Source organism: Carassius auratus, chromosome 35 (assembly GCF_003368295.1).
Source record: "Carassius auratus strain Wakin chromosome 35, ASM336829v1, whole genome shotgun sequence".
In the NCBI taxonomy this organism is placed as follows: domain Eukaryota; kingdom Metazoa; phylum Chordata; class Actinopteri; order Cypriniformes; family Cyprinidae; genus Carassius; species Carassius auratus.
In genome coordinates, this window is record NC_039277.1 from 7,152,186 (window position 1) to 7,290,566 (window position 138,381).

At 36.5% G+C, this 138,381-nt stretch overlaps 5 protein-coding genes across 5 annotated transcripts; 3 read left to right on the plus strand and 2 right to left on the minus strand.

Annotated features, from left to right (window-relative positions):
• Positions 1-3,786: 3,786 nt before the first annotated feature.
• On the minus strand, positions 3,787-89,351 carry LOC113053895 (cell adhesion molecule 2-like; the record flags this gene model as incomplete). Its single annotated transcript, XM_026219074.1, has 10 exons — positions 3,787-8,347; positions 8,967-9,086; positions 17,284-17,394; positions 21,110-21,288; positions 22,317-22,407; positions 22,911-23,072; positions 36,784-36,921; positions 39,044-39,196; positions 75,768-75,917; positions 89,243-89,351. Coding segments are annotated over 10 exons (1,332 nt in total), but the record flags the coding sequence as incomplete, so codon positions are not given.
• On the plus strand, positions 83,230-84,873 carry LOC113054226 (uncharacterized). The gene is made up of 3 exons (XM_026219603.1): positions 83,230-83,751; positions 83,831-83,987; positions 84,320-84,873. The coding sequence occupies exons 1-3, from the start codon at positions 83,607-83,609 to the stop codon at positions 84,825-84,827; spliced, it is 810 nt and encodes a 269-aa protein (XP_026075388.1). The 5' UTR covers positions 83,230-83,606; the 3' UTR covers positions 84,828-84,873.
• Positions 85,267-87,190, minus strand: LOC113054225 (protein ALP1-like). Its single transcript, XM_026219602.1, has 2 exons — positions 86,590-87,190; positions 85,267-86,502 (listed from the first exon to the last, which is right to left on the minus strand). The coding sequence occupies exons 1-2, from the start codon at positions 86,904-86,906 to the stop codon at positions 85,581-85,583; spliced, it is 1,239 nt and encodes a 412-aa protein (XP_026075387.1). The 5' UTR covers positions 86,907-87,190; the 3' UTR covers positions 85,267-85,580.
• Positions 89,352-104,946: 15,595 nt separating the features above from the next.
• On the plus strand, positions 104,947-107,012 carry LOC113054227 (C-type lectin domain family 6 member A-like). Its single transcript, XM_026219604.1, has 5 exons — positions 104,947-105,494; positions 105,598-105,849; positions 106,030-106,157; positions 106,262-106,374; positions 106,471-107,012. Exons 1-5 carry the CDS (start codon positions 105,317-105,319, stop codon positions 106,643-106,645), a joined length of 846 nt encoding a protein of 281 aa, XP_026075389.1. The 5' UTR covers positions 104,947-105,316; the 3' UTR covers positions 106,646-107,012.
• Positions 107,013-130,618: 23,606 nt separating this feature from the next.
• Positions 130,619-132,290, plus strand: LOC113053896 (asialoglycoprotein receptor 1-like). The gene is made up of 4 exons (XM_026219075.1): positions 130,619-131,340; positions 131,791-131,918; positions 132,038-132,125; positions 132,256-132,290. The coding sequence occupies exons 1-4, from the start codon at positions 131,070-131,072 to the stop codon at positions 132,288-132,290; spliced, it is 522 nt and encodes a 173-aa protein (XP_026074860.1). The 5' UTR covers positions 130,619-131,069.
• The last annotated feature ends 6,091 nt before the right edge of the window (positions 132,291-138,381 follow it).

The following is a 138,381-nucleotide window of genomic DNA, read 5'->3' on the forward strand; positions in this document are numbered from 1 at the left end:
AAAATTAGGCATTTCAAATTTCTCAAGGCAATGACTTTTCAAACGTATGCTGAAGTTTCTGGCAAGATTGCGTATTTTGCTGCGCGATGACAGAGAACCGAATTATAAAAAAGTAAAGGTTTTATAAGGCATATTAGGCACCATAAGACATATTATGGTTTTACCAGCACTTATTGCCCTCCATCAGCAGTTGTTTACCAAAGAACAAAGTGACTTTGCTTGTTATCCTTAGGCGAAAAACTAGTTAGATCGATGCTGAATCAACTGCAGTTATTGGCGAATAAAATGGGTAGAATGGATGCTGAAATTGCTTTCGATTGGACACCGGTGGTAGGAAAGGTTAACAAGCATTAAAGCTCCTCTGTGGTAAATTTGATTGAATAAACCCCTGCATGCTAAACCAACCAGACAGGGAGAGTATCCATCTTGCATCTTGAAAATGGCAACACAAGACAGCTGAGAGAGTTTTGCGCTGAAGGTCATGTCTGGGTTGGGAGTGTCCTACAGAGAGCGGGCTGACACACCTCGGCCTCTGCAAATACTTCCTGCAGGGGGTCTTGTTTCAGGAAGTGATATTCGTCAGGTAAAGGTGTGAGGTGATAAGAAAGGGTGACAAGCCGCCCATATTCATAAAGATACCATCTGCTCAAGTCTGACACACCATACATAAAAATGTAAAATAAGATGCCGGCTCCTAGACAGGCCCAAGGTGAATGAGGCAGACATACACTAGATGGACCTGAACTGTTTTAATATTAATAGTTACATCTCTCACGTCTTCTGGAGGGTAATAACTGTAACTCTGCCAAAATGGCATTAGTTAGATGAGAAGATAAAGAGAGGGTTATGTAAATGAACTCTTTGCTACCACAAATGGCTCTAGGGACTATACTTAAGGAATGGAAAATATATATATATATATTTTCAAACCCATTTATTTTTGTCTTCTTCTGTGGAACCAGTATTATTTAGAACTATTTATTAAAATAATTATTTATATATTTAATTACATTTTTTTTTTCGATCATGCGGATGAGTAAATGATGCCAGGTTTGCCATTTTTTGTGTGAACTCTCCCTTAAAAGTGTATCTGTGTATGAGGGAAAAGGTCTCCACTGAGCAGCCTGACAACAGGGATACAGTGAGGGTTGTTGTTTTTTTTTTTTGTGGTGGATGAATATGTATGACATCATCTGTCTGAACGTATATTCCCCATGTGTCTGTGAATGTATGGCTATGAATGTCTGAGCAGAATCTTGCTGCTAACAAGAAGCTGTCCATCTCCTTTGTTTATTTGTATGGCGCTGGTTGTTGCTTCAAGCTCAGGACTAGGTAAGGGAGAAATTCTGGCAGACCTACGGCTGCATTAACATAGAGTGCAAAGGCAGGCAAACATTTCACAGGAGACACACTGCTATCTCCATCCTGCTGCTGTGAGAAAAAGAACAGAGAGCACCGCAAACCATTACTGTACATGCAAGAACACTGGTTTTTATGCATGTATATGTTTGCATTCTGAATTCATTGTTGTTCAGTGCATGTAAATGTGTTCAATCAAAAGCTGCCTAGACTACTAAACCTATGCATACATCTATACTGAAAGATGCTTTGTGCTGCTTGTGACACCGTATTTAATTTCAGTCAAGTTCAAGAAATGATCTGTGTTCAAAAGAGTGCCTCGGAGAATGGTGTGGGATGATTGATAGTTTCAGTTACTAAGAACGGTGGTGAAAGTCTATTGTGGTTAAGGGAAGGTGATTTCAGTGTGATCAACTTGTGAATATTGAGAGATCTCTATCACCGTTGTGCCCTTGAATGAGGTACTTGCCAGTAGATTTCTCTCTAGTGAGCACTGCCTAGTTATACTGTAAGTTTCTGTTTCTGTAAAGTAGCCTTGTAAAAAATGTGAAGTTAGTCACAGAAAGCTAAAGATTAAATTAAGAAATAACAAAATCCTACAGACCTAAAATTATATTCATATTTAGTCAATAATAGCATACACCACACCAATATTTTCTAGTATATATATATCTACATATATATCTACAGTATATCTATAACTATATAAAGTTGTATATAAAACAAATATTATTTATGTTTAAAAAGAAAATACTATTTCAGTCCTTCTAGGTATATAATTATATTTATAATTAGTCAAATAGCATTTTAACACCACACCAATATACTGTATCAGTCTTTACTATAAAAATTATTTTTCTAAGTTGTAAATAAAATAAAGTATTTTTCTTTCTTTCTTTCTTTCTTTCTTTCTTTCTTTCTTTCTTTCTTTCTTTCTTTCTTTCTTTCTAAAAAAATAAAATGTTATTACATTATATCATTGTAAAATTCTGATTTGCTGCTTAAAAAACATTTCTTTTTATCAATGCTGACAACAGCTTTGTATTTTTGTGGAAACGAAGTAAAAAAAAAAAAAAAATCCTTCTAACCCTAAAAGTTTTTTTAGCGGATGTATATATACATTGTTTTATATTTTAAAATATAGATTTTTAGCCGATTTAACACTTGCTAATGATCAAATTCCAGTGTGGTTTCCACAGGAAGTCTCATATTTATCTGCTGTCAGTGGTTCCTGCCTCCTGTGTTCCAATCCTTTGAAAGATTTCGGGTGTCTTAAACCCCTTTAAAAGGTTTCTCATCATGAATGGCATTCCCATCTCTACAAAGTACCAGTGGAGAAGGTCACATGTCTGACGAATGATTGATGGGAAAGGTGAAACTCTCATACCTTAGACAGTATATTATTCACTTCTCTCACACCCGACACAAAACACATTCAACTCTGCCTATATATTCTTCAGCATGTGGAAATGTTCTCAGCATCGGGATGAACACAGTTAAACTTCAGAGTTCTGTAGGAAGGAATCTCATAGTATTTTGAAATAGATGGACAAGGTGTCTTTTAATTCCAAGAATCTTGAAATTATTTAGTTTAGTTCAATTCTACTTTTTTGTCGATTTCAAGGAGCATTATGATTACTCACCCTCACAACAATTATTTTAACTGAGTTCATTCAACTTGCCTTATTAAAAGGTATTGGCTCTCACTCTGATAATAGTGTTATTAATAGTGTTATTTATTCTGGTGTATGTACATTTGTGCCTTTGCGGTTGGTCTGGGTTTAAAAAAAAAACCATCAAAATGGCCTCTCTTTAACCAAACAAAAGAAGCAGATTACAGCTTCAGAGTTTCTGACTCAGCTAAATATACTGTGTGGTTCTGTGTAGTCATAATCTGCCTTGTCATAACTGACCCAAACCATGAGGCCGTTTTGAAATAGCAGAGATGGTTTTTGCAGTGTCGTTGACCTCGGTGTGAGTGTGTGTGTAGGAGAGGAGATGGTGGTTTCCTGCCCTGAGGGCTGCTCTCTCACTTCCCCTCTTCATCTCTCATAGTCTGTATCTGTCTCCATGCTAGCAGACATGTCTGCACCGTCCATAACATTCTGCATCTCAGACAAACCGATGCCATGAGTCTGCAAAAACTACATGTTTAAAGTTTAAAAGCAAAGAACAGATGGCCAAAACTTTGTCCATTTGCTAGACAGGTCATTGCGTGTTGTTGATGTGATCTGTGGTTGCTAAAGTGCTGATAGTCAGTTCTGTGTGGTGGCTTGTTACTAGGGTGTGGCTATGCAGGTCGTTGGTTGTTTTGAATGGATGCTTGTTCTGGGTGGTTGATATTGCTGTGGTTTTACAGATATATGGACAGAGCATAATCCAGATGAACTGTTATGTGTTTAAACAGGAAGAAGAACAGACAGTAAATTTTGGCATTTATTTATTTAACAATTTCATTCCATACATGTGAATTAGGCTTAAAATTGAATTTTGAACCAATTGAATACACCAAGGAACACATTTAAAAAAAAAAAAAAATTAAGAAAAGAAACCAAATGAGGCGTTTTCATTTCAGCTTGCTACAAGAAGCACAAACCCTTCGTGTTCTGAAACCACTATCATTTCAAGAGTTAGTGAGCCGATTTCGTTTATAAACTAGGTTCTCAATCTACCAGTGCACAGTATGCTACCCACTACATCTGCTTCACTGGCACACGGAATAGTTTTGCAACATGAGAGGAACATGGTGAAATTTAAGTAGCGTTTATCTGTTTATCTTTTACATTTGAACTACAGAGGTTTCTGGAACTGTTTGCTTTTTGTGTGGTCGTCTGTGCAGCTAATTCTAGCCGGGTCATTCGAAAAACTGTGAAAACTGAATTTCCTTCAAACTATTTGATCTTGACCTACTTTTAGTATGTCCTTACTATGACGACTGCCCTCTTAGTGTAACACATTCACAAACTAAATTAGAGTGCATCTTTTTTCTGGTCTAAATTTCGCAAAAAATCATTACAGCAACTGGACAGCTTTGCTTTATTATGCAGATATGTTTAAACTATATACAGCTTATGTGATATGAATTAGAAACAAGCATATATACAGTACACACACTGGCATGAAAAAAATAAGAGCATATAACGATGTTTTAAATGCAGCATAAGCAAATAGAAATAAATTGGTATGAGGTACCTGTATGCGTTAAAGTAAAAAAAAAAAAAAAAAAAAAACACTTCATTCCTGAGATGCAAAAAATACATAAATGCAACGGATGTAACTGGGTTAAAATTCACATTTTTAATTAACAGTATTAAAGTTTTTGTTCTGTTTTAAAAACTGTCCAGTTTGTTAAAAATACTTTTTTTTTTTTTTAATACACAAATGCTTTTACATCAGTGTATGAAATTTACTGAACCCCAAACCTTTTGAATAAATGAAAAGAAAGTCAATGAGAGTGAATGCATTTGACTATTTCCACATTTCACTGTGATCATAAATGATGCATTTTAGATGGTTCTTAGGGAAGCTTTCATTACTCTACCAATAAAATATGCCTACTAATGGGTAGAGTCTATATTTTTATAGTTTGTCAGGAGGAGAAACGAGCCATGTGTGTTTTATTGGAACATATGGAACCTTTTTTCAGATCATAATGTTCATTCTGTATCCACAACACAGTAAAATAGCAGTTGTAGATGAATTGCCACTTGCATACTCTCAAAAATGTTTCTGACAGATAAAATTTGAGCTATCTTCCTAAACCAGTGAGCTGCCTTTATATGGAGCATTAGAACTCTTATGGAATCTTTTATATGACCAGTTTAGAACACCCCACACTGGTACACTGACGTCTATTCAAATTAGTACACCATAACTGATTTCAATAGTGTGCCGTTAACATGTTTTTATGGTCTGTACTTTCATAATCACAATCTTAGTAAATATATTGGGGAACCAAATGGCAAATTACAATACTGATTGACTGAATAAATCCCAGTATTTATCCAAACATTTTAGGCCACTATTTTAGCAACGAACTCTTTGTAAATGCCAATGCAATTACTACGGTAGATGAACAAAAAAACATTAACTGGAAATGTGTTTTGGTGCATTATAAAAGCGAATGAGGTGACAATATAACATGCAATGTATAAAGGCAAGTTTGAAGGAAAAAAAACAACAAGGCATTGGGTGACCAATCTTCAATGAAACAAGAAGCCATTAGAGCTCAAACAAAACAGCATGAAGCTCCCACTACAAACACAAAGGCAATAATGGTGATAAAAGAAGCTGATTTATTTTTCTTGGAAATGTTGAGTATGTCCTGTAACGGGTCAAAATCTGAGCAAGTGGGTATATTTTCTTGATAATAGCATGTGATTTTACTGACCACAAAAGGCAGCATTAGGTCAGTGTCACAATCAGAGAAGTACCAAACATAGTTAGCAGTTATTATGCCAGACAGACGGCTTTGAGCCAATCCACATAAAAAGATAATGTAGTAAAAAAAAAAAAAGAAGGTAATTGTGGCTTGAGTAGCATGTCAGTGGATATGTTAAGGCTTACATTGATCTTTTTTGTGCACGGTAGTTTGTCTTAAAAAGTATGTATCTGACTGATAACACTCTGTCAAAGGATACCATATTCCTAGCCATTAATATATTCACACATATTAGGGATACATGTGACGAGACAATTACATTTAAGTAACATACTTGTATATGGAAGTGATATGTGTTATTGTGGTGCATTATGACTTAAATGAAAAGATATTTTTGAGATTTACTATGCAAATTTCAAGCTTGACCATCTATTGGTTTCAAAAGCTTCAGTGACACCTTCTGTGAGAATGGAGACAGACAGCGAAAGAAAGTATGAACACTAATCGTTTACAGGAACCGAACATTAGGTAAAAGTGTTTTAAATGCTAGAAGTCTCCCATTCAACAAATACATAGAATTGCCATTTCATTAAGGTTTCCATTGCTGTCACAAATGCCGTCAAACTCATTCAGTGGTTTTCAATGAAGCAAAATTAAATAATTTACATTGAGAGTCAAACAACAACAATCTTTCAAAAAATGTTTTACCAAAATGTGATTCTTGTACAGTATATACACACCTTGAGCTAAAGCAAAGGTTATGAAGTTGTCGAGAATCTTTTTGAGGACAAATAAAATAAAAAGAAATTAACAATTTTCCCCACCAATATTTAGATCAGCTAATATACAAACTTGATGGAATTAGGGATTCCAAAGTCTAACAACGATTTTCACTAGTTACCACATTTAGCAGATATATTACACAGCCTTAGCAAGGTTGTCAATTCATCATAGAAATCAACAAATAAACAGAATTTCCAAAACACTTCCAAACATTAACATAACCTGTGACTTCAGTCACCATAAAGCATACTGATGTCCAATTTGGGTTAAAATACTCAAAGTTAGTTATTTTTATGTTATGATTGTTGTATTAGACCAATTGATGAATTGATGTGAGTCATTTGTGCTTATTTATTTGATTGGCCTAAAGCTAATGCTGTAAAATGAGTGAGACTTCATGTATGCGGCACATGGCAATGTTCTCTCAACGTTATCATAATGTATGTGGAATTTTCAGGTTAGCATACAAAGTTTTTTGGGACCTTTCTTGGACTGTATATAGATCTGACCAGTGATTTGAAGGGTTAAGAGCACTCAAATAGTTGCACGCTACTTTTTGTTAAATATTACTCTGTGTTTTGAGATTTTCTGTGTTTGGCACAAATGTTGTGTAAACAGCTAAACCGATGCTAAATCAGATGGTACCCACTTGGACCATGGATCTGTTGATATGACAATGCTTGCAGACTGGGGTCCCATCAGTGCAGGAATACACAGACTGCTGCAGAACCAAGCAGTGGAGATGCATCATCATACTACACACACACACACACACACACACACAACTGGGCTTTTTCTTTCTTTCTGTCTTTCTTTGCCTGATTGCTGATTCACTAGCCCACTATGGTTTATTTGGTGGGTAAACCTAACTGTTAAAACTAATTTAAATACAAGGTGATTTTTCAGTGGAACACACTGAGATCTTCTGTGGAGCTATTCATTTACGTACCAATATCTACAGTTCAAGTACAAAATACTGATTTTTGCCATAGTGTGAGATGTCGGTTTCACATCATGTAATGGTAATTTGGAAAATGGAGCATTTCTACATACTGATAACATTATTAACACCTAAAAATCTGTAGAATAAAAAGGGAACTTCCCTCACTTCAAGTCTGAGTATATTTTTACTACTGTACATGTTTTTTTGTTTAGGTTTTTTTGGGGGGGAGAAATATCACAATAAATGGATTCAGCATGAATCACAAACAAAAGTAAAGTAGAATTTTTTTTATAATAACATAACATAGCACAAAGCATTTACAAAAAATCATAACGCTGAAGATAAAAAAAGCAAGCAACCAGAGGCCTGACAAACATGGCGGCGTTGACTGAAACTCAGCGGACATCTGTATATTTAGGCACTGTGAGAGGATGAAGGGCGAGTCCTTATTGGAGGATGGCTGCAGACTATATTTTTTTTTGAATTTGGAGATTTTGACTTTTTGCACTACTTTGGGGTGTTTTACAGCTATTTAATGATTACAAAATGTGACATCTTCAGCAAAAAAGTTGCTCCTATAAAGTAGCAGGTGAGCTGTTATCGAAAAAGGCAAAAGAAATCCAAACTGAAATGAAAAACAACAAACTGAACAGAAAGAGTGAGAAGAAGCTTCCGCCGCTGTCTGAAGAAGTTCCTACACGGTACAGGGAAGGAGGGAAGGAACGAGAGGAGAGAGAGAGAGGAGCGCAGTGCCATTGCAGTCTAAATGAAATACTCTTTCTTTTCTTCTGCGTGTGCGTGGTTGCCGTCAGCATTGATGATGGCTGTGTCTGCATCCGGGGCGTCATCTGCTCCTTTTGCCTCGTTTGTCAAATACGTGCCTGAAAAAAAGTCACTGAAACTTTACAATACCTATTTATGTGGACAAGTACCATATTTTCCGGACTATAAGTCACACTGTTTTTCATAGTTTGGCTGGTCCTGCGACTTATAGTGTGGTGCGACTTATTTATCAAAATTAATTTGACATGAATCAAGAAAAATGAACCAAGAGAAAACATTAACGTCTACAGCCATGAGAGGGCGCTCTATGCTGCTCAGTGCTTTTGTAGTGTACCACTGAAAACACAGAGCGCCCTCTAACGGCTGTAGATGGTAATGTTTTCTCTTGGTTCTTGGGTCTAAATAAATGCGACTTATAGTCCAGTGCCACTTATTTATGTTTTTTTTTCTCGTCATGACGTATTTTTGGACTGATGCGACTTATACTTAGTTGCGACTTATAGTCCGAAAAATACGTTATGCACAAATGCTGGAAACTTAAATGGCAATTCTATGTAAGAGAATTACCATTAGTTAACTAATAGGTTGAATTCTTTTGTTTGAAATGATTCAAAATACTGTTTTTGATTCACAAGTGAAGTCCACTATAGATACTGATGCATTTTGAGTATTACTGTACTGTATCTACATTTTACATTAAGTTAATGAAAATCTCACCTTTATGCCGTGCCAGGTAGCGTCCTAATACAATAATTAAGCACAAAGTGGCGAAAACGACGACGGCAACAATTCCACCGATCAGAGCGTGGTCTGGCGGTCCTGGCAGGGCATTAGGATCTGTAAGAGAGAGAAAGAGGACGAGAAAGCATAGTTGGTAACCTTTCTCATTTCAACATACTTTTACCTTCCATAACATCAGAAGGTGGACAACAGATAGTTTGAACTAAAGCTTTAGCCCTCTCCTGTCTGCTCAGTTACAGTTGGGGCTGGTCAAGGAGTTTAAAGTCTGTCTGAACTGACAGGTCAGCCATATGGTGGTCTGACAGGGATCTATGCATGCCTAGAATGAAAGTAAAGAAGAAGACATAGAAGAAAAACAAACACTCCATACAAGCTGCTTGTAACCAACAAACATACATGGTCAAAGGTTGTTTCAGAAGAGTCACAAATGTCCTAGAAAAACATCTTTCCAGAAGCTGCTGAGGAAGGTTTACTAACCCTAACCCTAAGCCAGTGGTTTTGAGATGTAATTCTCAACATGCATATATTGATAAGGTGTTTGGGTATCCATACAATGTTTAAAATACAGGTTCCAAAAGGAGGATGCCATACAAGAACAATTTTTTGGATGTCCAAAGAAACTTTCAGTGAACAGTACTTAAAAGAACCCTTTTTTATTATTTTAACCTTTTCCCAATGTTTTGCATTATTTGGAATGGAAATGCTAAAAGTTCTTCATGGAACCATAGCTACCAATGAAGAACCTTTACTTCTAAGAGTGTACAGAGTAGAATAAAGATCTTGAGTCTTGGGCCAAGGCACTTATTGAAGACAAGACCTGCTATTCAACTTGTGGGGATCTTCATTTCATCCCCGACCAGACAATGCTTTTGAGCATATTGGGAATTTATAAGATGGGCTCGTCTAGTTTCTCTCTCTGTGCTGTGGTTCTTTATCAAGTCCCTGCTTAGTGCCATTTGGAGTGGTATATTATAATTGACAGCATGCGTTGCATCTGCCACAGAGTGTGCGTTTAATCCGGGCTGTGCTTTGTGCTGCGGGAGCTTCCTAATCACTGCCTGCAATTACTGTATCAGCCGCACAAAGCAGGGATGAACTCAGGGCCAGAGAAGCATTCAAACAGTCCATCAGCTCTCATTTCAGTAATGGAGAATCCCACCTCGGATCAACATCAGCTGGGCACGCGGGCTCCATCCCTCTGATTGACAACTCATAGACTCTCTGTTTTTTTTCTTTCTCAATAATAGCATTTCTTCACTTTGTTCTGTTTACAGGAGGAGTATAAAACTTCCCCGTGACAATCCATCACAATAATAATAAAACAAATGAATAAAATAAATATGTGCAGATCTCTATATCACCCTTTCAGCAGCTTGCTGAAATATGAAATGTGGAACGGCTACTCTTATCTGACAGGCGCATGTTTCTGAATTTCCAACGGTGAAGGCTGTGGTATTAAACTCTCAGTTTTTATGACATCAATGAATCAAACTTAAGTCCCGAAAAGTATCATCACTGCAGGTGAGTGTTACTTTACTCTGGCTATCAAACAGCCTCCCTTTTACGCCAAAATGGCAGTTTTCACACACTGATGTCTAACTAAGAAAAGTAACAAAACAAATTGTTTGGCACTACTATTCTAAATATTAGTACTGTGTTCAGACACTTTTGTCCCTGATCATCAGACTGTGAATCTCAAGTACATCCCTCAGTGTTGTGATAATTAGCCCTTTCTCTGTCCTCGCTCTATTTTTATCAACACACAGTGGGGTTGCTATGCTGAGTGCCATCCTAGGGCGAGTGCATTGACACTGTGAGAAGCCTGGTAATTTCTAACTATATTAAGGATCATTTCTTCAGTTAGAGAGAAGGAGATCCATAGTTCATTTCATTAGTCAAAGTAAAACAAGAGTAGCATATAGCTCCAGATCTCCACAGAGCCTATGTAGCCCAGGGGACACTTTGCACCTTGCACTTGGCTTACTTTTCTCTTTCTTAGGCCTTTATTTTCTTGTGCACCACACACAGGCTTAACTCATCAGAGTGTTTGTCCTTAGACACGCAACGGGCTTAACATAGCGGGATCCACCAGCAGAGAAGTGAAATGTTTCCTCTCCCCCAGCTCACATTATCTTTTAATAAGGCCTGCGACAGTCCTTCCCTTATGATTTAATATTGAAGCACCACATGCACATTCCTATTTTAATATTTATAATTTCTTCCCCTGGCCCCTGCATTGTGTGGCTCTGGCAAATGTAACAAATTTTCACCAGTAAGCTCAAGCTCGGATGGCGTGGGATATAAACTCGGCAGTGGTGCATCAACGTTAGAAACAGTCACATCAGCCAGAACATGAACCCCTGCGGTGACATGAATTCTTAAAGGAATCAGTTTCAGAAGAGAAACATGCAGGAAGCACTCTTTGAACAAATCCACAAGGCAGGGGTTACAAACAGGCCTCGGGGGGCAGGAGCAGCAGGGGCAGCCATGTTGCGCTCTTGTCGGGATGACATTTCAAGGTGAGCGTTACCATTAACTCCACATGCTAATCCAGGAGACTGGAACCTGCTTTTCTGAATTTTTTTTTTTTTTTTTTCTTTTTTTTTTTTTTACTGTAATCTCTGAGATATTTGTATAAATGCCTTAAAGGGAGACAGTGAGCGTGGGCTGAGTGTAAATGGATGTAGGAAAGCGAACGTCAACGCTTCGGTGATCTTCTTTACATCTTTGAGCTATTGAAGGACAGTGACAGAGAAAGTGCTGAACTGGAAAGCTTCACCTTCATGGTACAATCGAACACTGGAAATTAACATTTACAGGGTGACTGCTGATGTGCTTCTAAATTGAAAGGTGCACTGAAAGAATTGTAGCATTTCAAAACACCGCCCTCTTATGGGGAAGGCAAATTCAATTGAAACCTTCCAATAAATCACCTAATATGAACACCCAGCAAAGAGTTATTCAATGGCATTTGTGATTTGATAGCTGTACGCATGATTTGCTCTGACTCTTGGATTCAAATGTTCCACCACAATCAACCAGAAGCAAACCAAATTAAGCATAAATTGTAAAATGCAATGGAATGGAAAGATGGCGTTATTAACCAAATTATGAGTTTAAGTGTGAGCTCATTAGACTTGATTAGAAACTCTGATGGATTTAAAGCCGTTTACCATAAGATACATCAACGTTAGTCCTCTGTGTCTGAGAACATCTGCAAACCATTTAAAAGGGGTTATTTACAAATGTATGTCTTAGAAAAAGGTTGACTTATTTGACTAATATATTTTAATATTTTAGATGCAAATTTGAAACAGAAGTCTACAAATCTCCTGCTTCTCTTGTTTGATGTTATATGCAATGTTGACTACAAATGAGCCATTTATAGGCATAACCAGCACTGTGAGTTTTGGGTGGGACTCTCTGTTTAAATATCCAATGGCAGAGTAATATTAAAATTCCATTTGGTGACACCACTAGCAAAGAAATTACACACTTCACTTATGAATATATATAAAAAATGGGATCTAAAATAAAACTAGAATGCTGACACACCTTAGGGTAAACGTGCCATACAGCATATGAAAATGTGGATATGGTTTTGTGGACAAAAACATTTTTACTCCTTTGATGAGCATTTAAGCTACACCAGCTGAGAAACTGCCATTAAGATGAATGGGTATGCTAACGAATGGCTTTTTCTAGCTATAACAGACCTTCTTGATCCGCAAGCCCACAGAAGGTTAATAAAACATCCTACAAGTATTTTATGAGTATTTTACAGTCTCTTGAACAATCTAAAAGCATAGCTTTGGCTGATTTCCCAGTTAATGCACACTATAGTGTCATTTCTGTCTCGGAAGGCATATGAATATTCTGCCTCAGACTTGAAGATCCTACAGTTCCTTTTTTCTTTCTGCATGTGCAGACTCACTTCTCTTCATGACACACCAGCAGTAAAAGCCAGCCAATTAAATCATATTAGACGTCTCTAGGACTCTGTAAATAGACTGTAGAAATAAAGATAAATATTGGCTTAATGCACTGTTTAACAAGTCAATTATTCCCCATTTTCTGCTGAGAAAGAGCACTTGACAGTTGTGTCTAATGGAAAACTGTTTCCAGGAAGAAAAAGAGGCTGTTATATTTGAGTTGTGTGGTCCTCATGGAGGCCAAATCTAGGAAATTAACATTAAACATCCAAATCACCCATTCCATCCACTCTCTATCCATGCAGAAAAGAGAAAAATAGCTAAATGAAAATGTCTTTCACATCCCTTTGCCCAGCACAGCAACCTCTTAAATGACCTGTAAGTCTTTAGAGGGCTGATTTACATACCGGATGCTCTTGAGACTTGATCTAAAGTCAAACAGGGGCAAAGGCGGGCCGCGGAGTTGGTCAGCACAGTTTAATTAGATTTTCAAAACAAATTACGGCTTCTAATTGTGGTTAAAAAAAGTCTGGAGAGAGACAGAATGATTGAACCCAAATAGGGTGAAAAAAGAAAACAAATACAGGTGTTCTCCACTGAGAGGCACGAGCAGACAAGTTACTGAATGATTTGGAGATGTCACACTGTAACATTCATAATTAGGCCATTTGCTTCAAACTCGATCAGCAGTGAATGCTGGGAAATGGCGAGTGTTCATTTCAGTAAATTAAAACTGCACAAGGCTTCTAGAGGATTACTTAAAGTGCCTTCTTTCCACGGAAGTCTTATTCGTAATTCATATTCGGTGGCAGTTTAATGATTTTTATTTTTTATTTTTTCCTTTTCTGTTATATTTTAAATTGTTACCATAAGTCTTCCCTTGACATGACTTAATGTGACAGATCATCAATAACCTTGCTGCGTGACGGAGGAAAAAGACCTTTGCGTTACATTTTAATTCCTCCTGTGTTGTGTCATTTTCAGAAAGGAGAGAGTGGAGGGCGCTCAGGACTCCTTTCTCAATATTTAACTGACCCTCCAGGGACACGGCAGCTGAAACTTTGACTTATCCATTTAAACAGAGCCGGCTTCTGCTGGTGTCCTCTGGCAGCCCCCTCCAAAGAAATGCTTTTCATTCTGGAACACACCTTTCTTGGAGTTCAAATCAATAATTCTGAGATGTTCACTGATATGAGGTTCAAAATCATTTTAATCCTTCTTTTGAGAATAAGCAGCAGGATGACTGATTTCCAAGACGAAATTCTCTCTCTGTGCTATTCGGGAATTGGTTTTCTGGATGTATGTCTCTAAAGTAACTGTAATGCTCATCGTTTATTCATACAGGATAAGTAATGTTGGTGAAAATTTCCGAGATGGACTGTGCCCAGGGGCACTGCAAATATTATATCACTTTTAGATATTTTAAAGTGTTTCCCTTCCACTTTTTGGGGAGATAATTATTACATTTTAAGAGCTTTGCTGCTGTGCCAAGAAAGAGAAAATTGCAGTGGCCTGCAATTTAGAAGACTTTTAGACCAAGCAGAAGGCTCTGTGTAAGCGGTCATTTACTATGGTTAAGAGGTCATTTACCAGCTATTTAGCAAGGACAAACCGGACAAACAACAAGTCATCTAATTAATATTCATAAGCCAAGCTGATAAGGTTTATAATGAGAGCCCTCACATTCCACATTATTCCTGAACCTCTAGGTGTGCTTTGTGCCTTTACGCTTTGCCGTCACACATTACTGACCAATCACAAAATGTATTACACTATGCTAACTAATTATGCAGGACATGCTAAACATGAACATATACTTCAGGATAAATGGCAAAAAATCATTCAAATTTCAGACAAAATGTAGCCAAACGGTAATTGTATATTGAATTCATTAATGTAAAACATGGGCAAATTTTTACATTTATTTTTATTTTTCTATGAAAAAAATGCTGCAATTTCCCTCCATCAATTTCATGCATATGTACCCTTTGCACTTTGATAACCAACAAAAATGCAATTCTTTCTATCTCTTTCACATGGGTAACAAATGTCAAATGCATTAAGGAACAATAAATTCTAATTTTCTTAAAGGGTTTTAGGTCTGTGGTTGAAACATCTTTTCAAAAATTAAAAGTTAAAAAAAGTAAGTAAAAATTAAATTTTTACTGGAACCTGAATGTGCAGTTAATAAAAAAATCATAATGGCTACTTTGTCATGTGATTCACACATGCACAGCTACAAGCATTCATGCGACTTGAAGAAATAACTGAAGAAACTTGGCTGAACAAAGCTTTCCAAGAAGGCACATACTGCTTTCAGACCAGGAACAAAGTGTTGGAACACGCAAATGACTCTCTGAGGATTGTTCATTTGCTTGCTTCTTACTGGGATTACAGCCCATGCACAAGGCCGTATCCAGGCCACAACTGACAGGCCCAAGTCTGCCTATTATGCTCCTGTGGCGTGGCCATGTTGAGTAATTGCTGGGTTTCTGGTCAATGCTTCAAGAAACATATGTTCCACTCCACACTGTGAGACTCCTTGCAGGAGGCTAGTGGTTTCCAGTCATGTATAACGTGTATCTTTTGACAAAGGGTCTGCAAGGAATCCACACTGACCTACAGCGGAAATAATAGGAAATAATACAAAATAATAGTTTTTTTTCCAAGCCAACATATTTCAAAGCTTCAAAAACTCCACTACTTCCACGATAACTCCTTCTCTGTTTATGTCCTGGAGTTAAATCCAATTAAGCCGGGTAATTCTTGGCAGACGCTGGACAAGTTTAAAAAGTTTTATAATAAGTTTGCAAGACTGCTGCGCTTTGTTGTCCTCCCTTTCATTTCTGGCCTTGGCTAATGAACCCAGACCCTTTTCCTAAAACAGATAAATTTCTGCACTTTCCTCTCCCTGTCTAAAGACAAAAGGCATGACCAATCATTATCCCTGTTAAAGTGTCTCCGTGGGACAATAACGACACAGGGGTCTACGGCAGGGCGCTTTCATGCTGATTATGAAAAGTGAGCTGTAAATATTTTAAATTCTCAGCATCCCTGGTACTTTATTCCACCTTTCAGCTTCATAAGGTCACAGCTAATTTACAAGCCATAAAAGCACATTTAGCAGATTTAACAGGGACGGGAGATGCACTGATGGCATCGCATAGACCCCGTGTTTCTTTGAGGAAGAGTTATTATTCCCATTAAGCCCGGCAGAATGACGAGGCCAGAAACTCGCCGCTGGAACGCCCCCGATTGTTCGTGGGCAGGAGAATGAGCTGCTAATGCATTTAGAGAAATAAGATCTGTTAACACCACAGACGATGAGCATTACAAGCTTGGAGAGAACTCCTTTTCGATGGAGGGAATATGTGCGGTATTTCTTCACAAGTTTGTGATTCCATTCTGGCTGATTCTGGTTTTAAAGGATAATTCCAGCATAACCTGGCATAAAACTGGGGTATCTTCAGGAATAGGGACATACTGATGCCGGATAAACTTTAATCTTGTATCAAAGACCACAAAATCCCATATTTAGTGCAAGTTATCCTCAAATTTAACCACGTAAGCCACTTTGAAGAATGGAACCGTGCGGATACCATGCACACAAGCAAAGCCTTTTTGTTTTAGATAACAAACTTAACTCAAAGTTGCACCAACAGGGCTGCACGGCTCACAAGTAGCATGAAAATAGATAGACATTCAAACAACCTTATGGAAAGTCCATGGGGAGCGCGAAAAAATTAGATACACCTTATAAATCACACTGGCTATATTTAGCCGAAGCATTCATATACAAGAAACAGGACTGACCCTGATACCCCGGAGACTGGACGTTCACTGCAACGATCTAAAGAACACACATGTCACATTGTACAGGAATTTGTATTTGTGAAACTTAGTAGCAATAAAAAAATAAAAAATAAACACAACGTATTTATTTTTTCCTTCAGTGTTAAAAACTTACTCTTAAATTATCCTTTTGTGTTCCATGGGAAAAAAGGGGCATACTGGATTGAATTTTTGTTGTTGTTGTTGTTGTTGATTCATACCTTTAATAAGATGGATTGATGGAAGATAAAGACACAGGAAGGGCTCAAACTGTCCCATTTGAGATTCTAGAAATCATAGTTAGAACAAGTGGATGGTGGAAGGAAGAGATGGGAACTAAACGAGGACATGCAAAGTTGCAGAGTGACTGTTGGGTACAAAAACACTCCAGATGTCCATGGAGCTGCAGACTTCAGTCAGAGGAAACTCACTTGGGGAAAACAAAGACAGATATAGGGATGGAGAGGGACGTACTGTATGTGAGGGAGACGAGGAGGAAAAGAAGGTAGGGCAGTGGGGTTGTACAGTACCTCTGTTACCGGTGACAGCAGAATTGAGATCCTTGGAGTCTAAGGGACCTGTATTGTCTTGGAGGGTGGGTGAAGGGGAAGTTGTGGATGGTGACGATGTGGTGGGGGCATCTGTTGTACATGACAAACAACAATGGCAACAAACATGTAAACAAAAAAGGACAGATAAAAGACAAAACATGGCTGGGTGTGTGTTGACAAGGTGAAGAAAACATTCCTATAACAATGGAACAAATGAAACCCAATAGTTGTCATGCTGACAGAATGCATACAAAAACTGAATGGGTATAATTTAACAATGGACACCTTAATAAATTATTGAAATAAACAGCGTGCACAGGACACCTGACATTCCAGAAATGTATGTCTTTCTTTATGATGTTTACGGATAATGGGTTTGGTTTGTTTATAATATATCAAACATTGCAAAGTGACAGTTTTGCTCACAAAACGGTGGGAAAAAACAAGCCGCATGCAGGGAGAAAAGCATCAATATTTGATGAACTATCAAAAGGTCTGCACGGCTGACATGCAGGACAAAGTGTGAAAAACAATCACCATAACAAGCCTTTTGTCCCTGATAATATATCTTAATATCAGGGTAGTTAATAATCAGAGCTTAGTATTAGTGCATCTTTAAGAATGTAAAAGAGCAGATGCTACTCGGCTGGTGTTTTCCTGTAAATGTAAAGCTTTTTAGACAGGAGGTCAGGAGGTTTTTTCATTTTTTATAGTACAGTATGTGGATAACTACAGGCTTTTCAGCCAACCCTTACTACATGGGTGAAGTTAATTTAGGAAAGTCTGGGAGCCAGACCAGATCAAAACTGGTCAAAATGGTGATAAATACTCCACTGATAGCTTAAATGCTAATTGTTACACAATAAAGGAAATTAATTAATTTGCGTTTGTGTCAGGTCTCTAGTGTGATTGTATTTACTTGATTATTACATAGAGCATGACAGAAAATTGTAGCGGATAATGATTATTTATTGTACAACATGTATGTTTTATTTTCCATACATTTTTATGGATAATGAAAAAAACATTAACACCTTTGTTGAATGTATGTCAGGATCTATCTCTGATCCCTGAATACTGTTTTGTTTTAAAGAGGGCCAAGCTAAAATATTCTTATGCAGAAGCAAAGTTCACACTAATCTATTTTAATCTCAAGGTGCAGTTTAAATTGAGTGATTTATGCTTTAAGCAGCAGGTATCATTCAAGGCTCTTGAAATTGATTTTGGTTCGGCAATCAGTGTATTGCTGGCAGCTCTTTGCATGCATAAAGCATGTTTAGTCCAATGATAAGGGCCCAAGAGGAGAGTTGGGCTCAAGTTGACAAGCTAAATCACCAGTCTGCCTTCGTACTGCACGTCCTGATTTTGCCAAGTTCGATGTGTTCCTAGGTCAACATATTTTGTTGACCCTGGAACAACATTTTACTCGAAAAATATATTCTTAACCATATCCCTACACCTAAACCTAACCTTAACCATGAGTAATCCCTAAAATCAGAGGAAATGATAGATGAATGACACTGATGTACAAGCACCAAACACTGATTTTGAGCGTAAACTTCCCAAAATCTATAAACTGGTTCTTCAAATCTGATTGGTTAATCACAATGTTGTTCCAGGGACAACAACGATGTTGTCCCAGGAACATGTCTCACTTGGTAAAATCAGGTTGTGCCTTCGTACTAATGGACTCAAGCAGACAAGCAGAGTAATCATACTGATAGCTCAAAATTGCACAGCAGCTACCAGCTCTGGCTAACTCGAAATTAGACAGACCACAGGTTCCATGAGCCCACATTCATAAACGGCTAGATTTTTTTAATCCTCAGAGGAAAATATGAGTTGTGCCAAACTATGTTGCAAGCATTTCTCTGTGTGGCGGAAAAGTATGAGTAATGTTTTGGGTGTAAATAAATAAATAATTAAATAAATAAAAATCTATGCTGGATTAATATGCAGAGACTTTCATTTTTGATTTGAAAGTTATGTTAACATACCAGTCACTGCATGGTCTGGCTCCTGAGTACTTGGCTGAGCTTTTAATTCCTTATACATCTAGCCGAAATCTTCTCGAGTTGTCTTTTAGTCATTCCTAAAAAATGGCTGTGTTCTGGGGGTGATTGGGCATTTTCAACTCATGCCCCCAAATTGTGGAATTCTCTCTCGGCTGACATTATGGAAGGAAATTCGTTTTTTTGAAATTTTGAAAAAAAAAAATTTTTTTGAAAAGTTTTATGTCTGTTTGCTTGTGTTGTAATTGTAAAGCGCTTTGAGAAAAGTACCCTCTTAAAGGCACTAGACTAAATAAAATGTATTATTATCATTAATACAAATAAGCAATTTTATTTTGTTTTGATCATGCGGTCAGCCCAGCATAGCAACACTAACTCAACCAATAGAGTGAGCCTGCTATTGGTTTGACCAACCAGTGGTAGACGGTAGAGGTGTTTGGAAAACTTTTAACAACATTTATTATTTCGCTGTTTGATGAACTGGTGTTGCAGAAATGGAACTAGCAGATCATGCAATTTTGGTTTGGTCCCATGTTTTAGTTGGAGGGATATAGAGATTTATTAAAGTGTTCAAACAGTCTAGATACTATTGGCCTGCTCTAATATCTTTTTTAAATGTCATGGCCCAATTTTAATTAGGGGTGAGATTTGAATAATGATATTGACTATAATTCTCACTCAAGTCCCCCACTGGCCTAGAATATAAAGCGATCGGCTGCATATTGAACAGGTGATATTTCGTTTTCAATTGGCACGATACAAGGTAGGTGATCTGATGAAAGATTGACCATTATATTGCTCCAGGTTTTGTGCTAATCACTGTTGGAAGGACGGCATCATGTTTTGCCATTTAAAAAGACAGTAATGAATTCAGACATGGTGCTTTATATTTGTGACACCCAATTAGGTTTTTATTCCTACAGAGGTGTCAATTTTATAGTATCAACATTATTAAGAGCTTTAGTTCTCCTTGTTGTTAGTCTACTGGCATTTAATTGAGCCACTGGCTGGACCCCACCGCACCATAAAAGCTAATTAAATCTTCTTAAGATGCACTGTGGGAGAATGCAAAAGCAGAGATAAAAGGAGAATAAAGAAACTTCTCGAACGGAGAGGTGGAGGAAGGATTTTCCAGCCTGGAGGGGTTTAGTGTCAAGAAGGCAGAGGCACAAGCAGGGGGTCTGGAGAGACTCTTCCGCTTGATGCACACAGTCATATCCATTCTTATCCTGTGAGCATATCCGCACAGCTGCCTCTGATGAAAGAGATGGCAGATGTGGACGCAGTGTAGCCTCTGAACCTCAGGGTGTATCGAGACCAACCATGCTTTGCTGTTATGCTAAGTGTGTGAAACTCATTCTCTTAAATGAAGTCAAAGAAAGGGCCGAGAAAAGTGGCCTGCTGCATATGTACACATTGTTTGTACAAGATTTATGATGCAGAGGTGATTATATGTCTTTGTAAAACTGTCACCAAATTAAAGGAATATTACAGTCCGTCAAAATTCTTTCATTTGTAATTTGTAAGTCAGACTAGTTTGGAAAAACATGAAGGTGAGTAAGGGATTTCCATTAATTTATACATTTTTGGCTGAGTTAATCGTTTAAGTTAAATATATAATAGGGCAGCAATCATTTCAAGGCATTTCATCTTCCAAAGGCGTTAAAATAAAATGACATTTATTAGCAGGGTGAAAACGTAGGTTTAATTAGCAATGCAGATGCTTTCCAAAACAGCAGGAAGAGCCGTGTTAGCTTTAACAGACAGGTTAATGCAATCTGTCTGTCACTCACCTTTAACAACCAGCTTATATTCAGCGTGGCTGGTGCCGAGGTGATTGGTAGCTTCACAGCGGTAGGTGCCGTTATCTGTTTTGTTCAGTGACATAAAGGTGAGCTCTCTTCCTTCGACAATCACCCGGTCCAGGTCTGGCAGCTCTCCTCCATCTTTAGTCCAGAGTACTGGGTCTGGCCTAATGAAACATTGATTTTTAACTTCTAATTAAAAACAAAATTCAGTTTCTTTTCCATGATGGAACATGCGTTAAAAGGTCATATCACAAACTGTTTTCATAATTTGGTTTATTTTTATTTATTTATTTATTTTTATTATTATTTATTTAAGGTTTTAATTATCCCATTGTTCAGTAATAATCTTTGGCACATTAAGCACAAGGATATGTAGAGTTGTAGGTGCAACACACAGCCAGTAACAACACAAGGTTTGGCAGCCTTGGTTTTGCTTCGTCATTATTACAGTACATCACTGTGACTGGGTAGACTGAGTATCTGTACACTGTAAAGGCACCGTTGACATAAACAATTGTGATAAAATGTTTGCATGAATTCAGATGTATTCATATGATATTGAAATATTATGGAGATTCAGCCTAAGTGTCAACAAATAGTCTTTTTTACAGCGAAAAGTTCTGAAGGGTTTGAGTTCTGAAAGTTACAGTATGTTTTCCTAGTGCAAGACTTTTCACTAAAGATCTCCTTTCCTTGATCTCAAAAGATCAAGGAAAATTGGGATTCCTTATGATATGACCCCTTTAATGCTAAAATCAATACCACAACACCACAAAGTTGCAGCAAAGGCTTTGAGAATGCAAAATTCACCGAGAGAGTTTTAAAGTTTTCAACTTTAGCGCTAAACTAAGCAATTTGGATTATCCAAGTTTATCAAAGATTTGTCAGCCTTTTTCTTTGGGAATATTAGAACATACTGGCCTTATTTTAGCTTCAGTTTTACCAATGGCTAAGAGCATCTTAATGTTGTTTTCCATGTGAATTTATGGTTATATATTCATAGCTGTTTAATTTCAACAGAATCACATTCATGAGTCATCACATTAATGCAAACATGTGCTTATAAGCCGATAGCCGCAGGCAAGCACACAGGGCAATTTCTCCTTGGTGCAGTAGATATGCAACGCATCTTCCCAAAGCTCTTTGCAAACATTATAACTCAACAAGATGCTTATAAATTGTGAATGCTTACGAGGGGTTTCCATGAGGTACACATTCCAGTTTGAGGTACTGCCCCTCCAGTGTGGCTGGTATGGAGTGTTTGATCTCTACATAGGGAGCATCTTTGACAGAGACACACAAAGAAATATTGTTTCAGACAGCAGCATCCAAGTGGAGGACTGACACTCCACGGAGATCAAAAGGTAAATGATGCGACGTGTTGCTCAGGCCCAAGTGCTCCACTGCATCTCAGTGGATTGATTAAATGACAACACTTCAAAGAGAAACTCTGATTCCTGTCTGTAATTATTGCATAATCTTCGCATCAAAAGACCATATTTCAGGATTTAAAAGTTGGCAGAATTACTTTTCGTAATAACTTTAATAAGTTACTGAAAACCCAATGAAATCTAAATGATGTGTTTTGTGGCTTTAGTCTAACTTTTAGCTTCATTTTGATCAGTTTCTCAGAAAACACGACTTATTATCTTAGGCCATTTTGCTTGACAATAAATGTATCTTGATTTAAGAATTTTTACACATTTGCACTGGAAAGCAAGACACAATTTCTGACTGATTGATTGATTGTTTTCCATTTTTTGAGTCGGGACCCAGCTGTACTCACAGTGGACCTCCAAGACCTGTGTGGTCTCTTCGTGGGTGGCAGTTAGGGACACATGGTCCACTCTACAAGTGTAGGCCACACCGTCATCATGCCGGTTCACCAGGAGCTGAAGGGAGCTCTTCACTGTGAAAGTCTTGCCACTGGCATTCACCTCTTTGGCACCTGAGAGAGGCAATAAGCACAGCAACGTGTGTTTCAGAGTTTCACATACATTACAGTCAAAGTTACAGTGAGAACTTGAAGTATTGTGAAACACAAGGGTTCAGAAAGATGCTCCAATCTTTTTTAAGACTTTATGTTTCAATAGAAAACTTTAGTTGTGTGAAGACAGAGTTGAGTTGCATTCATTATTTCCACCCACTGACGCACATCACTGTGTTTGGAATGCTCTTGAATCCTGCCTCTATCTTTTCTCATTTCCAAAACTGGATAAAACTGGTAAAAGTAAAACTTGAACTCTTATCTGACTCTCTCAAAAAGTCAAAAATATTGATTCAGTTCTTGTTTTTGCATGGTGACAGGTTCATTTTATCAGTTTACAAAGTGAATTCTAATTTGAATGTGAATTCATTTAGACTACATTTTCTTCTATAGAATTGATGTTGATGTATAGTGTTGCACATTTATCAGAGTACAACTGCTCCTCTTACTCCTCTTTGAAAAACCCCATTAGTTGAACAATGAACTGTGTTTTGTTTTGTTTGTTTCAATGTCTTAATGGATTCTGCGTTTAAAGGTTTATGCTGCACACACCGCTGTCTAGTAGCACTTAAAACACAAATCCAAGGCAATTAATCCACTGGATCTCAATGAACTTAACAAAAACTACTTTTTCTCATCAAAAGGATATTATTGGATCCTTAAGAGTAAAAATTACAATTTTAGAACAAGAACAAGCTCATTTTATCCAACAGCAGAGACAATGTCAAATCATACACACGTTTTAAATTGAATCACCATATTTTACAGAAGAAAAGATTCTTCAGAATTTTAAAGAGCTTTATATTTGGAACCTCTGAAAGTTTCCATAAATATTTAAAATCTGAACCTTTCAAATCTTTGGATAAAGACATTTTAAGGACTTGTTTTTCTGTACAACAGGATGCATAAACTATTTCACTTACATCATCATTTTATTTACTTTAAAATCTTTAAAATGTAGTTTAATCTGTGTGGTTCCTGAAACAAAAAGGAAAAACGGAACTGCACTATGCACCTATCATGTTTTGTTGATTAAGTTTTAGATTCAGAAAAAATCACACAAGTTTTCAGTCCCTCCAAAACCTTCAAACTCAGGTCCAACTTTAAGATAAAAAATCCACACTGTTCTCACCTAAACAAATCATTTCATTCTTTCTCTTTCCATTTGCTCCCCCTCACTTTCTCTACTCCCAGAATCGCTGCTATCCTGCTATCACTGCCATGCTGTCAATCAGCTTCCTCTGGAGGTGTCGCCACCCACTCAGGAGCATCTGAGCATGCAGAAGATATCATTTAGAAACCTGAACACACGTGCACACTCACACATACATGCAGAGAGGAAGGTACAATTCTATGGTTACTACTCTTGAGATGCTTATGGGGTGTAGTCAATAGGTTGGGGGGACATTTTTATTCCGGATATACAACAAACAAAGAAACTGTTAGTCTGTTCATGAGAGCGTTCAGATGAATAACACTTTGTATGGCTGTGAATGGAGCGAGAACACTTTAATTTGAGAGTAGACAAACACTCTCAGCAATTAGATGTGGAAGTCTGTTCCACCCCATGGTTACATCCTGTGAAGATTCCCAGCATGCTTTAGAAGTTTCTTTAGATCAACTTCAGCGCATGATGCAGTTGGAACAACTCAGAAGCAAGCTGGGGGCTTCTGAAATGAGGAGGCATAGTCCATTTGCTATGTTTGGGATTTTTTGTAAATTCACCTACCTGTTATTATTATTTTTGTTTCCTAGTTGAACACCATTTATGGGACACCATTTATTTTACACCCAAGCAAAGAATATTATAATAGTTTATTTTTATAAGTATAATAATTTAAAGTACTTTATTCTATTAAAAAAAAATACTTCCATGTCAGTTGACTCTAATAAATACTATGCATTAACGTAAAAAACATAAACTGCATGTTATATGTAGATCTTATTTGATACTACTGATTTTTTTTTTTTTTTTCTTTACCTACTATTAATAGTCACTTTATTTTAATTAACAGGCAATAGGTACACTTTCAATTGACCTGAACTGCTTGTTCGCTAAAAAATATCTCACTCCACAGATTCCAGTTCCCATCTATAATGAGTCTAGGTTGTTTAGTTTAATTGTTTAGAGTTATATGTTTTTCCATTAATACCAGTTTGACCCATTCCAATTTACAAACCAATGAAAATAAAAATGGTAAACAGCCATTATTGCTCTGACAGGGTAGTCAGCCAAACATACACCTTCTCTCGTGACTTTTCACCTGAATTTTTCCATTCCCTCTCAAATTCATGCAACACTTCAGGATCTAAATGAAATTAAAGCTTTCTACTGATTTGATTGGCTATATCTATTATGCCCATTCACCTACATCATCTATTTATTTCTATACTCATCCATTCATTCAACAATTCTTCCATCCTATAGAAAAAAAAAGCATCATGAGGGTTCATTGGCCATGTCTACTTCTATTGTCCCTCTCAGTAAATTAGATAGTGGGTGAGAGTGGAGAGATTTGCCAGCAGACAGAATTGAAATTAAGGTCAGCATGTTTTACATTAATATTTATGATGGCAAATCAGTAATAGAAACATTATCACAGAAACACACTCACCAATGCACACACACACCCACACACACACACACACACACACACACACACACACACACACACACGCACACACACGCACACACACACACACACACACACACACACAGACACAGACACGCACAAGCTCTCATTTAATGCACATTATATACATAACTACATTAAAACTGTATCTAATCTTCATTACACACACATCAGCACAAGTAATTATGTACATAGTTGGATGCAATTCATCGTGTCTCAATTTAATGTGAAATATCGCTAATTTTCAGATTTGAGACTGAGCGCTGCGCTCCTTCTGGAACCGGAATGCTTTCCTGGAACTCTGCGATAGCTACGGCATATGGCGAGCCCAGAGAGCAGTTGAGAACAGGAAAGAATAAAACGTGGGGTGAGATTAGCATTTCATTTCAGCTGTGAGCAGTTCTGAATTCAAATGCTGTTTTCCACCTAAAAGGGAGGTATTTAGAACAACAGGAGGCACAAAGGTGTGCTGCTCATCTCCGCCACCTCTACCCTATTTTGCAAGCCCATTAGCGAGTCTGCAAGAGGGATATAAAAAGAGGGAATGAAAAAGATAGAGAGAGACGGAGAGAGAGCAAAAGTGTTCTTTATCCTATCACTGCAAACTGCTCTTAGGCTAAACACAGTGGTCATTTCTAGCAAATGGAGGCATAATTTTGTATGTATTTGCCTGGAGTTGGCTGTTGGTTGTATGTTTGCTTACCGAAAGCTTAAATTCGAGGCAGCAGTTTTGAATTTCCTCACAAAAATTGTCAGTTTGTGTTTATTTATGCAGCATAATCTTCTGCATGTGGTAAAAGACTCAGGAGTTTCTCCACATGTGAGTGAAGCTCTGCAGCGAGCGACTGAACGCCCATCTCATCTATCTACTGCTAATCCTAATGTCCCAGAGACATGAGAACCGATAACGACAACATTATTTCAACAAATACCCTCCAATCCCCAACCAGGATCACTATAAATATCAGTTACTCCTACTGCACGGCCCTCCGCCATGGCTCACTGTTCAAATATCTTTCATAAATGGTCAGTGTGGGTGTCAATCTAAAAACTCCTTCTGGTGCCGTGCAATTTTATCTCTCTAATCCACACAAACAGTCTCCCTGCTGGCAGTGATCACTACGGTCAAATACGCTAGACTGAGATGGGATTTGTTGATGCGATTGTTTGAGCCTGGTTGGAATAAATTATTTTATTCTGACACACACACACACACACACACACACAAACACACACTGTCTGACAGCTAATAGTGTGATGATATCATCTCCTCTAGGACGCAACTGCACATTCACAGGATAAGCCATTTTATCAGTGTCATTACAGTGACAGAGACACACTTGTAGGCACAAGCTCCGCCCACATTATGTTAACAGCCACACCCACTAATCTATGTGGAAGCCCTGTCCAGTTGTCAGTTAAATTCCCCAGCCACAGCCTGGGGTTTTTCCAAAAGGCACTTATTCAGTTATTCCAAATGTGACCGCAATACCGTTGTTGCAAGTTCTGGCATTACCAACTTAGTTCAATGATTCGTTCCCTGAAACCAGTAACAAAGAACATTCGCAAACTTGTGTGTTTGGAACAACAGATCTCAACTTGGGGTGTTGTTTCCCAAAAGCATCACTTGCCAACTATGGTCCAAATTCTGACGTTACTATCATAATTCCATAATTCTGCGTTTTCTGAAACCATAGATCCAACATTCGCAAATAGCACTGCAGACTTGTGTGCTCTTGAGCTGAGGTTTGAAGCATAATTTCATGTGTACAAAATATGCAAGCGACACATTCTAAAATTTTTAATCCCATTTAAATATATATTTACATTTCATTAGCCTGTCAACAAACAGTACTGTTTTTTGAAGTGTGAATATATGCGTAAGTGTGTAAGGAAACTCTGAGTATGGCATAGTCATTAATAGGGATGCACCGAATCCAGATGTTTGGGGTTCAGCCGAATACCGAATCCACTGTTTAAGATTCGGCCAAATCCGAAACCGAATTGAGAATGAGAAGTTGTCGTCATAGCACAAAGCCGCTCCCTCAATATCACGGTCTCCGTCATGTTGGCAGGATACCGGCGGCGAAACAGGATTGTTTACATGTGTTTTTAACTTGGTAGTAGAGGAGGTTCTCGCAATTCTGCACTGTTTTACCATGCCTGGAAGTTACTGCTGCATTAAAAACTGCTCCAGTACCTCTCACGATACATATGGAAAACATAGGAACAATGGAATACAGTTTTTTTTGGTTACACCAAGCGCAAAACAGCGCTATTAGGAGAAGCTCTCAAGCATAAAAAATATCGACCCATACGAGCTCCCTGCAGCAGCACAGAGACCTGGACCATTTACATCCATGCAAACATATGGACATTGGGAATTATATATTTTTTGGTTTAAGTTACTACACAATGCAGTTTAAAAGCCACAAGTCTTTGGAAAGTTACGAGGCTTTCTGCTGTGGCTGGGTCCATCTACAGCAGGTGATGAAAACAGTGTTGTACTGACCAAAGTAAGTTTATTCACATGCGTTTTAGTGTGTTGTAATTACATTGCATTTAGAATGCACTTCTTGAACAAAATGACAAAGTAATTAACTGCGACTGTTTCGTAAACACTAGATTGTAACGAGATGTTCAATGTATACGAACGTTTCCAACATGTTTTGGTGTAGGCTAAAGCTGTGTATGTTTAGTTATTATTAGATTTTAGCCCAGTGACACTGTACTGTACGAGGTTTTTGTGTTGGGGGCTGCAAAGTGGACAAACCAGTTCTGGGTTAACTAGGGTAGTTAAATGTGTGATTGCGAGATGTAAATGTCCTGGTTAGATTAAAGCCATTAATAGCGTGAATGCAAGGTGACTTACATCGTAAACAATATAATCCTCAATATCCATACGTGTGCATGGAGGTAAATTGTTCAGGTCTCTGTGCCGCTGCAGGGAGCTCTTATGGGTCGATATTTTAGATGCCTGAGAGCTTCTCCAAACACCCCTGATTTGCGCTTGGTGTGAGCTTGTTCCTGTAAGGTCCCCTTTCTTTTGCCTTATGTTTTTGCATTGCTTTACTTTCTTCCTTTTCTTTCTCATATTCGTAGATCCGTCTCGATCTGTTCCGCCGACAAAATAAATGCGCAAAAATGAAAGCGCTCTGAAATGTTTAGTCGCGCCTCTGTGAATATCTGAAGGCATTGCCCCTGGCAACAGACAGCGTATCCTGCCATGAGGGCCGACCGGCTCAGACCCCTCCCAAATCAACCCAAATTGGCACGTGACTCCTCATTCTCAATACCGAATCCTACTCGCATACTTATTCCATTAACACAGTAAAACACATTAATGAAGCAAACAACGTCCACAGCAATGTATTTTTCATTTTATTTTATTTTAACTGTAAAAAAAAGAAAAAGAATAGGCAAGATTCTGCCAGGATGACAAGTGAGAAAAACTTTTTTGTTTAATAAAAAAAAAAAAAAAAAAACATTAACAGGTGACAGCCGGTTGCGAGTGTGGGAACGAATGTCCCCAGCAGTACTGAAAAGTCTTTCACTGGGCACAGAGGTAGATTTTTGCCAGCATTGGAAATCGCTGCTGGTTTGTCTTCCACCACTGAAGAGGATCCTCTCTAAGAGGAATCAAAGGCTCACCGAAAAAAAAAAAACGCTTTTCTCCACGTCAGCACCCGATGTGACTGGATGGCTCTGTATTGCTACTTTCACATGTCGTGTCTTTTGCGCGCTCAAGTTCGTTATTTCCCATGTAAGCGCTCGGCATGCGCGCTCATAATGGAAGCGACACGGTCAAGATGCACACGCGGTGCGACGCGCCCGTTTTTTTTTAGGCGCGTCCGCACCGCATCGAGTTAAAAACATTTCAACTTTTCAGAATGTTGCAAGCGCACAGCAGTCATGTGACAAGAACTAACCAATCAGCTTCATCCTTTCCTGTAACAACGTTGAAAGATCAGCCAAGATGAAGGAACAGCTGATCATAGTTGTATATGGATTGCCATGTTGAAATAAATTTAGTAGCTACTGCAAGCAATTTTTACTGTTGCAAATCCATTTATCCTTTGCTGAAATTTCCGCCTCTTCATGGAGAGAGCAGGTCATGGTTGCTTAGCAAAGGCAGACGCCTCAGGGGCGCAACTGCCCGAGCGCTTTGGAAAGGAGGAGAAATCGGCGCGGCTAGCGTTTTCCACGCGTTTTTAGGCGCGATATGTGAATGGCCCCTAAATCGTCCCAGGCGCTCAAGATTCCTGAACAGTTTAGTTTAGAGCGAACTGTCGGGCCTTGTTCCTCCTCATATAAACACCTTCACGCAATCAACGGCCGTGTGACGTTGACCAGCGTAGCGCAAGCCTAGGGTTCGGTTCGGTGAAAAAAAAATAATAAGGTTCGGCCGAAACCGAACCCCGCCAAAAAGCCCAGTATTCGGCCGAATCCGAATCCTGGATTCGGTGCATCCCTAGTCATTAATGACATTCCTATATTGTTGAATCCACATTGTTCAAATGATGAAGGTGTGACCATGTTATTATGGTTTTGGGAAACAGTCGTGATTAGGTAGTTAGTTGCACTTTATTTTACAGTATGTGTACTTACATGTACTTATAGGGTACTTACAGTGTATTTCTGGTTCTGGTAATACAAGGTAACTACATGGGGTAGGGTTAGGTTTAGGGGTAGGTTCAGGGTTAGTACCTAGTTATTACATAGTTATTGTAATTACTATAATAAGTACATAGTATGTACCAGGGGAAACGGTAGGGAAAACATTTTGAGGACATTCCTTTTTAAAGATATGTTCTTTAAATGAAATGTACAGATGCAATAACATAAACAATTAAACATGTATTATGTTTTATTTCCACCAGTATGAAACGTTATGGAAAGTCCAAAATCTCAAAATTGACCGGTGAATAAACAAAATGGGATCCAACATGGAATTGCCTTGAGAAGGGGTTATTAGTTTATGGTTTTGCAGCTGCTTGTGTGCTTTATTGTGTGTAAATATGATTAAATCATCAGATAAATCATCGTTACTCTTATTCTGCCATTTTGTATTCGAACAGTGAAATGGAATGAAAGGAAGAGTTCTTAGCAGAACCCCTGGAGGAAAAAAAGGACGACGATCACTCTCTCTTTCATCTGCTCTGGAGATTTTCCTGTCGGCTAATCTGTTACATGTTCTCATAGTTCTTCTTAGGGGAGTTCTCCTCCCTAAAGGAGGTCTAGGGATGGAAATGCACCCTTATCATCCTGGAGGAGGAAAAGAGAAACATTGCCATAGTTCTATAGGAGCATATTGTATGCAAAAATAATGGTCTTAATGATTCTTTTTTTTGTTTTTTTTGCCAGTAATAATATCTAAACATCCTTACAAGATTACTTTCGAAGCAAAATTGCATTAGATAAGACTTTAATCTTCGGTTTATTTTTCATACCCCATGGGCAAATTGGGTTTTATTCTTGTTTTAAGTATAAACATGATTAAAACCTCATCTAACTTTGTTAGATTTATGCTTAAAAATATTTATGCTCTCTTTAACATCCCAAATATTTCTCAAGTCTCATTTGTGTCTACTTCTATTTCTCCTAAGGAATTTTAGGAGAAACATCTGAAATGCTGTTGATACTAAAATGAAAGTCTAAGTCTAAGTCTCCTGAGCTTAGGAAGAGTAACCACTGAGCAATGCATTTTTTCCCCATGGGTTCATTTGCAAACTCAAAGCAGACTCTGAGTCTTTGGGAAGATAGTGCTGTCAAAAGTTTGGGATGAAGGGCTGATGGAAAATGTCGTTATGGTGCATGTTTTATTCATGTTTCTGCCAAGACACAGGAGGCATTTTAGAATTCCATTTTTAATGACTATTGATGGATTGCACTCAACATGTTGCAAGAAGAAGCTGTAGGGGTAAGAAAGCCGTCGTGCACACACATTAAATACTTGTGCATGTTTACATTTTTAATATACAGTATATATATATATATATATATATATATATATATATATATATATATATATATATATATATATATGTGTGTGTGTGTGTGTGTGTGTGTGTGTGTATATATGTGTGTATATGTGTGCGTTCATGGAGAGATAGCAGGAGAAAGAGAGTATGTGTTTCCTGTACATAATAAAAGATAATTTTGTGGCAAAAACATGGAAATAATTTGTTGTTTTTATCTTGTTGTTTGCTATATTTACTCTCTTGGTCAGTGTCATTGAGAGTTTTGGTTCTTTTGCTGCTGTAGGCTGTAAGGACATTTGAAATACCTGAAATCATTTGGTGAGGTGATACGGACGTGATGCGGTCAAAATCTGCCAGGAACTACTTTAGCTGTCCGTTTCCCTGAAAATGACTGCACATCTTAGAATGTTTCTCAGCCAGTTAAAGCAGTAATATTGTGAAATATTATTAAAATTTTAATATCTGTTTTCTCTTTTTTCACATTTCAGATGCAATGATGGCAAAACTTAATTTTCCCCAGTCTTCAAGGACAGATGATCCTTCATGAATCATTTTATTATGCTGATTTTGTGATCATGAAACATTTCTTGGTATTATCATTGAAACTGTGATACTTTTTTTTTCAGGATTCTTTGAAAAGAAAGTTAAAAAGAACAGCATTTATATGAAATATCTTGAAATTATATTTAAGTATTCACTGTCATTTATCAATGTTATGCATCCCTGCTAAATAGAAGTTGATTTCTTAAAAAATAAAGAATGGTAGAATATATATATATATATATATATATATATATATATATATATATATATCAAGATATATTTAGTATTTATGCATTCATTAAAGTAACAGAAAGACAAAACCAAATACTAAGCCATTCTAAAATGTCCTTTTTATTGAAATTTGGCTTTTTTTTGTTTTGCTTATAATGTACAATTCAGAATTTAGCTTAGAAAAATGCTAAACAGAAGGACTTTTACTTAAAATTCTGGACCCACTGTATGTGCACACACTACATGGGCTGCGGAAGAGGTAGCTGCCAAGATGTGGCCTATGTAATATTTACAGGTTAGTTTAACATGCAATAAACAGATGCACAATTTTACTCCAATGATGAAAATAAGGAGTCTGAGATAGAAAGAGAGTGAGAGAGAGAGAGAAAGAGGGGCATGTGAGAATGTGAGAGGTGTTGATATTGGATTCCATTACAGCTGTCAATTTCACACACACATACATACACAAACACAGAGCGTCTTGGGCTCTGCATACTTGCAGGGGAGAAAGTGTGAGATGTATTGCATCCTGGAGACCGGCACAAATTTAATACCGTGCTGGGCATTACTACAGTCCCAGAGATCCCACAATAATGCAACTGCTATTCCCAGTCCAGGCTTCCAAAATAAATGCGTTTATCGCAGTTCAGCCTCACACAGCGATGGGGAAGTGCTGAAAACAGAGATGACAACAGCTGCTGTGACTCACAAACGCAGCGACAGGAAGGCAGCAAACCCAAAAGCAGACAGAGAGAAGCTCTACAGGAAAACAACAGGTCAGCCAATCAGAGTGAGCAGAGCCGAAAAAGCAATATCCTTTCATTTACTTACACCTCTCTGCTATAAAACCAACACAAAGAAACTAAGACAACCCGACAAGATAAACAGAGCTAAAGTGACTCAAAAAATGTATTTGACAGTTTATTATATGTTAAACATTCATTGAGTTTATATATATGTTGCATCAATCTGGGGTTCACTCCTTTTCATGCATCCTTGAAATGTGTTCTTGTTTTATTGGATCTATCCATCACAAGACACATTCATGATGAAAATATCTAAGACTGACACTGACACTGCAATCAGCTGAGAGCCCTTAAACATCAAGCTTCATGAGACTGTTCTGATGGGAGACAGAAAGACCTTAGCAAATCCTTTTCTGAGTTCACACTACAAGCTACATGTGATATCTAAATATATATAATAGTTAAATATATAATAGTTTCTCATTCAAACCACCTGCTCGAGGTAATGCCATTCTTGTACTTTTGAGGAATGAAATGTGTCTGAGTCACAGACTTGCGTATAATAATTTGCACCGGCATTACAAAACAAGGGGTCTCGGAGTCAGAGAGGGAGCGAAAATGTTAATGATCGTATTAATCTCTGACCTCACGGTTGGAGAAAAAATGTAGCTGAATTAATCAAATACATGCATAGTCAATTAAAAGAAAACAACAGAATTTTGACAAGTAATGTGAAGAAAGCAACACTAATGAAGTTCAAATTTTCACATCTATCAAGATTAAATGCATGTCTTCTTGTATACAAATCTGTTGTTTTGTTGCCTTAAATAATTACTGTTAATTAGAATACATCCAACATAACCTAAACACTGAGATTGTTGTCTTTTATCTGTGACTACAGCGTGCCTGAGTCACGTGTAAGGAGATATCAGTTTCTTAAAGGAATCTTAAACAAAGCAGCTTACTTTTCTGCCGTTCTCATCTGAAACATCACTAATCCCTTAATGAAATGACATAAGCTCTGAAAATCCTCCCCTGCTCACAAATTCTGTCTGTTTATCAAATGACCAGAGGGACTGAACGCAGATGTAATAGCTGATAAGGAGCCTAAACAGGATCCCAGTTCGAAGTCAAAATTATAAGAACCCTTGACTAACCATGGATAAGAAGCTAAACTTTCCCGCTCAGGCTTTTCTTTCTTTCATGGTTGTAGATGAAAGGAATAATTCAGCCCCCAAAAATAAACATTTCTTCATTTTGTTCCAAATCCGCAAGACTTTATTTTCTTCTTTGAAACACAAAAGGTGACTTTTTAAATGAATATTCTGGTCACTTTTCAAGTGAATGAGAACCTGGACTATCAAGCTCTAAAATAATTGAAAAACAACCATAAAGTATGTGTACTATATTCCAAGGCTTTTCTTGAGAGAAGTAACGATTTCTGATTCATGAACGATTCATGATTCCTGTGAGTCAGATTAATTGGTTGATCTCGATCACAAAATTGCTCTTGATTTGGACTTAGAAGTTAACAGCTCACTGGAGGGAAAAATTATCTGCGAATATTTACCTCAAATTTAAATCTGTCCATCACACAAATCTATAATATGATCTAGAATATTATTATATGGATTTTACATCCTTTCTGAAGCTTGAAAGCTCTGCTCTGCATTTATTTTACTGTAATCGCACAGAAAAGTGCAACCAGTACAATTTTTAATAAGGTGAGTAAATAGAAAAAGAAATACACTAGGGGGGAAAACAATGCATAGAAAAGCAGGGCAGAATAATACAAAAACATATTCTGTGTGAGCGCCTTTTAGAGTTGTTCCTGCCCTGAGTTATTATTAATGTACATTAAATATATAGTTAAATATCATGATTCCAATGAGAGATGAAGCGAGGACTCAATTGCAGGACGATGGGCTTTTATTAATAGTAAAAACAAAAGCAAACACAAACTACCCCCAGGGTGAAAAACAAGGCACAACACAGCAGGGCAAGGCAGGGCCAGGAAGAGCAATGCCACACAGGAAGCACACGTGTAAAAAGCACACATCTCACGCATGACAAATAACATTAAACAACGAACCAGCACAGGACTGCAGACTCAAGGAGAATAAATAGGGGAACAAGGGAGACACAGGTGGAGCAACCGAAACAATAATTAGGTAACAAGATAAGCAGGGACAGACTATAGACAGGAGAGCACATGGCATTAACAAACACAACAAGTCATGTGCTCAAACAAAATACACTCGGTGCAATGCAACGCAAGGCGCAGCGCAAGTGTGTTTGCTAGTTTCAGTCCGGTTCTGTACGCATTTAATTAGCAAATACACCCATGGGCGTGCTGGTCTAAAAAAGAGGTGTGTTCAGGCAGATTGCTGGTGCAATGCTATTTTAAGGAGCTGAAAATAAACTGCGCCATACACCAACTCAAACCTGGTTTAAAGTCTGGTGCAATGTTTTTTTCTTAGTTATTTAAAGAGCGTGTTAGTATAGGCGTACATGCTGCTTATTAAACACAGGGACGAACAGCGGCACACAAACATGCCAAATATATTAAAGGATTGCAATGCACAAGAATTTTTTGTAGGATAATTAAATATATAAGTATTTATATATATATATATATATATATATATATATATATATATATATATATATATATATATATATATATATATATATATATATATATATATATATATATATATATATAAATGCCTACAAGTCATAATGGATCGTCATCGCATGTATCAGAATTAGGCTATCTATTTGCTCGCACACGAGCTGCTCCGCTTCATCTCGGAGACGCGTTTTATCTTTGCGCTTGCCAAATTACGCCATGTAAATAGCAAATTCGTCGTGGCACGAGCCCAACTGGCTCTTAAAGGGGATGGAAGATGAGACTCTAATTGGTTTATTGCACGTTACGCCCAAAAAACACCCATTACTCATTAAGAGAATAGAGGCAAACGTTTAGACCATGCGGCTGGGCATGTTTTTCCGTCGTTAAAATAACAAAAGTGGATTTGGACACACCCTGAGTGCACCTGCGCGGTGCGTTTTACACTTTGTGTTTAGATCATTAAAATAGGGCCCAGGGACCTCTGGTGTCCATCTAAGGCACACCAGCTGAATACCGTGACAGTTAAATACAGTTTATAGCTGTAAATGCAGCGATGCACAAATAAACAAGCTATTCCCTCCAAAACAAAGTCATTGCAAAGGCATAAAAAGCATTGAGCATAGCTTCATCCTCTGGGGTTTCACTGTAAAGGCCTGTCCACAAGGTTCCATCCACCGGAGACACAATAATCCGTCAGTGAGGTAAATGTCACCTCATTGCTAATTAGAACCGCTGTATTTTTAGAAATGCAGCAAACGGACGACAAAGGCACTCAATGCCATCCACATTGAATGCATGGCAGAGCAAATTTCTACTAGGAGAATTCTTCCCATGCTGTCAACTTTTTTTGTGATTTGTCTTCTAATTATTATTGTGAGTTCGTTTTCCATCAACTTTCCTCACCTTTGATCTCCTTCTCATTCTTGAACCATCGGACATCAGCCGCGGGTTTGCTACCAGAGGTCACACAGGTCAGTGTAATTTGATCTCCCTCCAACACAGGCTTGGTGAGTCCATTGATCTCTGGTTTCTTAGGCACACCTAAATATTGAGGACAAAAATTGAGAGAAAGGAAAAAAAAAGCTTACTTTAGTGAGTTCAAAATAAAGTATAATAATTAAAAATTAGTCTGAATTGGCCCACAATCCACAGCAATCCATTTTTGAACTGAGCTGTCAATCTGTTATAAGGCTCTTTCACAGCACTTGGTGTTGCATTCTCTCCAGTATTTAATTGATGGTTTATGTACACATGAATGCACAAGTTAATACACCAAAAGATTCATATGACTTGACTCAAAGCAAATGTTTCCACATTCAGAAGCAATCAGCATTTCAACCTTATGAAATATTTCATGTACACAGGGAATTCTGTGGTCCACAAATGCATGACTATGTCAGGAGCTTCCTCTCTGAGGTAGCGGGCTGAGACAAAGAACAATCAATAGGAAACATTAGTCAGGAAAATTAGATATTGGGTTTGCTTTGATTGAAGATGAGATCAGACATTTGGCATTCAGTTCACAGGTCTTATTGCTCCCCTGACTAAGACGCCTTAATCACATTCCTAAGAAGTAAATCAAAGCAAAAACCACCACAATGTACCATGCTTTTAAAAGTAAATACATCAGACATTCTACTGCAGCTCGGCCTGTAACCTCCACTGGATGACGTTCTGTTTCTTAATATTGTATAATTAAGTATAATATTCAAAACCACTTGGGGTCAAATTCACTCGCACTACTTTGGTGTGTTGTATTTCAATGTTGGTGCACATTTCCAATTAATTGCGGCAGCTGTAATACATCAAATGATGGAGAACTGTGTTCTAATCAACCTTTAGTCTAGTCCAGCACACTTTCAATGGTTTAAGAGTCGATTCAGATTGAACAAGGCTGTCCAGTCCCAGTAAGGTACACTGGCTGTGCTTCTCTTGCTGCATCTGCAATTTAGAGCTTGATCGGCATGTTACTAGATCAAGATTCAGCAAAGGATGTTGATTCAGAAAAAAATTGTACTTATGACTTGGACTTGTGTTGTACATTATCCATTATATATGTGAAAACATGCATAATATCTATATCAAGAAATTTTTTAATGAACAAATAAACATTGTGTACTGCATATTTGTCCTAGATAATAATTACAACATGGAAATGAATTGTAACCATTCATGTATTCACAATGAGCAAAACAGAGTGTACAACTGTAATGATTTTAATGGTGTATGCCGGCTAATTAAAACGAGACTAGCTAATTGGGCTCCTAATTAATGCAGAAATATGGCATTAAGCAATGTTTGTTGGCTGTCACAGCTGACATTAACTCTGGTATTTTTGGGACTTGATAGAAAGTCTGTTTGAATTTTGATTGACAAAAGTGGTAAAAGTTGATAGAAGAAACTAATTAAACTTCTGTCTGTGTCACTTCTCAACACTGTTCTGTGATCATCTGCGTCTTTGTTGAAGGCGACCGGGTGAATCCATTTAATTAAATCCTGATCCAGGCCAAAGTTAGATTTACAACGCCCCCACTGAGGTAAAATTCTAATTATCTATCTACTTTCTGGAAACAAGCATTTTTGTCATTTTCTTTAGAGTTGTTAATGGTTCAGTTTATCTGCCTTCAAAAGAAATACAATAAAAACAGTAATATTTATGAATTTCTGCATTTAACCCATCCATGTGCACACACACAGAAAATATAAAAATAAATATGTTTTATAAATATAAATAAATATAAATATAAATATATTTACTGTCATGTTTGGTCAATTTGCATCCTTGCTGAATAAAATTAAATTCTTTAAAAAAATCTTACTGATTTATGTTTGTGTGTGTGTATATACTGTATTATATATATATTTAAATATATAAATATTTATATATATATATATTTTTTTTTTTTTTTTGGTTTAAATACATATCTTACTTTATATTCTAAAGGCACTGAACAAAACGTTTTAGATACAAATGCAGGCCTACAAGTGCAAAAATGGCCTTTAAAATCAAGGTATGATAGACTAAAACAAATTCAGTAATTGTGAACAATACTGTCTTGTGAAATTTTGTAAAAAAACAAGTCAAGGCTAAATAACTTGAAATGCTTAGCTGACTGATTTAGGATGTAACGGCACATACATCATGTGTTCAATGATGTCTTACCCAGGACGGTGAGGAAAGCCTTGGCTGTTTTGACAGGCATGGTGAACAGGGAGCAGGTGTACATCCCCTCGTCTGCCAGCGTGACCTCACTGATGCTGATCGTCAACTCCTGCGACGTGGCTCGGACCAGCTCAATCCGGTTATCTCTCAGCGCTGCCGGAACAAACAATCAAGAGAGCACCATTAATTATGACACCTTCATTAGCATGTGCCATACTCAAGAGCGGCAGATCCTCTGAGACTTTCTCAAACCATTAAAAAAGTTTTAATGCATGGATTGAATTCTTACCAACAGACATGAAAGCATTGAAACACCAAGAATTTGCAATTGTAACCTAAAAATTAATTTACAAAAGGGAGCATGTTAGTCCATGATTATATTCTCATATTTTGCGGAGTATGAAGATCGATTCTTTGCTACAGGGAAAAAAATATTTTATGATGGCTTTCAGTCAGAGGGCAAATGGAATATGGATCAATCAGGATTCAAAGTTAGCATCATTTCAGTGATCATTTAGTGTACAGAATGAGCAATCATCGATCTGAACATGCGTGAGCTCACCTACTCATTTACAAACTCTGTATTTATGACATTTGCAGGTTCTTTACCCAGTCGAGTATGAATAAAAGTAAAGTTCAGACCTATTATGATTGTAACCTCTGTGCAAAAGAGGCCCAAAGATACAGTTTTAGTTATTACACCTTTTAGTGTCCATCATCATACAGTCCTAATGGAAAGGTCAAAGTGCTAATGCAAAGGTCAAATGCTAACGTCAAAGACTGGCAGTAATTCCCGAGGCATCTTTAACATGCTGTGTTTAATGATAATTACAATACTCTGAAAAAGTCTGGCAGATCACAAGATATCCGCCATGTGGCGGCACAGTTTAATCAGCGAAGACAAGGTCACTAGTTCTAACCTTCTGCTTTCCATAAAACTCACTCAGACATTTTGAGCCTCATTGACGCTCTGTAACAACCTGCCAGAATATTCGTGGATGAGCTTTATGGTTCTTTTCCCCCAGGAGAATAGAAAATAATACATTCTCATGGACAGTCATCAGGGTGACCTTTCAGAGCTCTCGTAATAAAAAAGTTGCTAAGTGCCTTAGCCGTTAGCCTTGTCATACAACCTGAAAACTTTAAATTGAATACAGCAGTGTTAGAGAATAGATCAGACAGCCATTTATAGTAGATAGTAGGCTATATATATATTTACATTTACATTACATTTATTCATTTAGCAGATCCTTTTATCCAAAGCGACTTACAGATGAAGACAGTGGAAGCAATCAAAAACAACAAAAAGAGCAATGATATATAAGTGCTATAACAAGTCTCAGTTAGGTTAACACAGTACACATAGCATGGGATTTTAACTAATATATTAAATAAAAAGAAAACAGATAGAATAAAAAAATAAAAGAATAGAGCAAGCTAGTTAGAGGTCTTTACACATACAAACACACATACATATACAATTGCATAATAAATGAAAAGAAAATAGAATACAAAAAGATTAGAAAGGTAGTTAGATTTTTTAAAGAATAGAATTAGAATAGTGAGTGTTAAAGTTAGAGGGTCAAATAAAGATGGAAGAGATGTGTTTTAAGCCGATTCTTGAAGATGGCTAAGGACTCAGTTTATATATATATATATATATATATATATATATATATATATATATATATATATATATATATATATATATATATATATAGTGTGTTTGACTTTATGTGTATGAAAAACGAACTGTGTTACAGAAAAGACTACATTAATAATAATAAATAAAATGAGTAGAATAACTGTTTGCATTTACAAAGATCAACAAATACAGTCATGCCCTTATAAAAGCTTTATGGAGATGAATTTCATTATGTGATCACAGGTTAAAGCTTTCAGCCACACCGAGCCGTATACACTCCAGTTACTATGTTAAAGGAACATTAAAGGAAGTGTAAAGTGGAACCATGCTGGCACACTCTGGGTATCGAAACAAACATCCCACAAAGCCACTTACACACCTCACTGAGGCCTCTCGTGGCTGTAATAAAACCATGTGTTTTCAGACGCGTCTCCCCAGAGGTCTGAGTGCAGCTCCCTCTGGACAGAAGCGTCTCTGAGGTAATTGAACATAATGAGGTTCATTACAGGAAGAGAGGCAGGCCAACTCTGGAATGAAAAAAAAAGAACTTGTGGTACAGGCTGTTGTTAAACGCTTCCTGTCCTCTTTCCCAAATTAAGTGCATTTCAAATAATGTGACCACCAGTGGTGTGTGATGTATGATGCAAAAAGAAGTTAATTATTTCAAATTAATTTGGATTCAGATGTGACTAATGCTGGGTTAAAAAAAAATAGGTTAATATCTCTGCTGCTCAACATAATTAGATTGTGGAATAGTACTTAAACTATTTCAATATAACTATAAAAACTATAGAAAATAGTTAAATATTTTGAAATGAAAGTTCAGATGCAAAAGCCTCTAAGTGGCGTCTAAAATTTTCATCCAAAAGGAGCATTTGTTTTTTTTATTAGGCTTTTATATTTATGTTCACTTTAATGGCATAGAAAATGACCTACTGTATACTTTGTCATTCCTTTTTTTTTTTTTACTGAACTTAAACATAGGAGCCTGATAAAAATGCTAATTTTAGAAGAACATTTCAGATAGCGCTTAGAGGCTTTTGTATCTGCACTCTTCAAATGTTATTCCTGTGCTTTATTCCATTTTATGAACACTTTTTAGTGACTCAAAAACATACAATATGACCGGTGTAGTCTACCCAATTCCATATTCCAATTCTATAAAAAAAATATCGGTAACACTTTAGTATAGGGTCCAATTCACACTAATAACTAGTTGCTTGTTAGCATGTCTATTATTAACATATTGGCTGTTTATTAGTGCTTATAAAGTACATATAATACAGGACATCCATAATCATACCCAATACCCTAAACTTAACAACTACCTTATAAACTATTAATAAGCAGCAAATAAGGAGTTACTTGAGGCAAAAGTCATAGTTAATGGTTAGTTAATAGTGAGAATTGGACCCTAAAATAAAGTGTGACCAAAATATCTACTGATCGCCAATGATAATATTGTGAAATATTATTAAAAAATTACAAATGAGAAATATATCAAAAAGAAAAGTTTATTTGAATATATTTTAAAATGTAATTTACTACCTTATTCCAATTTATATTCCATTTTAGACTCAATGACTTGAATCAGTACTTTAAAAGATTTGTTACTGGTTTGAATCAGCTTGAAACACAGATTTAAGTCATTTATTGCATTCAAATTGAAGAGAGGAGACTCTGAGCAAACACTGCTCAAAAATCCCCCCTGGAACAAACCCACATGCACACATCAAGCCACCAAAAAACACACACACTCCTGCGCACTAACTCTCTTCAGAATTCAAACCGTACTGTCTCTGATATTTGTCTCTACATGAGTTGAGGCATAGATGCTCTCTCTACTGAATCTAATGCATAACAAGTATTCAGTGGAATGAAGGCTTTGCAGGGCAAACACATAGGTATTGAACAGAATCTGAATTGTACACATGGTCAGATGACCGTTGCTCACTCCACAAATATCTGGAAGCTTATGCAGCTTATTCTTGGGCCCTAAGCCCGATCCCGCAGCCTGAATCCGACTGCTGAACAGAACTAAGACACTTCAGAAAAATGCCAGTAACTTCTGTCAGTTCTGGAAATGCCAAATAAACATTCTGTCCCCATTCTGTAAAGCAGAAAGGGAGAGATATTTATCCATCTCGGACTTAGACAGGGCTTTTCAATCTTTTAGATGATACGTACCCCCAAATAAAATCATCAAGGGACCCGCGTTCTAAAATTTTAAAGGCAGCTAAATGTTTTCATGTATAAAGACAAAATGTATACAATGTAAAAAACAACTAATTAAATCAAAATGTAAATAAAGCATTTAAAAAGTATTATTACAAAGTATTATTTAAATCCTTCCAATCTTTCTTACAAGTCACATGTATTTATGAATAACATTTTATTTCTTCTACATTACATAATTCATATTTATCTCTATTAATTATAGTACTGTCCTAGATGTTCTGTACTTTTATTTATTTAAAATATATTCATTTAGTTTTTTTCTTCTTTGTTTTCTAGACTCCAACATGGCTAGTGTCATACATTTATAAAACTAACCTACATTAATATAATATAATATAATATAATATAATATAATATAATATAATATAATATAATATAATATAATATAATATAATAATATAATATAATATATATATATATATATATATATATATATATATATATATATATATATATATATATATATATATATATTTTATAGATCATTCCTAACTGATCAACATCTTCATCAAACTTCTTTCCAAACAACAAGACAGAAGTTCACGAGGTCGCATCTTAACCTAAACTTGACTGCTGCAGCCCAGCTCAACAAATCAATACCAGAAAACAAGCTTGAATCTGTGCTGATGCTTATTGATCAAAATCTAATGAATGTGTGCTTTGGCACATCCAGAATGACAACATTAGACATGACATGTTTTCGCTCACAAGCGATGCCATATTGACAGAGCGGCCGACAGACACACATCTATGATTGCTCAAGGGAGACATCTGTTTCATTTATTGACACAGTTTATCTTGTAATATTCATGAAGCAGTTCTGATCTTCAAAAAGCCTCTTGTACACACATGATCATGCCAACACACAAAAGGTTTGACCGAAGATCTCGGAAAAATGAGAGAAAACACAGATGTCCTTTGATTAAGACACAGATCTTCCCGTGCCGGCAGGGAAATGGTGTCAGGACTGCTCTCCGGTGGATTTCACACTTTGATGAAGCTTCCTTTCGAGTCTCTAAAGTGCTAATTTTGTTGCACCAAAGCCATTAATTAATGACACGTCTCCTCAAAATGCTGGGGAAGGTCATTAGAGCCGGAGTAAAGTCAGACAAGTTGAAGAATGTCTCTTATAATTGATAATAAACTCTCATAGCATAACGAAGACACCAAACAAGCCCGTTTCTCATCTGCAAAACCTCTCATCAAAGACAGCGCAGTTCAAACACAGGATTACAGAAGAAAAAGCCGACTGAAGTGAAGAAAGGGTCCTTCGTTCTTCTCTAGAGCTGACGGGGAGCTTAGAAACACACTCTTATAAACAAATAACAGCCACGTTGTTACTTCATCTGTACTTGATTTCCATTTCATTGGGGCTAGTAAATTAAAAATGACTGTTTAATGGTGATAAAGCTTTTTGTCATTCCTTTGCAGCTTGGAAAAAAACGAAAACTGGCGCTGATAACAATATTATATTCAAGTTCGGATTCGCGCGCCAGAAATTTGACTTTTGTCTGGGTGCGATAATGACAGAGAAAAATGATAAGAGTCTATATGGAGTCTGAAAAGCCGTTATCATAAAGTTACACCCATTCTTTGCCCTCATTAACAAATGATGTTCGTTAGAAAAATAGTGCCATCCATTCAGCAGTGATTGAACCACCATCTAATTATCATGTTGAATTATACCATAAATCAGAACATGATTGATAAATAAGTACCACCCTCAGAATCACTAATGAGCTCTTTCATTACTTCTTTCAGACTAAATCTGTCCTGTACTGAGCAAGATTTAACCACAGAAGGAAATGGGAAGTCAGATGGACGAGGAAGCTTCTTACATTTTCTCAGCGACATGTTCCTGATACGAAATCCCAGGCCTTGCACTGCTGCGACAAACTACCTGTCCTGTCATTTTTGTAAACTGTTTTAATGAGAAATGGTCCTTAGAAAATCCCTTATTTTATACTAGAAGGATTTGTGAGGATCTCAAAAACAATATAGTATGCGGGGTCAGAACTAAGCAGCTTAACTTGACAAAAGTTGACTTGACTTTATTATTTGAGCTCCATATTGCAGAGTTTTTTTATTTGTTACACAAAAATGTAAATGCATACAAAACAAATATTATACTCCAACGTACCAAATGTATGTGTGATTAATTAAACGAATGCAAGAAATCAAGTAATCAAACTCATAAATTCAAGCAGAAATCAGAAAAGTGGCAAATCAAATGGATCCAAACAACATACGTTTCTAAATATATTTGTTGAATCTCTTTCAAACATCATAATTAATATATTTTAAAATATATTGACAGTATAATACAATGCACTATGCTTTAAAATTAAATTAAATTAAATTAATGCATTTAGCAGACGCTTTTATCCAAAGCGACTTACAGTGCATTCAGGCTATCATTTTTTACCTAACGTGTTCCCTGGGAATCAAACCCACAACCATGCGCTGATAACCCAATGCTCTACCACTTGAGCCACAGGAACACTTTAATGCATTGGTATTATCAATGTGAGCAGAAGTGTAAGTATCAGCCCACTATTTCTGTGTCTCCCAGTGCTCCTTCTCAAAATAAATTCACTACACTAACCTTCCCGGAATCTCCCTGGTTAGCCCAGCTTCTAAATCTCATCTGACGGGAGTCTTCCCAAGGCCGTCACATCTCAGTAACTCTAACTGACATCTCAGCAGCCCCTCCACAGGAAGAAGCACCAGGCTTCAGAGCGACTTTGTTTTTATTAGGCTGCCGGTCCAATCAACAAAATACAACAATTGCCCCTTTCTCTCTCTCTCTCTCTCTCTCTCTTTCCTATGGTCTGTCATTCCTCCTCCCCATCTTCTTATCTTTTCTCTAATGCTTGGAAGACAGAGTATTCTTGACATATTAGTTGGTCACGTTGTGTGTGGTTTGCTCAAAACAATAGGGCAGATGATAAATGATTTTGCTTCATAAGTCTTTTTGCAGAAGAAATCTATATTGACAATTTCTGCAACCAGTCAAAAATGTGTACCTACCTTGTCATTCAAAGCAAAAGTCAAACCAAAACTAAGTAAAACTTGCTTTTCACAGTTGAGTTTATAAATGATTCTTCTTCCTTTTTTTAAAAAACAAAATTTTCTATATTATAAAGAAAATATGCCTTTACACATTACACATTTCAAAGAAATCCAGGGTCCTTGAAAGCTAAATAGACTTAATAAAACATTTTAAACCAATCATACATTTTTAATATATGCATTTTATATAATTAATCTAATTTTATTATTTTATATAAAGAAACTTCAAGTAACACATCATCAAGTAAACATGAAAATTTTAATTAGAAAGACTGAAAAAGTATTTTATTGAAAACATACTCAAATAATGTTTATTTTATTTTCAATAAAAATGTAATTGTTGTTGGATTGCTTAACTTGATAGCTCAATTATTACTATTATCATTCTTATTATTTTTTATTTATTTATTTTATCTTAACTGGGGGTCTCTGGTTTGACTCAGAGTCTGAATGGTCTGCAACAGTTTGAAACCTGTGCTTTAGTTTAAAAGCCTGTTAAACTTAAGAAACTTAAGTAAACATAAAAAAACTTAAGAAACACAAATTCTGCCCATTGGTCCAATCTTTGGCCGGTAGTACAAAATAAAGTAAGTAAAAGTAAAAAAAAAAAAAAAAAAAAAAAAAAAAAATGCCAATAAGCTTTTCACAGCATCCCAGGCAGTATCATAAATGCTCATGCACGTTACCAGGTTGCTCCAAGAGACCAACGGGTAATATCCTGTTACAAGAGTGACCTTGCAATCTGAATCTGTGCCAACACAACTCTTTGAAAATGACCAGCTAATAGTTTATATTAAATCAATTTCCCCCAGGGAAATGGAGATTGCGGCTATTATTGTTGCGTTAAATTATGTTAGCATTGCTGAACTAGCACTTAGCATGGCTTAATGGTGATTTGTATTCTGTATGCATTAAATGGCGGGCTTCACAGATTGCTCCAGAACAGCCCGATGCAGCGAACATCTCCCCAGCCGAACACGTCTGCCAAACAACCGTGAGTTAATGTCGTTACACGCACTATCCATCAAAGTGCACATGCTCCATACACACAGACGCCTGACCTCAGACACACACGGCTGAGACGGCGGATCCAACGGCCAGGGAAGACAGCAGGTGTTATAGCTGATACCTTGCTAGGTTGAGTCAAACTGGCAGGGGAATTTACTGCACCATTGGCTGTAGTGATGGGGTGTCACAGTGGGATTTGGGTGTCATTCAAAGAGCAGGCTTTGTTACAATGCCTTGAGAAGACAAGCACCATGCTATGCTTCACATTGGCCTTGGGTCATAAAATCTGGCAGTACATTGGCCCATTAAGATCAGGAGATATTCCCCCTGTGTCTCGGAGGCTGTTTTAAGCCGCCATTTCCCTAGAGACGGAGGATTGGGTGCGAAAAGGACCGAAATATGACATGCTCTGCAAGTTGTGAGACTTCAGAGAGTTTGCTTTTTAAAATCACATTTCATATATGAGAGGAGCCCAAAGTGATACTCGGTTTTTCAGGCCGCTGCGCTTTTCTGTCTGAGTGAGGTTTAAATAACATGTTTGATGTTTAGTTGCAGTGCCGCGGTGCTATTCAAGTGTGCTATCACTATGATCTCAAATTAACTGCGCTCGTCTTTCCCCGCCGGGCATGCTTAGTTAACCACACAGACAGACTGGCTGGAACTACACTCGCCTGTAATGCATCCCGAACATGAGGAAGAGGTGACAAGTTTAACTCTTAAGAGAGTTAAGCTCAAAGGAGTTTACATGGATTGCATGGTACAAACTGTAAGCGTTATTTGCCGTCAGATCAACTGCTCGTCTTCCACACCTGAGCGTTAAGCTGTGGATTAAATCATACATCGGTGTAACACAAAGATGCCGCTGTACTACCAGAATTAATTGTGAATTTGGAGATAAAAATGTTTGTTCTGTTTTAGATGAAGATGAAAAATGCACATCATGAAGGCAATTTAATTATTTTAAATTAAAACATACTGTTGACAATTGCCCTTTAAATAGCAAAGAGGTTTATGGTTATTTTCTGGATATTAAGAGTCATTTCTGCATATTAATATATGTATATTTTCAGTGTTACTTTACTGTAAGAAGTTTTGGTAACACTTTAGAATACGGAATACTTATTCACTATTAACTACGACTTTTCCCTCAATAAATTCCTAATTTGCTGCTTATTAATAGTGAGTAAGGAAGTTGTTAAGTTTAGGTACTGAGTGGGATTAGGGATGTAGAATATGGTCAAGTAGAATAAGGCATTAATATGTGCATAATCAGTATTAATAAATGGCTAATATTCTAGTAATATGCATGCTAATAAGCAAGAGCATTTTTATTTTTTTTTGTAACCTGACGAAGTAAAATGTGACATTGGAGGTTTATGGTTTACTTATCAAATGCTTTGTGGATGACCCCTATGAAAATGGCAGGAACATGGGAAATGACTTGGACCGCCTATATAGAAAGTTCTATTAAAGGTTTTATGCCACTTCTTTATACATAAAATGAAGCAGTGTTTATGAAGTCAATGTCGACCAAAACAGTACGGTTACAAACACTCTTCAAAATATCTCCTTATGGGCCTCCGCTAAAGAAATAAAGTTTAAGGTTTGGAAAACATGACTCCGAGTAAATTATATTTTCGGGTGAATAAGTATAAGTCACCATAACATGGAGGCCGGGGAAAAACCTGAATTCAGGTCGGAGGGAAGTCATCCATGCAACTTTTCTCCAAGTCTAAAATGTGCAAACTATCTTGCAAGGACTATGTATGCCTTGGGGAGGGAGAGAGAGATTTCCCAGCAGTATGTGGAGCCGTGGACTCGCGTCAGAGCACTGCTCAGCCAACACTGAGAGCTAATGAGGCTCTGTCGGTAAGCGTGTCTATTGCACAACCACACAACACTGTCAGAAAGTCAAGGAGAGAGGAAAGGGAGCTCTTACTGCCATCATATTATGCTAATATAAATACTTATTACCCATATATGATACACTTGAAACTTTATTTCAAGTTATAGCACTAGCACTAGTGTATAATCCATTTAGCTGACGATTACAACAAAATATGTTTTCCTCCTTTTTGTCCTTCATACATTGATATCAGGTGAGGGTTGCCATAAAACGGCCTTTTAATTTTTTCTTTTATCTTTCTTTTGCACTCCTTTCTGTTTACGGCCTTGTGTGAGACGAGGGCTTATTTCGCATTCTGGGAGATTTATGACAAACTTAATGCTGGCACAGTCGAGGCTAAGACAGAGTCTATGGCTTTTTAAAAACCAACATAAAGAAAGTGGGAAAATATACGATGGTTTCATCGTACAGAAGGTGGACATGACAATAAACGGGTCTGGTATTTCCAAGTTTCCAAACTTTTTGGAAGGGATATCCTCGAACTCTATTCAGGCAGAGCAAATTTGAAATGCATTGAAGGCCTGACTAATAGATTTCTGAGCAGGATTCAGAGCGCAGAGAGCTGGAGCAAGGGGAGATTGATACAGTTGAATTATATATTAGCTTTCTGAAGAGTTTCATATTCAGAGGACTGCTTTGTGATTGCATTTGAGCAGTGGCTTGACCGCGCATCTCACTGGTCATCCATAACTCAAACTCCGATGGTCCGGTTGTGAGAAATATACCATGAAATATTTCAATAAATCTGCCAAAAGTCACAGAGGGGAGAAGTGTCGTGGAGGCGAGAGGTGGACAGGCTTCTATCTCCAAATGCATTTATGAATGAAACCTCCACACCTGAGACTGAAGTAACATGTAGTAGAACCGCAATGCACAGAGACTTTTATCGGAAACAATGTTGAAAAAAAATAAAGAGTGAAGTCGAGCATTTTGTGATGCTTCTCATTACAGTCAAATGCACAAGGCTAGACAGAACAGAGATTGGGTGATTTCATGGAAAGTTCAGTTCAGGCAAATCATTTTTGTTAAGACAGGCTTTAGGAGACAGACAGCTAGTAGTGTGATTGCTTCTGCCTGGATGCTGCTTAGACTTCTGGGATTGTAAGAGAAAGAATATCCCATGGATCATTCCAGATGTTGCCGGTTTTCTTCCTTTTAGAATCTTTCTTTATCAGTCCCTCCAGAAAAACGCGGATTTTTTTTGTGATTCTTGTGGGCAAAAATCCTTGATTTTGCGGCACGTTTTCTTAAAAAATGCGATGGAATATGCGGGATATTTTTGCAATTTTATGCGATGAAATGGCGTGAACTTGCAAAAACTGCGGTTTGATGAAAAAGAGAAAAAAAGGCGATTCCCCCAACACCTTTTTCTCACTAGGCTACTACCTTAAAGGGGGGGTGAATTGCTATTTCATGCATACTGAGTTTTTTACACTGTTAAAGAGTTGGATTCCCATGCTAAACATGGACAAAGTTTCAAAAATTAAGTTGTACGTTTGAAGGAGTATTTTTGTTCCCAAAATACTCCTTCCGGTTTGTCACAAGTTTCGGAAAGTTTTTTTCGAGTATGGCTCTGTGTGACGTTAGATGGAGCGGAATTTCCTTATATGGGTCCTAAGGGCATTTCTGCCGGAAGAGCGAGCGCTCCCGTATAGCGAGGCTGAGCAGACATTTCACTGATCAGAGCGATTCACTGATCAGAGCGAGAGCGTCGCGAAATGTCACAAAAGGAGTGTGTTTTTGGTTGCCAGGGCAAGACAACCCTGCACAGATTACTAAAAAAAAAAAAAAACAGCATTAAGGGACCAGTGGATGGATTTTATTTTTACAGAGCATCAACGGAGTTGTGCAAGTGTTTTTGTTTGTTCCCTGCATTTCGAAGATGCTTGTTTTAAAAACAAGCTCGGAGCGAGTCGTTGCTGCTGCTGCTCTCGTTCAGTTTCAGCCTCGGGATCTGATTCTGGATCATAAATAAACGGCTGAATCTGACTGCCATGGTTTGTTTTGGATGGTGTTTTTTCCCTCACGGTAATGTCACAGTTTCCACATGCTCTCAACGCAAAAGCCTATTCGCGCTCGTGATTCTTTAGCTCCGCCCACACGTCACGCCTCCAGTTGGTCGTGTTTTTCCGGGAAACATCGGTACAGACTATCTTTCTCTTATGAATATAATAAAACTAAAGACTTTTTGGAGTTATGAAGGATGCAGTACTACTCTATAGGTACTCAAGATTAACAGGATATTGAGTGAAAACGAGCATTTCACCACCCCTTTAATGTAAAGAGTAATTTCTTATTACTTCTTATGATAAGCGAGCATACTAAATCACAGAATATTTAAGTTGCAAATTATTATACATACTACTAATATAATTACAACTGTAAGTTTTTGGTACTATTCTGTAACAAAAAAGTGCAATCTTACAACTGTAAAGTTGCATCAACTTCTGAATGAAACTACAACAGTGTTAGTAGCCTAGTGAGAAGGGGGTGTTGGGGGAATCACCTTTTTTTCTCTATTTCATCAAACCGCAATTTTCGCAGGTTCTCGCAATATAATTTGGCTCCGCTGTCATGTAACAAATCGGGAAACTGCTTCGCGCGTTCTTTTGTGCTTTTTTTTGTTGGCAAATAAGAATGATTTGCGCGCTTCAAGTTTCACCCTGGTTTCATGCTAGCCCCGCATATTTTGATTTCTGAAATCTGCAATTTATGCGGCAAAAGAGCGGCGTATTTGAAAAAATGCGACCCCACATAAATATGCGGCCTTTGGTTGATTATGCATTAAATCAGGCGATCGCATAATACGTTTGAACTTTATCTGCACACAACTGGACACCAGCATTCCAGCACATTTAAGGTACACCAGCTACTACAGTTTGGATGTTTACAGTTTATTTAAGGATTTTTAGAAAGAGGATGATCTTTTGTGCCTTTTTCACAGAGTGGCACGTAGGTGTTCAGGGCCCATGAAAGGTTGTCAGTGAAACGGACACAGTAACTTGAAGATATACTGTTGCTTTCTCCTCCAGATCACTGATGCACAGGAGGCGGTGAATAGCTTGCGTCTATCTCAAGTCAACAATCATCTCTTTTCAACAATCAACAATCTCTTTTGTTTTGCTGACAATTAAAAAAAGAAGCTGACAGTGGACATTTACAGTTTCGTTGTAAATAAATAAATTTAAATACATTTTAAATAAAATGATATGAATATGTGAATATATATTTAAAATATAGAACAGTAATATTAATGCTGATTTTTCTACAGATTCCAACCTTTTATTCATCAGTCAAACATAAGATGAAGTGACACAAAAGAGATTTTAATAAAATAGTTTTTAGAACAGTATAACCTGGGAGTACAACTTCAGACAGCTTCATGATAGATTTATGTTAAGCCTGGATTTTTATTTATCTATTTATTTATCTATTTATTTATTTTTTAAGAACTTAATTATTTTATTCAGTAAGGATGCATTACATTAATCAAGAGTTCCAATAAAGACATTTATAATGTTAGAAATGGTTTGCATTAAAAAAAATTACAAATTAAATAAATGCCATTCTCTGAAACATTCTATTCTGTATCCTTATAAAATGTTTCATGGTTTACATAAAAAAAAATATATATATAAGAAATGTTTCATGAGCAGCAAATCAGCTTATTAAAGCTGGAATAATGGCTGCTGAAAATTCAGCTTTGCCATCACAGGAATAAATTACATTTCAAAATATAGTCAAATAGAACAGAGTTATTAAATTCACAGTACTGTTTTCACTGTATTATTTTAAAAAAAATGCAGTCTTGGTGAGATTAAGAGACTTCTTTCAAAGACATTTAAAAATATTTTCAATCTCAATCTTCGTTACATTTTTGTATATAAGTGACACAAGTGGCAGCTGTTTTGTCAAATGACTTATTTAATGATAGTGTGGATCCAGCAGCCTGAGATCTCAGAAGCTATAGGATGCAACTGCAGAGTGAGGGGCTTAGTCTAAGTGAAGATCATTTGTTATCTTGAGTCTGGGGTATGATTGTGTTGAATGAATAAGGGTAAAAATTCAATATAAGGGATGCCAAAGAAATTATATGAAGTGTACAACTCCATACATACACAAGACACAGTGAAGTGTTGAATCACTGTAATAAAATGAAGTTGTAGAATTTTAAATATGTTCGACTGGAGCTGTGATCGATGTAGTGCAACAGCTGCTGACTGTTGAAATCGGTGAAATCAGATACAGAGATCAAGCCTTTAAACTGGTGCTTGATGGTTAATTTAAAAGTCGTTAACAGGCCTGTAGATAAGAGTTTTAGGAACAATTGCACCAGGCCTCTTGAGTTTGACCCCAGTTTCGATCTACAGTAGTCATTTTCAGTACCACTCTCTACAAATCGTGAATTAATTAATTAGATGTTAAATTAATTTCATACACTCTAAAAAACGCTGGGTTGTTTTTTCAACCCAACTGCTGGGTTGAGGCCGTTGGATAGGACTTTGGGATGTTTTAACCCAAGTTTGGGTTGAAAATAACTCTTTTTTTTAACCCAGCGGGGTGGGTTGAGGACGCGGACGTGAAGGAGAGAACGCACGTCACGTCAAAATCGTACGTCTCCAGTGCGAGCAGCCGCCATTTTCTCAGCGTGATAGAAGCGAGAAGCGAGTGAAAGACTATGGTAAGTAACGTTAAATATTCAAAATGTAAAGTTATCTTTTATTGTTTACCCGGTTGTATGAAAGGCGGAAACAAAGGAGCTTAACGTTATATATATATAAAAAAACGGACGCGGTTTTCCCCTCGGACACGGAGGTCTTAACTGCCTCATGTAACGTTATTGAACGGAGGATGTACATTTAATATAACGTCTGTGAATGTATTTTGTCATATTTACATAAGATTTGACATTATCTGTTCTCTTTGAGGCGTTAACAGACGGTTATGGTCACGGTTACGCTCATGTGAATTTGTCTTTTTTTTTTCGCGGTTAAACTGAATGTATGTTTGTCTCCTAAAGGAAACGGCATTGTGTAGTAAAGACTAGCATAATTATTTTGAGGCTGTTGAAGTGGTAACTGTTAAAAGTATGTTTTACATGTAATATTTCAGACTTGTCGAGCTTGTGTCTTCATTGTCCTCGCGCTGAGAGTTAAAGACACAGAAGCTGTTTGTGTGAGGAGTCACAGACCTGTGTGAGGATGAGGAGGAGGTGTTCTTCTGAAGAGAGGGACAGACGGTTTAAGCAGAGTAAACTTCAGAATAACATCAAGTTATCTTTATTTTTACTAAGACTAAAATAATGTTGTTGTTTTTTTAGATGTTGCAATCCAGAGACAAGATAACTTCATTCTTTTGAGACTGATGTAAGTTAAATTATTACTTTTTTTTTTTAGAAAATTAATGTTTCTGTTGTGTCCTGCCTGTTAACTTCACATTTTGATGCAAAAACAATGTGATTTTATATATGTATGTATGTATATGTTAATATTTTATTGAAACCATTGATGCCCCTCTTTGCAGAACTCAAACTAACTGGAGTTAAGGACACACAAGTCTGCTTGTGTGAGGAGGAGGTTTTCTCAGCTTCTTCTGAAGAGAGGGAAATATCGTTTAAGGCAAGTAAACTTCATAATTCATGTTATCAGTTGTTGTTTTTTTACTAAGAGTAAAATAATGTTTGTTTTTTGTTTTTGTAGATGTTAAAAGCAAGAGACATGGGAGAGCATCATTCCTTTGAGATTTTATGTAAGTTATTTTTAGAAAATAAATTTTTCTGTCGTCTCCTGCCAGTTTACTTCACATTTTGATGCAACAACAGTGTGATTACGTGCTCATTTCATTAAGACCATTGATGTCTGTGTTTTTTATTGCAGAACTCAAACCAACTTTGGAGTTGTCTGATTTGGAGAGTCATTATTCTTGGTCTTCGCTCTTAGAGGTAAAGTTCACACAAAAAATCATTTACTTGCCTTCATGTCATTCCAAACCTATAAGACTTTTGTCTGTCTTTACAACATAAATTAATATATTTTTAGTTTTCTCATAATATTTGTTAATCCATTTATAGTTTAGATAATCAGTATTTTCAAGCTTCATATTATAGAGTTATTGTAGAAGTAAATTCTGATATTTATATATGAATACATCTTAAATTATATGATAGCAAACATGTATGTTCAAAATAAAATACTGGTCTCCCAGACCAGCAATGGAGGACACAAAAAGAGAATATTAAATATATTCATACGTTTTCCAAAAAATTAGCAGATTTTGTATGAGTCTGGAAAAACATGAGGAGAGTAAATTATGAACATTTTAATTATTTGGTGAACTAACGGTTTGAAGAGCAGCCCTCCATGTACATGAATATTGTGAGGTATGTGAATGTCATGTCTGTTTTAATGTTTCAGTAAAGAAGCTTTCTGAAAGCAATATTTATTCAAACAATATCGCCTGTCCTCACACTAGTGCTGCCATTATAGCCTTCACGAGAGCTGTGATAGACAGACATTAAACAACCGCACAAAGTGTTGAAACTTTAACACCGATTATTTACCTATCCTTACGGATGTGAATACACCTCTACCTGAAAATGGATATTTTAATTAAATGTTTAATTTTTTCAAATGTGTTTCTCTTAGGCCACTGATGAAGAGCAGGCGGTGACTGGGATGAATCCTGGTCAGAGAGGAGAATCTTCTTTCCCCTAAACAGCGGTGGTTTTAAAGAAGGACGCTGCCCTGGATGATGTAGAAGATGTCACATGCTGTGCTGATGGGGCTTCTTCATGACTACATCAGTTATGCTAAAGAGATCATGAAAATTGACCGTGATGCATGATCTGTATTCATGGACTATGAAACAAACTGTGAGTGTATAATTTGTTAAAAAAAAAGCTTTTTCTGTGTTGTTTAGTAGAAGAGTTTACACTCTGTCATTCATACACCTGCTCACATTCTTTCACACACACACACACACACACACACACACATGCGTCTGTTAAATGTTATAATATCAAAGTTAATGTTGTGATTTATTTGTACTGTCATGCCAGAATAGTTGGAAAAAAACCTAACTAATTGTAAATTTATTGTATGTGTTTTCGTATATTTTTATACAATATATACAAATGAACAAAGTCCAATTTGATCTTAAGTTATATTCATCAAATGTTCAATGCTTTGTTTATGAACTCTGTAGCTGTTAATGCCATCCTTTTCTGCATTTCTTCTAACATGTTACTTTTTGACTTTTCTCTTGTTTTTAATAAATATTTTCCTTTTGGTAATTATTATTTGTGTGTAAAAGTGATATTTAAAATGAACAACATTTGTAGGTTTAATGCCTAGCTCAATTTGGGTTAATTTTAACGTAGAAATGCATTGTTTCCCCACATGGCTGCACTCTGCGAGTTTATTTTCTGCCAGCAGGAGGCGCTGAGAGCGGGAGAGGTAGGTTTCTCCGGTAACGGCTGCAGAGCGGTGCTGAGCTCACAAACGCTGCCTTATCAAGCACATGCGAAATGATATCGAACATTTTCTAAATACAGTAATTTTCCTTCTGAAATGCAGTGATAAAAAAACACCCGCTCTGTTTTTTTTAAACCCTGCAATATAGTCATTTTAAACCATAAAAAAGGCAACCCAGCAGGCTGGGTTAAATATGATAACCCAACTGGTTGGGTTAAAACAACCCAGCGCTGGGTTCGTCCCTTTTTGACCCAGCGCTGGGTTGTCAAAATAACCCAAATTGGGTTGTTTTCAACCCAGCAGTTTTTAGAGTGTACTGAATAATGCAATGGAATTAATTAGGATTAGCTAATGTGCAATAACATTTTTGTAATTTAATATTTAATCCATCTGAATGCATAAATGTAAGTAAGCGTACAGTATCATACGTCTAGAGATAAACCTCTGCAAGTCTTTAGGATAAAATTTCACAACTCAAATCTAAAGAGAGACTATATTCTGAGACTACAGCATTGGAGAGTGTCTTTCACTGCAAAACAGCCTGCTTCGGAAAACATTTAAATCTGCTCATGCATGTAGAAAACTGAGAAATGGCATGCCACTCAGAGAGGCTACACTTACAGCAACCAAGCAATTGTTTCTCAATAAACAACACTATGTGCATACAGAGGAAAGAGAGAGAGAGAGAGAGAGAGAGAGAGAGAGAGAGAGAGAGAGAGAGAGAATGTTGCTCTCCCTGAATCACTCATTATTCATGATTGCCGAATCTGCCTGTGAAGTGCTAGCAGGCATTTGTGTAAACAAATCGCACTGATAGCACATATCTCTCATACACACACCGTAAGTATTAAACATTGACTATAATGGCTAATACCTCATGCAATTCATACGTACAGTACATAATACATACAAAAGTTGAACCTGGGAAAAATTATTCATAAGCACGTTGAACCTTTCAGATGGAAAGCTCTTATACAAATGCATGGGCATAACATGAATAGGACATGCTCTTGAACATACAGTACACATCTAGCTATTTAAATCTTCCTGAGAGCACTTAAGAGGGAGAAGATTTCAAGCTCAAATGGAATTTCTCTATAATCCAGAGATTTAAAGGAACAATTTTGACTTGTCCCTCGTTTTCTTAAAAAATATAAAAAATAAAAATAAAGACGCAAAAATCAAAGATAAGTTACATTAATTGTGTTAAAACGTGCATATTACTGGTAATGCTTTACTATAAGGTTCCATTTGTTAACATTTTTGCTGCATTGCATGTATGCGTTCTGCGCATGCACAGTGTGAAACACAGGACGCTATAACAGGAAGAAGCTCCAGCGTATCAACTACCAAAGTCGTCTCTGTTTATCGAGCTTGGCATGAATGTATTTGAGAGTAACTGGGGTAAAACCTTAAGCTTCTTCGGTGTTTTCGTCGCGGCACTCGCCGCTGTTTTTTACTATCTTGAGAATTCAGAGATCGACGAGACTTTCCTGACCTGAATAATTTGTCACACTGCGCATGCGTGAAATGCGTTAAAAAATTTGACATAATTAACATCAAACAACTAATTAACGTTGTTAACGCGCTATTTTTGACAGCCCTAATATATATATATATATATATATATATATATATATATATATATATATTAACTAACATTAACAAAGATTAATGTACAATGTAAAACGTATTCTGCTGATTGTAAGTTAATTAACTAACATTAACTAATGAAAGCTTATTGTAAAGTGCTACTAAATTATTTGAGCTCTACAGTTGTTTTGGTTATTTTTAAAGTCATTTTAGGGTTTTAGGTGTTGTGCTGTCATGGCAATTCAGTTATAAAATAAAATAAAATCGGATAAAGTAAAATAAAATTAAACATAACTGATAGTAATGTTAGTATATGTTTTTTTTATGCTGAAATCATGTTAATACGCTTTTATCTACATTTTGTGCACTATTTTAATGTTTATGAATCGGCCCCATTCTCTTCACGGTAAGTGCCTCGCTATAATCTGGATTTCTTGAAGAATAAGAAGAAGTAAAGAAGAAGTGTAAATAAGTTTTATGGAAATTAATATAACTACGACGACAAGTGCTGTTGATTGAGATTAACCTGTAATAAACCTGAAATATTGCTTTAAAGATATAAGCTAAAAATCGCTATTTCTTTCAAGTTTTGTCAGAATAAAGTGACATTAATTGCTGAAAAAAATGTAATAAAATTCATAACCCTCCTAACAAAAGCAAGATATACTGCAGAACAAAAGGAAGGGGGTAAAAAAAAAAAAAAAAGAGTAGGATGCAAGAAAGAACAAAAACCAAAACAAACAAAAAAGAAGCCAACAAGCTCAAAAACAGGTTGCACGAATCTCATGAGGAAAGTAACAACTGTGCATATGCAATTATTTGGATAATTCATATTTCATGCACTTAAGTCTTTGATAGAAAAACCTACACGCATAGAACTGTCTTTTTGCATCATCCTAAAACAGCTTCTCAGCCACAGTTGTCATGGTCACAGAAATACATCACAGTCCTGAGCACAGGGCCTTATGGGTAATTAGTCAGATAGGTACAGAGGCTGTTAGCCAGGCAGCTCTGGGGCATTCAGACCTTACTGATCTGCTAGAGAGGAGGAAAGTAAACAGTCCTCTGCTCTTTCATTCTTTCAGTTTTCTCTTTCACCTCTTTCATGCAGCTTTGGAGGTCAGTCATGCTTAGATGGGAGACAAAGGCTGAGAAAGTGAACTTGACTATTTTTTTCTGACCCAGAAAATCGTCCTTTCTTTAGGTCACTGTAACATGGACTGTGGTACAGTATATAAAAAGCATATACAGTATTTCGAGTCAGCATTATTCAAAAGTTCACATTTGAATAAAAAAAAAACTAAATAAATGATCTCCAGAACCCTTAATAAGACCAGTTTTATGGTGTTTTGTGTCATTTTTGAAGTTTAGAAGCTTGATCACCACTGACTATAATTGCACGGAAAAGAGAAACCAGTATATTCTCCAAAACATTTCTTTTTGTGTTGTACTCTAATAATCAAAAGTTTGGGGTCAGTATTTTATTTATTTATTTAGGAAAGAAAAAAATTAATTCAGCAAGGATAAATTAACTTGATCAAAAATGACAGTAAAGACATTTATAATGTCACAAAAGATGTGTACAAATAAATGCTTTTCTTTTGAACTTTTTCAGAATTTTGTACCAAATCAACATATAACACTGATTTTCTGAAAGATCGTGTGAAACTAAAGACTAAGTCATGGCTGCAAACATAAAATCAGCTTTGTCAATAAATAACATTTTAAAATGATGAAAAAATTTCCCAATATTAGGGTTTTACTGTATTAATTAAATAAATGCAGCCTTGGTAAATATAAGAGACTACTTTAAAAACATATAAAAAAAAAAAAAAAAAAACATTTTTAGTAATTTTTTGCATTTGCATTTATGTTCATTTAAATTCTGTCTCACCCTGACACGTGCAGTAAAGAAACAGATGAACAGACTAAGCAGCCCTGATCCCAATACACCGCTGATTTAATAAGGAAGAGCAGGATGCCACACGAGTGCCAACTTTTTCCGCAGGCTGCCTTGTTTTCCCGCGTTTGTTTATGAGTGCGAGGCACAGGCATTAAATCTAGATGGCTACATTCCAAGAGAAAATACCACAAATGATTCAATGCGGCTAACACCACTGATAACAAATGCTCCTGGTAACCTTTGCAATTATTTTTTCAATATCGTGCTCGGTTGAGCATTTTTAATGAACGCATAACAGAAGCAATTAGGTGTGTGATGGCATTTTCCTTTTTAGGGAGCTAATTAAGGCTCAACCATAGATGGCAACATGCGCTATTGCAGGTGAATGGCAGATGCTAACACAGACAACAACGCATTTGAATAATTACAGGAAAACAATCATAATAATAATAATAATAAAATAAACAGGAAATAAATACAATCACTAAAATGGGAAAAGGGAGGGAAAAAGCAACAATATTCTGAGGCATTTATTATTTTACCTCTAAAATTACATGCACGTGCTCTGCATAAAATAATCATGAAATGTAATTTAGATGGCATAATGGAGGGTAATGTGAGAAGAAATTGAGGACGGATGACTGTAAGTGAGCTAGTGGCTAAAAGGCGTCAAAAGATGTGACTATTAAAAGGTAATTCAGCTCAGGGTATTTGATTTAGCGCGACCACATCTGCGCAGGTGGAAAAGTCCCAGAGATGGGAACTGGGTGCAGCATATTTTCACGAATTTCATTAAACAATGAGCCAATCAAAATACAGCAGGGACACAGAAGATACAATGCAAGTAGAAAACCTGTGGACATTCGTAAGGTGACGCCTTTGCGTTTCGTTTTCAAAAAGCAAGAGCCCGCTGCTCATTAGCATTTAGCATGAACTTCCCACATTTCTCAATTGATGGGATAAGGACAGAGTTATGTACTTTAGGGGGTGTAGCCTCATTTGAAATTCAAACAACCTTTGAGCCGTTACAGGAGCAGCACTGAGAAGAAATGTAAATAAAATATGTTTTCCTTTGAGCAAGCGTTTCAAACGCAAACCTTGCTCTCGACATCAAATGTATGAGATGGAGGCAAATTTCTCAAATAACCCGTGATAAAACTATGTCACTGCAAATGTCTCTTTAGCCTCCTCATGAAAATGTATCTTTTAAAGCAAGCCCTATTAGTCACTCCAGCAGACTGTAGGCAGAGCTAAGCTGTAATCAATGCTGTCTCAGGTGACAGAGTGTAACAGAGACTCATTCAATAACATTAGCACGTAAATGGCTGATGATGGCAACCGGGACCATTTTTTATATGGGACGAATAATCTTTGTTCTGCATTATAGATTTGCGAGGTAATACTTTCCCAAATAAGGAAGTGTGTCCACTTGTTTGTAAAGGGAGTGTTCTTTTTTCTTTCTGGTCACCGAGAGTTGAAATATCTTTTAAAATAATGCAGTTTTCACCACTGTTTACCCAGCCATCCAATCACAGTGGAGGAAGGCCGGGACAATTACCACATCAACCAATGCTCCTTCACATCCTACTTATACAATGCCTGAACAACAATGGAGAAGTTACTATCGCCGGTTTCCAAGTATCCATGTCTCCACCAGATAACATTCCTGGACTACCACAATAATATAAAAAATAATGCTTGGAGGAACATAACTGATTTTTTGCAATATAAATTAGTTTAAAACTTGCCAATTAGTTGTAGTTTTCATAATTTTTGAAATCTGCCTATAATGAAAACAAACCACAGGTGATCAGATATGACATCATGTTTAAAATAATATTCAATTACATTGGAATTCAAGATTAATTTTTTTTTAATGCACAACAACACAAGCACACTGTACTTATTGATAATAAATTATGCTATAAATCTGCTATTGCTGAAACATTTAACAATAATCTTTAAATCATTTTTTTTTCATTCAGCTCTTTTTGACAATGATAAACAAAACCATCCATAATAAATTAAATTAATATAGAAATAAATATCAATCTTTAATGATAAATTATTTTTATTTTTTCTCTTTTATATGGACTACTTTTATGACATAAAAATGGTCAATTGTATATCATTAAATTAAAAAAAAAGTCTTTATGGATGTCTGATGTCTTTTGGAAACTCCCGTCTGACTTTTTTCTTCACTGCTAGTCTTCATCGTCATAATAGCTTTGGTTAAAGATAATAACCTCGGCACAGACTTTGCTTTGGTTTCCTCAAGGCTCGTTGTATATTCTACAGAGGAATCAGGCTTGTCTGTGACTGTCTATGTTATTACTGAATATAATTGACAGGGTCTCGTACAGCCTCCACTCAGTTTGAGAGCTGGAGTCCATGACTGTCACTTCTCATGAATAGGGCTTTAATGTCAAATCTCTTCTGTTGTACCCTCTTCATCAGCAGCGTTCCCCAGCCGCCGCCGAATCCCAGACTGTGGCTTTTTAACTTAGCTGTCAGCCGCTAAATGCTGCAGTATTTCACTCTGTTCTTTCCAAATGTGACTCAGAGGGCAGAGTGATGGGATGACATTCAGGCCTCGGGGTATCTTACAAGTGACCAGAGAGACTCCAACTTCAGAGCGCGGCTGAACAAAGATGAAGGAGATTTTCATACCTCTGTTATCACAGAACATCATCTACCACCTGAAATACTCTCTCTCTCTCTCTCTCTCACACACACACACACACACACACACATACATGCACACCCTCTGAAAAAACATTATGAATTCCATCACCTGGATACAGACCCCATTTCACACACTATAACATTTGGATGTCACGAAAGTGCATATCTCATTTTCTCTCTCTCTCTGCTAGGGTAATGGAAAAGACCGGAAAACTTTTCATTATCTCTGTCTGTGCGTTAGGCACAGCTAACACAAAATCTCCTCCTGGTCTCTTCCATAGCATTGGTTTTCGACTTTCAGCCAGGTAATACGCATGAAAAAATATTCTTTTTGCACTCTCTTCTCTTGAGACAAAATCCTTGAAAAGATTTGCCTGCGTCTCTTTTTTATTTCCTTTTTGGTTTTGGAAACTCAATATTTGCAAGTGTGCTGATCACAGGAGACTTGAGACAGTTCAAGAAAAGACGAAGCAGGCTGAAGAGAGTCTTAAGGACACATACACAGGTCAGCTAAATACAGTTGTCATCAGTGTTAATTTAAAGGATTTACTCCTGCATTCAGAAGTGCATTCTAAGTTATTGGGAGATATAAAGAAAAGCCTGACAGCTTTTATTCCAGAGATGTGTGCCAGATGCTGTGACAACAGATGTGATGCCCCACTGTCACTTCTTTGAGGCTTTTCAGCATCTCATGACTTTCTAAAGAAGATCACAGTTTGGTGGAGATTATGCCTGACTCTGGCTCCATGAGCTGGAACGACAGCCACCACAATAAATCCTGCCCTAAATGGTGATGACCATGCTTCAATTAAACTAAAATGACCATGGTAAGATTCGGGCAAAGAGCTGTAGCTTATTTCCAACACAGACACACCCCCATAATAAAACTAACTTGAATAAATTCCAGGAGCAGTTTATTTAGACAGTTATGGGCTACATTGATTCATAAGCAGATGCATTAAACTAATACAATGCATGCTGGCTTATTATCTGATACATTTGGAGATGGTGTGTGCTGAACAAAGAGATGACTTTATCTTGTGTAAACAGAAAAAGAGGTTTGGGTGGGGGGTGAAGACAGGTCCACTCCTTCTCACAGAGTAATGACATTTAAAGCAATATATAGTGTATGTTTTATATGACCCATTTTCACTTTTGGGAACAAAAGCAACTTTATTTTCCCCACTGAAATGAATGAAGTCCAAGGCAGTTCATATTTGTTGATATAAGACTGTTTGTTTGTATGTTTGTGTATGCATCCATTCTTACATGGCAGTTACATAACTGGAAAACATCTATCCAGTTTATTGCATAAATAAAATTGTATTATTGTTATATAACTTTTTATTATTATATATTATCATTTCATAAATGTATTGATTCATTAATCACATGATAGTTCTATAATGGTGAAATAATAAATATATTGCAATAATAATAATAATAATAATAATAATAATAATAATAATAATAAGAAGAAGAAGAAGAAGAAGAAGAAGAAGAAGAAGAAGAAGAAGAAGAATTTACAGTATTTATGCAAATGTAAAATGTGAAATTTTTCTAACAATAAAAATATTGCATAATATGGTAGAAACTTCTATAAAAAATGTAACTTATTTTTAATTTTTCTTTAAAAACTTTGTGGTACCAAATAAATCTAAAAATAAAACACAAGTTAAAGAAAAAGAAGACGAAGAAGATGACGAAGAAGAAGAAGAAGAACATTGTATTTATGCAACATTATCCACAAATCAGTCACTACATGACTTTCTACAGACCACTGTCTTGGCTTGGAGTGTAGAGAAACCATTTCTGCTGTCCAAGAAAATGATAGCAATGATGTTTTGGGATCAGTGTAAATAAAGTCCATTATAGGCAAAACACGTCCTCAATGTACTGACTGGGGACTACACTGAAAAAAACTACAACTATTTAACAGCATCTAAATGGTTTTGTTTCAGAATAAGGTGTATCTAAGTGCTGTTTTCTGCATGCTTCAGCTCTTTTGCTAGGGCTAACCGGGGTTTGCTAAAGCCTGTTTTAAATTTGATGCAGGAAGGTGCTAATTATGAACTATAAGTATGTTAACACTGAAATAGTCTTACTTTCATGTTAGCATAGAGAGTTTCCCTCCTCTTTCCATTTCTGTTTATAAAAGAAGAAAAAAAAAACAACAACAACAACACTTTATGTTCGACACAGAGCCCTGGTGAACCGCCTTCCACTGTTCGTGGGTGAGATTAGAAATGCCACTAGAACACAGCTGAAAATACTTGTCAGAAATCTAATAAAACAGGAAGGCAATCATAATCCACTGACATGTCAGCTCAATGGAGCGATACAGAGAAAGAGAGAGCAGGGAGGAAATGTTTTGACAAGAATCTGGAGAAATGAGCCAGTTAACTGGTTTAGAATTGTTTTAAATAACAGCCGAAAATCCCAATGTCACAGCAAAACCGCATTCATTAAAGCTCATCTTAGTCTAAGATCCATTCAGTCCATTCAGTATGAACTCACTGTGCATGATGGTTTAAACAATTTTTTTTTTAATATTTATTTTTGTTTGGCTTGGGCATATTTAGCTGCAGTGCTTTAACATACTTATAGCATTAGATATTAGACTGTTTGCCCAGCAAAAAACGCACTCAAAATTTCTAGATTTAAATCACTTTGAAGCACTGACACCACAGTCATACACACACGAAAGGGGGATTTTCCACCTCATGATATTCTCTTGTGAAAAAAGAAATGCACTTCACATCTTAAAAAAAGGCGTGCTAATTACTGTATATAGCCAGGGTATGGGAAATGTGAGTTGACTTAATACACAGACTCACTTTGCTATTTGAAATTGCACCAATCTGCATCCAGATCAGGTTCTCTGGTCCAACTCCAGTAGGTTTGTCATAATAGTAGAACTGACAGTCCCTTGTGAAGAGGCCATTAACAAGGCCTTTGAAAGGAAGAAGCTCCAATATGCCAACTTGGCAGCTGAGTTATCTCACGTAGCCAGACCTTCAGACTGAAGGTCTGGAATTTATGGCAATTCGGAAGTATTTTAAAGATTCTATGCCCTAAACTTTAAATATTTCACATACTTTTGAAAATCCAACGTTTAGTTGATCCTGATAAGCGCTCATCATCACAGTTGTAAACACGATGCCTTTCTTCTTTAGTGAAGGGTTTTGGCATCATGGCATCTTTGTTTCCAGGCAGAACGTTAAAGAATGCGGCACACACGTCTCGCGGAAATCCTGTAGAATTCAACCAATCTGATGACGACTTCGACACTCCTGAAGTGCTTACACTTTTGTGTCCTATATGCATCAGACATTTAGCCAATGGTCCGTGGGTGTGACGTCTGAGGCTCAGACTAGGGAACTGGCCACTGTCGCTGAAAGAAGCAACCACTGGCTGTGGCTGAAGCTGATAGACACAGTGTGGGCTGCCAAATGTCCATGTAACAAAGTGACACACACCCAGGTCTAATCAGTTTGTGGTCGGCCTGCCTCATCTGAGGGTGTCTTTTGATAAAGGGATGAAACACCCAATGAGGCTGGGGTACACACCTGATGATGTCTTGTTTCGGTGGAAACACCATACAAAGGTCATTGGCAATATCACTTCAACAAAAGGCATCTTTCACCCAGGCTAAAATTCGCACAGAAAAATTCTGACAGATATCGGATAAGGTGTCTCATTGGCAACATCCATGAAAGATAAGTACACATCATGTACAGCATAACATATCATCAAAACATCAAGGATCCCCACTCAATGACTGCAGTATAGAATTGTACCATCATCATTTATCCATTTTACCATGATAGTCCTTTATTTATTGTTCCCCAGTCACACATAAAGCAATTGTAAATTCACAACTGATTATTGGGTATTCAAATTGCTGCGTCTCGCTATTTTCTGCTCACAGAGAAGGGAAAATGTTCTATGGTGCAGCAAAATTGTGCTGAATATTAGGATCATAACACCTAGTTATATTATGCAAACTAAAAACTTTTGAAATGCATGAATTTACAACATTAAAGTGTGTATTAGTTTATCATACATGCTTGGATTTGTAATTTTAGCATAATTGAGAAAATCAATTATATATAGATTTTTATAAATACATTTTTAATTTTAGTTAATTTTGTTGTGTATTTTTGTGCATTTGTTTGTTGTTGTCATTGTCATTTTTTTTATATGCATGTACTATTAATTTATGTACTATAATAACTAAAACTGAAATATAGATGTATAAAAACCGTATGGTCATGATGAAGTTAAACTGGACATCTATCACATTTATTTTATTTCAAGTAACAAAATTTTTTTTTTATTTTATTTATTTTACAATAGTAACCCTGGATGCTTTCTGCATGTTTCAAAGACAATAGAAGTAATTATGAAATTACATTTAATGACTTAAGTTCTACCCAAGTTTGTCAGAAAGCAACTCTTCCAAACACTCCCCTCTTCCTTTTTACTTCATAACCGACAATACAAATGAGCAGCACAGGATGATGATGACTTAATAAGCGGACAGGAGGTGTGAATGTTGTCTGAGTGAGTGGAGAGTATTTTTTAAGTGAGCTGCATGCTAGTTTAGGCCCGTGAACCTGAGGAACAGGTTGTGACAGTTTGATACACACTGTAAGAAAATAATGAATTCCAGATATTTCTTTCTCTGTTTGCCTCAGTGATACTGTGAGCTGACGGGTCACTTCTCTAATAAGATACCTGTGACTCAGGCCTATGTAACAAGACGTTCCCCTCAATCATTTTCAAGTGACTTGGCTTCCTGGAAGAGAAGATGCAAGGACTTTATGTCCCTCGTTTGAGGTGTAACTTTCCCCAAACTCACACTGTGTACTAACAACATGGAACATTCATACATCACTATGAAGTGTCTGGAGTTCAACTTTTTAAAGTGACCATACAATATCCTGCAATTATTCTTTAGCAAATATAAACTACTGTTCAAATGTTTGGGGTCTGTAGAAGTTTTGTTTGTTTTTAATTAAAGAAATCACTACTTTTATTCAGCAAGGATGCATTAATCTGATCAAAAATCACATTGACATTTCTAATACTAAAAAAGGTTTTCAGTTCAAAAACCGTTATCCATAATAGCAGCAAATCAGTGTATCAGAATGATTTCATAAGGATCATGTACAGAATCCTGGAGTAATGTCTGCTGAAAATTCAGCTTTGCATCACAGGAATAAATTACATTTTAAAATGTATTAAAATAGAAATTGGTTATTTTAAATTGTAATACTATTTCACAATATTGCTCTTTTTACTGTATGGTTTGATCAAATAAATGCAGCTTTGGTGAGCAAAAGACACTTCTTTCAAAAACATTGTCAAAAAATATATATAGAAAAATAAATAAAAATCTGACCAATTAATTCCAAATGTTGAATTGTATAGTTTTGAATTAAAGTTTATTTTTCTTTCAGGAATGAAAAAAAAAAAAAAAAAATATATATATATATATATATATATATATATATATATATATATATTGATACAGGGATTTATTTTTGTACAATCAGATGATGAAAGTCACAATTGAAACTTTTTATTTTATAAAATGTGACTTTCTTTCTTTCTTATTTTTTTTTTTAAATCAACTAGAAAAAATATCAAATCACTACTCACTGAAGAAAACTCCACTAACAATCGACTTCATGTGGACATTTCACCCAAAATGAAATGAAAATTCATTTAATTCAAAACCTGTTACCTTTCTTTCTTCAAAATTGTAAAATAAATATTTCATTTTTTAAATTTTTTACTATTTCTAAATAAATGAATGTCCATTTAGGTTAAATATATAAAAAATAACAAAATATAGCACAAAGTCTTTTAAATTATACATACCTAAAAACACAACAAATCTAAACAATAGCACTTTACCCTTTCAATGAAGCACAAGTTGATGCTGCTAAATGTTTGTGGCGATCAATGTTTTGTGGTTGGCCATTACTCTGAACCAGTTCATCCCAGCTTGAACTCGGCAAGCCACTTTTCTCCCATCGATCTTGTATGTTCAGCTGTGAAGAATGACTGCAACAAACACCTCAAAAACACCAACAAGGAGAGAAGATACTCCTCCACCGGCGTGCCATTCACCCACTCAAACAATCTGATAGGTCAGGGGAGGTGAGCTATCAGTGTAAAATATGACTTCAATACACAGTTGTGCACTTTCATATTGAAGAATAAGATTAGGCAGGCTGAGGTCGACATTTAAATGAGCGCACGGACACATACTCACACATGGTTAATGGGTATTCTGTGCATTATTTCTGTGTAGTATACCATAACACTTATTCCAAATGAGCTAATTTGTTGGTCCGGTGAGCACACAAATCCCGTTAAGGTGTAATTCAAGAGTGGTCAGACTGCATGAGCTCAAAGGTGAGGAGCGCAGGAGGAATTGTGGGCATCGATGCGCTTTCAGCGAGCAGAAATATTGAGCAGCACAAAACTGCTGGAGCTCTTTAGAGAACTATAGAGATAGCCGAACTCTCCATGAGCTGCTAAATGTCGAATTAAACAGTTAATCAATTTGAGGGTGAATAAGAGAGGGGAAAAGTGAGCGAGAGAAAGAATAAGAATGGGGCGATGCGTCGACACGAGTCAGGCTGGAAATAAATGAGGTCTCGGTTCATAATAAACCCATATTTGTAATAAACAGACGCTATAGAGCCATAAAATTGTCTTTTTAAATGGAAAGGGATTTGGCTGATGATGCACCATTACACACAGTGTTAACGCCCGACAAGGCCAGGAAGGGCCAGATAGATAGATGAATAGAAAGATGGCACGCTTGTTCTCCATCACACTTTCCCGCTCCCGCTCTCTTCAGGTCTCTCGCTGAGGAATGAACACTGAGAACATTTTGTAGCGAGAGAAGCTAATTTTATTCATAGGACTGAAAGATGGATAAAAGAGAACGGAATAGAGAAGGAGAGAGTAAAGAAAAGAGGAGACGGGAGAAAAAGACAGACAGCCAGAGAAAAAGCAATGGATAAAATATGTATTGCGAACAGCAACAGCCTGAAGCCAATAATGTTACGCTAGTTTTACTAACACTAACAACAAATGACACAGTTTGAAATTCACTTATTGTCTAATCATACTTGTTGAATAAAACTAAAAACAATATGCTCCCTTATAAGGGCATTATATTATTATAATATATATATATATATATATATATATATATATATATATATATATATATATATATATATATATATATATATATATATATATATATATATATATATATTTATATATTTTTTTTTTATATAAAAAGATTTAAAATATTATCAGCCGAATGATTTCTGACAATGTCATTACATTTATTATTATTATGAAGTTATTAATACTTTAGGATATAGTTACACCATGTACGTAATATGAAGTATGAACTGAAGAAACAGTAAATACATTTATATTGTTACAAAACAGCGATATGTCAACCAAAATATTAATCAGATGCCATTATGTTTTTAAACGTTCTATTCATTAAAAAATTCTGAAAACATATTATGTTTTCCACAAAAACATTAAGCACAACAACTGCTTTCAAAATTGATAAGCATAATTTTTAGCAATTAAAAACAGAGCAGAAACACAAAGAAGAGACGGAAGGAATAATAATGTGAACCGGCAGTGGGAGAATATTAGAGCACCTGTAGATGCCCGATGGAATTATCCGGCTCATTTTCTACCTGTTGTGTCTGCTTGAGAAAAATCAGCATTGAGGGATCGAAGGCCTGTGTGTCACCATTACATTCAGTTAAGTTGTGTTTCATTCATCATCTTTCATCATATTAATCAGCTTAATATAGTTTACTCATTCATTTACTCTTTGTCCGGTCACAGTTCTGTTTATGTATCAAACTTTGTCATGTGAAACTTCATTCATTTACCTTTGGATTATAGTTTCACCAAGGACTTCTGCCTTCTCGCTATTACCTGTCCTTTTGACGATGAGACACTGTTCTGGATCAGGGAAAATAACAATCACATCATTGACCTTCCAGACACCACGGGACTGAGCTGGAGGGACGCGATCATCTGGTGTCTGGAGAGCGTCCGCCCCGATCCAGAACAAAGTGCAGCCCAAAGCCCAGCCAGCCATTACCACCCAGCTGCATGAACAACTGCCTAAGCCCACTTCAGAGAGCTTGGGTCCGCCACGACTGAGCAGCCAGCGCGAGGAGAAGCAACTGCGTGAGTCAGAAGCTGTCAGTGCGTCTGACCAGGTGTGTGAGCGGCAACACTGCACATGCCTGAGGGGATATTAGTAGAGAATGAAGGCATGGATCGAAGCCCTGTCCACCACTGAGGATGAGCTACCACTGACCTCTAGAAATCTTGTGCATTTAGAAATGGATTATCTCCTGGATTGTCCTGAATCTTCCTGCTGGTTCCATCCAGCCCTGCCCCTCGAGTCTTCTGTATCGTCTGTTTCTTCTGAATCTTCTGTGCCTCCTGTGGTCCCTCCCAGCCTCCCTCTTCCTCCTTCTCTCCATTTATCTTCCAGTTCTTTTGCACTATCTTCGCTGGTTTCTGTAAGCCCCTCAGCTCACCCTCAGGCCTGTATTCCACCTTGGCCCTTCAACTCATCGGCTCCGCCTTGGGTCCTAGCTCCCTCGTTTCCACTTGTGATGAGGGAGTAGTAGTTGTCAGTCGTCGTCCATCCATCACTACATGATTCCACATCTTTGGCTGCACCTTGTCTCTCTATCCCTCTGGTTCCGTCTGGCTCCACCTTGGTCCCTAGCTTCTCCGGGTTTGCCGTGGTCTTCCAGGTCCACGCCAGTGCTGCCGACTCTGCCTTTTAGTTTGCATTCCCTCAATTCATGCCTTCGTTTGAATAAAAAAATATATATTGTTTACCTTTTTGATACTTTTGGAGCTTTGGTGTTGCCGACTTTACTTTGAATGTTTTGTTCCTTTGATTTCCCGCCACTCTTTAGTTTCCATGGCCACCATCATTATAAGTTCTGTTTTTCAGCTGTGTTTCATTAATCATATAATTTGTTTCTGCTTTATATAGTTTACCCACACAGTCACCGTTTGCTAATGCCCGTCTGCCTACTCACTTTGGATTTATTATTAAACTTTGTCTCGTGGAGGTTTATTCATCTCCTTTGTCTGTCTGCCTGCAAACCGCATGGCACTATGGTCTACAGCAACACAATTTTTACTCTTGTAATTACATCCCTTTCTCAAGGGCACCTGGTCCTCCAAAATCACTTCCAAGAGTGGTGTGGGACGGTGCACAACCTCACATGTGCAGAACAAATGCGTAATTGAGGGACCGCAGTGATTAGCCTGAGCAGTATTTGTCGAGAACGCACACCTGCACCTGTGCATGGACTCTATGGGCCTTCGCTGGCAGATGAAAAAAATAGCAGCTGTAAATATTTTGCACAAACCCCCTTTGGCTAAGCAAAAAAATGTCTGAAATCTCCCTATCTCCCTTCCCTCATTTTCACTTTCCTTGAGGCTGCAAAACTATCCAAAACCTGTAAAGAGCTGCACAATGGAGCACCCCCCCCACACACACACCCACCAGGTGATGTGAGAGAGGGGCCAGCTTTATAAAAAAGAAAAAAGAAAAAAGTGCTACAGGCTGACAGAGTTTTTGGGCTTCCAATTATGTACAGTATATACTGTGTGTACATATACAAATATACTGTATACGGGTGCATCTCAATAAATCAGAATGTCGTGGAAACATTTTTTTTATTTCAGTAATTCAACTCAAATTGTGAAACTTGTGTATTAAATAAATTCAGTGCACACAGACTGAAGTAGTTTAAGTCTTTGGTTCTTTTAATTGTGATGATTAATTGTGATGACAAAAACCAAATCTCATCAAATTAGAATACTGCGTCAACTAAGAGCTCTATGCAAATTGTTCAGTTTGTTTACACCATTGTATATTGCTCAATGTGCTTTAATCATGATTTCTATAAAAATGAGCATAGAGATAAAACTGGTTGTTGTCTTAGGCTTATAAAAACAGTCCACAACACTCCATTACATTAATGCATTATCCAAAGCAACTTACACACACACATATAAATCAATATATCTAAATTTAATGAGTATGTGTGTTCCCCGGGAAATGAACCAACAACCTTTAGCACTGCTAATGCAATGCTCTACCACTGAGCCACAGGAACACTCCTTAGTCAAAAACACTTATGAAACACTCAAATCACCATACAAACCTCAAAACTTGAGACATAAACTATGACAATACAGCAATCGACTAGCTCGAATTTATTCCACATTGCATTTTAAATTGCAATTGGATTTATTTTTAAATTTAGGAAATAAAAAATAAATAAATAATAATAATACAAAAAAAATCTGAAGAGCCAAATCTGAAACACAATAGATTGGTAGTTTGATCTATATGTTGTAGACAATTAAATTTGTGAGCAACTGAGTGATTGATGTTTCCTGTCTGGACTGAGATCAGATAGACTGACAGCTTGCAAGGATAAACTATCCAACCAGTTCCTGTCACAAACTTGAGACATTTCCTGCTGGTTCAGCTAGATTGCACCACGTTTTAAATCAAATAAGAAGCCATTCCTAGAAGGCGGATTTCACAACCCCCTGTTATCGCTAGTTCTCTGCTCCTGATGTGTTTCTTATTACACTGTTTCCCAAATGTAAAACTTTTCGATCAGATCTGAAGCACGTAGTGTTAATAATTAAACCATCACTCAGGCATGCGAAGCACTTTCTTGCGGATGACTTGGTCTACACACCTCATTGCCGTCAACACAGCATATCCAAACAACCCTCCTTTCCTGCATGGGTAAAAACACACATAGGCGTCCTTGCAGGCGCCACTCGGCCAATGCTCCTACAGAACCAGCTTCAGGAGAATGTAATTGTGGGAAACAGTGTGCTGGCACAGCATGAGAGCATATCTGCACAAATTAAATATAGACTGATGCAGAAAAACAGGCAGGTGTGGATGAGTGCCAGGCCTAGGTGAGTTAAATTACAAAGCAATTCTCTGTCAACATCTGTGAAACAAAATATTCAGAATTAGCACTTTCGTTCTCAAACTGCTTGTCGCCGGAAACTTCTGAACTTGCAAACAAATCAGTTTGCACTCCACAGAAAAATGTGACAGCACATGACAGATGTGAGGCAGATTAAATAATGAACTTTCATCTCTGGGTGGTAAAATTGTTCAAGACAAAGAACTAACAAGCCAGAAATAAATGTTTCTGAACTGAAGAGAAGATTCTATCACTCATTTGGATTTCATGTTTCTGAGTGTTTGGAGGCGGCTGCATAAAGCAGCTCTATGTAGAGATGGAAGTCAGCCGCCTCTGAACACAAAGTCATCACCTGAATGCATAAATCAGCCACTCAAAGCTAATTGTTATTCTACTTCCATGTATTCTTTGATCACGCTATTCACGTCTGAGTCTGTGTGGGGCAGGAAACACTAAGCTATCTTTGACACATGGATCTTTTATAAATCAAAGGACATTTATTATCTCCACACAAACGACCCGGGCAATTCTCAGATGTAGAGCCACAATATCATTATAAAATCCAATCCGCCGGGTGTATCGAACATTTCCCATGATTACGTCCACACGAAAAGCTCTGCTGACATAATGAACGGGGCATTTGCCGAGCCTGTGATAACGCCCCTGCTCCATATTGATCTGATCTGGGAACAGTAGATATCTTTAAAGCTGTAGTGGAGAGTCCTTTAAATGACTCACCTCCCATACCTCATCTGTTAGTATTCCACAACATTAATCAAGCCGCTGTCCCAATTTCTCATGTATGTGCGTCTCATGATTGTATGTGTGGGAGTCCGGGAGATTGTACAGTTGTTGATTTTTCGTCTTCTCTTGATTAAGGGTGTTTACCAGTAAAAGCGTGTCTTATAAAGCTTTGCCTGGACTAATATTGATTCTCTACAGCAATGTATAGCCAACCAATCATACAACAGGTGAACACAAAGCCATTTTACACAATCCAGTGCGGTGGATTCCACTCTTTATCTCAGACAGAGAGATACAGCTGTAAATCTTTGTATATAAAAATGGAATTCTAAAACTTTCTTCCAAAACCTAGTGAGTTTTCTCTTTGCCTACTGCCTATATAGTCTTTAAAGGCAACACCCTCCCAAAAAAAGTTATGTTCTGAAAACGTTGTGGGAACGGTGATTAAATATTTCTGAAATGTTAAAAAATTATATAAAAAGTTAGTACATCTTTCTCTTAACCGTTTTTACTCAAGGTATAACATTGATTATTTGTTATATTCCAAGTACGTTAACATGATTCAGCAAATATCAATAACATTGTAAGCATGTCCAAAGAATATTCTTCTAAAAATATTTTCTCTCAACAATGAGATGAGACTTCATATTAAATTGAAATGTTATAAGAATGATCTATAAATATTACTTTAGGAATGTTTTATCTTGACATTTACATAACCTTTAGAAAACGTCAGTGTTGGGCTAAAGTTGGGCTATTAGTTGTGCTAAAAGTCATGAAATGAGAAATAAGAGAGAGAGAGAGAGAGAGAGTGAGAATAATGTTTAAATACTCTAATAATCACTGATGGCCCATTCAAATTTTTAATTATTTTGCACTATTTTATTGATACCTTTCAATTTGAATAACACTTCATTAATGTAATTGGTCTTGCTTGGTTATATATATATATATATATATATATATATATATATATATATATATATATATATATATATATATATATATATATATATATATATATATATATATATATATATATATATATATATATTCTTTTCTGCCATCTTCAATTAAATTGTATTATTTCTCTACTTTTGGTTAAACTTTATTTTAAGTGTCCATTATAGGTTTGTTCCTTATATGAAAGACGTTTGGAACAGACTTTGTGCATCTCTGATGATTTATAATGCTTTAAACAGAGCTCACTAGGTTTTGGAGCAGAATTCACAGAGTTTATATACTAGCTGTCAGCAATCTGTCATCTCAACCCATCTAAGCTGTAGTAAAAAAACACAATCCCTTAAAGTTCCTCTATTAAAATCTCATTCAGCTGAGGTCCATCGTCCACCTAATAACACACAAGACAAAGATATGAGTTTAGTGGTGATCACTCACCTTTCTTGTCCCCAAAGAAGAGCGTCTGTTGTGCAGGGTTTGACCACTGGAGGGAGGTGTTGTCATTGTGTTCCACACGGCAGGTCAAGTTGGCTATTCCTCCTTCTGTCACAGTCATGTTCTGGACGATAGGGACCTGGCCTTGGGCTCCTGGAAGAGACAGACAGAAAGTGTGTGAGAGACAGTCACAACCACGGCAACATATGGAGCGTTCAACACTCACCGCTCTACATGAAGCTGTGAATAAAACAATTGAAGAAGACCACATAAAAACACTTGGGAAGAGTAAACGAGCTCTTCCACAGAAGTTTGTGCACGTTTAATGCCACAGAAAAATACCAAGCATTACAATGGTTTACTAACAGTTAAAAATAAAACATGATGGAAAATATCCAACCCAGTCAGTCAAAGTGACAGATAATGACTATTTGTAGAGCAACCTCTGGCTATAATGCATTTTTCTGAAGCCCAGATCATGTGGTTTGGTTTGTGGAAGAGTTGTTCCAGAAAGGCAAAGCTGAAGAGAGCTATTTACATCTAAAAGTGGGTGAAAAGTTCAGAATGCGATGAAAGTTACTCACATCATTCAACACCAAATCAGAAGCGAGTCAGAAACACACACGAGGAGAGCAGGCAACTGCTAAACTCATGCCTTCAGAAACACAAGATCTGTGAATAAAGATTTAGGTCTGTTTTCAAAAGCAACCAGATGACAATAAGCATCTTTTGTTGTAGGAGTTCAACCTGGAGGTGTTGAAGGAATATCATCAGAAATCAAAAAAAAAAAAAAAAACTATTATATTATTTTTATTTCACTTGCTTCATTTTCTGTGATTTTCATTTTATTATTTTGTCCCAAAAACATCTCTCAGTTGAATGATTAGGAAAGCTATGCAGTGCAATTATGAATGTCACATGAGGGCAAAATATTTTGTAAGGGTGAATGGCACTTCATACATTGCTAAAATACTTACAACGGACAACGGATTATTTTTGTCTACAAAATGTTGTCCTTCATAAGTGGGTGCCCTGACATTTGTTAAGGTGTCCAGTAGCACATTGCTAAATACCAAGTCAAAAGAACCCACCCCAAGAGTTTTTATAAGAGACCCCCCATTCAAAGGATGTCCCTAACTCACCTACAAACAACAGATAAGGGTCACTCGTGAGCCCTTGCTTACTATGATCTGAGGAGAACACTAAATAAAGGTTTAGCTCAGTGAGAAATAATTCACAAACTGACATCTATCACGGCACCCCAGGGTTAGACAGGCAATAACAGATCGCCTTGTGCAGGAAGGGGAGCTAATGAAAAACTGTACACACACACACACACACACATACATATAAAGACAACCCTGGAGAGGACATGATAGGTGAATAATGTATTCATTTAAAGTGAAGTGATGACTCTTACAGATCAGAGGTCAAAATCTCCAGCACCTCCGCCTTCAGACTTTGGGAAGTTAGTAGAGATGAAAAATGTTAGAATGTGATGTAATAGACAAGGCAGAAGGACGATGATGGGATGGAAGAGAAACGCTGTGTCCTAACTTGTGTGAAGTCATTTTTAAAGGGATAGTTCACCCAAAAATGAAATTTCTGTAATCAATTTACTCACCCTCCCCCAATTACTCCAAAATAAGTTAATTTGTGTTCCAAAGATGAAGGTCTCACAGGTCGAACGACATGAGGGTGAGTCATTAATGACAGAATTTTCATTTTTGGGTAAACTACTTTAAGTTCAATAACTGAAAGAGAAATGGTGAAAATAGCAAGCAGTCACCCACAGAAGTCATGGATTAAAATGCGAAATATGTGATTTAGTGCATGATTAGGACACGGTGAGCACTGATTGGTTGCTGATGACAGAAATAGAGATCGAAGGGTATCTAGCTCGATACAACTCTGAAATTTTACCATCTTTTTCTGTTCGCTGATACTTGCAGCAGGTCACAATTAGCCTGATTCGAGAGCCCGTCCAGATATGGGGTTGCTTTCATGAGAGAACCATGAGGACAAGAAGGAGTGAGAGAAAGAGATGGAGAGGGAGAGCTGCTAAGGGCCTCTCCACAGGCTTCCTGACAGAAGAGCACGTCGGCCAGCTGTGGTGCTTATTTCTTTTCCGTGCCTCTGGCGGTCATATTACATACACACCATCCACAAACATTGAGGAGGCGTCGGTAAGGGATTTATTTAATTTTCTCGCTTGTTTTAGTGAGACCGAAACAGCTGCAAATTCCACTGTCTTGAATGTTATAAGCAGAAAATAATGTGCTTTTGAGGTAGCTAAGAACTGTAATGATAATGATGCAACTCATCAATTATTTATTTACAACAAACTTACAGATAAAGTATGATAAATCTGAAAACATGAAACATGGGTGTTCATGCATTAGCAGTTCATGCATTAGCAGATTAGTAAATGATAATGAAATTTTATTCTGTCATGTCATAATGCACATGGATTTTGGATGGTTAACTACTGTATACAATATGAACACTTTGTGAGTTCAAATGGTATAGTTACGGCATGCTAACCAGCCAAAACATGACCCCATGGTTCGTTTCTCTGGCTCAGGGGTCATATGAGACTGTAGAGTAGGTAATTTACTACCTGATTAAAGTCTCCTCCAGACCACAGCATTACTAGTGGAGGAAGAAAGAGACAGAGAAATGGATCTGTATTACTCTAGGTAGGCAGGATACATTATTCATCTGTGTTTTGCATGAAGCATGGTCTGCCAGCCACTGTCTCTAGTTCTCTCTCTCTGCTTCCTTGATCTTCTCCTGCCTCATTTTCTCGTCCCTATCCCTCATCACTCTTCTCTCTACAATTAGGAGAAGGGGTCAAGATCCATGGGAATTTCGTTCTGTTTTTACACGTATGGTTGATAACAAACAAGCAAGATAAATGAAATGCGTCAACTTAAGGAATCCCAGGAGTGACCAAAATGGTCTGAATCCAGGTGTCACCATTCAGAAAAAAAGAAAAGAATAGAAAGAAGATAATTAGGAGTCTGGTGATGGTAATTAGAATGTCTGTCTGTCTGAACAAATAATAATAATAACAAATAAAAATAATAATAATGTTAAAAATAAATAAATAAATACATAAAAAATGAAATTAAATAATATTATTAAATAAATACAGTATACATTCTAATCAATTGTAATGTAATAAACTGTATTCAGCCATTTCAGCAGGAACTCAAACTGAAAGCCTTAGACAAAAGAGTCTGTCCTACTCGCTCATCGCTGGAAACATGTTACGTTTTGGACAGGTTTTACCATTAATGCAGAGAGTATTTTCGAGATGTGCTTCAAGCTATTCAGAAAGTTATTTTGCATATTTCCCACTAAGAGTGCTTATGAATAAAAAATACCTGCTGAGAGACACCTGAAACTTCCCACAATGCTGAAAACAGTATACTTTAAAACATATGGGGAAACAGAAGCTTCAAAAAGGAGTAAATATGCTTAGCTGCAGAGTTCAAAAGTTTGACAACACTGACAACACAGAGCAACCCATTTCAAAGAATGCTATTATTATTAACATAATATACACTACTTGACATTAAATTGTCTGATTAATGGTTCTTTATTCATTATTATTATTCGTTTTTAATTGTTGAAATTGAAACTGAAATAATACATGATCTCTGTATTCATTTCTCTGAGGGAGAAACTAAAAGGTTATTCAAAGAGGGTTTTTGCATCAACTGTATCTTGTTCTTTTCGTTTGGCCATGCTGCTCTTGGGACACTTTGTGTGTTGCAATGATTTGATCAACACCAGAACGCTCATGTGTTTACTTAATAGAGCGGTGAAGTGAAACCCTTCTCTCTGGTCAGAGGCGTTTGATTGAAACAAATCTCTCCCGGGATCAGGCCTGTCTAATGCTGGTTGAGCGCTCTCTCTCTCTCTGTATGTATGCCTCACGTCCTCCTCTTCCCCTCTGTTTCTCCTGTGTGTACACCCCTCCCTCTCTTTAAACTCAGTGAGCGAAATATAAAATTAGCTCCTGCCTCTCCTAAAAACGTCCTCAATAACTCTCCCACTGAGAGGTAGAATACGAATATGTGACGTAAAGGAACTGACATACAACACATTTCCAAGATTTTCCTCATTTTAATGTCAATTAACATTTTAATTGTGTGAAATCCTGAAGGAATGGTTCACCTAAAATTACTCACCCTAAATGTATTAAAACAACACCTCACTACTATTTTTGTGCTAACAGACATATTCTAAATGTAATTTAAGCCACACTACTGAAATTTTGCAACTGTTGTTTTTTTTTTATCAGTCTGCTAACGTTTAGAAGCTCTCACAACATTTGAGATGATGCAAAACATGAATCAGCTGTATGAGCGATTTGTCTTGCCTCTTCAAGCTCACGTATCTCTGTAACCTTTCAGTGGAGGAAAGTAACAAGATGACCTTTAGCATGCACGCTCTTGTTCGCTGAGATGCAGAGGCCAGCCTGGAGGTAGTCATGCCCTTGACCTTTAGCCTCGACCATGCTGACAGAAGACAAGCGGTCCATATTTAATTTGTTTGTTTTTTGTTTTTTTTTCAAAAATCAGCCATCCTGACACTTTTTCCTCATTTAAACAAATTTTTATAAATCATACAACTCTGCACCGCTCATATACTCTGGTCTGGAACACCACAAACACAGAAAACACAGTTATGGATGGCTGTTGGACTGTACATAGTGTCTGCTGCTTGACCAATCAGATTCAAGGGGCGGGACTAGCTGTTGTATGACAGGAAAAGTGTGGTCAGATTTTCAGTCAGTTGGTGAAATTTCACAGACACAATCCAGTCGTTTATACGGGAATCCATGCAATCAGGAGTTTTACGTTGCGCAAGTTGTGCAGTGTTGACAAACATAAAGCTGCTCGGTTTGAAAGTTGATGGTAAAAGAAATAATTAGGGTGGATTACTCTGGCATGTAACCTCTGGTTTGATACAACTCAAACAGAGCGCTACAAATCCTGACATATGTGTTGAGCTGGGAATGAGAATGTGTAGTCAAGACAGATGTCTGAAAGTTTGGTTTAATCTACCGTCTCAACTAAACATCTCTCTTAGATTCAACCTCATCATTCGCCAGGATTTCAGACCAGACCAAACAGACTAATTCAGGTCTAAGTTTTACCAATCAAAGCCAGTCCAAAAAAAGCATGTCTATTTGGATGCCAAGTGTATGTTCCTGCTGTGTGCCAGGCATAAAGTGCATAAACAGGTGCCAATTTAGCGAGCCTTGCCAGTAGCTGACAACACAGTCCCAGACCAGCTTACCATAACACAAAATTCAACCTCTGCTCATTTCTAAGGTGCTGACAGTGATTTATGGTGCCAAAACAGCAAGAACTCAGTGTTTTAGTGTTTGGATATTCCTAAAACGTACCTTTAGGAGACTTCTGTCGTAACAGCTACACTCCTGTGAGACAAGGTAAGATTAATATGTGAACTTCTCATCGCTGTGGGTGGGCATCCCGGTGGGAGTCAGTAGGGGCACTGGTGAAAATGGAGCTGCTAATCTTTGATAGTCTTTCTTTAGGGCCGATAATAATGTTTGAGAAGTTAATTAGAGCTTTGGGACACTCTGGTACTAAGCAGAAGAGGATGAAAGACATCGATTAAAAGTGAATAGTACAGCCCAACTGATTTCAGTTCATCCTGAAAGAGTTACACCGGATTACTGCTCTTAAAAATACCTTTGTGTCTGTTTGTTTTGTCATTTTAGGAAGTGTTGTTAATGTCCTTGTCATGATTATAGGCTTCTGCTTGCTAAATCTAGAACAACACTGCACGAATGTCACTGTTTCAGATGAATTTAGGGGATTGCAAAAGATTTTTCATTGGAGGGCAGTCTTGGACTGCTTAGTGTGTCATGTTCACCTACGGACCATTAATTGCCTTCATCTAATCATGGACTCATAATCATTTTCTGGGAAAATTGTAGGTCACAGTCCTGCAGTGTGACTGGTCCTGCGGCTGCCGTCTAATGAAGAACCAATCAACAACCAGAAGCACAGAAATACACGATGGCTCATATCACACAGTCTGCCTGGGGTCACATTTTATGTAAGAAGCAACGATCGTAAAAGACAGGGGGAAAAAATAGTTCAAAAGTTTGGGTCATTAAGATTTTTGAAATAAGTCTCTTATGCACACCAAGGCTATATTTATTCGACAAAAAAGCAATAATGTGAAATCTTATAATTTAAAATGTTTTCCAATTAAATATGTCTTAAAATGCAATTTATTCCTGTTTGCAAAGCTTAATTTTCAGCATCTTTACTCCAGTCTTCAATGTCACACGATCGTTCAGATATCATTCTAATATGCTGATTTGCTGCTCAAGAAACATTTATTATTATCATCATCGATGTTAAAAACTAAACTTAAAAATGGTAAACTAAAGATGAAGTGTGTAATTTCTATGCCATTGGCTTAAAAAAACTAGTGCCGGTTTTCCCAATACTAGCCCCATCTCCGATAGGTAAGCCCAAAAACAGATAGTTCAGACAGAAAATGATGCTTTATTGGGAAATTTTTTGGTAAATCATCCTACAAATAGCTTTGTTAAAGCATTTAACATATTAAATTACACACACCACCTTTAACCAGTCATAGCACTAATTGCAAACAGTCTAATGAGCTAGCTGTGTGCATAGTGTGTATCAAAGCGATTAAATGCAGACACAGCAGATGAAAAGTTTTGAAGATGCACTGCAATTTCTGATTTAGGGAATCTAATCAATTAGCAAACAACAAATGAACCGGGCTCAGCGGTTCCACTTTCATTTGCACAATTAGACCAGTGTGCAACTGCTCTTGCCATCTTAAACAAACATCCCAATCACAGTTTCTTAATTGTAGTAAGTTTTTTTTCCCCTCTCTTTTTAATGCTGTAATTTACATTGACAAAAGAGAACAGTACCTATGAATACGCCGTTGACCAAAACATCTCTGCTACTCGCTGAGAGCAAACACACACATACAAAGACCAGACCATGCCAGGCCACTGGTACACAGGCAAAATTGCCATCTGAGGTGAGTGTGTGTATAGAACATAGTCTTGTGTATTATTCATGAGGAGAGCAGGTGGTTTAGAGGAGTCAGTCGCTGATAGCGTCTCACTCATTCTGTACACATAAGCCTCATTTCATCTACCTGACTCCAAATATTTGCAGTGATAGTTTTTCTTCCTCAAAAAAACCTCTGGGAGAGCTAACAAATGTCACATTCAGATCTATTTCACATGCATGATTTTCATTTTTGCACTGTGTTGGGAGAGCAATAACTAAACATAGCAAAGCTGTTAGCAAATAGGGTGACCATTTGTCCTCTTTTCCACCAGAAATGTCCTGGATGGGATTCCTAAATTGCCGAATTATTTTTTAATTTTGTTATTTTTTTTATTGACCTTAGACAGGTTATACGTCTTTTTAAGCTTAAAGGCCTGTTCACACCGGGACGAATTCCGCGCGCGATATTCGCCGACGTTTAACGCCTCGTGACTAAACAAAGGGCGCCAATGTGAGTGTGCACACCGACGCGAAAAACGCCACGCGTAAAAGAGTCATTTTTTAAAAAACGCTTCGGGTTCGTTTTTTTGGTTTGACGCACCGCGTCAAAAACTATACGACCAATGAGAATGGCACTTTTGCACACGTGTCTGGAGCTTCTGAAGTTACAGTAAAACACAACTTGGGGGCGCTCAAACACAAAACTGTCTTGCTGTGAGCACACATACGTAACGGCGAAGAAGATATACGCCAAGTAGCGTCTACACTGCCGGGAAGAAATAAGACGAAGAAGATGCAAGGCAAGATGAATGTAGAGTTGCTGGTCTCGTTGGTGTCGGAACACAAAGAACTATATGACAAACGTGACAGCGATTACAAAAATCTTGATAAAAGAGAACTGTTATGGAGTGGTATTGCACAGCAAATGGGCCTTGATGGTGAGTTTCATTTAATTTAATTGTCTTTCATGTACGTTCCTACAAACGTTTGACAATCGCCATCGTTTGTGTGCTGTAGTGGAGGAGGTAAAACACAAATGGAAAAGCCTGCGAGATACATATACACGAAAAAAGCGCGAAGATGATTGCCGAAGTGGACAGGCTGCTAAAAACAAGAAGACGTGGAAATTTATGAAGGTCATGGAGTTCCTCGCAACATCAACTGAATTTCGAAGGTAATATTATTAGAACATTACAATACATAGCTGTGTGAGCTCTGCTATAATGCATTGACATTAAACATTGATTAACATGATATCATTGCATGTTCCCTGTTCACCATGCGATCACACCTCTAGTTCAATATATTAGTTTATGTTCTGTGTATAGGTAACCTCTGCTGAAATTTTGTTGCCTGACATATGGTACATTAAAATTTGTATGAATCTAAACTAAATTAGTAATTAAACATTAAGCTCTGGAGTATTTTGTCAAGATGGGTATGAAGTGTGGCATGGCCCACAGTGTGAGTTATTGTTTCTGATGTAAACTGAATTTGTCTTTACAGTGTTCACAGCAATATTTCTCCTGAAAATATGAATGAAGGGGTTGAGCAAGTGGTGGTTCAAAAAGAAGTCAGCGACAGAGAAGAAGCATCAGCAAGCACGTCTCCAGGATCATCCTTCTCCAGCCCAACTGTGACCAGGTCTACTTTCAACAAAAGAAAACGGCCAGAGACACCAGACTTGTTGGACCGGTACCTTTTATCCAAAGAAGCCAGGGAAAGTGAGAAAGAGGAACGCAGAAGAGAGAAAGAGGAGCGCAGAGAGCAACGAAGAGAGCAACAAAATGATGAAAATTACTTGTTTGCTCTTGGCTTGATACCAGCACTAAGGAGATTGTCCCCAGCCGTACAGTCTTCAGTCAAATTAAAAATACATCAGCTGTTGCATGATGCTGAGTTTGGCCAGGCCTCTTCTGCTTTTTTTCCACAGCAGTCACCGGTGTCCTACCATCAGGTCCCCCCACAGACCCCAACAAACTATGGCTGCTCTACAACTTCTTGGCTACCCTAATAGATGTTTACTGTATACATTTTAATTCTGTATTTTTTTTGTTTGTTTTTTTACATTCAAGAAATTTAGTTGAAAATGGCCGTTTCATAAATGTTTATTTGCACTATTGTTCACTTGCACTACAGTCATTGTGACTTATTTGCACAACCTTTTCTGACGCCCTTTTTTACTTTATGTTTGTGATTGTTATTGCAACTTGTAGTTCATTAAAAAATGTTTCATTTTTCCAAAAGAAATTGTGCATAAGTGACTTGAAAGTAATGTAACATATTTTGGGATTTGGCATATATTTGTACATAAGTATTCTTGACCTCTTATTGAAATAGCTATGTGGCTAATTATGGAGTCACTGCATTTATAGGCAACAGTTATCAATCTACAGGAACATAACCATTTTGGGCACAGCATTGTGCAGGGAATGAGAACATTTTAAAGAAAATGCTAGTAAAAATGTTTATTAAAAATACACATTTTCAAAAATACAACTTACATTTAGTTGTAAATAAGTATATGTTGAAGTGACCAAATACTTTACTTTTTGCAAAAAAAAACTATGCTTTAACTTTGATAGAACATGTTATATCAAAAATATTTAATTTGCTGTGGTGAGTGCTGCCATATTAATTAATGAAGAATCAGATGCAATAGATTTGATAGTGTATTCAAGTTCACAGAAATTGTATATATACACATACACTAGCAGTTTTCTCAATGGAAAATGTAATTAAAATGGCTCAAATTTATAGGTTGATATTATCTGTTCCCCAGAGCATGGTTCACATGGTCATACTGCCAAGCAACTTCTCCTGCTGGTGAGTTGAAGTACTCTTTGTACAGTTCTCGGACATTTTGGGCCTCCACAGATGCCCGCTGCCCCCTACAATGTTCAAAGCCTTGTAGTGGTTGCTCACAATCATGGTCATCCTCTGTGGCACGATTCTGGTCATTTCCGTTCGGGCGCAAATAATTGCACAACGCACAAGCAGCTTTGACAACTTTGTCAACAACACTTGGTTGAACCTGTAAAGTTCTTTGGAAAACCCGGAAGCGTTGACTGAGGATGCCAAATACATTTTCAGAGATGCGCCGTGCCCGAGACAAACGATAATTGAAAATTCTCTTGTCTGTGGGGAGGCGGCGTCCAGGGTATGGCCGGAGGAGATATGGTTTCAGCGGAAAAGCTTCATCCGCCACAATGACATGGTTAACTTTTCCCAGCTCAGGAGCACCTGGAAGTTCACTTGGTGGGGGAACATTCAGAGTTCCATTTCTGAGTGCCTTTCCCAGTACAGAATTGGCAAAGATTCCTCCATCACTGTTGCTGCCATAGCTCCCCACATCAACCACCAGGAAGCGGTAATCTGCATCAACTAAGGCCAGCAATACAACGGAGAATGTACCTTTATAATTAAAGTATAGAGAACCAGAGTTTGCAGGGGCCTGGATGAATATGTGTTTCCCATCCATGGCTCCCAAGCAGTTAGGGAAATTCCATCTTTCATGGAATCTCCTGGCTGTACTCCTCCACATCTCTTCAGTAGGCACTGGCAAATGTTCATCTCTGAGGCAGTGCCACAATGCATCACAGGTTTCACTCACTATCGAAGCCACAGTTGACACACCAAGTCGAAAGCTGAACGCAATAGAGCGGTACGAGTCCCCAGTGCTTAGAAAACTGAAATAGAAATACTAATTTTTAACAACGCTCCACATATGTTTTTACAACATTCTTTGAAGTGAAGAATTATGTAAACGAACTCACCGTAAACACACGGCCAAACGCTGTTCTGGGTCGATTGGTTTACGGTAGTGTGTCTGTTCTTTCGTCAGCAAGGGAGCCAGTTGTTGAAGTAAATTTTCGAACTCACTGACGGACATTCTAAAATACCCCCGAAAACGCTCATGATACATTTTCAGCTCTTGTACCAGTCGATAAAACTCCCCATGTTCTTCTCTTCTCGTAACTATGGGATGTACCCAAAATCGGCGTCTTTTCCGGCGTCTTTCCTCATTCAACAGAACAATAATTTCTTCATCGCTGGAACTGGAGCTAGAGTTACTGGTGCTTGAAATATTCATGTTTTCTTTGTATGATTCTGACAAGCGCGTAAATACTTGCACTCTTCTTCTGAGTGAAAAGCGAGTTTAAGAAGCGTAAAGTTGCGCAGCGCCACCTTGTGTACAGGGGTATTTCTGTTTTACATTAAGCGCCATCTAATGTCAGGGAATGAATTTGCATGTTCACTCGGCTCATCGTCAGCGAAAATCGCTTGGGTGTGAACACAAAAAACGTGTTGGAAAACGCTGGCGAATAACGCGCGCCGATATTCGTCCCGGTGTGTACGGCCCTTAAGGTGGATGAAAATGAGGCTGTGTCTATAAACTTAGTCTTTACATTGGCACACACTGTATAAAGGTCCTAGATCATGTAATTTTTTTAATCTGTTCTGTGGAGTTTTCGTCGACTTTAATATAGTTTTTATTTTATTTATTTTTTTCAGCTATACAATCAGTGTATTATTAAACCAACAGCATGCAGACATTGTACATAATCCACCAATCCTGGTGTGTGAGAAGGAGGGATCTATAAAAATGAGGACTGTAGCATGTCAATATTAAAACAAAGCCAAAACCTTTACATTTTAGGCAATTTAGAAATTAATTATGTCAGGGAAAAAGAGGAAGCATGGTCTCTAAACTATAGTGGTTTACAAACCAATACATTTATGTAATTTTCCCACTTCTTTTATTGTGTCCACTTCTGTGTCTCACAGTTAAATGCTGTTTTTGTGACAATGGATACACTGAATGCACCAGTGACTGCGTCAGCTGGCTATAGTGAAGTTGAACACATTTGTTGAAACTGATTGACTGTGTGCAATGATTTGTTTGTGGGTAATAAAGAAAATCTCACTTCCCGATGGCATACCTAGTCATGCATAACCTTTGTGAACTTCCCATTGTATATATATATTTAACCGCTTCTCTCTGAACCACTTAAGTGAAAGTATCTTTTAAATGTAATGTCTAACTATGTGGCAAACAGCAACCATGAAATTATACAGCCGTGGTCTGAAGGACACACTGTCATAATAAAGCCAAGCGCATACAGCTGTAAACCACAGGGTCAGTTAAATGCTGTGCGTTCAGAAAACATCAAAGATAAAAATGCCTTGTACAATGCAAGCTCAGGCTTGGAGATGCATTCTTAAAATTTCCACGTTGTGTATTTTAATTTTCTTGACTGAAAAATGGTCTTACTGTGCTAAACTATTTTATAACACCAGCTACATATATAAAATAAATTTACTAGAAAAATCACAATTATTGTTTTTTTCAGTTTTAAAAGTTAATAATACAATTATATAATATATAAAGAAAAAAGTCTATGAATTCATCAAATACATCAGGGAAATATTTGTATTCAGAAAACCTTATAATAATATATACAGCCATAAATTATCCCAAATAGAAACAAACAAATCAATATATTGTTGGCAGTGAGGAAAAGCACCTTCCTTTTGCCTGCTGCAACAAATGCAACAAGAAGCGTGTAAATATCATATGACACCAGAGCGGACATAAGGATAAGGGACAGAAACCCCTCTTTTTTATTCATCTGTGCATGTATCTAGTCCTGTCTTGGACATGCAAAATCTGTCAATGTGCTCACCACAAGTTTGCTATGTTGCATGCTGCAATGTGATTGCAAGGGTGAGAATATTGTGTCTTACATTTTTTTTTATATTTTTCCACCAATGAAAACATTTTCAAAGACACTCAGAACCGAATTTCAAAGGAACACACAGTAATAGTGTTTGAGCGATTAAATGAATTACTGATACGAAAGAACCGAATGATTCATTTTTTTTAAATGAATGAATGGGTTAAATGAATGATTCAATGAATCACTCATATAAATGAATCAGTGTTGTGAATGAATAATTCAGTGACTCACTTTAGAGGTGATTTATCGCCACCTACTGGCGACATCACACAACCTGCAGAGAGAGTGACTGAAAAACACACAGACTGACAGGCTGTCTGAAACAGACACAGACAAGTGGTGTGATACAAACAAATGGCCATATCATTATTTTTAGAGCTATTTCACACTAAGTTTAGCCATGCTACAAGTCTCTACATGCGGCTAAGCTCTATGCAGCACTGAAGTTCAGAAGCTTTCCTGTTAGTTTGAAAAATGTGACAGAAAAGAAAGGAAGGCATAGGAAGTAAAGCAAAGGTAGGGAGAGGGGTAGTAAACAGCAAAAATAATGGTCGTGTGGAAAGGAACAGTATGGTGGTACTGCCTGCCTGGCTCATAGCAGTGATAAGCCAGCTATCTCAGCTCAGTTTATTGGGAACAGTGTCTCCCCATTTATCAAGCAGCAGGGAAGATGGAGGATCCAACTCACCTCTCACTTTGTTTTTCGTTGCCGCCACTGGAATCGAATAGCGTGATGGGGAGGGGAAGGATGGAGAGGATGGAGGGAAGGAAGAAAGGAAGACAGGGAAGGACAGACAGGTTCAGAGGGAGAGAAAGAGAAGGACAGGAGGAGAAAACATTTGATTAGAACAGGCCAGTTTCAAGAGGGTTTCAACTGTGTCAAACTAGCATACTAATCGTCCTGCTGTGGAAGTCTCACTTGCATCTGTCTGATGCACAACAATGAACCACTTTAAATGGAAAGCCATTCAAGAGTGCTTGTCATTTGCAAACACCATCCACTATGAACTAGAGCTTCACAATATACTGGTGGAAATATTAAACCACACAGGTAGACAGGCCTGTGCCTCTATACATGTTCAAAAATTCCTGATGCACTCATATGTGACACTCTCTGTCAGCATCTACGGTATATACAGTATGGCATAATATTTTTTTCATAAAACCTTGATTTAATTTAACTCTAAATGAACTATAAAATAAACAGAAACATATCTATACAAATAACAAAATTAATACACAAATAAAAATATAACAGAATGGGCTTAATAGTGTGTGCAGAATGTTGTTTTATTGATTAACATATGTATAAAAGTATATGTGTGATATTTTTATTTTCTTACAGTAACTTGAATTACAAAATTACAATGCAAACGTTTATAAATTAAGAGAAATATATTTTTTACTTGTCTCCACAACATGAAGAAAGAGATGTTCTTCTTTTGTAAGAATTTCAATGATTGTTATTTTTCCATAAATAACAATAACATACTGTAAAAATTATCAACAAAATTGCATTACAAAATGGACATAATATTTTAATATAGACACTTTTTTCAATACACATAATATTATTATTAATAAAACAATTAACTTTGATGTTTTTGAAGATATTAAAATATCACGTTTATTGTAATGGGAAGTTACAAAATATAGCATGCAGCTAAATGTTTGTGTGTGTGTGTTTAATTGCAGTTACTGTACAATGACTGTAATTAAGATAAATACTATTTTTTATTTTTATTTTGTAATTTAAATTATATTGTAATTTAAATATGTTTAACACAATTAACTGAAAACCAGATCAAGTGATTGTCAAAATTGCCAGTTACAGTAAAATGTAAATGATGTCTCAGAAAATAGGATTTGTGCACCTAATGCTTTTCTTTTCTTTATTTATGGGACACCAAGTATACAGTATTCATGGAAAACTTGCTTTGTAAAAGATTCTCAGTGCTATGAGCACAAGAAAAGAGTTGGATTGTTTTGTGGAATCTGTGTCGGTAGACGAGTAGAGCCACAATCCTTTGTTACATCATTGTTTGGTGAATGGCTATTGATCAGACTATTGAAGAGCTTTCTTCTACAAACTTTTAGCCAGACACAACAAGCTGTTGTTTGTCTGTCTGACAAACCGTCCTAATTCAGCCCATCTTCTTGTGTGTGCACCAGAAGCATCCACTCAAACAAAACTTTCCATTTATATACCATTAAAGCTGAGTGCTTATAATGCCCAATTATTGTACACAACATTCACAAGACGCAATACTATAGACTGAAGCTGAAAATGGCTCCTAAATATTTCAGATAACAGAAAACAAGTGTCTAATGACAAAGTAAGTGGCAGCAAGGTGCATTTTTATAAATTTAACGTGTATTTCTATGACTCAGGTGGGGTCCGGGGTCTTTCTGATAATTGTTGCAATCAAGAGGGAAGGGTGCACTTTTTGAAAATCGATTGGCTTAGTTCAAAGATGGTGAATGATCAAACTTGAAGCCAAGTGTGTGTTAAAAGTCAAAAAGGGAAGAAATCAAAAGGAAAGGAAACTTCACAAGTCTTTCAGCTTCGCATTCTGAGCAGAATCCAAAAGTGTTATCCTGAAATTCACCTCACAGTGAACTGTGGATAATTTGTTAGTGCTCTGAAGGCACAAGGTTCTACGTGTCTTCCAAAAACGAGTAAAAAAGACAAGATAAAATAAACTAATATTCCCCCAAACTCACAGGAATCAAATGTATCTAAAAGTCTGATCTGCCTTTGGGTGTCAATAAAACCATAAAACCTTTTCAATGCAATGTGGTCTGTACAACTATTTCAGGGCTCTAGAGTGTGACCTAATTTCTCAATGTTGCGACTAATAAAAAAAATCAGAGGTTGCACTGGTGCGACCAGCCGTTTGAGGGAAAAAGAAATCTCTGCGAATCTGAAAGTCTCACTGTGGTTCAACAACAGACACTAGAGCCCTGCATTTCAGCCTGATGTGCTCCGAATTTTTTATGCCCCTCGAGTCGGGCTTCGGGCCAATTTTCAAGTCATAGTTCAGACGTGGGCCGGACCTCCTGCCTGTTTTATACTTCTTCTTCCATTTATATTTTAGACATCCATCAATTAGTGATGATTTTTTTTTTTTTTTTTTTTTTTTTGTGGAAACAACACAAGACCGTGCTGCCGCGACTGTCAAGAGCGACTCGACAGTGTTTATTTTCCCTCAGCAGCACTCACCAGTTTCAAATAGGCTACATGCAATAAGCTTAAGCTTGCCACAAAGCACCGGCAAAAGTAATTACCATAAATGTCATAAATTATTTACTAATAAACCAGTGTTTTCTGAGTCTGTGTTGCAAGGATGAAGTTGTCGATCCTGATGCACCATCTCCTAATTAGATGCGCCGTTAGAGAGAAGTGCATCTTCACAGATTATGATTATAATGAAAGAGTTTTTGTTTTCGATTTGTTTTATTTAGTTAAGTAGTCATTTAAAGTTTCCTTTAGATATATTTTGTCTGTGAGGCATGTTGTCACTGAGTTTTTGGTTAATTTTTGTACTATTGTTAAAGACGAGATGCAGAAAGCGCATCATGTTAGTTTTCTTTATTTTATAAAAGCACAATGTTTTGTTGATATTGTGAGTACACACAAATAAAAGTAGACCCTTTGCCGTTACGAATGATGTATTACTCTTATCTTTATGTGAAAAAATGACTGCGTATCTACTGAAAAAAAAAAAATGCAAGTGATCGTGCTGACGTCTGCATGTCCTGAAGAGTCTCTGCTCCGACTATTGGATATAAAGTACCGCACATTTATCTAGGTGTAATGTTTAAACATTGTTATATGCTTGAACTGTTTTATATCTCAAGCAAGTCGTGATTATTTGAAAATGCTAAATCGATAGGCTCATTGTCTGCAGCAGGCTGATGGTCGTTACTTTAAAAAAAAAAAAAAAAAACTAAAACTAAAACTGTGTTAAATACGATGCGGTCGAAAATTTTTGTGCTGGTGCACCTAAGAAAAAAAGTTATGCACATATTACGTTTAGGGTAGGATCAATTTGCTTACCCCCCCTCCCCCCCAAAAAAATGCATCAAATCATATGAATTTATGATAAATTTATGGTGCTGCATTTAGCAGACACTTCTTTTTTTATCCAAAGCCACTTCCACTTTTATCCAAAGCATTCCTGCTCTCTCTGACAATCGAACACATGATCTTGGCGTTTCTTGCACCTTATGCTCTACAGGAAGGAAGCTGCCATCTTGTAAAATAGTTAATTGTCCTCATAAGACCTGACTGTTTGTAAACATTCACGAGGGATCAAAATTAAGATTTGGTTTAGTTCTGGTATAAAGTTAGAAAAACATAACCCAGATTTTCATAAAAATGAAAAGAAGTAGCTATGAAGTCACCAAGTGGCCCTCCATGTGGAGATTTGCTGAGGGCCTTCCACTTTAAAATAGAGATGACAAATGATTAATAGCTTCCAAAATAAAAAAAAATGTGTTTACTTTATATATGTGTTTGTAAGTTTGTGTATTTATATAAACATCATTAATGTGCATAGTACACACACATTATTTTGTTGAAAAAAAATATATATATATTTTCGATGACCGTTTGACAGCACTACTTTAAACCCATTTTTGGTTGAATGTTTGAGTCTTTCAGGCCTTGGTGGAAATCATGGCAAAGTTTTGAGTGACAGCAACTAAGCAGCGCCATCCAGGGATGCCTTACACAAGTCTGAATGTGTAGGAAGGGAAAAGAAGTGCAAAGGGTGACAAAAAAAGCCAAAAAGTTGACAAAATCCCAATATGCCATTTTGAGAATTCTGGCCATCGGTGAATAATTCAACACACTTGCATTATTCATGATGGGAAAAGCTAAGATCAAGAGGCAGAGACCTTCGGTACCATGCTTGACAACTTGTAGGTGCAGCCTTGCTCAATGCACACTACACCAAACCCACAACAGCATCCACACACATGCACTAAAAAACAATGAAGGATGTCCCAGTTGGGCTAGTTTGTCTTCAGATTATTTATTGACTCAGTTGAGAGTCCTAAACTTTTGTTTCAGAGGAAAATACCTGCCACTAAATCTAAGCGGTAAACTCTGCTGTCTGTAATGCCATTATGATGTTTGAACAACCCAAAGAAGAGGAGAAACAAATAGACTAGATTTCAGCCATACTGATGAAAACACTTGCTATTGGTGGACTATGGAATGGGACTCATTCCTCAGTTGACGTTCCAGAACACGTTCCTAATAGGAAGTTCAATATGACACTATTTGTGGGGGAATTACAGGCATCTGTATTGCTGAAGATCAGCTTTGAGGTGACTTTGAGATTTAAGGTGAATCAGACAGAGAAAATGGAAGTTAAAAAGATAGATTAGTCGGGACAAAATATAAGCTGTGTTCCAAAACCCGATGAGCCCGCTAAAAAGAAAATATTTCAGGGCATCCTAGGGACACTCTAAAAGTGACTGCAAAAAAAGCTAACTATAGTGGGAAGATTAGCTTAACCATTGGCTTGCGTTTGGGGCGGGCCTATCTATTTGGCCAACCAATAGCAGATGGAGAGAATGTTTGTAAAAACCTGTTTGTTTTTGATAACCCATGTCGTGCTAATGAAGCAGAAGTGATGCCTTTCACCTTTCATTTATGTTCACTTGTAACTTAAAAAGTGATGTCAGATCTGTAGACTTTTCAGGTCTATGATAAAAAGGACTGATGAATGAGGACTAAAGCTTCCGTTACCATAGAGATAAAGTTCCATGTCTCCTGTATACTTAGAAGAGTTATATTTCAGCCAACGTATGCAAATAATTAGTCTTTACAATTCTTACTAATGCATGTTGTCAAGATTTTGATCAGAAGTTGAATTTGTGGGTCATAGTGTACTATCTGATCTCTCTTTCTCTTTATTTGTAACTATAGATTTACATTTATTCAACCTTTTTTCTCCTTCAGGCCCTTTAAATATTTAAAAGGTCCTTTAACAGCATCATACTGCATGCAAATCATGAGCAGAAGTCAGCACTCTGCACCTTTCAAGCGCTTGAGTGGTGGCAGTGAGGCAATGGCTCCTGATTGCTAATACCCTGTTTGTGCCGTTTCAGAATGGTAATTTGACAATTTAGCGTAGCCGCAAGCACTCGACGCGCTATAGCGCCCCGGTGAGAGGGAGAAATAAATAGCATGAAATCAAATGAAATAACATGAAATAAAATCAGGAAGAGCCAGTGTTTAGAGCTCATTACTTCTGCACTCCTGCAGAGGCAATGAGGCAAAATAAAATCAGCATCTTTCACACATACTCTCTCTCTCTCTCTCTCTCTCTGGATATTTTGTTCTTACCAAAGTGATAATATGAGCTCATATCTCAGTCACAAGACTACTGATATAGTCATGAGTGAAATAAGACACTATAACTCACTAGATCAGGATACATATACTTATGAGAGAGAGGGGGGGATACAAAGCCCTCTTAGTTTTTTTATTTTTATTCTTAAGGTCAGTACTAAAAAACAAAACAAACAAACAAACAAAAACCTTGCAACATTAATACTAAATAACACTTTTAACTAATACTAACAATTATCAACATTTTACAGTTTACAGTTTATGACCTCATGGTTTAAACAGTAGTTTAAAAAAGCAGTATAGTGGTTTCTATTTAGTGTTTTAGGAGGGGAAAAATCCAAAGAGCTTTTTGCCAGGGTCCTTTATCACCAGTAAAACAGAAATAACAGACACAAATCTGATTTCCTTTGGTTACATTCTGTTTGTTGATGCATCTTCAGTACCATTCTCATTCTTTTATTCTCTCTCACACACTTCTTCTTTCCATATTTCATGCTCATAATCAAAAGAAAGCAGTCCCTGAGATACAAAGAGTGTGATTTGGATCCAGGTTAATCCAAGTCACTCACCTGAGATATTATAAATGTCACACAGGGGCTTCTCAAGAATTGTAGTGCTTTCATCCAATGCTGCGTGTTAAACGGGTTCAAATGACACCCTGATCTAAATATGATCTGGATCTTCCACCATACATATGACAGAAAAAATACAGCAAAAATGTATGTATATTTCCTACTTTATAAAAAAAGAAAAAAAGAAAAAAAAAGAATAATAATAAGGACATAATTAAAATGTTACATATATTTTCCATTTCGATTAATTAAAAAAAGTTTAACCACCATAAAAAAAGAATAAAATAAATAAATAAATAAATAAATATCTTCGAAAACTTCTCAACTTCTACATTTGTTTTATTTCAGTGAAGTTCAGGGACAGTTATTTTTTAAGTTATTAATGCACACAATTTTTTATTACTTTTATTTTGTTTATACAGTACAAAAAAAAAAAAGTTCAAAACATCCTTCAAAACATCTTCAATGTTCCAGGTTTATTTTGAGGTTAACTATCCCTTTAATGGCCATTCATGTCATTTTCAGAGAGGCTGTTTGTAAAAGAAAAAACCTAAAAAGGGTTACTGAATGCCAGCTTAATTCTAAATTCTAAATTATTTGATTAATTGTCTGTGAAATGCTTCTACCACTTCTATTCTTTGCAGTAGGAGCCATTGGTTAAACAATGGTTGTGATATGCATAATTCAATTCAAAATTGTATTTATTTATTTATTTTTTGCAGCATGGAGCAGCAATTGACATAATTGGACATAAATAAAACTAATTGGATGTGAGCAGGTTGATTCTGTAACAAACACCCCCCACAGCGAGCCCATATTCTGGGATCATCTCTGTTTCCTCTAGTCTAGGACAGCTGGTTTCCTAGTAGAGCAAGAGATTTTTTGCAATTCCCATCAAAACTTTATCAAGATGCATAAAATGTGTCCCTTACAAGCAATGAATTCAAAGAATGACATCTTTATAGCCAACCAAAAAGCATTCTGTCATCCTGCCAAAAAAAAAAAAAAAAATCATCCTTAAATCTGGCTCATAAATCTATATTCAATTTAACTTGAATTGATAATCGGAATGTAAGCATGCTAGCACAGGCCCAAATGATCAAGTAAACACTCAGAAGAAGCTGAAGAAAACAAATTAGATCAAGTGCAGTCACATAATTTAGACTCAAAATTATTCCATCTGGGTATTTTTGTGTTCCCCTGCAACAAACCCATGAGTCATCGTTTGATAGGCAAACGGTGACCATCTTCATGCAAATGTGCTAATAAATCTAATCACGCCCACTTAAACGAGCTTTTTCCGAGTCATCTTTATTACATCTCGTTGAATCTGCCTTGTTGTCTCACATTACTAAGAGGCACTGTTGTGTTTGTTTTTCATTTAATCTGGAATATTTGATTTATCCTGCATAAGTGATTATGCCGGCATTCCTTAGCACCAACCTGCACATCAGTTCAATAAACAAAAGGACCCAGCTGAGCCATAAACTCAATCACCTCCACACACAATACGTGACTGTGGGTGCTTGGATGCAAACAGTTTCCAGGATGAAACATGAACATAAAAAGTTTCTTTGACCTTACAAATAAATTATATTCAAAGCCAGAGACTTGATTTGAGGTAAATGGATGGATCAGATTTTAATCAAATCTCATTAAGTGTCAAAAGGCCAAATACGAGCGACTGTGGCTTAACGGTTGACCTTTTTTTTTTTATCACCTGCACTCTCAGATTTTACCTGAAAGGTCACATCTGCAAAGACAGAAAGTATTAAGACCTTCCTCAAATTAGTCTACATCACATTATACATTTTACATTTTATAATAAGAAAAATTCCATGCCAGAGTGAATCAGGAAGGAAATTATCTTTTAAATATATTACTGTAAGAATTTAGAAGTGAAACAGATCTAGTTCTCTAAAGATCAAATATCCTTTTCTATATATATTTTTTTATATAGAAAACTGAATTGAATATTTTACATGAAATATGTTTCAATATTATTTTCTACATACAGAAAAAAAAAAAAAAAAAAAAAAAAATACAACCTGTTCAACAACCTGATTCTTCATACTGTGTTGTTACATAAATGATCCACAGTTGTTTTTTTGGTAACATTTTATTTTGATAGTCCACTTTTGATATTCAACTACCTATGAACTTTGCAAATACATGTCAGCTAGCAGTCATTAGGATATTATTAGACTGTCTTCTTAATATCCACTAACACTTTATTTCGAGGGTCACTCAACAGACGTTCTGACCATAAGTAACTTAGCAGTCTACAAATGCTCTAATGATAGTTTTTCAGCTTTTTTGTGTGTGTATTTCAATCCTTTCTAACAATGACTATATGGTTTTGAGATCCATTTTTTCACAATGAAGACAACTGAGAGACTCATATACAACCACAATGTATTAGCCTACAGAAGGTTCAGGCACTCACTGATGATTTAACTGTACACAAAGCTAAAATATAAATGGAAAGATCTCTGAACCTTTTTCGCATGAAAAATGACAAGTGATATTTAAGACTCAACAAGCGTCCGATAAAATACACACTTGCACCATTTTACGAAATATTATAGTCAAAATGCAATTGTTTAGCCTAAAGTCATAACATACAAATGTGTCAATCATTCACACATTCTGCCACATTTCTCTCAAAAGACAGAGTGAAAAGTCAGAACTTTGATCTTTAAGTATTCCACACTTTAAGTCTCCCCAGGCCTTGTTTCACACAACGGTTCAGTAAAACCCTGGACCCCCTACAGTGACGGCTGCAGCCAGCAGCTCTATAAAACACTGACACTTTGGACATTAAAAAAAATCCCTTATGTGCTGGTGTTACATTTTCCAATATCCAGTAAGCTGAAGGATACAGAAATCATGAATCTTTCAAACGAGTGGAGTCAAACAGGTACCGCTAAGACTGACGGTTCAGGCAAGCCCATTACTCAAACACATTTACTTTTTCCCCCACGCATTCCGCTCTGTTTCTTCAAATGAATAGTTTATAGCGAGCTCATATCTTATGACTGATGGATGTAGGGGGGAAAAATTGTTTCCACAGACATGAGCGAAAATGCAGCACATGCAGAACCCGGTTGACTATAAAATATAATTTTTCTGCACACCAAGGAGGACATATCTTCAGACAAACTCAGAGTAATAAAATAAGAGGAAGTGAAAAGCTTTTAAACTAGTCACCTCAAAGACTCAGAGACTCATTCCAGCTGAATCAGAATAAAACTGTTCAAAGATTATACTATTTTACTTTGAATAATATTTTCTTTCACAATTGTTAATGAACTATTTGTTTAAGAGATTTATTAATTATTATTTATATAGTTTGTAATATAATATAATATAATATAATAAAATATAATATAATATAATATAATATAATATAATATAATATAATATAATATAATATAATATAATATAATATAGCTACAGTTAATATCTCCTTTTGAACCGGTTATGAAAGACATGAGGGTGAATAAATGACAGAATTTTCTTTTTTTGATTAACTGCTCCTTCAAGTCTCAAAATAGTTTCTATAAATATTAAAAGAAATATAAGTTGGTATGTACTGAATGCGAGCAATAGAAAAGAGGAAGTGTGTCGTATTCATCTTTCTGGGTCTAAAGAGGAACAGAAGACAGAATGAAAACCCAGGCCACACAGAGCAAATGTCAGACTGTCAATATTTCATAACAAGACCTGGCCTCTCATTTTCAGGCAACTTTTATTTCTTTTCACTGTGTCGCTTTGTGGAAACTCGCTAACAAAGACTTCCGAGCGCAGTTTTGAAGTTTGACGACTCCTGAGGGAAGGCTCTTCATCAATGACCGGTGAAATCAATAGCGATAGAGCAGCCGTGCGACCGTGTGTCAGCTTTTCTGTAATGAGGATAGCGTGAAACCCTCAAAGCGAAAGACAGAGACGGAGAGAAAGAGCGAGAGGAGATGGTCCGTCGCACGAGGGAGGTGTTTCTAAGAAACCATCTTTCAAATGAGAGGAACAATTTCTCTTCCTTTCACCTATTGTGAATGTTAGTGTGGCTTTTCACTTCCACATGCCGTTTTCAATAAAAAATCATGGTGTTTGAACAAATCTGCATGTTTTGGTGACTCTCCAGGGTGGTCCGTCAGAAGGGGGATGAAGGGGAAGGTTATCCACCTTCATCCACCTAAAGGCCTGCTTGTATAACTCATGCAAATTTCCCTTCCCTACTCCGTCTATTATTCATTTACCACACTGAAGCGCAGACCCTCGCTCACAGCATGCAATCCACACGCAGCATTCATAAATACATGAGGGGCCACTTGATAAAGCAATTTAGAGGGCATCTGACAGCACAAACACACCTGGGATTTGTTCATGGGGATAAAATCAAGGCCAGCAGAAACATCTCTCTAGTCATACTGCAAGCCAAAATGGACCCCTCGGATTGTGCATTATTCAGGACTTCCTCCAACAGTTTAAGATACAACAGTAACCACAGCAGTACACACTGTTTTCAGGCCAGCCTGTGTGTGTGGTTATTTGCATAATTTGCAAAACACTTTTGCAGAACACTTCCTGTATGACCAGGCAGACCTGCATCACCCAAATCACAAAGTATGATCACTTACACACAAATACAGTGATTATTCTCTATTTAATATATGTGACCCCTGGACCACGAAACCTGTCTTAAGTGTACATTTTTTGAAATTGGGATTTATACATCATTTCAAAGCTGAATAAATCATTTTTCCATTTATGTATGGTTTGTTCGGAAATAACAATATTTGACTGAGATAAAACTATTTGAACATCTGGAATCTGAGGGTGCACAAAAAATCTAAATACTGAGAAAATTGCCTTTAAAGCTGTCCAAATAAAGTTTTAGCAATGCATATTACTATTCAAAAATTACTTTTTGATCATTGATATATTTACGATAGGAAATGTATAAAATATCTTCATGGAACATGATCTTTAGTCAATATACTAATACTTTTTGGAATAAAAGTATAATGTCACATTGTGACCCAAACAATGTATTTTTTTTATTTATTTTTTTGCCTATTGCTAAAAATATACCACAGTGACTTAAGACTGTGTTTGTGGTCAAGGGTCACATATGTTTATTATGACTGTCATTCATAAAAACTGCAACACTTGCACCTAATTTGTAAACAAACATAATGTCAAATGTGTATAGAATCAACATAGGAAGTATATTTAAAAAATGAACTTAAAACAATCATCTCATGAACCCATTATTATAATAAATTATGCATTTACCAGTGGCTTTATTTAGGGGAGACTCCTAACCCTCAGGTTATGGGTTCGAGTCTCAGGCTGGCAATACCATGACTGAGGTGCCTTTGAACCCCCCAACTGTTCCCTGGGCGCTGCAGCATAAAAATGGCTGCCCACTGCTCTGGGTGTGTGTTCAGTGCTGTGTGTGCACTTTGGATGGGTTAAATCCAGAGCATGAATTCTGAGTATGGGTCACTGTACTTGGCTGTATGTCATGTCTCTTTCAAAGTTTAGATATATTTGACACATTCTTTTAAAAAAATTTTATTCTAAGTAACATAGTAGTAACATTTAGTTAAAAAAAAAATGATGTGACAATCAATCCTCTCAATATGGCAATACTGCAATATTGATGTGCGCTAACAACTTAATATTTGACTTCAAATTTCAGATCAATCTGGATAAACCACACCTCAAAATGCAAGTAATTTTTTATTTATTTCTTTTATTTTTATAATTACCAATTAAAATGACAATCGCAATTAATGCAGTAATACCAGTTTCACAGCTATATTTAAGAAACACATAAATAATCCTGGAAGAATCACAGTTTACACTCAAATATTAAACAGCCTTTAAACTTTTACTAAAAATAATGATAATCTGATGTGACATTAAAATAATGGCAGGTAAAAGCCTATATGTTAAGGAAAAACATTTTTCATTGTTTCTAGCATATAGAGGTACTTGTTTTTAACATTGTTTGGTCACTATATAATTCCCACACTTCCATTTGTGCAGTTTCATAGTTTAGAAGACTATATTATACTCCTGAAATGCATAAAATAGCACCAGGCCTGGCAAAAACTTTTGTCTAGTCATGTACTGTACAGGCACAGGACAGCAGGAGGGCTGGAAATACTGCCGTACTGTGTTTTTGTGTAAGAATGGGTGTCTGCAGGCACAGCTGGGGGAATTGTAATAGTTTAAAGCAGATGAGACTCAGTCTAACACTTGATTTGCTTTTCTCAACCTGCATTTTCAGTTACTTTAGACTATGGGGCACTACTGTTTCACTGACAACTGAGATTGCGTTCAACTATGTGCCGCTAATGAAGTTTGGCTAGAACAACAACAGTCAAGAAGTTCACTTAATGTCTAACACTGGAATTATTGGAATAAAAGACTTAAACATCAATATTCTTAAATTATCTGGGGCAGTAACCCAGTACAGACAGTAATGGAACAACTTATTGCACCTTTGCGTTATATAATATTTTATTACAGCACTTTTAAGATGAAGCAAAGCAAAGCATCCCTTTACAACACAACTCATAATAAAGGAGCTCATTTACTGTATTGCTTAAAACTCATTAAGAACAACATCATGTTATTGGCTTGAGTATTATTACCGATCTGACATTTACGGACAAGTATTAATGATTTAAATTCGTAGCGAAAAGTTCACTGCTACAAATCAGCCCCTCAATATTCTTCAGCACGAACACACAGTGACCTTTCTGCTGACGTTAAAGGACACTTTGTTTACCAGTTTACCGTCAGATTTAACCGGTTTTATTTACCAGATCAGATCTTCCCTCTTCAATGTACATACTCTTAAGAAACTCAGAGTTTACTGTTCACAGGATGACTGTTTATGTGAATTCCAGCAGGATGCGGCCTTAAGGCATTAAGAGCCACCCAAACTTTGGGTATAACCTTCAGTAGGGTGTAAGCAGAACATATGAAAATGTTCAAATGAGAAAGAATTCGTAGAAATTAGCCACCAATTTGCCAAAATGTGAACTAGTTATGAATTGTCATGTGATTTTGTTGGTATGTATAAAGTAGGTGCATTTTTAGAGTAAAGTAAGAGTAGAGTATATTTAGGTAGAGTCTGGGTTAGATAATTAGCCACTAATATCTGGGGAAAGATGTTTTCAGAGGAATGTGAGTTGAAGAATCTGTTTTGAGCAACACTAATGGAGACACACTGAGAGAAAGTAAATTAAAGCTGTGATGAGGGTTCAAAATAATTAATATAGTGAATAAAACGTGTCTCTTGTATTGAGTCCAAACAGAAGCCAAAACCGTAACGATGATGGACGGATGCCTGCGCCCTTGACATTTCACATCAGCATAAAACTCCCACATTACATGTGCACGGGGGACCCGCCGGGACCGCGAGCCTCACTCTTGGAGCCCTGCTGAAGAGAGCTTGTCTCATCATTTATTTGGAGCGGTCTTTCCGGTTGTGTAAAAAGAGTGGGAAATAAAGCTGAGGCCTAATCAAGGACCCTCATCAGTGGAGCCGGTGGCATTTTTCCTGCTTTTGCCAAACGAAACAAACTCAATCACCATTAGAAAGCTGCCCTCTAATGTGGATGAATAATGGCAGGCACTTGATGGATTCACGCAGGCCGTTAGCGTCTGCCTTCCTACACAAGTCACTCAAACCTCGGCGTCTGAGCCTTCTAAAAGCCATGATAACACCGACTCATTATGATGTCATATCCTTCATGCCTGACTTCTTGTCAACCAAGACAAAGACCTGATACACGCTCCAGGGCAGCAGCCAATCAAAATGTTGGAAAAATAAGCAGAGGCCATTTTAAATGTCCTCTCTATAGAGACAGCGTAATGTATAATGCAGAATATATAAGCTCTGAGAATCAACATATTTGACAATATAGCAGCACAGAAAACCTCTTAAGATCATTTTGCCCATCAGAGATATGAGACTGTATGGCAACAGAGTCTGTTATTTATGTTGTTAGTAGTGCTAAAACCAACTTCCTCTAGTTTGTGGTTTGTGCAGAAAATAGGAAACTGCACTTCCGATAACTTTGTACAGTATGTCCCTAACATAATATTAACAGGACTTCATACTTTTTGAAGCCTTACACTTACACTTGAAGCCACAAGATCCTGCAAACTGCATCAGATATAAGGTAATATACTGTGAAATATTACAATTTGTTTGTAAGAAATAACATTACTTTACTTTACTTTCTAAAAGAATGCACCTGTATAAATAAAACTAAATACAGGAAAACATTTTGATAAAGACAAATTAAGAGATTAATTTTCAAATAATTATTAATATTTTCACAAATACAGTACATGCTGAATACTGGGGGAAAACACATAATACATTAAGAATGTATGCTTTAAACAGCCCAAAATCTTACTGTATATGTACTGTATAAGTACCTTGTTTAAAGACATTCAGAAATGTTTTAATTATAAATAAATACATGCATACATACTTACTGATTAAAAATAACATTGCACACTGTATCTCCTTAAAAGACTTACATGTATAACCCAATGACTGAAGCAAAGTGTGCATTTTTCAGGAAGATTACCTTTAACAAATGGGAAGTTTAGAACAATGCTTTTCAGTGACATGCTAATTGTTGGGCCTGTCTTTTACATAATGGACCACAAAATGACTTCTGTCATGTCACTTCAGTTGCTCTGACAATTAAAACCTCAGGTGGGAGAAATTGCACGGAGAGACGAAGAGAAAGTAAATGACAGAGAGGAGGGAAAAGTTGTCTGACAGTTTAACAACATAATAGTTTTAGCTGGCTTGCCTGCTGAGTTTGGCATTTCTGAAGCCGCAGAAGAAAGCAGCCACGATGAAGCATCTTGACAGCTGGTAGTTAGAACCATTCTCTAATATAGAAGAACGTTTGACTCTGTGTGCGTTCAATATCTGTTTGATTTAACTGAACCCATGAGTCACATGCCAGTGAGCAATTGGATAAAAGAAAAATTAAGAGCATTTGCTTGCCCAAAATATAATTTGAGTTCATCTGTCTTCTGTGCTCGATCTTCTGACAATAGAATGAGAAGTTGTGAAGTTTGCAAAGTCTTTTTCCCACATACTGTGAGATATCCTGAGAGAGAAAAAAGGATAGCACTTTATTTTACAGTCCTGTTCCTTATGTACATACTATGTACTTATAATAGTAATAACAATAACTATATAATAACTAGGTACTAACCCTGAACCTACCCCTAAACCTAACCCTACCCCATGTAGGTACCTTGTATTACCAGAACTTTCTTAGATAAATACACTGTAAGTACACTATAATTACGTTAGTGCACGTACTGTAAAATAAAATGCAAGCGAAAAAAGTGTTTTATTTTTTCATGCCATCTCTCCACAAAAAATTATTATTTCTGAATTTATATTTCAGGATCATTCATGAGTACTCAAGAACTTGCTAAATTCCAAGAGTGGTGCTGATGTTAAATGTGTAGAAATCAATTTTATATTTGATATTAAAGGCTGTTGCAGAGTTACACATTAAATGTCACTAATTTAAGTTCACCAATCCCATCTCAGAAGATTGTGACATTTGTGTTAACTTCCTGCATATTGCAAGTTCCTTTTTGCATAAATACATGAACCATTACCCCAAATACACAGATGCATCAGGAGTACAACGAAATAGCACTTAGGAAACAGTATTAGTCAGATAGATAGAACTTATAGTTTTGTTTAATACTTCTCATTTACGCTTCAAAATAACCACCAAAACCTGCATGGAAAATGTCTGGGCATTATAATGAAGGTTTGGACACAGGTTCGATAATGGACTCAGAAGGCAGAATAGAGAAGGAGGTTGATATCTATGTGAGTGCTGAGGCTGTAAGAGATATGAAACATAAGAAAGACAAAGAGGATTTTGACAACCAAACACCGACAACCCAAACACCTCAACTCACAGGTAACTGAGATTAATTGCAAAAACATTTACTCATTTAAGCTGTTGTAAATGTAATAGAGAAATGTAGAATAAAATAAAATAACATAATGTCTATCATTTTTAGGAAGTGATTCAGTGAGGAAGAGAAGCTCCAGAGCAGCTGTAGTGTGTTTGGTGCTGCTGTGTGTTCTTCTGCTGACTGCAGTCATAGTGCTGTGTGTCACACTCACTCAAGAGAGACAACAGCTCATATCTAAGAATGAAAACCTGATCAATGAGAGAGAGCAGCTAATACTCAAGAACACAAACCTGACCGATGAGAGAGAGCAGCTAATACTCAAGATCACAAACCTGACCAGTGAACTTTGGACCTGTGGTAAAGTTTCTTTAGCCTATGTATTAATTTGCTGTACAACAGTCATTTTTTAAGCCTGATGGATTTGGTTGTGGTCGCAGTAACTTTAAGTTTACACAATGTATGAGTATACTTTCTTTTAAAAGTTACAGACAGATGAGTGTGAATGTGAGTAAAAAGCTGAACTGGTTCTGTTAACAGTTAATTGGACTTGCTATCAATCCAGTTTTTACTACATGTCCAAAGAGAATAAGACCTGGACTGAGAGCAGAAGATACTGTACAGAGAGAGGAGCAGATCTGATCATCATAAACAACAGACAGGAACAAGTGAGTGAGAGATTGTGTTTACGGTGTGTAGCAGATCAATGTGAGATGAGATGATGAAATGTGTCTATTTACGACATAAATGTGCAACCTTTTTATCTGTTCAGGATTTCATTCACAACATGTCTGGTAATGGTATATTTTATATTGGCCTGACTGACAGAGAAGTGGAGGGCACATGGAAATGGGTTGATAACACCACACATGTTCTCACCTCTGGGTGAGAAATTACTGAATTAAACAAATTATTCTCAAAGTCAGTATCATATCACACAGAAAACAGCAATGAACATCAAATTCTGATCTGTTGTTTCAGCTTCTGGGCGCAAGGAGAGCCAAATGGAAACCAACAATATGATGAGGACTGTGTTGTGACTGTAGCTGTGCCTCCACCAGAGTGGAGTAATAGAGTAGGGTGGCTTGATGTTGCATGTAATAAACCATATCAATGGATCTGTGAGAAGAGGATTTCAAAGTTCATTCTGCCATAGGAACATCACACACCTTTCTGACACAAGTTCAACAATCAAAACTTTTTAAATAATTGATTATCATTTAAAAGTGTTTCTCAACCTTGTTTCTGGAAGGTTGAGAAACAACTGCACATTTTAAATGTCTCCTTTTTTTCAGACTCCCAATTTCATGTCCTAAATACATAATATGCAAAATGGGACTCCAGAAGTGTGTTTCATTCAACCAGAAATGACTTGTTAGGGAATGTCGCAGAGTTTTTCAATTTATACCTGAGATTTCAGTCTTCATTTATTATTTGTACATTTTTCAGTCATACATCACCAGTCACTGTGAAACACTCCAGTACTTAAACAAGTTTTAATAAAACAAAGGTGTTAAAAATGATTTAAGGCTGCTCAATTACTCAATGTTTAAATATTATTGGTGTTAGTTTCTAAAGAGTTCACGTCTTCATTCACACATTCTTTCCATGAGTCTTATCACAAGGTGCTCTCTTGCTGACATATCTGATGATTTTGAAGTTACCACAAGTTATCATCATGCAAAAAACAAAAACAAACAAACAAGAACAACAACAAAAAAAAAATAATAATAATAAAACTAAAAGCACAAGCCAGTCTGTCAGTTTGTTTTAATGCTAAATATAATAGTAATTCTATATGTATTATGACCTGCTGGTGCCCAACGTGAAAACCAACACTTAGAGGGGATCCTGAAACTTATTTATTGGTCAGTTGGTTTATTGGTTGGTGGAAAATAATAGTGAATATTCTGTTTTTCTGTAGGCGTGCTCAGCCATTCCTATGGGTGCTCAAGCCCTTTACAGTAAATTAAGTGTAAATTTAATAGATATTGATATGAACGGTTTATGATCATAAACTGAACATGTTGCTATACAGTACATACTATGATTACACACAAAAATACATTTGGGTGCAAGTATCTGCCACTATTTACACTATTTACAAGAGTGAAAATTGTAAATAATGTTTAGAAAAAGCGCAAATAGCCTTCAAAACTGTAGCTGCACCTTTTAACTTAATCATGTTTTAACAAACCTCTTTTAGTAAAAATGCTTCGCATGTTGGCATAGCAGTAATAAAATAATCAACCTGATTAGATGAAAAAAAAAAAAAAGATGAAATTGGAGAACAGATCCCTAGTTCCCTTTTTTAGCCAACTATTGTTTAGCATTAAATACAATAATCACTTTAGAAGCCTATCAAAACAAGGAAAACCTGTGACAAAATATAACCTATTGCATGTCATACATATACTAACATACACATTAGATCAGAACACTTCACAGTTCAATTTCAAAAGACTTTGACAATTTAATTTAATTCAAAACCAAAAACATGCTTCAAATTTAGCTATTTATCAGTGCTAATTAATCATGCATTTCTTTGTATAATTTTAAATCATATAAACTAGAAAGAATGTAATATATTATATTGTTTTATGACTTTTTTTTTTACACTACCAGAACATATCTTAATCAGTATTTTGACTTTAGTTTTTCAGTATAAACATCTAAATATCCTTTATAAAAGTATTTACAAAACTGTGTAAGAATTTTAATTGAACTGTGCTACTGTGCGATCTTTCTCTGTCTATCATGACATCCGTGTTGTGGTATTTGACACCCGATGACACACACAATCTTTGCGTCATTTGTTTGGGTGAAGAGCACCTGCCTCTGATGAGGCAATCTGCGTGCATTGTAGGGCTGTGCGATATGGACAAAAAAAAACTATCACAATTTTTTTTATCAATTTTGCAATTTCTATTTTCTTTTTTTACATTTTGACACACACAGGCGTGCTTTACAGTCATAAATGCATTCAGTATAAATTTGAAACGTATTTACAAAAGAAAACCAATGAGAGCTTTATCAAAAAGTTGGAACATCTCTTTAGAACAGACTTAAGTCAAAATAATCAATAAGTAAAGATGTCAAACAAAATCTAGACATATGGCAAACAATTAAAATAAAACCCGTGGTCAGGGATGTATTTATTAATTTTTTTTTGCCATGCATTGGTCATAAAGCTCACTGTAGCGGTGCTTCGGGTGTTTTATGTTTTTCCCAATATACTTATTTCCCAAGGTTCACACGTACTCCGTCTGCAGCGCGTATACAGTAAGTTACATGTATGCGGTTTATTGTAATTCGAAAATCATGCTATAAAGAGATTTAGAAATCGCGCACACTCAAACTGCGATTTTATTTCGATTTCGATTAATCGCACAGCCCTAGTGCATTGTGAACTTTTTTGCTCTTTCCATGAAAAAAAAAAAGGAAAAAAGGCAGCCATCTGCTTCCCGTGGTTCAGGACCCACCGCTTCTGAGGCATGGTGGAGAATGAGCTCGTGAGAAATACAGGTGGATCTGTCTGTGTGGTTTAGAGAGGTATGGCAGCAAATAAGAGACATAACTATTTGAAATTTAACAGCCACTGAATACTTAGTTTTGAAATATTTATTTTGAAAATATTTATCTGAATTTATTTGGTCTGAATTCAGCCCCTTTGAAATTATTTTACTTTGGAAACCATGTATCTGAATTTATTTGTTTAAAATTTAGCTCTCAAAACCTGAATTTCGATGAATATTTTTCAATGCTCACAAATTCAGATAAAAAAAAAAATCAACTTACAGAATTTCAGTTAAAATAGATTCAAGTTGATCAGATTTGATTCAGATCTCAAATTTCAAAGAAAACATCAGTCTAATTCGACAGCTCAAATTCAGAAAAAAAATTCAACTTAAATATTCACACGGTAACATCCGGGCTACCTAGGATAGGAAAAACAGTTGAGTGCCTATTAGAGCACGACGATCATGTGCGCAAAGTATTCACCTTATTTTCCATGGCAACAACGGTGCCGCCATTGCGTTCGTTTTGTCATCTTACTTCCGGCTGAGGGACCTGATGTACCTAAGCTATTGGCTAGATAACAGAACACAAATATATTGTATTATATGCTCAGTTATGGGCTTCATATCAATTGTATTAAAAAAACTAACAAAAAACAATTGCACCAACGATGTAACAAACACAATGTGAAGCGGTCGGAGTGTTCTGGTGCACTTTACAATTACACCTAAAGAAGAGAAGCACCAGAGGCAATGGATGAAGGCGCTAAATTTGAAGCGCCCACCCAAGCGATCTTATGTGTGTTCATACCATTTCATGGATGGGAAGGCGACTGAAATGGCTCGGCTACGATGTACGATGTACGATGAAAAGGTTGTCAGATTCGGGTAAGCTTACCTTAACTTAACTAGGTATGTGTTTGCTTGCCTAACATTAGATTTATGAAGTCCGTTCTATGAATACATGTAAGATCAGTAACAAGCAGTTAACGAAGTACAACGCATTTCCATGATTACCATTGTCCACCTATTTATTTTATATTTACGGTAGTACAAGATATTATGGTACATTACAAAAACTAACATTATTCCTCTTACAGAGATTGTTGGTGATAGCAGGCCAGCTAGCTACATTTCTCATTCAGATATTGACCAACGTTTGAGCACTACAGAGTGTGTATACGGTTTTGTTTCTAATGCATCTCTCTCACACACACACACACTGTTCTAAGTTCGGGTCCCATCATATATTAATTCTCATGATACATTGTAAGTACTAATGTAAAAATGTTTAATTATTTCCACAGATGTATCGATGACCGCCAGTGATGCAGTGGACAACTGTGAGGGTGATCAGATCCACGTCCCCCTGATCTTGCTTAAAAAGTCACCAGAAGTTACCTGTTGTAATAGTTATTTTTCTGAACCTTTGCAATGTCACTTGACATTACCTGCTGTGAATAGTTTTTATTTATTTATCTTAATGCTTTGTGTGTGTATATGTATTTTTACAACTAGTTTTCAATTTAAAATATTAAAAATTTTTTAGAAGTCTATTTTCTGTTTCTCTTTCTTACAGATTACAGCAAAAAAATTTCTCTTTGGACAGACAGCTTCTCAGCTTCCCCAGGTTATTAGGAGCAAAGGTGGAGTTCTCCGTGTAAAAACTAAGGACACTATTAAAGTTATGGATCATGTATTGGTCAATAAATTTAGTAGTGTTTTGGTCTAATAAAAAAATATATATCTTGAACATTTTGAAGAGTTTGGACATACTGTAGACATCAGAAAAGAGTGCCTGCTGAAGTGCCTGATCACGTACCTTGGTGAAGATGCAAGCTGTCTGATCAAAGAATACCAGGTAATGCAGACAATGCAAACTACTGAAATTTTGTACAACCATGTTTGCCTTAAAGTGATATTTCACTCTGCTCTGCTCCGGGTGTGTGCTCACAGTGTGTGTGTGTGTTTACTGCTCTGTGTGTGTGCATTTCGGATGGGTTAAATGCAGAGCACAAATTCTGAGTATGGGTCACCATACTTGGCTGAATGTCACTTCACTTTCACTAATTAGTTAAAAAATACAGATATAAATGCTTTATTCTTGATTTAAAAGCATATCAATAATGTGTAATTTCATACTTTATTCATGATCAATTTATCATTTCTCAATGAAGTATAGCATTATTTACAAACCAGTTATTTAGGAGTTGCCAGTGATTCATAAGATCACAAGAAATGTAGTAAATTCAGGTAGTTATAAAGCATTTAGTAGTGTTGAGTTAACTATTTATGTGAGCTCATCTAAAGTGAGGACTAGTTATGCCTTGTAAAGCATTTATAAAGGATATTTACAGGCTCAGTTATCTTACAAACAAAAAACAGGAACAAACACAACACAGTGATACAGAACATAGAAATATTAACAGCCTTTAAATCTCGTAAAAGCTTTACAAGGCATAAATAGTCCTCACTTTAGATGAGCTCACAAAAATAGTTAACAAACAACTACATATGTTTTATAACTACCTGAATTAACCCTGAATTACAGTAGAAATACATTTATTAACACTATAAGTAACTATTACTATATGTCTGAATAAAAAGATGTATGAATGCACATTTAAATAGTTTATTAATCATTTACTTACAATTTCTAAGTGATCTTATGAACCGCTGACAACTCCTTAATAACTGGTGTGTAAATAATGCTATACTTAATTTAGAAATGATAAATTGATCACTAAAGTATGAAAAAACAACTCTTAAATACATTATGGATATGCTTTTAAATCAGGTATAAAACATTTATATCTGTATTTATAAACTGCTTATAAATGTCTATTAATGCTTTATAAATGATGAATTAACTGTTTCCTAATGCTTAACTAATGATTAATAGCATGCAGTTATTATATATTATTTTGTCCATACAATAATAGTGAATTGGGGCTGTGCTCTTCTGTTTCCAACATTATTCAAAATTCTGCTGAGGACATTAATTCATAAAGGTTTAAAATCGCAACAGGGAGTGTAAATGATGACATAATTTTGTATGTGAAATACTCTTTTAAAAGGGGTTGGTTCACCCAAAAATGCATTTTGAACACTGTTGAGTAGATTGATAAATGCCTCTGATTGGCCATTGTGGTACTGCACTCAACAAATATGTCTGTGATTGTCTACAATGGTCAACACATGGGAGCGTTTGATTTTACAAGTGTTTAAAAGCATTTTCAAAGCCAAAGAGAGTGTAAAAGTATGTCTTCACCCAAAAATGTTCATAACTTACTCTACTCCTGTAATAAACTGTATACATTTTATTTTTATGCTGCACAGAAATTAAGATATTTTAATGAAAGTTAACAACAGAGTCAAAACTGCTCAGGATCAAAATTGCTCACTATCAGACTATCAAACGGCGAATCTATCTCTATAGGTAGGCATGCTATCATATTACCACACCGGTAACTCAGTTAAAGGGTTAGTTCATTGAAAAATCTAAATTATGTCATTAATAACTTATGTCGTTACAAATCCGTTTATCTTCGGAACACATTTTAAGATATTTTAGATTTAGTCTGAGAGCTCTCAGTCCCTCCATTGAAACTGTGTGTACAGTATACTTTCCATGTCCAGAAAGGTAAGAAAAACATCATTAAGTACTGTAGTCCATGTGACATCAGAGGGTCAGTTAAAATTTTTTGAAGCACCAAAAATACATTTTGGTCCAAAAATAACAAAAACTACAACTTTATTCATCATTGTCTTCTCTTCCGAAATGAATATTATTATAGATTTAGCAACTTTTTTTCCCTAAAAAGTGACTAGCGACAAATCTAGCGACTTTTTGGACAATCATAATTTAGTCTCTGAGACTCTGGTGCTGCCGCACGAGTGCAAAGTCTCTCTTTCCCAGTGCGAGCCTCTCTCTCTCTCTGCATCTGCTATGTGCAGCGAGCACAGAGAGGAGCAGAACTTTCAGTCAAAAAAAAATAAATTGTGTTGCTTCTAACTCAATTTTAAAAGCAAGTATAGCTGACATCAGTCGTAGCACAACCACTGACTTTATCGTATGTGTATTTTAATTAATTAGACAATGTTGGTATTTTAGTGCAGATTAATGTTTGAGAGCTGGTTATGTAGTCTTAATGGCCCATTGGCCATTATAATATGGTCATTATAATATTCATTCCGTTGTCTGACAGCAGAAACATTAAAATATAGTAATAAAAACAGTTTTATTGAGAATTTGGCTGAATTAAAATGCAGTATGTGAGCATAGGGAGGCAATACAATACAACGCACTTACGTCATAAATATAATAAGTAGTGCATGACGTCATCTAGCGACATTTAGCATCTTTTCAGGTGGGGTTTAGCTACTTTCTACTGAAAGAAGTTGGCAACAGTGCAGTGAAGCTGTGTGTCAAAACCATGGTCGAAACAAAGGAAGGCAGCATATTACTGAAGCGGGAATAAACATCACAATCTGATTATCTGTTTCTATGATGATAAACAGAGTTAGTGTCCAGTCACTAAGGATGGGTACCGAAACCCAGTATTAAAATGGCCCTGGGGATAAATTATGAAAGAGCGTAGTATCAGTAAGATCTGAAGGTATCAGTTCTGCTTTCGGTACTGGAGGGGAAAAATGAATGTACTATGTATTTTTGCTTAATAATGTTATCGTGCACATTTTATCTCACCAAACATTTCTAATGTGCGATCATATTAAGACGTTTGTCTGTGAGATCTGCGAGATCTCTCATGCGCGCCGGCGAGGCTGTTTGTCAGTCACACACACACACACACACACAACAAGAACGAGTGCGGCGCACACACACGAATAACAGAATGAAAACTCCGGCTTAAAAATAAAGAGTGACGATGGCGAAGAGATTTGCTTAATAATGTTATCATGCATGTTTTATCTTACCAAACATTTCTAATTTGCGATATTATTAAGACGTTTGTCTGTGAAATCTGCGAGATCTCTCATGCGCGCCGCGGAGGCTGCCTGTCAGTCACACACACACACACACACAACAAGAACGAGCGCGTTGCAAGCAGTTTTTAGTGCTGCAAATCCATTTATCCATTGCTGAAATTTCCGCATCTTCATGGAGAGAGCAGGTCACGGTTGCTCAGCAACAGCAGACTCCTCAGGAGCGCAAGTGCCAGAAGGATTTGGGGGAAAAAATCAGAAAGCGGCGTGCCTAGAGTTTTCCACATGTTTTATACGCGATATGTGAACGGCCCCTTACAGTACGAAAACTCCCGCTTAATACAAAGAGTGACGATGGCGGAGACAGTAAAACGTTACAAAGTGTGGTTATACTTCACTAGAGTTGAAGCAGACAATGCTGGTTGTCATAAGTGCAACAAAATTTTTGCATGTAAGGGCGGAAACACAAGCAATTTGTCACAGCATCTTTCAAAAGTGCATAAGGTGCAGACAGAGAAATGCAAAGTTTTTGACTGCCTAACACAACACAAAGTAAGACAACACAAAGTACCTATAAGAATACCGTTAAAGTACCGGACCGTTAAACAGTATCGGTAAGAGTAGTTAAAACCTTAACGATACCCATCCCTACCAGTCAAACCACTGAGAATGGCCGAAGTTACACATATGGTGTTTTACTCAGTTGAGGCTAAAGCAAAGGTTTTTTGATTACTCACTCACTCTTGAGCGTCTGCCGCAAATTATTTCAATGTTAAGTCAATGTGGAGGTCCTGTGCCGCAAATGAGATGTTTAGCATGGTGCGGGCACGTCCAGTTCGCTCAAGTGAGGCGAACTGACTAGCACAGATAATGCATCTGTCTTTTCTATCATTTCACTGATTTAATTATTGCGTGTTTTTTCATTGTGCTTGATCACAGTTCATATGTGTGGGGAAAGATAAGCTATTAGAGTAAAAATATTGCGTTAGGCTGCTTCATGAGTTGACAAATTGTTATTAGTTGTTTGCTGTTTTAAATGTTTACTCAAAGATTACAGCCACTGATTTGCCAGAGGTAGGCTATCATTAGAATAAACTACAAGTAAATGGGCCAGCAACTGTTAAATATTTTATCATATTGCTATGTTTTGCTGTTAAAAGTAAATAGTTTGAAGTTGTGTAGCATATATTGGCACAAACTTGCTCACTGTATTGTAAGACTGTACGATGAGAAAAGAAGAACGATATAAAGACTCTTGTAACAACTATTTTTAACTAATTTTTTTTCTCCTTAAAAAAGATGTCTCATGGAAGTGCATGACAGCCTACAGTTCATGTGGAGAATCTGTTTGTTTGTAATTAATATATATGTTACAAATCATCAAAGTGTGGTACTTGCACTTTTGCCTGTTATTTTTTTTCCTAGATTGCAGAAGCTCTTCTAATGGGGGAGCCTTAACATTTTCTCATGTTATATATGAGGCCACTTTTGCACACATACATGAAGACATGGGTAAACGTTCTCAGAATTAACTTTTTTTTTTTTTTTTCTGATGCAGAGGATGATGGATGATGACCAACAGAATGTGTACTTTATCAGTGTAATAGTTAAACAAATAAGCTAAATAAAAACTTGCATAGCCTTATACTTGACACAAATGTTGTATTATTTAACCAGTTTTAAAGTCTTACTACATTTTGTCTCTGAAATCCGCACTTTTGGAACCAAACACCGAAATTCTAGCACCGAATCAGTCGAAGCCTTTATTCAGCAAAAGCAATCTACTTTAATCTTTGAAATGAAAATATAGCCATTTGTTATTAAACTATAAAACATTTGAATTGTTATGAGTTTGTAAATAAGCAAAATATTGTTAAAGTATTGCAAGGTTGTGGATTTCAAAACTTGTTTACTAAATCTATAATTTGTTGGGCAATAAAAAAAAAAAAAAATTGAGAGATTAAGAATGTTTATATTCCAGTTCATGTGTGTATATAAAAAAAATAAATAAAAAAAACATTCAGCTTTTGTTTTGTTATTAAAAACATTTTTTGAATGATTGAGCAAACGATTACTAATGACACAGAATAATCATCATAGAGTTTGACAAAGTTATTAAACGACGCATTTTGAGGACTCTTATTTATATAAAATAAGAATATTATAAAATTGCTTAATTGTTGTAGGCTCATTTGGAGCATAGCCAACCTCAGGTAAATTATTATGATAATCACTAAAACCATGACACAATCTATAAATTATTTTGCATATTAACAGTAGTAATAAAACAACAATACACTAAGCATAATGTACTTCTATGCTAAAAAATACCTTTTTGAAAATCAGTTGCTTTAATGCAAAACAGGAAACTTATGAATAATCATGTATGCTCCCCCCAGTGGCACAAAATATCTCAGACACCGAAAATTTCAGAACACAGACGGATGATGTTGGCATCGTTTGCATGCTATTATATTAGTGGTCGAAGAAAGAACATTTAGCAAAAATGCTAATTGCTTCAGTTGTAGCACGATCCCTGTCCATGATTGCAGATGCGGTATATTCACTTCCGTTTACGCTTAAACAACTTCCTTTTACACTGAAATGCCTTCCGTTTATACTGAAAAGCCTTCCGTTTGCAATGTAATGTTCACACACATCCACATATGAAATCACTTGCATATGTATATGTACACAAATAAAGCATTTTTCTTTCTTATCTAAACTGCATACGTTAGTAAATGTTATTTTTTATGTATGTGCGAGTGTTTAATAGGTGTATACAGTATGCACAGATCAAGTTTATGTATATGTGAGTATGTGCAAGTGTGTTTGTATGCAGCGAGTTTATATATATGTGCGAGTGTGTGTAGGTGTACACACATGGATCGAGCTTATACATATACGCGAGTGATACGTCTGTGAATGGACATGTCAAGTTTATATCTGTGCGCAAGTTATTCACAAGTGTGGATGCATACATTGCAAACATTATATGTATAGGTATCGATTTCATATAAGTGTGCACATGTATTTCATATATGTATTTTTGAACATGAGTAGCATGTATGTATATGTGAGTAATTTATAGGTGTATATCCACGTTTTATGTATGTATTGATAAGCAAAGTTTGATTTAAATCCTACGCGGTGCCTAATACAAGAGTTCACATCTTCATTCACATATTATTTCCATTAGTTTTATCACAAGTTGCTCTCTTGCTGACATATCTGATGATTTTGAAATTAGTGCAATTTATCATCATGCAAACAAAACAAAACAAACAACAACAACAAAACAGTGTCTGCCACTATCTACACTCAGTGCAAAGAAAAGTGAAAATAGTAAATAATGCTTACAGTAATTGCAAATAGCCTTCAAACTGTAGCTGCTCTTAAGAAATTGAAATGTAAGTACAATGTAACTTTATCTTGTTTTAACAAAGATAAAAAGTATAAAGGCAAAGCATTTTGGAAAAGGGTTAATGAAATAATCAATATGATTAGATGACAAAATAAATAAATAAATAAATAAACACCAACAACAAAACTGGAGAAGAAATGGATGGAGCACAGATTCTTTTAATTCCCCTTAAAAGCCGCTCATGGTTTAGGTTTAGATATAATAATCACTTCAGAAGCCTGAATCTCTAAACATCCTTAAAACAAGCATTGACAAACCTCAACAGTTACTGACAGCAGAAGTTTACCTTCTTGAAAATCATCATATAACTCACACTTCTTGAAAAAGATGTAAATATAGCCACTCCTTAAATTTTAAACTGATCACCGCTCTGGACTGCTGATGTAGCAGCAGATTTCCAGCAGCAACCACTGTCAAAATGTACAAGCCCCTAATGAATTGAAACATAAAAACAATAAATATGTCTTTATAGTGCAGTTAAATCCCATTACAGTAAACCAAATCCACACTGTAAAGAACGGGAAACAGATCCAGTGTACTTCTGCAATTAGTTGTAGTTACTGATTACATAAATACTGGCAACACAAACACAGATGAGGAACACACCACAGTCCACTCCAGGAGAGACACTAGTGCTACTTCGACACCAAAACTGTCTGAAAATCTAGGAGTAAACTTGAAAAATGTACAGAGAAGATGGGAAAAGCACTGATAATCTCTATGAAAATTATGTTATAAGAGGTAAAACTGGAAAAGACTCAACGCAAGGAAAATCATCTGAAGTCACAGGTACTGATATTAATAATTCACTCGGTTTTGAGTCTCTGAACTGATGTTGTGCTGTGTTAAGTGGATAAATGAAGAGAATAACAGCATGTTTGTTCTTCAGGAATGGATTCAGTAATGGTCAGAAACTACAGAGCAGCTGTAGTGTGTTTGGTGCTGCTGTGTGTTCTTCTGCTGACTGCAGTCATAGTGTTGTGTGTCACACTCACTCAAGAGAGACAACAGCTCATATCCAAGAATGAAAACCTGACCAATGAGAGAGAACAGCTAATACTCAAGAACACAAACCTGATCAATGAAAGAGAACAACTAATACTCAAGAACACAAACCTGACCAGTGAACTTCGGATCTGTGGTAAAGTTTCTTTACTCTGTGTAGTTAAGGTAGCCTGAAGTTCAGTGTCTCTGCTTTCAGTATTGATAAACTGGTTGCTTGATAAACTGGTGTTTTTTACAATATTATTTAATGTATTGTTGTAATTATAAACAAACCAATCTGCAGTGTAAATTGTTTTACAGTAGCTTTGTACAAAGGTCTCACACATTCACAGAAAATAGCTTTCGCATTAAAAAAAAATAAGGTGGAAACACTAGACATTTTAAAGCCTGATGGAGTTGGGTTGATGAGTTTAAATGGGAGTAAAAAACAGCTGAACTGTTTCTGTTAACAGTTGGATGGACTTGCTATCAGTCCAGTTTTTACTACATGTCCCAAGAGAAGAAGAACTGGACCGAGAGCAGAAGATACTGTACAGAGAGAGGAGCAGATCTGATCATCATAAACAACAGAGAGGAACAAGTGAGTGAGAGATTGTGTTTACAGTGTGTAGCAGATGAATATGAGATGAGATGATGAAATGTGTCTATTTGTGATATAAATGTGCAACCTTTTTATCTGCTCAGGATTTCATTCACAACAGGTCTGGTAATGGTATATTTTATATTGGCCTGACTGACAGAGAAGTGGAGGGCACATGGAAATGGGTTGATGGCAGCATACTGAACCCCAGGTGAGATATTACTGAATTAAACAAATTATTATCACAGTCAGTATCATATCACACAGAAAATCACACTGAACATCAAATTCTGATCTGTTGTTTCAGCTTCTGGGCGGCAGGAGAGCCAAATGGAAACCAACAATATGATGAGGACTGTGTTGTGACTGTAGCTGTGCCTCCACCAGAGTGGGGTAATAAAGTAGGGTGGTCTGATGAGGCATGCAATAAAAATTATCAATGGATCTGTGAGAAGAGGATTTCACAGTTCATTCTGCCATAGGAAAAATATCACACACCTTTCTGACACAAGTGCAACAATCAAAACTTTTGTAATAATTGATTATCATTTAAAAATGTTTCTCAACCTTGTTTCTAGAAGTCGCCCACAACTGCACATTTTAAATTACTCCTTTGTCAGTCTCCCAATTTCATGTCCTAAATACATAATATGCAAAACGGGACTCCAGAAGTGTGTTTCATTCAACCAGAAATGCCTTGTGAGGCAATGTTGCAGAGTTTTTTTAATTTATACGTGAGATTTCAGTCATGTATTATTTGTAGCTACATTATCCAGTTATAGATCACCAGTCACTGTGAAATACTCCAGCACTTACAACAAGTTTGAATTAAACGAAGGTGTTAAACAGGAGTTAAGACTGCAGCACTTGTATTAATTCATCCCAGCTTTTGGTTTGTATTCATTTTTCATAAATGAGTGTGTAAGATGTGATAGCAACAATGCAAACATAATGATTAAGATGAAACAAACATCTGATCTTAAAAACAATGAATTTGTATTTACTTGGCATCAAACCTAAACTCATCTAATATGTGTGACTCAAGACTTGTCTGTGATGATGTTAAAGAATGCTCTGAATGAATGCATTTTGTCACAAATGAATTTAAGCATAAAGACAATGAATGACTATGTCTTAATATATGCATTTAAATCCCATTAAAAATAATTAAGTCCACACTGTAGAGAAGTGCAAACACTTCTGCACTGTGTTGAAGTTTCTTTCTGCATCAATACTGCCCACACATACACAGATGATGATAACAACACAGTCCACCCCTTACGAAAGGAAAATATATTTACTAATATATTTCTTAAAATATTTTGTGATATATTGTAATATATTATTTTCCCTTTTTATTTTCTAATATATTATATATTTGAATACATTTAATTATATATTGATGATACATATATTATATATTGCAAAATATACAAATGATTGCCGCTTTCAAAATATTGCAATACATTTGAAAAAAATAAATATTAAATATGAAATATATAAGAATATATGCCTAATATATTACATTATATTTTCCAATATACTGCAATATATTTTTGTTTCATAAGGGACTCCAGGGGCCTGTTTCACAAAGGAGGTTAAGCGAAAACTCTGAGTATGTTAACCCTGAAATGAGGGAAACTCTAGGTTTTCTGTTTCAAACCGGGAGGTTTGTCCAACCTGAAAAAGCAGGGTAAGCCAAGCCCGTTTCTGAGAGAGAGCTAACTTATACTCAGAGTCAGTTACCGTAGTAACTTACTCTATGAACCTAACCTGGTCAGGAGCAGGTTTTCCCCGATAAAACCAGAGTTTCTTTCGATCTCTTCCCCATTTTTAAACACTTCATTGATGCACGCTGGAAAAATGCTCTTCTTACTAAAGTATCCCCCCACCCCAAGTACAAATATATATATATATATAAAGATTGATTCTCTATATAAGAAAATGATATAAGATACTTAGTCTTGTTTCCTGGGGGATTTACAAATCTACTGTAGGTCCGCCGTCCATTGAAACATAAGGTTAAATACGACACGTGAATAACGACTTCAGTGGTGTAGGCAGTAATGTTTTGGCACTGAAAACTAGCTTGTAACAAGATTGATTGGGCTAGAGTCCGGCTTTTACAATCTGGTATTATAGCATCCTGTTAATGTATAACAAAACTAAGGTGCAAATGTATCTGCCAGCATAAAGTATAACTAGCATCCAATTACTATTTACACTTAGCCTGTCGCAAACAACTGCTACTTTTACATGGTAAATAGAATATATCATGATTTTCACTGTACATTTTTTTTCTGTAAATAGCATCTAGAGCTACTTGCACTTAGCCAACTGTAAATAGGATCTATCGCTAAGAATCTATGTTGATTCCACTTAGTGTAAATAGCCACTGCCGTATTTTCCTCACTCTATTGGCAGATCATTTGTAAAATAAGAAAAAATCACTTAAAATATTATTATTAATATTATTATTATATATATATTTTTGCTCATGAGATACCATAAAATGATTAGCTATTAGTTCATTAATCTAACCTTCTGCCAGTTTTCCCCTCAGGAAGACTATTTAAGTCACAACCTCACCTACACGTATTGTGTATTGTTCTGGGGTTATTCAATTCCAACTGTTTCCTTGTCTGTGTCTTTTGCCTTGCATTACTTGTGTCTGGACCTTGGACTGTTTTCCTTGTCTTTATGATCATTTGCTCCATGCCCTTATTTATGACGTTGTTAAGTCTTTGACCCTGCCTGTATTTACTGTGCTCTTTTATAATAAAGACTGCAAGTGGATCTCCAACTCCATTTTCACTCTCCCAACGTAAAAGGAATCAAGGGTTAGTTTGACACCAAAAATATGAAAGTGTAAAATGAAAAAAAAAAAAAAAAAAAAAAAAACGTTTTTAATGGATCTGTGAGAAGAGGATTTCACAGTTCTTTCTGCCATAGGAGCATCACACACCTTTCTGACACAAGGTTAGCAATATAAAACTTGTGTAATAATTCAACCAGAAATGTCTTGCAAATTAACAATTAACATCAAGAGAGTTCTCTGCAATATAATGAGATTATAGTCTTCGGTTATTATTTGTACTTTATTCAGTTATAGATCACAACTCATTTTGTGACACTCCAGTATTTAAAATAATTTGAATAAAACAAAAGTGTTAAAAGGAGTTTAGGCTCAGACATTATTATTAAGTTCAATTTATCTCAGGTTTTGTTTGTAAGCATTTTTCATGGGTTTAAAGTATGTGAGACAAGTATGTTATACTCATTTTGGTTAAGATAAAACACATCTAATCTTACCCCCCACCCTCCACTAAATATTATAGAAGTAAAGTATGTAAGCACAATTACAATTTACTGTACATACAAAATGTCATAAAAATGCTGGCACAACAGTAATAAAATAAGCACTCTCATTAAATTACAATATATATACAATATATATATATATATATATACAGTATTGTTCAAAATAATAGCAGTACAATGTGACTAACCAGAATAATCAAGGTTTTTTGTATATTTTTTTATTGCTACGTGGCAAACAAGTTACCAGTAGGTTCAGTAGATTCTCAGAAAACAAATGAGATCCAGCATTCATGATATGCACGCTCTTAAGGCTGTGCAATTGGGCAATTAGTTGAATTAGTTGAAAGGGGTGTGTTCAAAAAAATAGCAGTGTGGCATTCAATCACTGAGGTCATCAATTTTGTGAAGAAACAGGTGTGAATCAGGTGGCCCCTATTTAAGGATGAAGCCAACACTTGTTGAACATGCATTTGAAAGCTGAGGAAAATGGGTCGTTCAAGACATTGTTCAGAAGAACAGCGTACTTTGATTAAAAAGTTGATTAGAGAGGGGAAAACCTATAAAGAGGTGCAAAAAATGATAGGCTGTTCAGCTAAAATGATCTCCAATGCCTTAAAATGGAGAGCAAAACCAGAGAGACGTGGAAGAAAACGGAAGACAACCATCAAAATGGATAGAAGAATAACCAGAATGGCAAAGGCTCAGCCAATGATCACCTCCAGGATGATCAAAGACAGTCTGGAGTTACCTGTAAGTACTGTGACAGTTAGAAGACGTCTGTGTGAAGCTAATCTATTTTCAAGAATCCCCCGCAAAGTCCCTCTGTTAAAAAAAAGGCATGTGCAGAAGAGGTTACAATTTGCCAAAGAACACATCAACTGGCCTAAAGAGAAATGGAGGAACATTTTGTGGACTGATGAGAGTAAAATTGTTCTTTTTGGGTCCAAGGGCCACAGGCAGTTTGTGAGACGACCCCCAAACTCTGAATTCAAGCCACAGTACACAGTGAAGACAGTGAAGCATGGAGGTGCAAGCATCATGATATGGGCATGTTTCTCCTACTATGGTGTTGGGCCTATTTATCGCATACCAGGGATCATGGATCAGTTTGCATATGTTAAAATACTTGAAGAGGTCATGTTGCCCTATGCTGAAGAGGACATTCCCTTGAAATGGTTGTTTCAACAAGACAATGACCCAAAACACACTAGTAAACGGGCAAAGTCTTGGTTCCAAACCAACAAAATTAATGTTATGGAGTGGCCAGCCCAATCTCCAGACCTTAATCCAATTGAGAACTTGTGGGGTGATATCAAAAATGCTGTTTCTGAAGCAAAACCAAGAAATGTGAATGAATTGTGGAATGTTGTTAAAGAATCATGGAGTGGAATAACAGCTGAGAGGTGCCACAAGTTGGTTGACTCCATGCCACACAGATGTCAAGCAGTTTAAAAAAACTGTGGTCATACAACTAAATATTAGTTTAGTGATTCACAGGATTGCTAAATCCCAGAAAAAAAAAAATGTTTGTACAAAATAGTTTTGAGTTTGTACAGTCAAAGGTAGACACTGCTATTTTTTTGAACACACCCCTTTCAACTAATTGCCCAATTGCACAGCCTTAAGAGCGTGTATATCATGAATGCTGGGTCTTGTTTGTTTTCTGACAATCTACTGAACCTACTGGTAACTTGTTTGCCACGTAGCAATAAAAAATATACTAAAAACCTTGATTATTCTGGTTAGTCACATTTTACTGCTATTATTTTGAACAATACTGTATATATATATATATATATATATATATATATATATATATATATATATATATATATAACGGATGGAGATGAGATCTCTGTAGTTCCTCTACATAGTTGCTTATGGTTTGATTTACATATAATTGCTTTAAATATTAAAATGTCAACTTAAAAGCCTGTCACAACATGAAACCCTGTGACAACCTATAAAAATAAAGGTGCTTCAAAAGGTTCTTCACAGTGATGCCATAGAAGAACCATTCAGTCAAAGGTTCGTTAAAGAAAGAACCATCTCTTTCTTACTTTTTTATAATATGTTTTTTTTTATATATTGTGACACGTGTCCCGAGCTCTCATCAGCGTTGCCCTGGAAACCGAGCAGTCACACCTGCTCCTGCTCGTCACGGGCTGAGCGGCCCCCGCCCGCTACGTCAGGCAGCCGGCATGCGGAACCCAGCGAACGTGGATGAGCTGGTGGAAGCCATCGAGTTGGCGGAGGACACCCAACACCGGGAGGTTGGGGAGAAAGCGCCGCTGTTTCCCCGAAGGGTGGTCCAGGGGCGGCGCACGCCGCAGGGCACTCCGCGACCGGTGAGCAGGCCAGCGGTTCCCGGCACTCGACCCCGCTCTCCGCCACGACCTTGGCTGGCAGGCTGCGCCGTGCACACGGAGAACGTGCTGGAGGGTTCTCCAGAGAGCAACACGCAGACAACCGATTGAAACAACCTGCCAGCGGACTTCAGCACAGACCCCTCTCCCCAGCCCGCTGATACCGCTGCCCATCATTAAGGTGCCCTTCGAGCGGGGCACGAACTTCGGGGGGCACGAACACATCCTGGTCGTCGTGGATTATGCCACCCGCTACAATGAGGCCATCCCCCTCCGAAAAGCCACTACCAAAGCCATTGCCCAGGAACTCTTCCTGCTCTGTAGTCAGGTCGGCATCCCATCCCAGATACTGACTGACCAGGGCACCCCGTTCATGTCCCAGAAGATGGCGGACCTCTGCAAACTCCTGAAGGTCCAGCAGCTCCGTACCATTGTGTACCATCCCCAGACTGACGGGCTTGTTGAGCGGTTCAATCAGACCCTGAAAGAGATGCTGCGCGGAGTGATGGCCGAAGATAAAAGGGACTGGGACAAGATGCTGCCATTCGTCCTGTTCGGTGTTCGGGAGGTCCCTCAGGCCTCCACCGGCTTCACACCGTTTGAGTTGCTCTTCGGCCGCCAGCCTGTTTAAGTGATGAACTGCATTACTTGTGGCTGTTTTCAGTGATGTAACATATCTCTGTGCTACAAAACCTTTAACCTCTATAGCAACAGTGCAAACTCAAATTTTCAATTGAATTATTCAGATCATGAACTGAATCAGCTTATTCACTGAAAATTCCTCTCACAAAACTGTTGGATGACTTAAAACATTTGGATTATTTTTATTACACTTTAATTTATTTTTGTTGGTTTTCATTTCATTTTAATTTTTAATTTTCAAAATGAGATTCAGTGAAAATCAGAAGCTCCAGAGCAGCTGTAGTGTGTTTGGTGCTTCTGTGTGTTCTTCTGCTGACTGCAGTCATAGTGCTGTGTGTCCACATCCATACAAAGAACACAAACTACACAGAAGAGAGACAACAACTACAGAACAAGATCACCAACCTCACAGAAGAGAGAGATGATCTGATAATACAGAATGGAAATTGGTTGAATTAGAGAAACCAGCTAACAAATCAACTTTCAATTCTTGGTAAAATAGGCAGGTTTCTACATTCTGTGTAGTTTGGTTGTGATCTCAGTAAGTTTTAGTGTACATATTATGGTGCAATGGTCCAAAACAGTGGACACAGGTCTGGACTGACATTAGTAGCCCCAGGTCTCAGTTTGTTAATAATAATAATAATAATAATAATAATAATAATAATAATAATAATAATAATAATAATAATAATAATTGTGCTTCTACAGAACGAACCTGAAAAGACACAAATTGTTTTAAAATATTCAGTTTGATGTATATTATATACTTATAATTATTATAATTACAATAGATTATATTAACAATAATACTTAGAATGATATTGTTATACTTATAGGTTTCAATATTAAATGGTGGAGAAAGATTTTCAGTTTTTGGTCGTTATAACTCTGTTGCACATAAAACACTATGTGTGTCTCTAAACAAGACCCTGACATGTATAAAATAACACACACTTTTCATAGAACACTGATAGAACACTGTAGCTGCACTTAAGACATTGAAATGTAAGTGCAATTTAACTTAATCCTGTTTAAACAAAGATCAAAGTAAAAAGGCAAAAAATCAAGCTGATTAGATGACATATGAAAAAAAAAAAAAAAAATTGATTGGATGGGAGAAGAAATGGATGGAGAACAGATCCCTTTAATTGCCCTTCACGGCCACTTATGATTTTGCTTTAAATATAATAATGACTTTAGAAGCCTGTAACAACAGAAAAACCTGTGACAAAATATAACTCTATTGCATGTCATACACATACTAACATACACGTCAGATAATATTTCACAGTTCATTTTCAAAAGACTTGTAACAATTTAATTTAATACAACACCAAAAATGTGCTTCATATTCAGCTTATCAATGCTAATTAATCATGTATTTCTTTGTATAATTTAAAATCAAATAAGCTAGAAAAAAAATAATATATTATTAATTTTTATATATATATATATTTATATATATATATATATATATATATATATATATATTTTTTTTTTTTTTACACTACCTAAAAATTCTTTATCAGTTTTTTCAGTACGTTTTTTCTGTATAAATCTCTAAACATCCTTAAAACAAGAATTTACAAAACAGTATACAATATACCAATAAAAAAAGTGTTTTGATTTAATTTAATTTAAATGAAATGCACTACAGAAACCAAAAGATGTTTAGGATTTGACAAACCTCAACAGTCACTGACAGCCGTTCTGTTAAAAAAGTTTACCTTCACTCTAAAAAACGCTGGGTTGTTTTTTCAACCCAACTGCTGGGTTGAGGCCGTTGGATAGGACTTTGGGATGTTTTAACCCAAGTTTGGGTTGAAAATAACTCTTTTTTTTTAACCCAGCGGGGTGGGTTGAGGACGCGGACGTGAAGGAGAGCACGCACGTCACGTCAAAATCGTACGTCTCCAGTGCGAGCAGCCGCCATTTTCTCAGCGTGATAGAAGCGAGAAGCGAGTGAAAGACTATGGTAAGTAACGTTAAATATTCAAAATGTAAAGTTATCTTTTATTGTTTACCCGGTTGTATGAAAGGCGGAAGGTTTTATGAAAGGCGGAAACAAAGGAGCTTAACGTTATATATATATATATAAAAAAACGGACGCGGTTTTCGCCTCGGACACGGAGGTCTTAACTGCCTCATGTAACGTTATTGAACGGAGGATGTACTTTTAATATAACGTCTGTGAATGTATTTTGTCATATTTACATAAGATTTTACATTATCTGTTCTCTTTGAGGCGTTAACAGACGGTTATGGTCACGGTTACGCTCATGTGAATTTGTCTTTTTTTTTCGCAGTTAAACTGAATGTATGTTTGTCTCCTAAAGGAAACGGCATTGTGTAGTAAAGACTAGCATAATTATTTTGAGGCTGTTGAAGTGGTAACTGTTAAAAGTATGTTTTACATGTAAAATTTCTTGTGGAGCTCCTGTCTTCATTGTCCTCACGCCGAGAGTTAAAGACACAGAAGCTGTTTGTGTGAGGAGTCACAGACCTGTGAGGATGAGGAGGAGGTGTTCTTCTGAAGAGAGGGACAGACGGTTTAAGGAGAGTAAACTTCAGAATAACATCAAGTTATCTTTATTTTTACTAAGACTAAAATAATGTGTGTGTTTTTTTTAGATGTTGAAATCCAGAGACAAGATAACTTCATTCTTTTGAGACTGATGTAAGTTAAATTATTATTACTTTTTTTTTTAGAAAATTAATGTTTCTGTTGTGTCCTGCCTGTTAACTTCACATTTTGATGCAAAAACAGTGTGATTTTATATATGTATGTATGTATATGTTAATATTTTATTGAAACCATTGATGTCCCTCTTTGCAGAACTCAAACTAACTGGAGTTAAGGACACACAAGTGCTTGTGTGAGGAAATGGTTTTCTCAGCTTCTTCTGAAGAGAGGGAAAGATCGTTTAAGGCAAGTAAACTTCATATTTCATATTATCAGTTGTTGTTTTTTTACTAAGAGTAAAATAATGTTTGTTCTTTGTTTTTGTAGATGTTAAAAGCAAGAGACATGGGAGAGCATCATTCCTTTGAGATTTTATGTAAGTTGTTTTTAGAAAATAAATTTTTCTGTTGTCTCCTGCCAGTTTACTTCACATTTTGATGCAACAACAGTGTGATTACGTGCTCATTTCATTAAGAGCATTGATGTCTGTGTTTTTTATTGCAGAACTCAAACCAACTTTGGAGTTGTCTGATTTGGAGAGTCATTATTCTTGGTCTTCGCTCTTAGAAGTAAAGTTCACACAAAAAATCATTTACTTGCCCCATGTCATTCCAAACCTATAAGACTTTTGTCTGTCTTTACAACATAAATTAATATATTTTTAGTTTTCTCATAATATTTGTTAATCCATTTATAGTTTAGATAATCAGTATTTTCAAGCTTCATAAATATAGAGTTACTGTAGAAGTAAATTCTGATATTTATATATGAATACATCTTAAATTATATGATAGCAAACATGTATGTTCAAAATAAAATACTGGTCTCCCAGACCAGCAATGGAGGACACAAAAAGAGAATATTAAATATATTCATACGTTTTCCAAAAAATTAGCAGATTTTGTATGAGTCTGGAAAAACATGAGGAGAGTAAATTATGAACATTTTAATTATTTGGTGAACTAACGGTTTGAAGAGCAGCCCTCCATGTAAATGAATATTGTGAGGTATGTGAATGTCATGTCTGTTTTAATGTTTCAGTAAAGAAGCTTTCTGAAAGCAATATTTATTCAAACAATATCGCATGTCCTCACACTAGTGCTGCCATTATAGCCTCCTGGAGCGCTGTGGTGGACTGAGACATTAAACAACCACACAAAGTGTTGAAACTTTAAAACCGATTATTTACCTGTCCTTACGGATGTGAATACACCTCTACCTGAAAATGGATAGTTTAATTAAATGTTTAATTTTTTCAAATGTGTTTCTCTTAGGCCACTGATGAAGAACAGGCGGTGACTGGGATGAATCCTGGTCAGAGAGGAGAATCTTCTTTCCCCTAAACTGATGCAGCGGTGGTTTTAAAGGAGGACGCTGCCCTGGATGATGTAGAAGATGTCACATGCTGTGCTGATGGGGTTTCTTCATGATTACATCAGTTATGCTAAAGAGATCATGAAAATTGGACTATGAAACTGTAAGTGTATAATTTAAAAAAAAAAAAAAGTTAAATGCTTTTTCTGTGTTGTTTAGTAGAAGAGTTTACACTCTGTCATTCATACACCTGCTCACATTCTTTCACACACACACACACACATGCGTCTGTTAAATGTTATAATATCAAAGTTAATGTTGTGATTTATTTGTGTACTGTCATGCCAGAATAGTTGGAAAAAAACCTAACTAATTGTAAATTTATTGTATGTGTTTTCGTATATTTTTATACAATATATACAAATGAACAAAGTCCAATTTGATCTTAAGTTATATTCATCAAATGTTCAATGCTTTGTTTATGAACTCTGTAGCTGTTAATGCCATCCTTTTCTGCATTTCTTCTAACATGTTACTTTTTGACTTTTCTCTTGTTTTTAATAAATATTTTCCTTTTGGTAATTATTATTTGTGTGTAAAAGTGATATTTAAAATGAACAACATTTGTAGGTTTAATGCCTAGCTCAATGTGGGTTAATTTTAACGTAGAAATGCATCGTTTCCCCACATGGCTGCACTCTGCGAGTTTATCTTCTGCCAGCAGGAGTCGCTAAGAGCGGGAGAGGTAGGTTTCTCCGGTAACGGCTGCAGAGCGGTGCTGAGCTCACAAACGCTGCCTTATCAAGCACATGCGAAATGATATCGAACATTTTCTAAATACAGTAGTTTTCCTTCTGAAATACAGTGATAAAAAAACACCCACTCTGTTTTTTTTAAACCCTGCAATATAGTCATTTTAAACCATAAAAAAGGCAACCCAGCAGGCTGGGTTAAATATGATAACCCAACTGGTTGGGTTAAAACAACCCAGCGCTGGGTTCGTCCCTTTTTGACCCAGCGCTGGGTTGTCAAAATAACCCAAATTGGGTTGTTTTCAACCCAGCAGTTTTTAGAGTGTTCTTGAAAATCAACATATAACTCACACTTCTTGAAAAACATGTAAATGTAGCCACTGCTAATACTGTAAACTGATCACCGCTCTGGACTGCTGATGTAGCAGCAAATAAAAGATTTCCAGCAGAACCTACTGTCAAAATGACAAGCCCCTGATAAATTTAAACATAAAGACAATTAATTAATTTATATTTGTTTATATATGTGTTTATATACTATTAAAATAAACTAAATCCACACTGTAGAGAAGGGGAAACAAATCCAGTGTACTTCTGCAATTAGTTGTAATTACTGTCTGCATAAATACTGGCAACACAAACACAGATGAGGAACACACCACAGTCCACTCAAGGAGACACACTAGTTTTACGTCAGCACCTATTCTGTCTGAAAGTGTAAAAGAAAATCTAGGAAAAAAATATAAAATGTACAGAGAGGATGGGAAAACCACTGATTATATCTACGGAAATTATTCAACACCAAAACTGTCAACTTGAACAAATGTACAGAGAAGATGGGAAAAGCACTGATAATATCTATGTAAATGGCGTAAGAGGTCAAACTGGAAAAGACTCAACGCAGGGAAAATCTGAACTCACAGGTACTGATATTAATAATTAACCTAGTTTTGATGCTCTGAACTGATGTTGTGCTGTGTTAAGTGGATAAATAAAGAGAATAACAGCAAGTTTTTTCTTCAGGAATGGATTCAGTGAGGATCAGAAACTACAGAACAGCTGTAGTGTGCTTGGTGCTGCTGTGTGTTCTTCTGCTGACTGCAGTCATAGTGCTGTGTGTCACACTCACTCAAGAGAGACAACAGCTCATATCCAAGAATGAAAACCTGACCAATGAGAGAGAACAGCTAACACACAAGAACACAAACCTGACCAATGAGAGAGAACAGCTAATACTCAAGAACACAAACCTGACCAACGAGAGAGATCAGCTAAGAAGTGAACTTCAGATTGTTGGTAAAGTTTTTTTTTTTCAATGTAAGTTATTAGATATCCACTTGTTTTTAAAATATTTGTAAGCTAAATGTCTCCAGCTTCAAGTCTCATCTGCTTACAATAATTACAAAACAGCTCTTTATGCTGCTTGAAATTGCAAACTGCTATTTCTTATACTATTTAGGTGCATTGTTGTAATTATAAACAAACTGGAATGTAATGCAAATTTTTTACCATTTACTTTATTCTTATTCTATATCATTTAAAGAAAATAGCTTACTTCCACATTGATAAAAATAAATAAAATAAAATAAATAAATAGGTTAATACAGAATTTATTTTATTTTTAAAAATGACATTTTTAAGTATGTTTGTGATTTGGGTAAATTTCAATGTATAAAATCTATGAGTATCTGTTATAAGTTAGAGAGATGAGTGTAATACTAACAGCTGAACTGGTTGTGTTTCCAGATGGATGGATTAACTATCAATTAAGTTTTTACTACATGTCCAATGAGACACGGAGCTGGACTGAGAGCAGAAGATACTGTACAGAGAGAGGAGCAGATCTGATCATCATAAACAACAAAGAGGAAAATGTGAGTGAAATATTTTAGTTTTATGTGAATTTATAGTGTTTAGCAGCTAAATGTTAGATGTTCAGATGAAATGTGTTTATTGTCTGTTTATGATATGTGTAATTATTTAATCTATTCAGGATTTTGTTAAGACAATGTTTGACAAAACTACCGTCTATATTGGTCTGACTGACAATGAAGTGGAGGGTAGATGGAAATGGGTTGATGGCAGCACACTGACCTCTGGGTGAGAAATCAGTGAACTGAACTGATTATTATCTTATAAATGATTCTGACAGTCAGTATCGCATCACACAGAAAGCAGCACTGAACTTCTAATGCTGATCTGTATTTTCAGGTTATGGGGTTTTGGACAGCCAAATGGATACATGACAGAGAATTGTGGTGAGATTTTGTATAATGACCCAAGGTGGCCTACTTCATTTGGGTGGCATGATATTCCATGTGATTTAGATTTTCAGTGGATCTGCGAGAAGAGGATTTCACAACTCATATTGCCATAGGAACATCACACATATTTTTGACACTTTTAAAGCTCAACAGTAAAGAACTATTGTAATAAATGGTCATCATCTAAAGCAGTGTTTATCAACCTTGTTCATAGAGTCCACCCACAATTGCACATTCTAAATTTCTATGTTGTCAGGGTGCTTTCACAGCTGCCACATTTAGTTCAGTTGAATCATACCAGAGTTTGTTTCCCCCTTTGGTGCGGTGTGTTGAGCAGCTGTGAAAGCAGCAATCGCACTCGGGTGCGCATCAGAAGCGGACCAAACTAGCGTACCGAGACCTGCTTGAAGAGGTGGTCTTTCAAACAAACTCTGGAGCGGTTCATTTGTGGTGAGACAGTGATCCGACCTCGAACAGACTCAACTGCAAAACTGATCATTTTTGGATTAAACCAGCTGCTGTAGTCAGCTGCGCTGGGATGAGGAAGTGTTTGTTGACAGTTTGCACTTCAGCATGGCAGCTCGTGGACAAACTTGGAGTAGTAAGGAGGGGATGCGGAGCCTCATAGAAATTTGGTCTGATGACCATGAGCATGTCAGAGTTAAGAAGAACTAATGCACGCCTCTGCTTGAAGTTATGAACGATGCCCGCTGTGCTATCTGCCATTTCGTTTCAACTGGTTCCAACCAAAGCAATCAGTGTGGTGTGAAAAGGAACCAAAAAAGCTGAAAAATGCTACAATATATAATTGTTTGCCATTGGTTCGGACCAAATGAACCGAACTAGAGATGTGAAAGCACCCTCAGACACCCATTTTATGTCATGCCAGTTGCATAAACTGCTAAGACTATTCTTAACCATCTATTTTCTTGTTGCAAAACTGTTCATAACTTTTTAGAAATCAGTTATATAAAACAAAGATTGGTGTAATTTTGAATCCAAAAAGTAAGACTGATTACCACTTGGTTCATTGTCAAATAAGATCTTAAGACACAGTCTAAAAAATTCTTCTTATGAGCTGATGAGTTGAGTCAGGTGTTTCATTAGAGAAATGTACAAAATGTGCAAAATGGGACCCCTGGCAAACAGCCGTGCCATGCTGTGCCGTGCCGAGCCAAGCCGAGCTAGGCCTAGCTGTATCATATGGGGGTGTTGTTGGCGCAGTAGATAAGACACATGCCTTTGGTGTGAGAGACCTGGGTTTGAATCCACTGTGAGACACAAATGTGTCCCTGAGCAAAATAAAGGCTCTGCCATTGTTGAGTTTAATTTGGGAGCATTCGGCATGAGTTTATTTAGTAAGTGAGTCATCTATTAGTCTTTTGTGGAGAAAATTTGCCAGTTGATGTTTTAAACAATTGGTTTCCACATTTTGTCAGTCATTAAACACTAAACAGTCATTGCATAAGACATATGCATTACACTGACTGCTTCACCAGTTCTATGTATCATATTTTATGTTCACCTGTGAATACAATTAGCTTTCCTGCTGTTAACAGGAGTCCTGTTACAGGACATAGTGTTTAACTAATCACCTTTCTGAACAATCGTACCTGTGCTGCTTCCTCAATAAAGTTTATTATTCTCACGTGTTTTAAGCCTTGTCTGTTTACAGATTAAACTGTTTTAATCCATTAATGCGTGAGGCAGCACAGAATAGATTTCAATGCGGTACTTACACCCTTTTTAAATACACTGTGATAGACCTTTTCTGAAAGAGATTTTAATGCAGTACTCAAGCATTGTGATAGGTCATTTCTGTGCGCGCCGATGAACACACACTGTGGAATTGCAAGATGGCAACACCCTTGCTCCAAAAGCTGTAACAAAACAACTTTTCTTTTTTTTTTCTTTTTTTTTTACTTTAAAATGGTTACATTAATCAGCACACATATATGGAAGCATATGGGTAGCATTATTCAATTTGGGATGTAATATGCAAAATGACAATGCAATATGTAAAATGGCAATGCATTTCTGTATTTACATTTACATTTTGCAATACATTTGTGCAACGTTTGGTGCAAAATGAAAATGAAAATTTAATTACATAATTTTAATTTGCCATTTCCTAGACCAGTTTTAATATGTAAAATGAATATTAATTTTAAGGCTTTATAAGTTGCAAAATGAAAATGAAAATGTATTACAGAAATGATTAGATATGTCCAACATGTTCAAGCAAAAACTGTGGCAAAATGATAATTCAAATGCTATTTTTCTTAATTGCATTAACACTCACAGTCAAGACACTTACGATTGCACTTTCATTCAGTGTCCCGCAATGAATGTAGCAAAATTCAATGTGCACATTGAAAATGCATTCCAAGCCGATCATGTGTCCCCGCCCTCGCGCCACATCAATCACTGCGTGAACAAGGCGGGGCTTGCAGAAGGTCAAGAGACTCAATACTCAAGAAGAGGATTCAAGTGAGAAAACATGGACAAGACAGTTTGTCCGTGTACGTTTTGATCATTTCGGTTTATGGCTTCAATATTTCACTCGCACTTGTGGGTGGAGCTGAAACGCTGCTTTCATCTGATTGGTTGAATCGCTCCACCTTCAGCTCGGTCTTTTTATTCTTTCAGGCAAGAATAAGAGTCAGTGCGAGTGAAGCACTGTCATGTCTGAAACCACCGCTCACTGTTAATTAGCATAATATTTGAATCAGATGTAGCTTGGCACATAATTCGTGCTGCTGAGACCTGCAAATTATTTCTAGGTTGTAGTATTGTATGAATATTGTCCCACTGATAAAAAACTGTGCAAATAGCAAATAGTTCTGTCTCTCAAACGTTGCACAAATGTATGGGAAAATGTAAATGTAAATACAGAAATGCATTGCCATTTTACATATTGCATATTGCATATTATATCCCAAATTGAATAATGCTACCCATATGCTTCCATACAAATAAATACAGTAGATTAAAGATACAAACAATAAACAGTTTTTTTTTTTTTTTGGTAGGTCTGGCATAAGTTTTTAGGTACAGAAATTTAATAAAGTAATCAAATGTATAACAGCATCCCATATTGGACTGTATAAATTAAACATTATTCTTTATTAAAGTTACAAAAGCATTTCAATCAAGAGCAGTGAGTGATTTCTTTGTTGTTGCTGTTCGATTTATATAAAGACTGTCACTTTAAGAGAATGCACTGATACAGTAGGCCTATGTTCAGCCTAGTTTTGTCACGGTACCAAAATTAAAAAATATTTCAGATGGGTCAGGCACACCCACACGAGCAAATGTCCCAGATGTGACTATTAACACTCAGTCGTGTTAATAAAGGTAACTCTGCTTATTAACACTTCCAGAAGGGGCTGTTTACACTAGTTAATTTAGTGTTCATCCTCTAAAATTCAACACCACAACTTAAGCACTTTATTCTAAAAGTCCCCAACACTAGTATTTTAACACTGAAGATTTGGCTGTGTAGGGTTAAGTAAGTTCATTATTAGTAAACATTAACATGAACATTATCTCATTTCTAGCTATGTGAATATAACCTAATGATATGTTAAACATTATATAATGTTTATTAATGATTTGTAAATTAAAGTTATTATAAAGTCTAACCAATGATTCTCATAGTCAGTATCAAATCGCACAGAATGCAGCACTGAACATCTAATGCTGATCTGTAGTTTCAGCTTCTGGGGTGTTCGAGAACCAAATGGACAAAGAGTAGAGAACTCTCTCTCTCTCTCTCTCTCTCTCTCTCTCTCTCTCTCTCTCTATATATATATATATATATATATATATATATATATATAAAATGTGTGTATATAGTATATATAGTGTGTATATATAGTATTTCTTTAATAACATCTTTAACTACACCTTCTTAACCAGTGTTTGGAATAATGCCGTTTAAAAGAACGGCGTTAGGTAACAACGTTATTTTTTTCAGTAACGCAGTAATCTAACTAATTACTTTTCCCTTCGTTGCAACGCCATTAACGTTACTGAACGTTAAATGTGGTGCGTTACTATGCATTGATTTAATAAATAAACTATGCAATCCGAACGCACCCCTGGCTCACACACAGCGAGTGAGCAGGTGGGTCAATGACGAGATAAGCGATTATGATTGGCTAAGGCAGAGTCATGTGTTTCATGGTAGCCAATCAGAGCCAGTGTTTTTACACATGCTGGCACACGCGGCAGTGCCAGCGGCCCCAAAAACACAAACATTCACAGCAGCAGCAGTAGAAATGGCGAGTCAGGAGCAATCCAATGAAAAGTTGGCATTTTCAAGGTGGAGATATAAGCACTACTTCAAATTCATTGCGGTCAAAGGCAAGAACATGCATGTAATGTGTGCATGTAATGTGTACATGTAATGTGTGACGCGCATCTACAAAGCTAGTGGCCAAAAAACACTTTTCTTACAAAGATAATACTTGAAGTGCAGGATAAAACTCTTGCTGTCTGTTGACGTGCAATAAATATTGAAAGTTATGTACGAACACCTGTCTGTTCTACTCATTTCAACTGACTTGTGAAAACTACAAAAAAAAAAAAAAAGTACTCTGACATAGGAACTTTTTTTTATTTTTATTTTTTATTTTTTTACAGTAACGCAAATAGTTACTTTCCCTGGTAACGAGTTACTTTTATTATAGAGTAATTCAGTTACTAACTCTTAACTACTAACTTTTTGGAACAAGTAATGAGTAACTATAACTAATTACTTTTTAAAGTAACGTTCCCAACAGTGTTCTTAACAAATACAGATGCTGATTATTGGCATAGTTAAACCAGAAGAAAGGATTGAAAACAGTTCCCTAGTTCACCACTTATAACGTCTCCTATGGATTTGCTTTAAAAGCATCATGTAAAAAGCCAGTCACCTAACAACAGGAAATATTGTTGCATAACAGGAATCTAGTGCATGCCGCCACTCACGTACAGTTACTGTACAAAACGTGTGAAAATCATTGTGAAATCACAAGAGAAAAACTCACTGAGACTAAAATACACTTAGTCTCAGTGAAAAAAATATACAAATTAAAGTTCACAAATTAAAACCACAAATTATCTGCTGAATCAGAGTAAAAACTTGACAGAAGAGAGATGAGGGAAGTTAAAAGGGCCTGAAGAGAATGCAGGCCAGTCTTTATGCACACATTTTTTTTGGTCTTTAAGATACATATAAGTACCTCAAGTGTACAAACTAATAACTACAAGGTCAAAATATACTTTTTGAAAAAGCACTGCCCCGCTGACAGCTTTTGTACCTTTTTTGTCCCCCCAGAGAGTGTAGAAATAGAGGTGACAGGACTTGCATATTCAGTACACATTTACAAAGTACAGAAATGTGCGGGTTAACATTTGATTTGTTTCTCAAATTAGGTATATTTACAGTATATTATATTTAAAGGGATGCAAGGGGGTAAAAATAAATAGTTTCTTCTGGGTTTTTTTTTTGCACCCCCTAAAGAGTTTCACTCATGACCACTGGCTGTAGTTAGAAAATAAGTTTGGCATATAATAGGCAGTATTTCCAAATTAAAGACAAGAGCTGTTCATTTTGAAAGATGTGTCTTATGTATAGAACTGTGTCTAGCATTTTTTAAAAATTATGGGTTTTATGGATTATTGAGAGTCCCCAACTGCAGGTTGACATGCAAGTTCAGAAAACACTTTCATTATCTTATAATAAGCATTTATTTTTTACTTTTTTGGTCAACATATCACAAACGGTTCACTCAACAATTCATTTTTCCAAATCCCTCCTTTGCATGACTCTAAACTGTGGTGATTCGTCTGATGACCCTTCGTCTGTTGTGATTGGTCTACTGCATGCAGCGCATGTCACCAATGGAACACCCATTACCATTAGGATTGGGTATCGTTAGAATTTTATCGATTCCGATTCCGATTCTGCTTATCAATTCTGATTTTTATCGATTCCTAGTTTTGATTCCAATAAGATAAAAAAATCCAATATATAAAAAAAAAACAGTCAAACATTTAGATGTCAAACATGTATTCTCTCGTG

Coding starts and splice junctions, on each gene's coding strand:
- LOC113054225 (XM_026219602.1), bottom strand. CDS start 86,906: ATGAATATTTCAAGCACCAGTAACTCTAGCTCCAGTTCCAGCGATGAA. Junction 86,503..86,589: donor CGTTTGGCCGTGTGTTTACG/GTGAGTTCGTTT, acceptor TTTCTATTTCAG/TTTTCTAAGCACTGGGGACT.
- LOC113053896 (XM_026219075.1), top strand. CDS start 131,070: ATGGATTCAGTGAGGATCAGAAACTACAGAACAGCTGTAGTGTGCTTG. Junction 131,341..131,790: donor AAGTGAACTTCAGATTGTTG/GTAAAGTTTTTT, acceptor TTGTGTTTCCAG/ATGGATGGATTAACTATCAA. Junction 131,919..132,037: donor TAAACAACAAAGAGGAAAAT/GTGAGTGAAATA, acceptor TAATCTATTCAG/GATTTTGTTAAGACAATGTT.
- LOC113054227 (XM_026219604.1), top strand. CDS start 105,317: ATGTCTGGGCATTATAATGAAGGTTTGGACACAGGTTCGATAATGGAC. Junction 105,850..106,029: donor CAGTGAACTTTGGACCTGTG/GTAAAGTTTCTT, acceptor TTCTGTTAACAG/TTAATTGGACTTGCTATCAA. Junction 106,375..106,470: donor ACACATGTTCTCACCTCTGG/GTGAGAAATTAC, acceptor CTGTTGTTTCAG/CTTCTGGGCGCAAGGAGAGC.
- LOC113054226 (XM_026219603.1), top strand. CDS start 83,607: ATGCAAGGCAAGATGAATGTAGAGTTGCTGGTCTCGTTGGTGTCGGAA. Junction 83,752..83,830: donor ACAGCAAATGGGCCTTGATG/GTGAGTTTCATT, acceptor TGTGTGCTGTAG/TGGAGGAGGTAAAACACAAA. Junction 83,988..84,319: donor ACATCAACTGAATTTCGAAG/GTAATATTATTA, acceptor TTGTCTTTACAG/TGTTCACAGCAATATTTCTC.